The sequence below is a fragment of the Sarcophilus harrisii genome, chromosome 1, assembly GCF_902635505.1.
Source record: "Sarcophilus harrisii chromosome 1, mSarHar1.11, whole genome shotgun sequence".
NCBI lineage: Eukaryota > Metazoa > Chordata > Mammalia > Dasyuromorphia > Dasyuridae > Sarcophilus > Sarcophilus harrisii.
In genome coordinates, this window is record NC_045426.1 from 494,897,739 (window position 1) to 495,041,917 (window position 144,179).

General features: G+C 34.0%; 1 protein-coding gene across 3 annotated transcripts; it reads right to left on the reverse strand.

The window, feature by feature from the left end:
• Positions 1-1,153: 1,153 nt before the first annotated feature.
• YES1 (YES proto-oncogene 1, Src family tyrosine kinase) lies at positions 1,154-80,735 on the reverse strand. Of its 3 annotated transcripts, none has more exons than XM_031946567.1 (12): positions 80,283-80,735; positions 37,557-37,829; positions 30,139-30,238; positions 28,812-28,910; positions 26,570-26,673; positions 26,324-26,473; positions 24,057-24,212; positions 22,514-22,693; positions 16,638-16,714; positions 14,228-14,381; positions 10,090-10,221; positions 1,154-3,805 (listed from the first exon to the last, which is right to left on the reverse strand). In XM_031946567.1, the coding sequence occupies exons 2-12, from the start codon at positions 37,819-37,821 to the stop codon at positions 3,597-3,599; spliced, it is 1,626 nt and encodes a 541-aa protein (XP_031802427.1). In that variant the 5' UTR covers positions 37,822-37,829; positions 80,283-80,735; the 3' UTR covers positions 1,154-3,596. The 3 variants fall into 3 exon arrangements, with proteins under 3 accessions (XP_031802427.1, XP_031802426.1, XP_031802428.1); XM_031946566.1 differs by lacking the exon at positions 80,283-80,735 and adding an exon at positions 79,558-79,847; XM_031946568.1 differs by lacking the exon at positions 80,283-80,735 and adding an exon at positions 50,266-50,890.
• Positions 80,736-144,179: the final 63,444 nt, after the last annotated feature.

Consider the following 144,179-nt stretch of genomic DNA (forward strand, 5'->3'; position numbering starts at 1 on the left):
CCCCTATCCCCTCCCCTAGATGGCAGGTAGTCCACTACATGTTAAATATGTTAAAATATATATTAAATCCAATGTATATTTATATAGTTATCTTGCTGCACAAGAAAAATGGGATCTAGAAAGAAAAAAAAATCTGAGAAGGAAAGCAAAAATGGAAGCAAACAATAACAAAAAGAGTGAAAATGCTATGTTGTGGTCCACAGTCAATTCCCATAGTCCTTTCTCTGGGTGTAGATGGCACTCTTCATGAACATGAACTTCATGAACCGAACAATTGGAATTGGTTTGAATCATCTCATTGTTGAAGAGAGCCACATCCATCAGAATTGATCAAGTCATTATATTTTTAAAGATACTTTTGTCAACATTGAAAGACTTCATCACTCTGCTAATGCAGCATCTAATTATGACTTGAAAGGACCGATGATGAAACATGCCTGTTGGCAAAAAGGTAACAAACTATAGCTATAGAGTGAAACACATATGGCCAATGAGCTGACTTCGTTTTCTTAATTTTACTTATTTGTTTTAAATAGAAATTCTAATGGAGCAGGGGGGAAGATAGTCATTAGAAAAAAGAAAAATGTATTGATATTTTTTAAAAACCCTTAAATTATTCCACAGAAAAATGGCTTTATATGTACAACAATATAATAGCATCTCTATATAAATTTAAAAGATAGTAAATGATTGTAATTTGTCACCTGAAACATCATTAAAATAACTTCATCTAATTTTCATCATTTCTATTATTTAAGCATACACACACACACACACACACACACACAGCCAAATAAGTATTAATGTATTTTACTTTTAGAATATACTATTTAATTCCTCACAGGCAGAGTAGTTACTGTATAAAAATGTTTTATTTTTCTCACTTTGTCCTACACACACACACACACACACACACACACACGCAGGAATATCTGTGGAGGAATAATTATGAAAAATTAACTATGTGACTAGACTATCTGAAAGAGAAATACCAAGTTTTAAAGTTATGATTAAGTCAGGCAATAACTAACAAGTTTTTCAGTTCCAAGTAATGCAAAAGGTTTTAAATAAAATAAATTAAAAATGCCTTTTATTTTTAAAAACTTTTATACTCATGGAATTTTTATTAGAAAAAGAACTTGAACAGCAACAGTTGCATTCAAGGAGAACTTTTATTTTCAAGTGTATCCACAAAAACAAGTCAATATTACAATATTTTATAAAAATATTAAGTTTCAGGCTACCATTATTCAGTTTTAAAAAGTGTTTGTGCTAGAAGCTTTTTTTTTTTTCTGTCAACTTTCATTTTTGGTTAGGGTAAATTCCACATTAAGATTTTCAAGATGAAAAGTTGTTGGAAAAAAAATCTTTAATGTATAAAGTTGATTTTCTCAAGTTTAAAAATACATAACCATTTAAAATGAATACATATTAAGTTAGTGTTTAATTTCTGTACTATACAAATGTTATTACAAGGAACTGTTCCATTCAGTTAAAACCTAATGAATACCAGCCTCATTTTCTGGCTTTTCTTTTTCTTTAACAACATTAGTACATAAACATATAATTGTGTTACCCTTTTTAAATGCTTAGAAAAATTACAATTTCATAGTTTACATAAAGCCCTTTAAAAATCTGATATCACAGGTTTATATAGAAGATAAGGGAAAATATGATGGCACTATTCTTAGAAAGATTCATTTGGTAGAGGGATTCAATACTAAGTAGGTAATGTAAACATGAAAAATCATAATTTTTAGTACCAGAATTCTACTGCCCATTTGTATTAAGACTTTTTTAATCATTTAAAAAAATTGCAATTCTAGCCAATACCATAGCAAAAATTAAAATGTTAATGATTTATTCAGGTAACAAAATTATAAACTTCATTCCCAAATTGTAGAGACATGATGTTATTTATTGCTTAATACAAGGTATGACTGCAAAGAAATTTTTTTTTAATATAACATAAATGAGGTCCTTCAAAGATATTTCCTTTGAAAATTACATTTATTACAAGGGGAACTTCTTTTGTGGAACTACCTTCAAAGCTAGCCTGTAAGTCACACAAGAAAACTAGTTTCATTTACTTAACAGTTAAATCTCTCTTTTAAACCTTAGTAACCCTTAAGAGTTGTCATCCAACTTGATCATCTACCATATACACCATACCTAATTCTGAACTTTGAGCTATTTCCAAAAAGAAAATTCATCTAACAAATGACTAAGAACTGTCATCATTGGGAACATTCAAAAGAAAAGATGTTTTGAAGGCAATTCCAAACCAAAGGGTTCCAAAAATGTTTTGGATAATAATAGCATTGTTGTAATAAAGGGTATACATAACTTTTCATGTTAACTACTTTGAAGGGGACCACACAAAGTTGAGATTTGTATTTTAAAAAATAAAGCCATAGAGCCTCATTCTCTTAGTCATATTACCTATCTCTGAAAACACAGAAAAGTTACAATGTGGGATGTTTTGAATGCCAGAAAAGCCATATTGTCACTATTATTAAGCCAACATTAAACTCTGTCCCTCTACCTATAATTTTTTCAAATTTTCTTTTCCCATTTTTCCTCTTAAATACATCTTCCTGTCAAACGTTATATTCAAGAAAAGCAAAAGTGCAATCATTCAAATCCCTGAACTAGTGACATTTTACATTTGTGGCACCCATCACCATGAGTACGTAGTTATACCTCACAGTACCAAATTCATTTTTTAAAAAATGCACTGTCTAAAGATTGGCCTTTATTTTCTTTCTTCTTACCAACTAAAGATTAATAACTCTCCCCTCAGATTGTAGGGTATGGTTTCAAGTCACAAATTGTCAACTTTTATTATCATAAACCTTATAAAATATTAGCATATTTCCTAGATACCTCATTATTCTAATTTGAGCTAATCAAAACATAATTAAAAAGAAAAATCTCTCATGCTATTTTCCAGTTACATTAAAATAAAGTATTAACAGTGCATTATGCTTTCCAATTCCATTGACTGATATTTAACATTTAATCAAGTTATATACTATTTAATTTTTCTTCTTTTCAAAATAAAAATTAAATCAATGTTTTGAGTTTATCAAAAATGATAAATTTTCTTAAAATTGTGAATGGATAAAATTTTACAGAACTGGAATGGAAGTGTTTGGTCCCATACCAAAAAGTTCCTTGGTTTAAAAATTATATTGTAGTGTCATTTTACATTAGTGTTTATCTTCCAGGTTTACACATAATTGCTAAACAGTTTTCTCCTAAGGTTGAAATTTTTGAGTTTGAGGGAAATAAAGGAAAGGATTTACAAATAGTAGCCTTGTTGCTATTATCATGCCAACACTCATAATGTCATTAGTATCTTAATTAAACTTCCTTTGGACCCTGAAATAAATTGGAAAATTGCATCATTGGTTCTTTAGAGTTTAACACTTAAAAAGTGGTTTTGTGCAACCATATCTGGAATTCCAGTTTGCCATGAAAAGCATGCAGAGTGGAGAAGATCTTCTTCTTTAGATTCCTTTATATAAGTGAGGAACTCTACACAAGTTCTTTACATTTTGGCAAATTTGTGCATATAAGTATAGGCTTGTGACTTATAAATTGTCACCTGGCTGGTATTGTGGTTCTGTAGCAGTAAAGTAGTCTTCTAAGAAGGACTGAATATATTCAAATGTTGGTCTTTCATCAGGGTCCTTCTTCCAACAAAGGTTCATCAGCTCGTGGAGAGATTCTGGACAGCCTTGAGGACAAGGCATTCTATATCCCCGTTCTACCTGTTCCAGTACTTCACGATTTACCATCCCTGGTACAAAAATATTTAAAGCAGCAAATAGTAGGATTAGGTTTGGGGGACGGGGTAGAGTGTGTAGTCAAATAGTCTGGGGCAAAGACTAAGTTTAAAAATCTAACAAAAGTGAAACGGGAAATTTAACATCTTTTAAATAAGAATACTTCAATGTATCAAAATGTACCAAATATACCAAAATGACACATTTTATTTTTTTAATACTACTAAAACTTACCAGGAATTTAATATAAGCAATTTCAAAGATCTGAGGCTATAAGTATCAATTTAGTTTATTTTTTTGAGGATATTAATATCCTCAGTTAAGTTATAAATCTAACACTTACTGGTAAGTAAGTGTTGAAACTTGAAACAGAGTAGTAGAGACAGTGTGGTGTAACAAGCAGAGCATTAGGACAGAAATCATAAATCATTTCTGGTTCTGCCATTTCTGAACTTTGTGATTTTAGAGAAGTTAATTGAGCTCAGATTTTATTTCCTTATCAGCAACATGATTTAAAAAAAAAAAGTTTGTCTACTTCATAGGTGATTATCATGAAGATGAAAAGAAAGAGTAATATATATGAAAATAATTTGAAACTATCATTGATATCTAAAATGTTGCTTATTAATAAGAAAATAAATATAATAAATCATTTTATGAAGAGCCTGATTATTGTTCTGAGAAAAAACATCTAATATCTTAAGGATCCTATGACTTCTTGACATAATCACGATGTAATTACAAGTGATAGTAATTCTAGGATCCTACTAGGGGCACCTAGGTGGCACAATTTATACATTGCAGGGCCCAGAATTAGGAACTCTTCTTTGTGGGATCAAATCCAGCCTCAGACACTTACTAGCTGTGTAACCTCATACAAGTCACTTTACCCTGTTTACCCCAATTTTCTCATATGTAAATGAGCTAGAGAAGAATGGCCAAGCACTCTAGTACCTTTGCTGAGAAAAACCAAATGGAGTCACAGAGTCAGACACAACTGAAATGACTTGTAAATAAACATGAAAATTACATATACTTAATGAAACTCTGCAGTATCTCTTAATAAATAGGTTTAAAAAATGATTATTAATATCCTAATTTTTGTGCCAATTTAAATTTAAAGCATCACATTGAATTGGAGCAGGTGTGATGTTGCTAATTTTTTTTAGAAAGAATCTTAAAGGTTCATACAGGGGAACTTTACAAAGTTTCTTCAGGTAGTATCTTGGATTTGAGGCTACATTTTTCTTTTTATTTTTTTCTTCCCTATTTATACTATTATTTCTTTTTAAAATTGGGCTAATTAACTTTTTTTCTCCCCTCATATGGTTTCATTTATGATTTCAAAGCCTGGACCAGGCTTTGACAAAACCTATAAAAATTCAAATGAAGTGATCTGATCAAACCTTAAGTCCAAATCACTACAAACTCTCACTGCTAAGCCAACAATAGGTCCCAGCCCTAACCTCTCACTTGGCCATTGTCTGGGTTTTGATGTCTCAAGAGTACGTGTAAACAGCAATTGTTTGGGTTCTGGTCAGAAACACAAGGTTTTCCTCCGAGTTGGATTTGGTTTTATCTTTTGAGTAGACAAACGAGGCTGTCTTTCGCTTCAATGTTTTACCCAGACTTAATGACGTTCTTACTAATAAAGCAATCTTTTCATTTTCATGATAATCATCCTGTGAAGCAGATAGAATGTTTGAGGTAGTTTTTTCTTAATCATTTTGCTGATGAGGAAATCTGCTGAATTTAATTGATTTATCCAAATCTTTTGATTTCTGTCCTAATGCTTCTTTTTATTTATTATACCACACCGTGTCTATTTCACTATTTAAAGTTTGAAGTATTAATAAGTGTTAGGATAGGTGTTGCCTCAGACAAACAGACCTGGGAAAGACCTTAGCTTAAAAAGGTCTCCCCTTGCATCTGGGGTCATCACCAGTTTGTCCTGACCTATATCATCTTGCCATTGGACTCAGATGACCCTGAAGGCAAAGAGCTAGACTGATGATTTTGCACAGCTCTGCTCACTTAAATCTAATTCCCTTACAAGTCAAGACTCACCTTCCTGATATCACTAGGCCTCTTCCAGAATGAATACTAAACAACAAACAATTCTATCAATGAGCTATTTGCAAAACTTTTAGCCTAGCAAATGACAGATGCTTAATAAATGCTTGTTTTTTTCTTTCCTTCCCCCTCAGAGATCTTCTAATCCTTCCTCCAACAGAAGTATGAAACTTAGTCATATTCATCTTTCAAGTGAAATGCTAATCTATGATAGGAAAATCATTATCCTTCCAAGGCAGTTATTTTCAATCACAATTGTTTAAAAAATTCCAAGGGCCATGAGTTTGATTAAAGTTGGTTTGTCTCATTAACTCTGATTTTCACTATAAATGCCTTTGTTTACAAAGGATGCTTATCATCACTACCAGAAAACAAATGTATATTGAAGTACTTTAGGAAATATTTATTACAGGGATATAAATAGAGATTATGGCTCTTTTCTATGTCTTAGTATAGAGTTTCATGAGTCATCACTAGATAATGAACCTTTTATTAGTGACATAAACTCTAAACTTAGGTGGGCTAATCCTTAGACAAAAGAATAAGTCATCTTGCCTACATATTTTGGTTTGGTAGGGATCTTCTAGAATTTGTATATCTCTCACTGGTAACTGCCATCTTCTTTTTGTTTAGTTGTTTCAGCCACATCTGATCCATCCTGTCTTCATTTAGTTTTCTTAACAAAGATACTAGAGTGTTTTGCCACTTCCTTCTCCAACTCATTTTATAGACAAGGAAAATAAGGTTTAAAAGTCAGGTGACTTGCCCAGGGTCATACATACAGCTAGTAAGTTTCAGAGGCCAGATTTGATCTCAGGAAGATGAGTTTTCTCGATTCCAGGTCCAGCTCCCTATTCACTATACCACTTATTTTTACTGGCACAAACTAAGAATTTAGGATTAGCTTTATGCCATGACAAAGCACCAGAGTAGGATTTTAGTAGAAATAATATAGCCTAAATAAAATTGTTTAAAATGATCAAATATTTATGTATTGGTCAACCTGCCATCTGGGGGAGGGGGTAAGGGGAAGGAAGGGAAAAATTAGAACAAAAGGTTTTGCAACTGTCAATGCTAAAAAATTACCCATGCATATATCTTGTAAATATAAAGCTATAATAATAAAAATAAAATAAAAAAATAAAAATAAAAATGATCAAATGTTTAGTGTTTTAAACATTAAAATAAAAGTGTTACTTTTCCATTTAAAAAATAAATTTTAAATTAACCTTTTCTTTTAGTTAACAAGCATTTATTTATTCTCCTGCCCACCTCTTCCAGTAAAAAAGAAAACCTCTATAGCAAATATCAATAATTAAGCAAAACAAATTTCTGTTACATCATATCCAGAATTGAATGTTTCATTCTATATATTGAGTCCATCACCTCTTTTAAAAAAAGATTATCACTTCTTCCCATTTCTCTTAAGTCATTTTTCAAGCTCCTATTTGACAGAAAATAACTGTCTCCAAAAAGCATAATTATTTAATTAAAAAAAAAAAAAACATAAATAAGACTGGCTGCACTGGGGACAAAGAATACCTTTTCAGGGCGTGTCTAAGCAAAGATAGGATAAACAATTTTGTGGAATGCTATATGCCTTATTGACTTCAAAGTAAGATCCCATTATCCTCTTTTTCTGAGTAGAAATTAATGTTCTTTCTTTTTGTTATAAAGAAAGTTATATGATAAGATATCTGTACTTAAACCCCATAGTAAAATTTAAAAATGCTTTAATAAGTTTTTGCAATCTTTACCTATTTGTATTATCTAAAATCATGATTTACTGTAAATACTAGGTTCAAACTATTGGTGAAGTGGTGAACAGATTCAACCACTCTATAAAGCAATTTGGAAATATGTCTAAAGGGCATAAAAAACTATGTATACCCATTAGATCTGTATGCTAAAAGAGACAAAACTAAAAGGAAAAGGATCTATATGTACAAAAAAAATTTACAGCAGTACTTTTTTTGGGGGTAAAGAATTGGAAATTTAAGGAATGCCCATCAAATGTGGAATGGATGAATGAACTGTGGTATGTGATTGTGATAGAATACTATTGTGATATAAGAAATGATGAGCAGGCTGCTCTTGGAAAAATCTGGAACAATTCCATAAGCTGATGTAAAATGAAATGTGCTGTCTACAAAATAACAGCAATATTGTAAAAACATCAACTGTGAATGACATAATTACTCTCAGCAATACAATGACAACTCAGAAATTCTATACTATCTATACCCAAATTCTGATGTTATCTAAATACAGACTGAAGCAGACTTTAAAAATTTTCTTTATTTTTCTTAAGGGTTGGGTTTTTTTTTTTTTTTGGGGGGGGGTTGTAGAAACGGCAACTGTGGGGGGGGAGGTATCTAATGTTTTCTTTCTTTTTTTTCCCCCACAATATGATAATGGAAATATTTTGCATGACTATACATGTATAACATATCAAATTTAAAGTAGGGAGGGGAAAGAATCTGGAGCTCAAATCAATGTTAAAAACTGTTTTTAGGGGCAATTAAGTGGCACAGTGGATAGAGCACCAGCCCTGAAGCCAGGAGGACTTGAGTTCAAATCTGATCTCAGACATTTAACACTTCTTTACTAGCTGTGTGACCCTCGGCAAGTCACTTAATCCCAATTGCCTCAGCAAAACAAACAAAAAACCCCAAAAAACTTTTTACATATAATTGAGGGGAAAATAAAATGTTAAATTAAAAAATATATACAGAAGGAATTCAAGGGATGTTCAGAGAGACAATGATAGCCTTCAAACTAACATGTTGAATTTATAATTTTTTTAAAAAGCAAACTATATATATAGCTAGATAATTTATAGTTTTATATATGACCCTCTATTTTTATGCTTTTTCATAGAAATATACATATTAATTGGTGTTTACAAAATTGAGAATAACAAAAAAATAAAAATTCTTTTACAAAGGTACTAGGGTTCAATAGGCCTATGAACCCTGACTTTAAAATATTTTTATGGGTATTAAAAGTAAATGGCTCTACTTTACATATTTAAAGGACTTCTAGGATGTTAAACCTCAAAGAAAAAATATTTCAAGTTTTGCTATTAAAAATAATTTATTATAGTGTAAGTCCTTGAAAACTGGTAACCCATGAAACAGGCATGTATAGTAACTAGCAACTACATTATCTGACTTGGAGCAAATGTCCAAATGTTTAACCATATTATTCATTATACAGTTTGTGTGTGTATGTGTGTGACTGTTGAAGGTTTTTAACAGGATACTTCAAAGATCTATGATTTTGCTGGTGTTGGAATTACTTCTACATAAAGTTATCTCATCCCTTTAAAAATTGGTAGATAACTTTTAAGAGCTGTTGTAGTTAAAATCTGCCATTCTGATCAACAGATCCAGATTCAAATAAAACTGATTCTGTTGCAGTGCAATTGAACCTGCAAAAGTCTATCTTTGAGAAACTAGATCATATGAGGCTGTGTTTTGAAAAATAACAAATGTTATGTGAAATCTTGGCAAAATTTTATAGTGTTTTTCATTTCGTGGAAGTATCTGGTAGAGTAGTGAATAGATAAATTTTATATAAATCCAATGATAGAGTGTTGAGACTAGAGTCACATAGTTGGTGATTTATAAAACTATAAAGGTTTATGTATGCATGCTTATGCTTTTCTTCCTTTTTTTTTCCCCTTTCCCTTTCATCTTGCTAGATGAAGCATAGAAGGTATACCAGTTTAGAAACTTATCTATAAAACATGTAAAATTAAATAAAGGCAATTTGGGGTTGGGAGGCATAACTGGGGTGATGAATCACAAGTTCTGATGTTGTGTTTGACTAGTGCTGTGAAGGGAACCAATATGTGAAGTTAATATAAATGAAAAAGGGCCTGCATTCCAGATACAGAAGACAGTATGATCAAAGGTGAAAAAATGTTCTGTGTGAATAATAAGGAGGTCAAGTTTGACTGGATCATAGGGTATGTGAAGGAGAGTAATGTATAAGAATGAAAAGGTAGGTTAAGGCCAGATTTTAAAGGGTCTTAACTGTCAAACAGAGGACTTAAAGACTGATTAATCTCATCTAATGTTTTGTTTAGTCCTAGGATTTCACTGATGTGGGGAAATTCCATAAAGGGATACAGCATATAATAAAAATATAATACCTAAATTTAATATACACACAGCAATAATAATTGATGAAACAACCAAGACTTTAAAACCATGCTTACCTGGATATGGCACTCTACCCTTTGTAACAAGCTCTGTCTGCAGAATTCCAAATGACCAAACATCAGATTTAATTGTAAAACGGCCATATAATGCAGCCTCAGGAGCTGTCCACTTGATTGGAAATTTGGCACCTAAAATGAATGATATATTACTTAAAATCAATAAATGTTTTAAAAAATAAATTTGTATAAAAAGTAGAAATTAATTCAACAAATATTAACTACCGTTATATGTAATACAATGTGTTATATGCTCAAAAGGATACAATGACAAAATCTTTGCCCTAGATTATAATCTAGCCTGAGAAATAAGAAATGCACACAAATAACTCATACAAAGTAACATGATCAAACCCACAAGGATGCTTGCTATATAAATGCTTCAATAATTTTTTCTTTTCAATAGTATTTTTTTTCTGAATACATGTAAAAGATCCATGTAAATAAATACATGTAAAGATTTTTGTAAGTTTTTTTGTTCCAAATTTTTCTCTCTCCTTCCCTCAACTCCCCACTCCCCAAGACAGCAAGCAATCTAATATAGATTAAGTATGTGCAATTCTTTTAAACATATTTTCATATTTGTCTTGTTGTGCAAGAAAAATCAGACCAAAAGGGGAAAAAAAAATAAGAAAGAAAAGCAAAAAACCAAAGGAAGGTTGAGTAGGCAAATAAAGTGGTTAATTCCATAAATAAAAGAGATTGGAAGGGTCAAAATTTGTTTTGGGAAATATAAGTGGTGCTGATGCACAAGGTATACTGATAGGATTGGGGAAAGATGAAGCCTAGAAAAATTGTTTGGGACCATGTGGAACGGCCCCACATGCCACACTAAAGAATACATAAAAGAATAATAGCCATAAGAAACTTACATTCTAATGAGGAAGATAAAATATGCAAGGAAGCTGAAAAGAAAGGGAAAGAAGGGAATAATGGAGAAATACAGAGAGACTGACTAGTTGTGTGCTGTATAAAGAAACTTCTAGAAAGCAATTTGGAACTAAGCCCAGAAGATTATCACATGTACAAATGACCACCCCAGCAATACCACCTTTCAGGTTATACACCAGACACCAGAGGTAATGGACTTAATCAACAAAAAATATAATTTTCTTTGTTGTGACAATATAGCTAAATAAATTTGGTATATGAATAAAACATAAAAATACTGAAATGTAAGAAATTATGATTGGGAAATTTTCAGAGAAACTTGGAAACTTGTATAAATAGGAAGAATAATTAGATAACAATGTAAAGAAAAAAAATTTTAAAACATAATCAGCATCATCAAGATGAAATATGCTACCTATCTCCTGACAAGAGGTAATAGATAAGAGAAGCAGATTGAGGCACACATATTTTATGAAATACATGTATACAGAAAGACATGGTCATTGCAGGAACTGTTTTCTTTGACTAAGCATATTTGTTACAAGGATTTTGTTTTTCTTTCTTTTTCAAAGGGAGATAAAATAGGCTTCTGTCAATTTTTAAAAAATGGAATCAAACGAAAAACATCAAAAAAAATTCTGAAGGACACCTCTAATAACTAACACTGGGCACTGCACATGCTAACAATAATAATTCAAACATTTACATAAAGTTTTAAGGACTAAAAAGCACTTAACATGTCTTGTTTCATTTGATGTTCCTACGCCTTCGAGATAAGTATTTATCATCATCCCCATTTTAAATGGGGTGGGGATAAATAAGGAAATAGAGGCTAAGATTTATGCAGGATCACACATCAGTGACAGAAGCAAGATTCAAACTAGGGTCTACTACTTGATCCATTACACAACTTCCTCTAAGAAATATTACGTTATTAAAACAATATGGTAAAAATTAAAAATCCTATTCTATCCTATCTTCTCTAACAGACTGCTCCCTCTATTATGTTCTATCCTCAAAAAGCTTTGTCTGGCTTCTGAAGTCATTATTCAAACAAAACTGTTCTCTCCAAAGTTACTAATGACTTATTAATTATCACATCTAATGATCTTTTCCTACCTCTCTGAAGCCTCTAATACTCCTAATTTCTTTTCTTGTCCTTGATATTCTCTTTTCATTAGGTTTCTCTTAAGTTTTCCTCCTCACAATACCAATCCCTTCTTCTCAGTCTCCTGTGCTGGACTTCATCCAGGCGACATATACCAATAATGGGTATTCTACAGGGTTCTTCTCTCTTGTCTCTTCTTTTATGACAGGTGTCAGCAAACTATATAAATTGAGAGCCAAATCTGGTCAGATCTGGCTGGCAAGCTAATAATTAATTCTGCATTGAATTAAGTACAATAAAATCTTGTTCAAAAGTATAAAAAAAACACTCTGAGCTCTTTGAAGTTTAAAAAACAGTTGGGCCAATGGTCCTCAGGCTATAATCTGCCTGTCATTACTCCATATTATTTCATTTTGTGATCTCATCAGGTCAGATGTATTTAATTTATTGTCTAATTTATGATCTCCAGATTTCCACCTCCAACTGTCTTTTAGATATTTTCCTTCCAAACCCTCTCCTTTTCTGAACTTCCCTAATATTGTTAAAGATTCTACCACTCTCCTAGCTACCCAGGCTTAAAATACAGTGTCAATCTTGACCCTTCACTTTCTCTCTCTCCCTCCCCTATCTAATATCAATGTTCCTTGATTTTATCTCCATAACATCTCTCACACATGACCCTAACTCTCTTGACACTGCCATCATTAGGACACAAGCTTTTATCATTTCATGCCTAGGCTATTGCAATAGTCTGAAGTTGGTCTGCCTGCCATGTCTCCCCAATCCAGTCCATCTTTCACTCAGATGCTAGTTATGTACTTCTCCTAAATAACAAATCTGATCAATATCACACACACACACACACACACACACTCTCAAGCAAATTAGTCAAAAATGGATGTTACAAAATTAGAAACATCAATCACTGAACTAAAGAAGAGATTTATAGGATGATATTCCCACCTTCATACCTTTGTAGAGATGTTTGTTGTGACTTCTGAAATTTACAAATTTTATTGATTTTTTTTCCTTGTCTTTCAAATTTTCATTTTTTAAAATATGGAGTTGTTTCCCACTAAGGGATATTAAAAAATATTGGTGATGTTAAAAAAAAAAAAAAAAGACAAGGAAATATATATATATATGTTTCTGAAGAAAGAAGAGGAGGAGGAGGAGAAAAATAACATTGCAAGGTTGCAAAGAACATGGTTCCAAAAAGAGATATGAAAAGGGAACCTTGCATATATATTTCTATGTTTTGGGGATGTTCTGATTAGTTTGGGTTACTTTTTTTCTCTTTAAAAAAATTCTTTATACTTTCTGGAAGAGGAAGGAGGAGAAATTTAAGTAATGTAGAAACAAACAAAAAAAATCTAAAACTTTATTTAAATAAAAGTAATTCTTGCTTTACATTTATGTACATATTTGTGTTTTAATGGTAGCCATCTCTAAGCTGGGGGGAAGAGAAAAGGGGAAAAAGTTATATGATAAATTTATTATATATTGAAAAATAAAAGCAAGTTGTACATAATAGATTTGCAGTTTTATGTACAATCCTCTTTTTTTCTATTCTGCTTTATTATGCAAATGCTTGTTTTAATAAGTTCAGAAAAAAAGTAATTCTTTGTCATAAAAGATGGTCCTTTGGGAGATGGGCAAAAAATAAAAATATTTTTATTGATTTTTTTAATGTTATGTAAATATTTACATAACATTAAAAAATCAAAAATATTTTTAAAAAGAAAGCTCATTGCTGACTTTAGAGTTAACTGTCTCATGGAAATGTATTTGCTATGCAAAGCACTTCTACTTACTTGTATTTCTTTTGAATATTCAAAACAAATTCATTCTAAAATAATGTAAATATTACTAAATATTAGTTTTACCTTGAGGCAGCTAGATGACTCAGTGAATGAGTGCTGGGCCGGGAGACAGAAAAACCTGAGTTCAAATGTGGCCTCAGACACTTACTTAATTGTGTGAACTTGGGCAAATCACTTAATCCCATTTGTCTCAGTTTCCTCCTCTGTAAAATGAGGAAATGCAGGAAATGGCAAACTATTCCACTACCTTTGTCAAGAAAACTACATATGGGGTCACAAAGGGTCTGATATGACCAAATAACAGAAATAGTTTTACCTTGCCTTGCAGTGTATTCATTGTCTTCAATTAGCCTTGCTAATCCAAAATCTGCTATTTTACAAACAAGATTATCTCCCACAAGGATGTTAGCTGCTCGAAGATCTCGATGGATATAGTTCATTCTTTCAATATATGCCATACCATCAGCAATCTTGAGAAGAAACCAAAATAGTAACAATTTAGAGACAAGTTAGATGACTTTCAAAATGTATTTCTAACAAACAATGAGAGAAATGTCAATTTAATGATAACAAAATTGGGTTAAAATTGGGATTTTTAGAAATGGGCTAGATCTGGCACAGTGAGTTTTTGCTCACCTTTCAACTTATATTCATAAGGACACAGATTCTGATACTAGCATTTAGAGTAGTCATTTGACTATACCAGCATTAATCCAGGGAAAGAATGGATGATACAAATTTGAAAGAAGAAGGGTAAGGATACCCATCAGTACATTCCAGGTCAAGAACCTGTAAGTAAACTAGTATATCTAGTTATTTATACATTCACAAGCACAGCCAATGAAGATAAACTATTACTACCACTATGAATTCATAGAAAGGGGATACCAAGCACATGCTCTAATGTGCCCTGGGAATATGTATATGAAAAATTGGTTCATACATCTTCCAACTATTAAGGATTACAAGAGTATTGGAATGTCTCCAGAATTCCTACAGGCATGGCTATTATGTCAGTAACCTAACACACCCAGCAATGAATATCAAATTCCTTGAATTATAATACTATAGTTAAGATACCTAATGAGGGATATAGAGCTCAAACAATTTTTGCCCATATAAATTAAAAAATCAGAAACATCCTTAAGTGCATATTAGCTATATTATTCATTTTAACTTAAAAATTATTACTATTGTTTTCTACAATAAAGCCTTCTAAACAGAAAGTCATTTTTGTTGAGGAAAAAGGTAAATGAAAATACATGCTAAACTACAAAATAATTCTCTATAATAAAGTTCTGCTCTGTTGCATCATTATGAAATGACTGTTTATAGATTGTTGAAGGATTTGTCAACAGAATGCAAGCTTTAACAGGGTCTTTACTTTACCAAGTTGGAAAAATTTTGAATAAAGATCTAATAAAATACTGTCTATCTATTATTCAAAGACAAGCCTGGATAAGTTTAGAAGGGTTCAATACTAATTTGATCACAGGGTGATTTTGGCTACAAGAATTCTCACTCAGGAACCACCTCAGTCTATTTTTGTATCCCTAGAGCCCACCACAGTGCTTAGTATATATAGCTTTTGTTTAATAACCGCTTTCTAATTGATTAAATAGAAAAATTCTTACATGTAAAGGGAAAGGCCACATTGACAAAAATCACAGATAAGTGAAGTATCTAAGATGCTACAAATTAGGTTTGTCATATGGCATTATAGTTTGAAAATGCTTTGGAAGCAGTAAAGGAGAACTAAGTTCTAAGTGAAATTTCCTTTTACATGCATAATCTCATCTGAACTTCACAGAAACCCTCAATAGCAGGCACTATCATCTCCATTCTAAATAAGAATCCCAGAATCAAAGAGATTAAGTTTATAAAGTTATTAAATTGCAAAACTTTGCCTTGAACTCAAATCTTCCAACTTCAAAACTAATGTTCATTTCCATTATACTACACTGTCATCTTTAATGACCCATTAAATTACTATTTTACACTGTTACTACAGAGTCAAATGTCTAAATAATTTATATATTGTCTATGATAAATAAGGCAATTATTGATTTCTTACTTTTTATAATTTATCTGATGAAATTAGATTTCAAAATAGGAAAATTTAATGTCCATGGATTCCATAAATAAGCAAAGTATGTATATATATATATGACTACCAAAAGGTAAATAAATTCAATATGAAGATGTAATGAATCTGATCAACTACAATATTAGGACCACATTACCAAAGCAGGGCATGTCTTTATTTTCTTTTAATAATCTGGTAATGAATTTTATAAATGTTTGCTATTTAGGTGTTTGTTAGGAAGTTATATTTCTTGTATCGAAACAAAATGTATAAAAAAACTTAAGAATTTTTCTTTACAGGTACAGCGGTGCCCTAAATATAGTTCTAAAACTTTCCTTGTTATTTAGTTTAGTTTAATTTTTAAGTAGACAGTGATGTAGTGTAAAGCACAAATGACTAGGAAAGAGAACATTTGGGATTCCTAGTTCCAGTTCTGACACTAGTCAGCTATAAGACTCCAGATAAATCACTTAACTTCTCTAGGCTTTAGTTTTCTCTCTATAAGGCAAAGGAGAGTTGGATTAGGTGATATCTAGGATCTACTTGGCTCAATTCTATGATTAGTCCTCCTCTACACTATATTTTCTTAACTTTCAGGTATCTTTTCAAGTCATTTATAGATATATACATAAAGAAGTACCTGTGCAGCCATATCAACCAGTTGTGGCAGCTTCAAATACTTTCCATCTCCTTCTTTAAGGAAATCTAATAAGCTTCCTATAACAGAAAAATTTTATAAAAGAAAAGCAAAACAAAAAGAATAAATTACAAAACAAGTAACATTTTTGAGCTTTAACATTCTACTTCTTTATACCATTTTAGTCTCAAAAAAATTTTTTTTGGGAGTAGGGAGGTTGCAGGGCCATTATCTTAATATGTTTCCAAGAAGGTTCCTGAAACCTTCAAGATAAATAGGGTTATCTTTCTCTACTTTCTTCCCTAGTTACCTCCATCTTGTCCCAGTTCCCAATTCTCTACCCCTACTTCCAATCCCTAAAGTAAAGAAGTTGGAAGAAAGAAGAACAACAAATATCACTTAGCAGACTTCCATTCAAAGACAGTGTTTCCCAGCATTCTTGTAGTAATAAACTAGTTATTACATTATTCCACCCAAACGCCTTCTAAAAGTTCTGATACTTTTAAAAACATTTAAAAAAGTAATTTTATTGATATATTTTATTTTTATATCATCTTCATTTCCCAATAAACATTTCCCACACTTAAAGAATGCTTTATAACAACCAAAGTAAAGACATTTAGCAAAACTAACCTATCAACTGGGTCTGAGTATATGAAACATTCCACACTTCTGCAAAGGAGGAAAGGTCTTGGTATTTATTAAAATTAAAATGAATCAAAATTTACTTTGGACAGTCCTATGACAGTCCTTGAGATAACTAGAAACATCTAAGGGCAGAACTATAACCAGGAATTTTGACACTAGAACAAGAAACAGGAAAAACATCTTTGGTTAAGATTAAGAAAAACAGAAATTACAGGACAGAAAGAAAAGGAATGGAAAAAGAACAAGTTCAGGGATCATAGAAGCACTTTATTTGGTAGTTTCCAATTCAATTCAATATATATAACAAGGGTTTATTAAGTTACTTGTAAGGCATGGCAACTCCAAAAGACAAAATGAAAAATAATCCCTGATCTCAAGGAAGCATATTTGGGAGGCATATAACATGTAAACAGTTAAGTAGTCATGATCATGTGAAGAAGGAAAGAACTCTAACAATTCAAGAGATCAGGGAAGGCTGGGAAATTTAAGTTTAGAGTTATACATTTTATAAATCCATATGGCTACATCATAGAAGGGGGCAAGCAATAAAAGGCATGCAGCATCCTAGGAAAAAGGGGAAGGGTTTAGGATAAGATTGTCCAACTGAAATAAGGATGTCTCAGAGAAATTTATTCATGCCTGGGAGATAATATCTCATTTCTTCAAAGACATCTATAGGGACTCAAAAAAAGAGCAGTCGGTGACTTTCATATTTCAATCAATCAATCAATATTTATTAAGCATCTACTTAGTACCTTGCACTGTATTAACTGGGAATACAAAAAGAGGCAAAAGACAATCCTTGCCCTCAAAGAATTCACAACTTAATAGAGGAGACAAAAATATATATACAGAATAAGTAGGAAATGATAGAGAGAAGACACAGATTCCTTTATATATATATATTTTTTTAGCACACAACTGGTTCGATGGGAGTCAAATGGAAAGAATAAATATTTATAGAGCATCTACTATGTGCCAGGCACTGTCCTAAGCATTTTAATAAATAAAATAATACCTAATTTGACCTTTACAACAATCCTGCACATTAGGTCCTGTTTGTTAGGCCTCTTCACAGCTGAAAAAACTAAGGCAAACAGGTTAAAAAACTTGCCCAGGGCCACATAGTTAGTAGGCGTCTCAGATAAAATTTGAACCCTTAAGTCTTTAACTCTACACCCTGTACTTGCTGCCTTATAGGTCCTTTCTTATTTCTAATAGAGGATACACCTTTGCTCACTGAGCAAGGTTACACTTAGCATATAGAATATAAAGCGGTAAAATAAATGAGAAAGCATATAAAATAGTTTTTAGGTTTCTTTTTCTGCCACAGAAAGATGAGGTTTGACTCAGAATCTGGAATATGCTACTTCTTTGAAAGCTAAGGACACCCAGAAAGAACACGTAGAGGGAAGATGGCCCATGACATAGGACTGAGAACATAAGGAATCAGAGACAGCATACAAAGAGGCAACAAAAGAGCACTAGTGATAAGTAGTCAGGTGGTAAATCAGGAGAAAACAGTATCTCAAAAGCTTAGAATAGCAGGTTCTACTTTCTAATCTAGCAATTGCCCTAGAACTTGGTATATTATAGATAGTTTATCCCTTCCACATTGCAGGGATTAAGGGCACAGTGTCCCTTTGATCTGAAAAACTGAAGTAAAATATTTTGGCTCTCTCTTTGTACCAGAGAAGCTATCTGAATTTTTCTTTTTCTTTTATGAGGTTTTTATAGTACCTTATTGTAAAATTTAGGTTATATATTTTAATCTCTGTGTTGTCTGTGGCTTTTGAAAATCCTCCCCTCCCCGCCTCCATTCCATTTAATTTTTGATTCTAGCCTGACCATGATAGGGAAAATTGCAATGTGGAAGGAACAAAATTAAATTCTTTTTGAATTAAACTAAATTTAGAAAATATCTACAAATGGATAATTAACAGTATCAAAAAATAAGGTAATCTAGAAAGATGACAACTGAAAATGCTATCAAATTTTGCACTGCTGGCTTTAACAGTACTTAGTTATTCTCAACGGCTTAACTACATTCTAAAGGAACCTATTCAGGAGATGAGCAGTTAGGTGACCCAGTGGATACAGCACCGGATTTGAACCTTACTGACTAGGCATCAGGAAAGACTCCTCTCTTTTTGAGTTCAAATCTGGCCCTATACATTAACTCTGTTATCCTGGTAGAGTCACTTAACTCCATTTGCCTCAGGTTCTTCATCTTTTAAGTGAGTTGGAAAAGGACATGGCAAATCACCCCAGTATCTTTGCCAAGAAAACCTTAAATGGGATCACAAAGTTGGCTAAGACTGAAAACACCTAAACATTCATGAGCATCAAAACTTCTCCCTGAAATATTGGGGTAATGATTAGACAAATAAGGAAAAATAATCTGACTAAATTTGGTTAATAGAAATATCTCTAGAGTTAATATTTGACCATGTAGAAAGAATAATACTAAGAGAGGATAATTAGAAAGAATGAATGATTTTTAGGAAAGATGTGTGGGCATTTAAAGGGAATGCACTTTTATTTGATACAGCAAAACATTAACTGAACTTTCACCTGAATTCTCTAACTATGTTTTCTCTATTATCTGGAATCAAAATTAAGGTTACTGGGATAATATTTACTGAATTCTAACTCTAGGATATCTCTGTCACCTTCAATGACCTTTCTGAAATCATTTACAACCCCATATTACTTCTTTCTGTTCCTTAGGGTATAGTTCAAGTTGGATGACAAACTCATCACCGGCAGCTAAGTGCTTTCCTCCTCTCTTGGGTCTGCTTATATTGGTATCTGGGTAGCTCAATGGATAGAGTGCTGGGTCCTGGGCTAGGAAGACTGGGATTCAAGATATCCCAAAGCTATGGAACCCTGACTTTGTCACCTAATTTCTTTCCACTTCAGTTTCCTCATCTATAAAATGGGAAGTAATGATAGCACCACTTACTGCCCCCACTAGATAAATAGCCAAAATATAAGATGATCAGGCAGTTTTATGAAAAAGAAATCCAATCTATCAACAAGCATATGAAGAGATAATCTAGATCACTAATAAAATGCAAAAAAAAAAAAACCCTGCAAACTGAAACAATCTTTGAAGTTTTCTCTCATACTTATTATAAAACTGGAAAAAAAAAAAAGACAAAAGAAGAAAACATTTGTAGGGACTAGCAATTCTGGAAAGAAATTTGCAACTATGCCCAGAAAGTTATAAAACTGTATATATTCTTTCATCCAATATATTCCTATTAGGCCTATATCCCAAAGAAATCAAAGAAAGAGGATAAGGATCGATAATATGCAAAAATATTTATAGATGTTCTTTTTGTTGCAACATACCTCTTATTCTGTTGGCAAAGTGCTTTTCCTAAAGCCTAAGTCCAGTCCTCTTACTCTAACAAATAAACTCCAATAACTCTCTATTGCCTCCAAGATCAAATACAAAATGCTCTCCTTGGCACTCCAAGTCCTTTACATTCTAGCTCCTATACTTCCCCGATTCCCCTTCTAGTGTTTTATCTTCTATCTAACCCTCACTCTTAGATTCACTGATACACTGCCCTCCTGACTCATCTATGAACAAGATACTCCATCTCTCAACTCCAGACATTTTCTCTGGATGTCCCCCATGCCTTAGAATGCTTTTCCTCTTCAATTCTAACTACTCAATGATTTTACTTTTAAGTGCCAATTAAAATCCCACCTCCTAAATGAAGCCTTAACCAACATCTCTTAATTCCAGTGCCTTCCCTCAATTATTTATCCTGGATCTGGTTTGTTTGTTATCTCAACCAATAGACTGAGAGCTCTTTTAAAGACAGGGGCTTTCCTTTGCCTCTTATCCCCAGAGCATAGCACAGTATCTTGTCATACAGTAGGTTCTTAACAAATATTTGATTGGTTGATTCATAGTACTCAGACAGTGAAAACCAAGGAGGGGAGACCCTCCTATAAAGAAATTATAGTAAATGAACACAACAGAATAATATGGCACTATGAGAAATGAAGAACTTGGTAATTTTGAAGGAAATTGGAAAAAACACTATCAACTAATGCAGAGTAAAGTGAGAATTACCAGGAAAACAATTTATTAAATAATAAAAATATTACAGCAAAATAGAATTTTGAGAAGCAATGCAACAATAAAAACACAAGTCCAAAAGAATGAAGAAACATGCCACATACCTGACAAAAGAAGTGATGAATTTAAAATGCAAAAATTGCACATGTCTGAATTATATATTTTTTATTTTAATTTGTATAGGGGTGAGGGGGAGAAAGAGGAGCAGGTAGTGGATGGGCAGATTCATTTAAAAAATACTTATTTGAAAAATAAAAACAAACAACTTAAAAAACCACCATCAACTAAACCAGCTTCTTTTTCTCAGTTTTTGTTGATGCATTCCCACTTCTATCTTTACTCCCTCTTCCTCTCCTCTAAAAACCTTAATCTGGACATCTAATTCACAGAAATCTAGGGCATTCTAAAATGAATTCCTCAGGGATTAATGAAGATGTTCTGGGAAGAATAAGAGAGAAAGAAGGTAGTAACCCTAGGAATTTACTCAACTTTCTTCAATAACTATGTTCTTTTTATTGAAGACTTTTCTCCAGATTTATGTTATGTGGTTCGAATTAGATATGGGTAGGAGGAAGTATTGAATATGATAGTGAAATGGGGTTCCAATTGTCATGTGGATGAGGTAGTTATTTGTATTTTGAGATATCTGCAAGTATTTAAATCAAGGACCATCCATATATTTTACCAAAGTTCTTTCCCTGGTTTGTTTGAGATCCAATTTGATTTGCTTTAGGCTCTAAAGACAAGAGCTTTTTTCCCTTGATGCTTTAGTTTTTCATTCTTATAGCATCGTTATTCTAATTATCTTTCTTTTTATCATATTTTTCTAATCATTCCATTTCTATAGTTATATATACCCCTTCACCTTTTCAGTCTGTTTTCCCATTCGAAACTTTTACTTTTCTTCCAAACTTTTCCAAATGACTGGTAAAAATCTCTTTCCCATTAGAAAAACCACCAAATTTCATATGCCTATATAAAAAAAAAATCTGCTTTGTTGAAAACATTTTTTTAGAGACATTAACAGGATAAAAATTTTACATATATAAATAACATGATCTCAAAATAGTCTTTTAAAAACTTTTTGAATGTCATAAAAATACCTTCATTTCTATTCATCATGGATACATACCTTTTGACATAAATTCAGTAACAATATAAATTGGCTCCTCAGAAACAACAGCATATAGGGGAACAAGTTTATCATGTCTTAGTTTCTTCATGATCTGAGCTTCCTGAAGAAAAGCTTCTGGCATCATTGTACCAGGCTTCAGTGTTTTGATTGCTACTTTTGTGGTTCCATTCCACGTTCCTAAGGAAACAATAACTTCTGTTATTTTCTCTAGTAGTTTAATGGTGAAAACAGTAGCAAAAGTCAAATTGAGTAGCAGATAAAACAAGTAACTGCTACAAATTTTATATGACATGAGTCTTATTGAGATATTTAGAAGAAAAAAAGGTAAGTATGGGGATATTACTAATTACATAAAAGAGCAATTATCACATAACAGACTGATTATCCTAACTTACAAGGCTGCTGAAATGAAAAAAAAAAAAAAATGCCCTTAAACGATATTATTAAAAATAGTACTCCTTCACTTAAATACTGCCCCAATGCCTCATCTTGGATGTTCTGAGAAAGACCTTGAGTTCTTAAAGATCATGATAGCAGAGCACAAACTCTACCAAGCTAGAAAAGGCTCAAGAACAATCCCACTAAAGGATGCTTGGTATCTGAGGACACTAAGTCCTCAAAAAATTTATCATTTAGTTGGCTTTCATATAATAAATCTTGGTTACAGGAATGTTTAATGAACATCTACTAAGTTACAGAGGAATGGTAATCTGTGTCAGTGGAAGAGATACAGTGACAAAATTATAGCTCCCCAACAAACTTGATTCATTTCAAGTAATAGCTGTATTCTTTACAGGACTCTGAACTTGAAAATGCTGATTCTATGTTGCAATACATTCCTACACCATCAATGTTAGTCTTATTTTCTTCATTAGACAACATTTCATATAGGCAGCCGTTGAAACAGTGGATAAGTAGAGGGCCTAGACTCAGGAAGACCTGAGTTCAAATACAGTTTCAGATACTTGCTAGCTTTGTGACCCTGGGCACATCACTTAACCATCGCTTATCTCATTTCCTCATCTGTAAAAGGAATAACAGCACCTACCTGCCTACTTCTTGCTGAAGGTCAAATGAGACAATTACCATAAAGCACAGTGCCTAGTATGTGTTAAGTGCTATACAAATGTTAGCTATTGTTATCAGCTATAACTAGCTAGAGAATTTTATACCTTTCTCTCTCTCCTTATGTGCTGAGAGAAAATTCTCCTCCTGATGTAAGCAGTGCTAACATTCGCTAAAGTTCTTAATTTAGATGTGCCAAATTGCTACAAATCAGTATTTTTAGTTCACTTATTATTTTGCTATACTATATGCTATATACTGCTAATACATTAGCCAGCAGGGTCAGTTTTCAATATTAACATTCTAATTATCTTTCAATTATAACATTTTAATTCATATCTAAATATTCCAAATAAAATAATACAATTGGGTGGTTTACTATTTAGTGGCAATAGATTCCATTTGGAAGAATTGCCCTCACCAAGGAAATCACAGGTTTGGAGCAAAAAAATTTTAAAAAGTCATTGCTTCTTACCCATCCACACTTCACCAAAACATCCTTGGCCCAATTTAACTTCTAGACGTAAAGATTCTCGAGGAATTTCCCAAGCATCTTTTGCCAAACCTTGTGTTTGAGGTTTCACAGTTGGACACACACTTGTTAACTTATGGCATAAGCCATCAGCATGTTCTGAAGAATTAAATATAAGTTCATTTGAAATTTCATTACTTAGGAAATTTGAGCTTTTACTACTGTAAAATCTACTGATGAATATTCTTATCAGATGAGGTAATATTTGTAAATCCAATGAATATAGAGTTTAGAACATAGTAATCATGAAAAAAAAAGCTTATTTCCTCTTTTAATAAAAATTTTAAATGACAAACTTTCATATAAACATATAAGCAATACAATATTAATCTTACTCAGAAACATCTATATAAAAATATGGGTCAAATAATTAACAAGTATTTATTAAGTGCATGCATAAACTGTGCTAGGCATTGAGCATGTTAGTGAAAAGAATGAAACAGTATCTACTCAGTCTATATTCTAATGAGTGAAACAACTACATAAGAAAACATAAACAACATAATATAAAGTGAATAAAAATAAATCCATAAAAGTACTTAAATAACTAAGAGGAAACAAAGGAACTAGCAGTTGAAGAAATTAGGAAAGATTTCACTCATATAATGCTTGAGCTATATCTTAAGAGAAGAAAGAAAGAGAATCTATGAGGTTGAAAGTTAAAAGAGGTAGTATATTCCCAACATGGGAGATAACCAGTAGTAATTACACCCAGACTTAGTTATGTATAAGAAACAGAAAGATGCTCAATGTGGCTGATCTCAAAGTGTAGGAGATGAATAGAGAAATCTAATAAGGCTCAAAAAGGGCTGGGGTCAGATTATGCAGCTTTCAAAAGCTAAACAGAGCAGTTTATATTTCTTAGTCTTTTTTTTGTGTAATGGATACCTTTGGCAAATCTAGTGAAGCCAATAGATCACTTCTCAGAATGTTTTTAAATGCATAAAGTACATAAGATTACAAAGTTAAATTACACTGAATATAGTTGGTATAAAAAATATACAGTTAGCAAAGTATTGAAAAAAAAAAATCCAACAAAATTTGGGTTAAGAACCCTATCCTAGAGGTAAAACAAAGTAGCTTAAGTTGAATAAGGAGAGTCACATGGTCAGATCTGTGCTGAAGCGCATGTGTTTATATGAAGAGGAGTTAGATGCAAGAGATGGAGAGAGGAGTCTATCTGTATCTGTAGCCAAGATTAAACATTTGGAAGAGTGGAAGGATACTGACATCTTCAACAGAAATTGCTAAATTTATAAGAGTGAATGCTTTAGAGGAAAAGATGACTTCACTGTTAGACATATTAGTGTCAGATATACATCTGGAATTCATTTGTAGAGACATGATAAACTAGGAGCTGATGAGGTCATCATGAGAGTAAAAGTCCTAGGTTAGAATTTTAGGGAATATCTACAGTTAAAAGGTATGATGTAAATGATGAGGTAGCAAAGGAAAATGAGAAGAAAGTGCCAGACAAGTAAGGAAGTGATTCAGCAGAGAGTCGTGAGAAGAGAACATATGTAAAAGAACATAGCACAAATACTGTCAAATGCAGCAGAAAAAGACTGAAAAAACCCCCATTAAACTTGGCAATATGAAGACATTGTTAGTAATTGTGAAGAAAACATTTAATTGCATGATACTACAGGAAGTGAGACTGTAAAGAGAGAAGAAATGAGTAATAAAATAGGAAGCAAACCCCCAAATAGGCAACTTTTTCAAGAACATTGGCTGAGAAATGGAAGAGACCTAAATGGTGAGAGGATGGTAGGACTGATTGAAGATTTTTTGAGAATGGAGAAGATTCGGGCTTGTTTAAAGACAGTAAGAAAGGAACCATTTGATTAGGAGAAGCTGAAAATCTGAAAAGGGTGTGACTGAATATACAATCTGTTGGAATAGACCCAAAAGATTAAGTGTCAAGGAGAAGGGTTAGATCTTCTTTTTTGCAGACATCAGAAAAAAGGGGGAGAAAATGGGAGAATTATGAAATAAAGAGAATGGTAGTTAAAGAGCAAATAGCCTTAGTTTTTTCAGTGAAAAGGGAGGGTGAGTGAGGAAAAAATTTATAATAGCTTCTGTGGAGAACAAAGTTGGGACTAATAAAAGGACCATCTTCCTTCAGTGAGGGTGCAGTTGAAGAAGCATATTGAAGGTACATTACTAATCTTATATTTTAAAATTTAAAGTTAGTTTAAGTATTCACCTACCTGTGTAGTGTTTGACTAATTTCTGCAAAGTATCAAATGGTGCTCTGGTTGTGATATAGTATCCACCATTGTCAAGTTTCCTAATTTTGTAGTGTTTCACATTGTCACCCCTTATCTCATCCCAATCACGAATAGAAAGGGAAAAAGCACCTAAAAAAATGAATCCTTTTATTGTATCTTTCTTAAAATGCCATTATATAAAACACTATTTTAACTATTGAAATGTCAATTTAGTGAGGACCATACCTTTGGTGGTTTCACTTTCTCTTACTAAAAAGATACCTCGCTGGTTCCCAGGATTTAAAAGTAGTCTCTCAGCATCTTTTCTGCCCATTTTGCCAAAATACCATCTGAGGAAAAAATGATGTGTTAGAATATAAAGATAGAGCCAAAGATAGGAAAATTACAACAAAACAACAGAGGAAAAAAAAAATCAATTTTGGATAGATACCACTTTATTTTTAAGCCACATTAAGTGGCTTAAGTCATTAAGTATCTGGTTTGAAAAAAGGAATTTCAGGTGGCTGAAAATATAAGAAAAGCTAAACAGTTAAATACAGAAGTTATTTTAAATATTTTTCATGTTAATTTTTGGCATAGGTGAAAATACTTAAAAATTATCTTAAATACTTTTTGTGACCCCATTTGAGATTTTCCTGGCAAAGTTATTGGGAGTGATTTACCATTTCCTTCTCTAGTTCATTTGACAGATGAAGAAACTGAGGTAAACAGGGTTCAATGACTCACTCAGGATCACACAGCTATTAAGTAACTGTAGTCAAATTTGAATTCAGGTCTTCCTGCCTTCAAACCTGGTATTCTATACACACTGCTTCACCTAGCTTCCATTGACTCTACAGATAGTGGTATTCATTTATGCTGAAGGGTGATTAGCAAGGTGTGCTGCAAATTCTATGGAACTTACACCCCCAAAATACATGTAAAACTCTGACTCTCTCATGGCAATGCTGTAATTCATCACAGCAAAAAATACCGTATCATGAAGAAAAGAAAACTTTTGAGACCAATGTCATACAAAAATCTTTAACCAAATAGTAAGTATTATATAAGCAGAAATTAAAATTATAAAAACATCCATAGTATACTAGTGAACAGTAATGGCAGAGAATGAATAACTTTGGAGTCGTCTGTGTTAACAGCAACACCAAATAAGAACAGTGAAAATGTGGCAGGAGATATTACAATGGCATCAATAGCCGTAGCATCCATACTATATCATGGATATGTATCTAATTATCTAATGCAATCAGAATCACTAATATTATATCTAAATTATTGATAATTTTTTATTAGGAAGGATCTTGATTACTAAGATTTTATTCCAACCTACTTCTAGACGTACACATTAATGCAATAAATTAATGACAACTATATTATGTAAATAGAAAAATTATATATAAAGTAATTTACTCCTGTAAATTTTCCTAAGAGTAAACTGATCATTTCTGACAAATATAAATAGCCAAATTTGTCACCCTTTCTGTACAAGGAAGAAATATAAAACTAAAGTAATTTTTGTTCTTTATTTGAAACACAGAATATTATATAATGGCTAAAATGAAAAGCATGTCTAACAGTACAAATATAGTTGAAATTTATACCCCATTTCAAAGTTTACAAAGAATTTTACATGCTTGATCTCATTTGCTTTTTACAACAACTCTATGTGGCAAGTATTTTGTATATTACTATTAGTCCCATTTTATAAATGAGTAAACTCAGGTTCAGGGAAATTATATAACTGGCCTATATTCTCATAGCTAGTAACACAGGAGCAGCATCACAATCTAACACTGTATCCACTGCATTGTAATTTATAAATGTGCGTGTGTATACATGAAAAAATGTGTACACACATGTGCATAATGGATATGTTTGTATGTATATATGTGTATAGTTATTTAATTATTTAAGAAAATCAGAACTTTAAGAACTATTATAAATAATGTAGAACTGGAAAGGATCTTTGAATGCATACAATGCAATCCTTATTGCACACAGAAAAAAAAAAAGAGATTTAGAGAAATTAAATGGTTTGTTGAAATTTCTTTTCTATTATTTTACAAGAAAGAAATCACAAGACATGCAGTTTATGTGATAAGCTCAGTTTAAGTTAATCTTGCCATTAATTACCTGGGATAGAATGTAAACTTTTAAATATGACTAAAACTTCAGAACATAAAAATGGCTCCTAAATGTAGGGGAGAGGGATGTGCTACTATTGGATTGTCAAAGGATCCCTGATTTTTTGTATCTTTTAAAATAAATTTTCCCTGAATATCATTTTTTATGATCGTACTCTAAGTGTTTATCACTGAATTATTGAGTTTCATATAACATCTTGTATTAATAGGATACATTAGCAGTATTAATATTGGCATAAAATTTTGTGGTCATTACATCATTGTAGAATGCATGTTGAAACACATTTGAAAAGGTATAAATAAAACATGAGATTGTGTCTTACTCTTCTGCCTGAATGGAGTCGGCAGGAGCTACATAATTGCTAGGGATATATCCAGTCTTTCCTGTAGCTATGGATCTTGCTTCCCACCAGTCTCCTTCCCTGTAACAAACACAACAGCAATTATTACAAGGTAGATATGTTAATAACCAAGTATAACACATGCAATGTTATTTTCCATTTCAAGTTGTAGGAAGAGATATATTTCAATTTTTGCTGTTCTATTAATCTGATTAGTATTCATACTTAGCTATACTAAAATAACTTACACAAATCAAAGGAATTCAGACATAGAAGGAATCTTTATATTCTAGTAATATTATTATTATAAACTAGCAATATTATTTTTTATTTCAGTTGTGGTGTAATAAAATAATCAAGGTTCAGATCAGGAGCCAGCTTCTCTGATTTCCTCAGTTGTTATTATTTATTATCTTGTATTTTTTTTCCTTCTTTGCATATTCTCTTTCCTTAAAAAGAATATAAACTTCACCAAGTCAAGAAATTACTTATTAATTTGACAGCTACTATGATGTCCTAAAGAGTTGGTTAATAAAGGCTGAATGAACTGATTTGACCTCTAAAAAGGAATCCTAAAAACTGTTTTTACATGTAACTGGAAAAACTAAAACATTTTTCTTAAAAGATATAAAACTTCTCAATAAAAAAAATAATGAAGGCAATTAATACATCCTTTCCTGAAATTGTATTTGGGTTGTTATGCTTGAATCATGTTTATGAATTACAGCATTCACTATGAAAAACTTTCATAACTTAAAAAAAAAAAGTCAAGTTTAACTGAAACTGAAAAGAAGAGGGAACAAGTAAGGAAAACTTCCCTTTCCTCAGGAAAACCATTTAGAAAGAAAATTAAACTTTCTTAAATAAGTATTTTTAAATATATTTCAAATGTATATTATGGATTAATGCTAAGAGAAAAGGAATTGAGGAATGAGAGGGTGAAAGAAAAAAATAACAAGCCATGTCTAAAATTTACATGATGAATTTTATTTAAAGTAAAACAAAGAAATACAAATCATACAGAAGTTTGACTAGAGGTTATCAGTGTAAAGTACTAGGTTGATTGGAGACATGACTTGTTCGCATCAAACCCCATAGTGTCCTGGAGCTACAGCTATAATTATAATATTATTAGCCATATTACTTCTGAAATTATCATCTTATTAACTAATATTAAAGGCTTTATACTATTACTTTATCCTTAAATATTTTGATTTATTATAGGTCTCTTACCACTATTAGTACAACTAATACTGATTATCACAAGCTGACTTTATAGTAGTTCCCAATGAAATATTATAACACTCACGTATTGTTAATTATTTGAAATCTTTCACCCTTCTTAAAAGAAAGATCTTCTGTAGTTCTAGCTTCGTAATCATATAAGGCCACAAATATAGTAACACCACCTAAAAGAGAAAAAAATGATACATAGGCAAACTGTATAGGACAGCAGAAGACTCTCATCAAAAAAAAAGTTCAAAGTTTGATTCTTGCCCCAATCTAATTTTTTGAAAATGAGATTCTAGGTTTATTTTGGGTTGATTAAGAGCAAGCAAGCAAACAAACAAACAAAAACATTTGAGTATGGCAAAAAACATCTTTACAGGCTTGCCTTCATAAGTGTTTACCAGAAGTATTTTAACATCATTCAAAATTCTCTGAGACAGTTTTGTTCAATGACTATTTCATAGTCAATATTAAATGGACAAAACCAGGTAAATGTTCTTATAGCTTGAAGAATCCTTAGAACAATGTCTAGCTCAATCTCCTCATTTTATAAATGAGGGAACTAAGACCAACAGAAGTTAAATGTAATATAGATAGATCCATGTTTTTCATCTAACTCAATTTTTACTTTAAACAGAACCAAAGTGAACCTCATGTCCTATAATAGTGTAAATAGACAAAACCAGGTAAATGTTCTTATAGCTTGAAGAATCCTTAGAACAATGTCTAGCTCAATCTCCTCATTTTATAAATGAGGGAACTAAGACCAACAGAAGTTAAATGTAATATAGATAGATCCATGTTTTTCATCTAACTCAATTTTTACTTTAAACAGAACCAAAGTGAACCTCATGTCCTATAATAGTGTAAATAGAAAAGGGATTCTCTATATAAATTCTGAAGTTTTCTATATGTTTGTTAAGTTAAATAAATTTAATTTAATTTAATTTATTAAAACGCTAGTGCTTCTTTCTGGTAGGGATATATTTCATTCTTTGTATTTCTATTCCCAGTATTTAGCTTATCACACCATCCATTCCAGTGAGATTGATGGCCCACAAATAGAAAACATTCTATTTTCTACTCCTGAAAATGATTCCCCATCCCCCCAGTCTGAAAAGTATTCCTTCCCCAACTTCCCATCTTGGAATCTTTGGCTTCTTCAGGATATAGCTCAAATCTCCTTCCCAGCAGAAGTCAGAATCAGGGCAGATTGATCTTAAGTTAAGGGATAACTGAGATCAAATCCAGCTTCATATTTATTAGATATATGGAGCTATCTTAAACTCTCAGCCCAATGTAAAATGAGGCAGTTTTTAATCAATGGTCTCTGAGGCCCCTTCCAGCTCTCAATCTATGATCCTATGGATTTCCTGAAACCATTATTTGTTAACGCTCAAAATTAGTTTGTATTAATTGTATATATTTAAAATTTTTACTTAATCACATACCTAAGTGTATTAAGAGTAGGGAATGTTTTGTTTTTGTTTCAAGCATCTAGTACAGTACCTAGCAAAGAGCAAATTCTCAAGAAATGCTTGCTGAAGTCTACTATTAAACTAAGAGCTTAAACATACTGTCCAGATTATAAATTGCAGTTCCATTAGTATGTATATTTTAGACCTATGGATTCAGAATTGAATTGGAGGAAGAGCATAGCCTAAGATGGTTGTGGGAAACTATATAATACTTTCAATAATCCCAGACTGTTCCCATTAAAAAAATATCAATATTCTCCTATTGATGCTATATAGATGCCTACCACTGTAAATACCATGATTTCCAAAAGAATAAAAATTGCAGGGAACTCAAAGGGCAATGGAGAGATGCATAATGAGGGTAAATAATTGATCTTCAGTATATTATTAAGTGGTGACTAAGAATTGACTACATATAAAAGATATTATCCAGGAAATGGATGGTTACAAAAGGATGTGGAGTAGTCATATAAAGGGGTGGAGGGAGAAAGGAAGGCCCAGGAGAAAAGCTGCAAAGTCTGAGTGCTGCAATAATACCCAAGACCTACATAACTTCCAGTATTTTGGGGAGATCTTAATAGAACAAGGATCAATCTCACCACGATAAGGATGTTGAGGGTTGCAGTTTGCACAAGGGCAGAGAGTACTCGCAATGATTGATCAGAGATTCAACAAAGCTAAGGTTATAGGGGGAACAAAAAGGGTATTCTGTGAAACTATAGGAATTAAATCCTATGAAACCAGAAAATCAAATTAAAAACTGATAGAGGTCACTAGTCAATACACAATTTCAACCTTGAGAAGAGGGCAAGTTTTCCTCCAAATACTATGGACATGAAAACCCAATCAGGAACTTTATTTACTAATGATGCCTTATCTTCCTATTTTTGTAACTTATCTTTTTATTTTTATAAATTCCACAGCTTGATGTTTTCGTACCAAGAATCCTTATTTTAGCAACACATGTAAGAAATTAATAAGATTATTTAAGACATACCATTTACCTATGAGAAGATATAATATGCTTAAAAATAAAATGAATACATTTTAATATGCAAGTTAACAATTTAAGATTATAAAATAAAATGTCATTTTAGGATTCTGTTTTTAAAAATTAACTATCACAAATGAATTAACAAAACATTAACACAACAGAGTAATAGAATATATTTATACAAGAGATAAACTACTTCTATGTCAAAACATTAACCGAAGACAGGAATTCTAAAACTTTCAGACAAAGCTACCTAAATAAGATGATCTCCCAAGCTCTCATGTACCTAATTCTAGCAAAAACCTGAAGTCTGAACATTTCTTGAATGATCAAGAAATCCAATGAGAAACTACTGAAATATTTAAGCATAAGAATCCAGGAAAACCTAGAAAGGCAAATTTAATTGAGCAATTGGAAGGGGCTAAAAGATAACATTATATAATAGAGGGAGAAGAAACATGTATCCTTTCAGAATTTTAATGTCTTCAAAGGGAGTGAAAAAAATTAACTTTTTCAAAAAAAAAAAACCAAAAAAAAAAAAAAAAAACCACGAGGATAGGAGGGATGACGACATACAAGACTGGCTCTATTCAAATCTGTTTTGTTATTTGAAGAAGGCAAAGAAAATGAAGCATATATAGTAGTACAGAAAATATAAAGGAGGTAGAGCCTATTTTTTCCTAACAAGTACATGATGAAAAGAATATATAATCATGAAGAAAAAGGGAGGGAATGAAATCAATTACTCTTATTTGAAATGACAAAGGAGGGTTGAACACACACACACACACACACAGAGTACAGAAATGTAGAAATACATCAGACTCTACATGGGGAAAAAAAAAGGGAAATGGAAGAGAGAGTGATTAAAAGGAAAGATAATACTGTACATAGAAGTTACCAGCAAAACAAAGCTTCTGATTACAAAGAGGGGATTAAAAAAACAAAAAAAGGCAAAGATATAGAGACAGAAAAGAGCAATTAGAATCTAAGAAGTTATCCACAAACTGTGGGAATGGTTGAACAACACAACACAAGTCAATTTCACAGAATCCAAGGGACTATGACCTGATGCAAAATGAAGTGAGTAAAACCAAGAAAATAATTTATACAAAGACAACACATTGTAAAGAAAAACAAACTCTGAAAAACTTAAGAATTCTAATTAACTGAATGATCAACCATGTCTATAGAGAGAACTTACGGCAAAAGCAAGTTTTATCTACCTTTTGTCCCAGAGAGGATGAATTCTAGGTGTAGGAAAAAAAAAAAACATTTATTTTTGGGCATGGCTTCCATATGAGATTTTTCTTGAATATGCTTATTTTTTCCCCCTTTCTTTCTTTTGGCTTTTAATTGGGAAGTGCAATTGGAAAGTATAATCAGCAATAGTGACACCAAATCAATGAAACATTTTTTAATACACAGAAAAGGAGGAAGTTCACAAGGAAGCACAGAAAAGGCTAAAGTTTTGAAAGTAACCTGCAGAATTTTTAATACACTTTTTTTTAAAGGCAAGGAAACTTTGGTATTATGCCCAAAAGGGTATAAAAACCATGCATACCCTTTTGATCCAGCAATAATACTACTAGGTCTGCATTCCAAAGAGATTAAAAAAAAAAAAAAAAAGAAAAAGGTCTATATTTTAAAAAATATTTATAGCAGCTCTTTTCTGATAGCAAAGAACTAGAAATTAAGGGGATGCCTATCAATTGGGGAATAGCTTTACAAGTTGTGGTATATGATTGTGAAAGAAAATTATTATGCTATAAGAAATGACAAGTAGGATGATTTTGGAAATACATGAAATGATGCAAAGTAAAATTAACTAGGAGAACATTGTATACAGTAACAGGCAATTGTGACTTAGTTATTATTAGCAATACAATAACCCAAGGCAATTATGATGGAATTATGATGAAAAATGCTAGCTATCCCCAGAGAAAGAACCGATGCAGAAGTTAGAATGCAGATCAAAATTTTCTTTATTGTTTTTGGGATTTTTTTTTTTGTTGTTTTTGCTTTCACTTGTCTAATGTGAAAATTTTACAGGAATAAATATGCACAACCTATATAAAACTGTTTGCTTTTTCAATGAAAGGGGAGGGATGGGAGGGAGAATTTAGAACTCATTTTTTTTAATGCTAAAAATTGTTTTTACATGTAATTGGAGAATAAAAGACTTTTTTTTTTTAAGCCAAGGAAAATGAAACAGGGATACAATATTTCACACAGAACCCTTTTTTGTTTTTTGCTAAATATTATGGAAAATTTCTATTTTGAGCGTTTTAAGTAGAAAATTAAACTTTTTTAAAATCTGAAATTTTCAATCTATCAGATATTAATTATTATTTTACTATCCTTTAATGAGCATGCTAATAGTTTAATTAGTTTGCTGGTATTCTACTGTGTATTTTTAAAATATAAAAAGCAATGGTTGTAACATATAAGAAAGAATAACTATCAGTTTATAAAAATACTATAAAATATAAAAACAAGATTTTAGAAGCAGAATGAGTTTCCAGAACACTCTTGTTTTTCTCTTCCTATTTGGTTCCTGCTCCCTGTTCCTAAAACAAAATTGTGCAAAGTTGAGATAGGAAAATAAATACCCACCAATACATTTATCTTTCAATGTAACAGAATTGTATATTCCACTTAAAGTGAATTTTCCAGACAGCTAAGATTTACTATGTTTAAATGCAAAACATTTTTCTAATTATTTTGGATGGAGATCTTTCTAAAACCTATTACACATTTCCTACATCACCTTTAACACAAAGCACACAAAAGTTAAGCTATTGTATGATTCTGCACCACCATTACTGGCTCTCATTATTCCACTGTTATAAAACATAACATAAGCATATACCACTCTGGACATATAACAACTAAGTGACCCTGACTAATTTCTTGCCTTATTTGCCTTAGTTTCTGTAAAATGAACTGAAGAAGACAATGGCAAATCACTCTAGTATCTTTGCCAAGAAAATCTCAAAAAGGAATAATTAAGAGTTGTATACAACTGAAATGATTCAACAACCAGTGATTTTTTAAAAAGCTTTTAAGACTCTTCCCTCACATTTTCAGTTACAAGTTTTTAATACTGCCAATTTAATATTAGTTCTGGAGATAGTCATCCCCTCCAAACGAACATATTCTGGCCACTTCTAATTTGTTTTTTTTTTTAATGTGCTGTGGACTGCAGAATCTAATAATCAATCTTGTTAGAATTGTGTCTACAAGAAAGGACAACATGCTCTAAAGGTAGATGGGGTAGTGAGGAGTTCTCCTTTGACTGGTGACATAGATCAGGTAGGCAAGGATAGGTTGTGATCTACATCATCTTACTGATGTTATCATTCATTCATTTGACTTTTAAAAGTGAATTTTGCTTCCAAATTATTAAATCATACTTCAGAAACCTGGAATTTATGGGTAATTTGTCATTAAGAAAAACTCTGACACCATTTAACTTTAGAAGGAAGGATTTTCTAGGCAATGGGAATAGGGCTGTATTATAGGATAAAGAATGGCAGATTCAAGTTCTAGTTTAAAATCACTTCTTAGGCATATGAGAACTTAGATATTAATCTCTTCTGGCCCTATTTTCTTCATACATAAATTGGGAATGAAAGAATCATTTGGTTTACCTACCTTATAGGCGGTTGTGAAGAAACTGCTATTAAATTTTAAAATGCTACATGAGGATATATTATCATTCATTCCATCTCCAATTGATTTAAAAACATGTATTTTATATGAAAATGTTACATATTAATCATTAATAAATAACTCCATATTATGTCATTTTATTAATTAATTCCTTAAGACAAAGTCAATGTGATTTCCAATTGAAAACATTTTATTAATAATTTGGGGTACTATGTGTTTAGGCATTCTTATAATTTATGATATTAAATATTCTATAATAAATATAACTTGAAAGCAATATGTATTTTTCCATTAATTATAATGTATGCTTTTATTAGTCATGTGACCTGTAGTATAAAATGACGTGGCAAGTTTTTTAAACAGTTCATCTTTCAAGGATCTACAATTTTATTGGTATGAGGACTCTCTCTCCAAATACAGATTGTGAACCCTTTTCCATTTTAATTTTTTAAATTGTTTTTGAAAGTTGTTATGGGTGAGAATTGTATTATTGAATGGCCAACCTCTGAACTCAACTACATTTAGTTTTATAATACTACAAAAAAATTTCTCTATTTAAATGGGCAAACTGAAAATCAAATGATGAGACTTGAAATAAGGAAAACCATGTTTGGCTCTAGCCCAAAAGATTCTCAGCCTATTAGATTGTCATTGTCTTTATTTTTCTGTGAGTATGGCATGATCAGAGCCAAATTTTATTATAAAACAATTGTTGTGTCCTGCTTTCTAGAGCCCCCAAGTTGGGGTGACAAAATGTACTGTGCTTTCTAGAGCCCCCATACCAGGGGGAAAAACATACTTCTCTTAGTGGAAGATTGATGAGGACAGACTCCTGAGGATGGTGAAAATATGGAGTCTGTTTATTCCAAATTCTCTCACCCTTATATACCCTCATACTCTTATATAACCAAAGCAACACTGTGCATGTATGTGCTAAGTATATACTGTACAGATGTGACCACATAAACAACTTGCTATTGTATGTAGATTGCACCTGGTATCACTCTCCTTCAATCACAACACTGTTGTCAAAGCCCCGTGACATCTCAGGAAGGCCGAGAGCCCCTTAATGATCAAATGTATCTGGCACATCAAATTAGGCAAACATTTACTATGACAATTCAGGGCTATATCACTCATATAATGCTATAAAATAGATTTTATTTAGTAGAGTTAATACAAAGCACCAATCTGATACACACACACACACACACACACACACACACATATGTACACATATTAAAACTGACAAATCTCTACAAATGTAGAAATAAATGAGAATATAGTGCTACTATTTCTTAAAAGACAGGGTCAAAACTGTGAAAAATGAAGAGTTCACTTAAAACTTACCTGTTAAACCAGCAGAATGTGAAGTTGGCATAGATGTAAAGGCAGAAGTAGCACCTCCAAAAGGAGTCATCCCTGTTGAACCTCCAAATGGTGTCATGGAATGACTGGTAAAATTAACAGTTGATCCCTTTACTGAAGATGACTGGCACACTGGGGTAAGTTCTGATCCAAAATGACTGACATTTATACTAATAGGCTCTGGATTGCTTTCAGTTCCATATTTCATAGTTGGACCTTTGTTTTCCTTACTTTTAATGCACCCCATTGTTGATTCTACAAAGACAAAGAAAAAACAAAATAGTAACTATATATATATATATATATATATATATATATATATATCAACTTGATTTTGAGATGCCGTAAAGATTGTTATGTACGAAACAGCAATATACATCAGAAAGGATACTGGCTTTGGAGTCAGGACACTTATTAGCTGTATACAGACTTTGGGCAAATCATTTTACTAGTGTGACCTCAGTTTCCTCATTTATAATACAAGAAGAATACTAGTATGTACTTTACATGATTATTATGAAGATCAAATGAGAATGAATATAATTCTCTCTGTAAACCTTAAAATGCTAAAAGAAAGTTATGATCACTCCAAAAATTATTTAATATATAATTCCACTTCAATGAATAAACTGAAGCTAAAAAATAATAATAATTAAATTTCCAAGATAAACAGATCTAGGGTTTATTTTTTTTAAAATCAGGGATATACTAGAACCTTTCCCAATAAAAAATGAGAATTAACCAAGAACATTCACTCTCCCCAATATTATTTGACATAGTTCAAGAAATGCTAGCAAACCATAGTAAAAGAGAGAGAGAGAGAGAGAGAGAAAGAAATTAAAGGCATAAAGAGAGGTCAAGAGAGATTACTAATATAATGGTACACTTAGAAAATCCTAGAGAATCAGCAAAGATACAGAGACAATAAAGAGATTCTACAAACTTATGGACAATGAAATAAATTCTCAAAAATCAACAGCACTTCCATATAATCACTAAAAAAACTCAACAAGCAAAAATAAAAAAATTCCATTCCAAATAACCACAAAATATATAAAATATCTGGAGATACCAAAGCACAAAAAATTCTTGCATACATCGAATTACAAATTTTTCCTTAAAGAAATAAAGTTTAAATAGCTGAAAGAATTCATTGCTCATGGCTAGGCAATGCAGGTATATTAAAAATTACAACACTGTCAAAGTTAATTTATACTTTAATATGCCAATCAAATTACCAAGAAGATATATAACAATAAAAGTCTTCTAGAAAAAAAAAAAAGATCTGAAACAGTGACATTAAATTCAAATAGAAATAAATTGTCTACAGCAGCATCTTGACTTAGAAAATCACATTATCTAAACTGTATTTTATTTTTAATTTAATTTCTTAAAATATTTCCCAATCACATTATCATGTCTGTTGACACTCCATAGTATTAAGAGAAATGGTGATGAAGCTGGGGGGGGGGGGGGGGGGGGGGGGGCGGGGGGGGCGGGAGGGGGGGGGGGAAGGAAGGAGGGGAAAAAGTATTTCTAGACCTCAAACTTTATTATAAGCAGTAATAATCAAAACCATCTGGTATTGGCAAAAAATACAACAGAACTCAATAACCCAGTATCTGATAAAATGGAAATAAATTGGGAGTAAGAAGTGGGACTCTATTCAGATGGGAAAAAATTGAAAAGCAGTCTGGAAGAAATTAGGCTTAGACCAAAACCTTAACACTATATTCTACAATACACCTTAAATATATGAAAAAAAGATATTATCAATCAATAAGCACTGCTATGTATGAGGCATTGTGCCAAGTGCTAGAAATACCAAAAAGGTAGTAAGGACCAAAAAGGTAGTAAGGGGGGTAAAGACAGTCCTTACCTTCAAGGAGTTTACAAGATGACAAAGCAGAAATAATTAATAGAGGAAAGAAAGCACTACAATTAAGGAGGGCTAAGGGAGGTTTCGGGAAAAAGATGGGATTTTAGTAGAGACTTAAAAGTAGTCAGGGAGATCAGTAGGCAAGCATATTCGGTCTCCCCTAGACAGCTCAGCTAGGGAGCACAGCAGATAAACTCTGGAATCTGGAGTGAGTAAGACCCGAGTTACAATCCAGTCTCAGATACTATATGGCAAGTCACTTAAATGTTGTTTGTCTCAGCTTCTTCACTTTTAAAAAGGAGATAACAACATCTATCTATCTCACAGGTTTGGTGTAAGATATTATATGTGAAGTGCTATAGCACACTATGTGGGATGTGGTAGATGCTATGAAAATATTTATTCCTTTACCTTAACTAAACTAAACTTAACTAAAATAATACAATTTTCAGAGCTAATATTTAGATTTTGGTTTTAACACAAAATATGAATGTTAATTTAGAAATATATTAGAAACAGTTATTCCATTCTAAACAAAGGAAAAGGAACTTAAGAAATTAAAAATAAAAAATAAAAATCATTATGTCAACTTTATACAACTTCTCAGAACTTTTATAGTAAAGAAGCACTTTTATATTAAAAAAAAAAAAAAAAGCCCTTTTACCGAGTGGACAAGCATAAGATATTATCAGTGGATCAGCTAATAAAAGAGAATTTTTGACATTACTTTTGCTGCCACTACAGAAAAAAATTTTCAGTAACAGTGATTTAATTCTTTTACACTAACACAAATACTTCCTTTTCTTAAAGGAACTGAATAAAATCATGGACAAGTGTTTATCAAGCATTTACAAGTGATAAGAAATTATATTCCAACTCACAAAAAACAATTGACTTGAGAAAGTTAAGTCCTGATCTGATGAATAAAGCTTAATATCTCACATGATCATAAAAATATTATTTGACATTAGATTACTCCAGGTGTTACTACATGATCATTACTCTATTGTGAGCAGAAAATACTTTTGTCTATTAGAGAAATGAAGGATTAGATGTTTTTTTTAGCCCAAAGAAAATGGGAGTAGAAATTTTGATCTCAGAAAAACAAGAAGAGTTGAAAGACAAGAATATGATGTATATTAAACTAAAAGTACCATAATTAAATATCAGCATTATATATAGATATATGCACCAAATTGCTTACCAACTAAGTGCTTAAAGGAAAGAAATTAAATAAATTAAAGGAAAATCTAGACTACAATCATACAGTATGTCTCCCTCAGACTTAGACAAAAGAAAAAAAAATAGTAAATTAAGAAAATGGAAAAAAAATTAGAAATGAGAAGCCTGTAAAAACTTCTGAATAGCAATCTTGAAAAGCATAACACCTATTTTGGGGGGAAATTACATGGCACATACACAAAAGCTAGGGCAAAAGAACTTCTAAATAAATATACAAAAGCAGAAGAGAATAACTTTTTTTTCCCCCAGACTATAATCCAATAAAAATATAAACATATAAGAGCTTCCAACAAAATAAAGTCAGATTAGAATAGTACATAAAGAGGCCCACCTCAAAGTCGGGTGGATTTGGGTTAAATTTTGCTTCACACATATTGACTTTGTTTCCCTAGGGATACATCATGTAACCTTTCAGTGACAATAAAAACGAAGAACTAAAACTTAACTGGAAATTAAATAATGACCTACTAAAAAATGAAGTTTCAAAGAACCATAAAAACAACAAAAAACTATGTCAAAAATTAAAATAAGACACACACACTAAAATGTATGGTTGCAACTATACAGCAATCCTTTTTTAACGATTTTTTTTATTGTAATTTTAAATTTCTTCCCATCTCACTTCACATAGCAAGGTTACCACTTGACATATAGAAAAAAAATTTTCATACTGTGTACTTCTTTTTATCAATTTTCTCTGGAGGTGGGTGTCATCTTCCTCCACAGTTCCTTTGCAATTGATTTATTTATGATACTTAGAATAACTTGGTTGTTCCCAGCTGTTCTTTGAACTATATTGATGTTACTGTATATTATGTTCTCTTGGTTTTGCTCATTTTGCTCTTCATTGTTTCATGCCAGTCTTTCCATGTTTTTCTGAAATCAACCAGCTCTTTAAAAACACACACACACAATAGTATTCCATCACAATAACACACCACATTTGTTTAGCCATTCTCCAATTGATGGGCATTTCTATATATTCAATCTGATTCAGGTTGAACTTATAGAAAAGTATGTGAATGCTTTAATATTAGCCAAACTAATTTTTGCTTCATTTAAATTGTTGTCAGCAATGGCCATGAAATTTATCATTCAAACAGAACAAAACACTTGATTCTTCTATCTTTAAAAGTTAAAAGACATCAAGTCAATTTATGGGGTTTTTTTGGACCATGCATAAATACTTTAATCTTCACTTATTAGAACTATATTGCAGGCTCCATTTATCTGTGAAAGCATGAAATTTACTATTTTTACTATGACAAATCATTTAAATTTTAGTAAATTTTGTAGATTACACAGGGATTAAATCTTGGTCAAAATAGCATTAAGCTTTAATCAATTCTACTCTTCCCTTCCTTCCTGCCTTGTTTTTTGGCTTCTTATCAGATCTATTGTTATCAAGTATCTACCTATGTACATAGCTGAAAGAAAAGGGGAAAAAAAAGGGAAGGCCATAAAGGGAAAATTTATCATGTCAGTTAACTAGCCAAAATTCATTTCCCCTGATTAACTCACAAAGGACAAAGGACCTACCAGTGTTTGGTTACAGAAAATCAAATACTAAAAAACTAAATGTGCTTTTCTTTTTCATTCCCTGGAGACGTCATGAGAGAGGAAAGAATATGGAAAGGAGAAACAAAAACACTTAAAGGTTTCTTGAGAGATGAGAGAGAGATAAAAAGTAAAATTAGGCAGCGGTATCTTGTATATATAGTGAGCTCCTCATACTTTGTTAAGTTACTATATCCAGTAGCTATGAATATCTGTTCATTAAGGTGCTGTTCATTAACAGGTAACATAATACATCTGAAATATTTTGCAAACCACAAACATAGATTCATGAAAATTTAACTTAAAGTTAATCGTGACAGATCCATACTGCACTATTTAAGGAAAGTAGAGTCTCTTCAAGCTGAAAAATAGTATAATTCAGAATATATCCATTCTCTTTTTCCTCATTGTTTTACCGTTGTGTACCTGGCAATCTCCTCCATTCTCAAGATTTCCAACTTACTCATCTAGGAATATTATTCCTAAATCTGTATGATTTCTTATTTTCTGTTAATGACACCACTATTCTCCCAATCACCTAGATTAGAAACTTTTAAGTTGTCTCTGACTTCTTCCTTGTATCATTTTCTAAAGTCCAATCTTAGGAGCTATTGATTCTACCTTTGCAATTTCTCCATCTAGCCCTTTCTCAACCATTCAAAAACCTTTTTATGAAGTATTTGCTTTATGTACTATGCTAAGGCAAAAACAGTCCCAGTTCTCATTACTATTCATTGCTCTTCTAATACTACTTATTAACATTTATATAAAATTTTAACAATTGCAAAGTATTGTACATATCTAATTTGGTCCTCACAACAACCCTTAGATATTATCCCCATTTTGCACACAAAGAAATTGAATAAAAGAAGTGAATCGATTTGCATAGGGTCACAAAACTAGGAAAGATCTGAGACAGAATATGAACCCAGGACTTCCAGAAGCCAAGTCCAGGACTTCATTTGTGACAAGTAAATGAACACATATGATACAAAATAGAAGAAACCTCTATAGGGGACTGGAAAGAGTCTTATATAAAATGACTTTTGAGCTAAATCTGAAGATAAAGGAGATTCTAAAAGGCAAAGGAGAGAAAAGGGAACATTCCAGGCACTGAAGATAACCAGTGGGAAGGTACAATGACAGGATGAGTGTTCTGTACGAGGAACAATAAGGGGGACAAGTATGGTTACACTGTAAAATGGGGGTTATGAAAAAAACTTAAATGTTGAATGAGACCATAAAATCATATCATTGATCTAGAAGGCAACAGACACTCAGGAATTTATGAATCGAGGGTAATATGGGTAGACCTTCAATTTAGGAAAACAACTCTGGGAATCATGTAGAAAATAAAATGGAGTCTGGAGTGATTTAAAGAAGGATGTCCAATTTGAAAGCAAGAACAATAATTCAGGTGTGAGGAGAAGAAGGCCTGAACCAATGTAGCAATCATATGAGTGGAGGAAGACATATAAAAGATGTTAAGTAGAAATAATAAGACTTAAATAGATTAGATATAAGTCAACTGGAAAGGAACATTTAAGAAAAACACTGAAAGATAACACTAGCTTGAATAAGCTTTTCTGTGCTATTTGAGAATATAATCATCATCTATAATACTGCAAATTGCAATCTATATACAGAAAAATATTAGAACAAAACTCATTCATAATTTGGGGATTGCCTGTTCAATGTTAGAATTTAAAGAAAACATGTCTTAAATTGAACTGTCAAGAAAACTTCCTGAAGAAACCAAAAGGAAGCAATATCGTATGACAAACACTTAACTACAAGCTAAAATGAGGGGGGGGAAGGAAGAGAACATAAATAGTGAAAGCAAGTTATACAACTAGAATATTCTATGTAATCTCAAAAATTTTGAAACAATAATTTCTACCTTAGATTTAAAAAGTTAAAGCTGCTACTGGGTCTTAAAAAAAGAGAGAAAGCTTATAAAAGAAACCACTTAGAAATTCACCTTGAAAGTATTTATAAATAGGTTATTCTTACTGAGAAGTTTTCATTATTCATATTTTGGAACAAAAATCAATGAACATGGGTATTTCCACAGAAAAATCACAGAAAAAAGACTGAATAAGGAACCCCATATTTCTATTATGTACAGCTTGCATTTCTTTTCAAAATTATATGATAAATTCCATGTGTTACTTTCAAAGAGGTTTTATTTATTGATGTCTGGTTAACCTCCTATTCTAATTATATATATGTAATATATATACATATATATATTTTTAACTGCTACAATGATATTTCCTTTTATTGCATCACTATGGTCATTACTATTTCTTTCTTTCCCAAATCCTCAGTTAAAAATAAACAAAAACTTTGAAAAAACATAGTCGAACAAAAAATAAAAAACCCCCACCCACACTGGTCATGTGAGAAAACATCACATCTAACTTTGTACTGAGTTTTCCACATTTTGTCAGACAATAAGTAGGATTCTTCATCAATTCTCCTGAGTCATCATGATTGGTCACTGCATAGATCAACTGTCAAGTCTTTCAAACTTACTTTTCCTTATAATGTTTTAGTTATTGTATAAATTGTTCTCCCGGTTCTGTTCACTTCAGCTAATGTAAGTCTTCCTATTCTTTGAAGCAAACTCTTTCTTGGCAAAGGGTTATTCAAGCATATATAGTCTCTTAAATCACTAAGGAATATTTGAAAAAAGAATGACCAGCCACATAGTGTGTTTAGGGTCTATGAGATTTTCCATGACTCTTACATATTAAAAAAAAAGACCCTGAACTGGGTTTGTAACAAGATCTTTATTAACAGCCACAAAATGTTTCATGTTTGGGGGTATTTTTTTTTTACATCTAGTAGTTGGCATATAGTACACTTAAAAATGTTGTTGACAATATAAATTTTTTTCATTTCCAGCACATACCAACTATTGATATTGTAATCTCAGTTGGGATTTTCTTGGCAAATTATTGGAGTGATTTGCTATTTCCTTTTCTAGCTCATTTTACAGTTGAGGAAATTGAAAGAAACAGGATTAAGTGACTTGTCCAGGGTCACACTCTTAATATGTGTGTCCAAAGACCAGATCTGAACTCAGGAAGATGAGTCTTCTTGACTCTAGGCCTGGCATTCCCTCTACGATGACCCAATTGTCCCAATTTATTCTCTACTCCATCTTCTGTATTGTTCCTTCGGTCACTATAATTTTGACTCTTCAGAGATTGTGGTGTTCCAAGAATAAATAATATAGCACCATTGCTAGAATGTTTATAAAAAGATGACATTTTGTTTCAGGGAGAAGCTTGAGATGGTTGAAAGTGTTCTACTTCTCAGTTTGGAATCCAAGCTCTATAATTACTTATAGAGGCTTCTCAAGATATGAAATGATAGACCAATTTTAAAAGCTGCCCATCAAATTGCATTTTTTTCCAGTGTGGATCATTATTTCAGAATCTTTTAAAAGGATCACTGAACTCACTCACTGCAGAGGCTCTGTAAGGAAATCAGCGGGAGCATTTGGAAGGCTTCATGATATAGAGAAAATTCAATCTCTCAGAACTTTTGATGGATAGTCTTTTTAACAGTGGCAAACACCTAGGTCCCATATTTGATACTGATAAAACTTCAATGCAAATACCACCCAGAATATGAAATTGATTTACTCCCAATGCAGTGTAGTTATGGCATTCAAATATAAAATTATTGAAACTCTCAGATCCTACTGGAAATTCTTTGTTTAAAATATGACAGTGGTTAATTCCTAGAAAGTGTATTTCTTGGTTTTTAAAACCATATGGAAGTCCAGATGGTATCAATTTATAAAATATAGTAATTAGTATGGTTGAAAAGTCTGTTAGCCACCTACAAATAAATTAAGCTGCATTCTAAATGCTAGGGGGAATTCACTATTAAAAGAAAATAGGCAGTCAAATTTTTTAAAAATAGAAAATTATCATGTAGCATGATATTCATCCTATGATTTATGTTTGTTAAAAACAAATGTAGATTTTGTACAACAGTATTTAATATATGGCACACCTGGAGATGTACAGAATAAATACATATGGAAAAAAGTTTGGTGGGAAAAGAAATTCTGAAAAGTGAAGCCATTTCTTCATGATGAACACCAAGTGGATAAATTCCATCCAAGTTACCTGCTAATTTTTGTCAAAAGGGAAAAAAGTCTTGATAAGGCATACTTGTTTGAATCCTTAACTATGTCCGAGTTATTTGCTTATATCGACTGGCCTCATAATCATTTTCCCAGCTAGGAGAATGACATGGTGCTATAAAAAGGAGAAGAAAATACTGTAACTGAGGCAAGGAGATAAAGATTCCACTTAAGAAATACAGATCTGCAATTGCAGCTAACCCAGAAAAAAAAAAAAAAAAAAAAAGCTTGACACAAAAAGTTAACCTTAAAGAATTGATAAAACGGGAAACTCAAAATTATTTGTCTCTAAAGAAAAAGATGTCCCTTTGTCCTCTTTCCCAAAATTAAGCTCTCTAATTGTAGTTTTAATCATGCACCTAGCCTGAGCAATCTTGGTTTCTACAATTATCCCTTCTTTCTCTAGGTATTTCTAGTTTTTCCTTCACTACTAGATTTGGATTCTCCTACAGTAAAAACAACAAAGCCTTTACCCTGACCTTGTTTCTCCTGGTTATGATTCAATGACTCCTCCATATGGCTGTTAAATTGCTTGAATGAGTCCTTTCCCTTTCACTTCTACTTCAATCCCTTTCATTCTTTTAAATCAGTCTGGCTTTTTTTCACACGATTTTTCTAGGGTCACTAATGACTTTCTTCTTGACAAATCCAAAAAGACTTTTTTTTGTTTGTTGTTAAAACTCTTTCCTTAGGTTCCATGAACCGTAATATACACGTATACATTATACACTTAGTTCCCTATGTATTATGCCCTTTCCCCATCTCTATACTTAAGAGTTTTCTTTCTCTCACATGATTCTAGTCAATACTTTATGCTCACTACTCTAGAATCTATATCTTATAACTTTGGAGCTTATAAGCTCCAAAAATTTTTACTTGGAAAATCTATTATTTCAAATTCAATAAGCCTACATCTTCAAACATCTAATCATATCTCTGAATTATAGGCTCCTTTCCCAATTTCATTTTTATTTTTAATTTACAATTATAGACTAACAGCATTAGACATGAACAAAAAGTTTGCAATCACTAATGTTAAGTAAATTAATTTCTACATGTGAAATTTACCCATACAATGTCAGTCATTTTAAGTCCCCATTACCTTTTTTGCTTGTCTATTCCCATTCACTTAGCATTTTATACCGTCAGTGTCTGTTCTTCTGGTTTTTCTTCCTCTCTACCCCCACACCCCCACCTCCATTTTTATTTTAAAAAATTTATATATATATACATATACATATATCAACCATTTTCTTTTTTTTATTTATTTTTTTTATTTAATAGCCTTTTATTTACAGGTTATATGTATGGGTAACTTTACAGCATTAATAATTGCCAAACCTCTTGTTCCAATTTTTCACCTCTTACCCCCCCACTCCCTCCCCCAGATCGCAGGATGACCAGTAGATGTTAAACATATTAAAATATAAATTAGATACACAATAAGTATACATGACCAAACCATTATTTTGCTGTACAAAAAGAATCAGACTCTGAAATATTGTACAACTAGCTTGTGAAGGAAATCAAAAATGCAGGTGGGCATAAATATAGGGATTGGGAATTCAATGTAATGGTTTTTAGTCATCACCCAGAGTTCTTTCTCTGGGCGTAGCTGGTTCAGTTCATTACTGCTCCATTGGAAATGATGTGGTTGATCTCATTGCTGAGGATGGCCAGGTCCATCAGAACTGGTCATCATATAGTATTGTAAAACAACCATTTTCAAAGTAACCCAGAATAAGAGCCTTGAAATCACCTTTTGTCTCTTCATGGATGGGTAACAGAACACCCAGCAGTTGCAGATCTTTCTTATTGCTTTGACTATTTAATGTGTTCCCTTTCACAATCAAACTAGAAAAGTTATTCACTCTCCTCTTTGCCCTCATTTCCCCTTTTCTTATTCACTTCTCAACCCCTTGAAATTTGATTTTGGATACTGTTCAACTGAAATCCTCTCCCCAAAGTTACCAATAATCTTTTGATCATCAAAAATCATTTTCTCAGTTCTCATCATTCTAGAGAACTCCTTGCAATATGACACTTCTGATCTTCCTCCCTTCCTGCATACTCTTTACCCTAAGACCCTTAGGCTCTGTGCTCTCCCTATTATTTTCTCTTGGTGACCTCATCAAGTCTCAAGTATTCAATTATTATCACTTTTCACTTGACTCCTAGATTTATATATCCAGCTCAAGTCTTTCCTGAGTTCCAGTCCCATTGATCTCCAACTGTCTAGTCGTCATTTCAAAGTGATTATCTCTTTAAAATATCTCAAACTCAGCATGGCCAAAACAAACGCACCCTCACAAATTCATCTTTCCCCCAAATTTCTCTTTTTGTCACGACCACTGGCTTTCTAGGCAACTTAGCTTGCAATATTAAACTAATTCTCAACTATTCACTTTCCCTTGCTTCATAAATTTAACCAGTTGACAAGTCCTATTGATTTTCCTTCTACAACGTTTCTCCCATCTAAATTCCTCTTCATTCATGCTTTTCAGAGGCACTATTTTAAGTTTCCTAATTGGTTTTCCAACCTCAAGATTCTCTTTCCTTCTCCAGTCTACCATCTATAAAGTTATAAAAGCTAGATTTTCCTAAAGCACAGGTCTTACTACACTACTGCCCTGATCAAGAAAATCTTGTAATTCCTGATTACTTCTACAATTACAGATTCCTCTGTAGCATTTAAAATCCTCACAACCTTGCCTGCAACTCCCCCCTACACACAACACACACACACCCTTCCTCCCCCCTGCAAATACACATTATTTGCTTTAACAAATTCTGCAATTCAAAATGACTTTTTTTTTTTTTTTTTTGCTATTTCTCACACATATTCCTTTTCCCGTCTTCATTCTCTTACACAGGTGGTCCACCATGCTTCAGTCTCTTTTCATTTCAACCTTTTAGAATCACAGTTTTTCAAAAACTCAACTTCTACAAAAGAGCATTCCTTATCTTCCAAGCACTCCCCCAAAACTATTTTAGTCAAGGGTGTGCAGATTACCTGAACAAGGAATATTTTTGATATGATTTCATTACTTAGCTGATAGAAATATTTCATTGTTCTAAATTCTTTGCAATCTGGCTTCCAACCTTATTGTTTTCAACTGAAACTACTCCCTCCAAATTTACCAATTGTCTTACCTACCAAACTAATGAGGCTTTTCTCAGTTCTCAAACTTTTTGGTCTTTCTGCTTTTTCTGACCACCTATTCCTTTGTAGATTTTCATGACTCTGTTCTCTTTTGCTACCTGTCTGATTTCTCTTTTCTTTGCTTCCTCTGAGTTCTCCTTTCAGTCATGTTCTAGTGACTCTTCTTTTTTCTATGATCTCAGTGGATTCATTGGTCTATGCAAAAGATTCGCAAATCTATTTATCTTGACCTAATCTCTCAAAAGTGACCTTCACTCGAACTGTAACTGACAATTAGATATCTTAAAAAATGTCCAGTAAAGCCATCTTAAATTAAACATGTACAAAATTGAACTCATCAAATTTCTCCTGAAAATCTCATTTCCTAATTTCCCTATAACTCTTGAGGTTACCCCCATTCCCAAGTCACCTAGACTTGCAACTTAGGTATAAGCCTCAACTTCGCACTCTTAGTTCCTATACCCAATCAGTTGCTATAGTATGCTGATTTTACCTCCATAAACTTTTCTTCAATATGCAGCCTTCTATCCTCTAATATTGTAACCACCCTGGTACAAGACCTCATCACCATGCTTGGACTATTGATATACTATTAAATAAATGAATCAATTTAGGTAGTATTAAGAGACAAAGAGACAAAGACAGACAGAGAAAATGAATGAGAATATGTAAACAGGTAGCTCACCACTTAACTGCAACCAATTCACATTCACCCAAGATAACCCCTCAATCTCCTTTCCTTCCTTACTGGCGGCACAAAAGAACACTGTTGACCACTTAACCACATCTTGATATTTTTTCCTTTTTATCTTTCAGACACTCCAGAGAGCACTCTTCTGATTCTTTTCCTATCAAACAATCCACACGGTCTCTCACTGATTCCCACCATCATCTTAATTTGTAAAATATGTGTGTCTCTGAATAATCTGTCCTAAGTAGACTTCTCTGCAATTTCTCCACTAACAATCTTATCTGTAACCCAAGTCTTCAATGATTCAAATTGACTCACAAATTTCTACATTCAGCTGTAATTCCTTCCCCAAATTTTGTCCCATGTTTCCAACTACCTTACTTGCTGAAACAACACCTGGATGTGCTACCAATAACTGAAAATCAACAAGTTCAGGATGAACCTGAACTCAATCTTTTCCCCTAAAATTTGCTGATCTTGATTTCTCAGTTTCTATTGATAACATTATTTTTCTACATCTATTCTCGCTAAATTTGTTGATTCTACTTCAATAGTACTTTAAAAAATATTTTCTCTGTCCCATTTCTCAAGTTTGCAGTTCCCCAGGCCTTAGAATTGAGGTTTGCTCTCACTAACCAGCAGAAAACAGATGCTTCCTTAAAAGGACAGAAAATAAAGGGTATTATAAAGAATGGCAGCAATCATTCAACAAGTATTTATTTAGGTACTTTCTAATTACTACGTACTCTGCTGAGTAGTAAGAATGAAATAACTTCTAATCAAAATAAGTTTAAAATTTATAAGAGGGGGAAAAAAAAACCAAGTACATGAGAATATGTGCAGTATAAAGTTGAGTTTACTAAGTCAAGGCAAGTGAAGTCAACAGAATTTACTAAAAGAGTATTGGTTATGGAGATATATAGGTAAAATGATGGTACATATACAACCTATATCAGATTAATTGCTGTCTTGGAGAGGAGGGAAGAAAAAAGTTTGGAACTCAAAATCTTACAAAAATGAATGTTGAAAACTACCTTTATGTGTAATTGGAAAAATAAAATACAATTGAGAAAAAAATAAGACTATTGGCATTCTAGGTACTGTGAAAAGGTACAAACAAAAGCAAATAACAACCTCTACTCTTAAGGACAGCTTAATAGGGGAGATGAAATGCAAAAACTTAAGTAGATATAGAAAATGAATGAGAATATATAAACAGGTAGCTCCCCACTTAACTGAATCCAATTCATATTCACCCACAATCACCCCTCATCTACTTTCTCTTTTTAATCTATCAAGCTATATAAAGGTTAAATCAGATACTATTTTAGAAGGAACACCTGCATTTGGGAGAATTAGAGATTACAAGACTCTTGCAAGAAGTGGGATTTTAACCGAGATTTAAGTCAGGAGGCAAACAAGAGGAAGGAAGAGTTCCAAGGTATCCCAGGTGTTCACGGGAACATCAGTAAATATGCTCAGGAGGTAAAGTATCATGTGCAAGAAACAGCAAGATGGTTGATGTAACTGGATCAGAGCATGTGAAGGTATAAGGAGAAGCAAAAGTATAAGGCCACCGGAGGAGGGGTGAGGGCAATTTATGGCAGAAGGCAAGATAAAAGAATGTTACAACAAAAAAGAAGATATTGCTATATTTGGGAAGATCAATTTGACAGCTGGGTGGAGGATTGGACTGGAGTAGGGAGAAACTTGAGACAAATAGACAATCTGTAGACTACTGCAATAACTCAAGTATGAAATAACGAGTACCTGCACCAGGATATTTGCAATTCCAAGAAGAGAGAAAGGGGCATATATAAGAGACATTAAAAACCTCAGATTATGGCAACAGACTGGCTATGGAGAATGAGACTTAAGGAGTGAATAATGACAACTAAATTGTGAGCCTGAGTTTGGGGAAGATAATGGTGCCCGTGGCATTACCAGAGCAATTAGGAAAAAAGGGAGAATTTCAGAGAAAAGATACAGAGGTCTGTTTTCGGCATGCTGAGTTTAAGATGTTCTTTAGGACATTCAATTAGAGATGTCTAATAAGCACCTGGAGATTTGTCAGGAAAAAAGCTGGATTGGAATAAGTTGGAATCTGAGAATTATCTCCATAGAGTTGAAGATTGAAATCTTAGGAGTTGATAAGAACATTAAGCAAAAAGTGGGGAAAGAGGGAGTCCAGGATAGTCTTGAAGGACACTCATGGTTAGCAAGAACAATCTGGATGATGACTCAGTAAAGGGGATTCAAGAGTAGTCTGCCACTATACAAGAGGAAAACCAGGACAAAGTGTCATAAAAACTTGGGGGTAAAAGAGTATACAAAAGAGAAAGGAATGACGAGTTAAAGCTGCAAGAGCAATTGAAATGGAATCATTAGAGTATGTAATTAAAAATCTTCAGTACCTTTGGAGACAGCATATTCAGTTGAATGATGAGATTAAAAGCCAGACTGAAAGAGAGCTAAGAAAAGAGGAGAAGTAGATGACCTTTTCAAGTTTAGTTTCAGAAGTGAGGAGAGAGAGAGGATGACAACTACCAGGGATGGAACCAGGTGGGAGTGTTTTTGATAATGGGGGAAACATTGGGCACATTTGTAAGCAACAAGGACCAGAGTAGACAAGAAGAAATAAAGATTAGTGAGGAGAAAATCTGCAGGAAAAAAGAGGGGACGGAATGAACTTACATATGCAAGGACAAGAAGGGCTACCAAGGAAGATTCTTAGCCGAGTAGGTGAGGTTACAGGGGGTAATAGGAGATTTGAGCAGGGATGAAAAGGTCTGGAAAAATCACTTGGTGAAAAGAACAATGAAATCCATTAGAATGGCATAAAATGATCTCCTTCCCAAAAAGAGGGCCCTATTAAATTATGTAACAACTTTGTAATGGTCAGCACAATTTGGTGATTTTTCTCAATCCATCACACTAGAAGAGAATTAGGACAGTGGATAATGAATAATCCAAGGGTAGGTCTAGGGAGGATAGGATTGGCAGTAAAATAAGGTGACATAGAACTAGACAGAAGAGGACAGTAGTTTACCAAGAGTTAAAATGGGGAAAGGAAGAAAATGCAGTCATTACAGGGATGTTAGCTTGGGAAAGAATTAAGGAGTAGAGGAACTGGAAGTCACGGTAAGGACAAAGCTGAGGTTAAAGATTGCAAGGGAAAGGAAAGGGTTGCATGACCAGATCATGATCACATAAAGAAAATCCAGAGATCAGGTACTGAGAAGTGGGACACTTATGGATGACGACAAGATAAAGGGCATAACTATCTCTGTGTGCAGCTAAAGTGGAATGGAGGAATAAATAGAAGAGAAAAGACTTAAAATTGAGGAAGTGTTTGAGAGAGTAACTATATATATATATATATATATATATATATATATATGTTCAAGTCCCCTAGTAGAGAAGCTGAAATTAATTAGGGCAGGAGTTAGACTGTGAGTTAAGCACAAGGAAAAAAGAGAAAAAAGGGAAGTTATATGCTAACTTGAATAGATTTGCAGTTTAAATCTTTGATGAAGTATGTATCATGTCACTCAGTGACTGAGGATATTCATCTCTAAATAGAATCAAAAAGAGAAATGATTATTTTTTTTTGTATTAATACCTAATTATTTAATTTTATGCTTCCTCATTAACCAGTAGGCAATCTTGAGCAAATACTTAGCCAGGATAAGACAGTATCAAATCAGAATCAAAGACAGTAAAAGAAATTCTAAGTTTAGGCAAATGGGTGGATTGTAATTCACAGTGTTTACTCTGGGAAAACATGGATTATCCCTTTTGTCAGACTAGTGATATGGAGAATGATTAAGTCTCTTAGACCAAGACTTGAGTGATCCTAATCACATCTCAGACCTTGATTAGAATAAAGCCCACATAATATTCATTTTCTCATTATTTGTTAACCAGAGTCAATTATCAAAAATAAAAGTTTTGAGTGGGTTTTAATGAGAGATAGTTGGCATTTGAGAATGCAAATGACTTCATTTTCTTTACATGTTTAAAAAAATTTTTTTGTTATACATGTGCATTCATTTTTTACATATTTCCATATGAATCATTTTTATAGAGAAAAATCAGAACAAAACAGAAAAAAAACCAAAAAAACTAGAAAAAAAAATCAATGACTTTTTTTTTTATTAACAAACATTATGAATAAAATGACTACCCAGAAACTTTGTCCTGAACTTTTTAAATGTCATAGAACTGTTTCAAATCTGTAAAGAATACTAGCCATTCCCCAACTGATAAATGATCAAAGAATATGAACAGGCAGTTTTCCGATGAAGAAATCAAAACTGAAAAAAATTCTCTAAGTTATTATTGACTAGAGAAATACAAATAAAAAAGAAATTTGAAATACCATTTACACCTATCAGAAAGCTAAAATGATTGGAAGGTAACAAGAAATGTTGGAGAGGATATACAAAAACTGGAACACTAATTCACTGTTAGTGAACTGATCCATCCATTTTGGAGAGCAATCTGGAATTATGTCCAAAGAGTTTTAAACTGTCTCTACCCTTTAAACTAGAAATACCACTACTAGGTTTTTCCCCCAAGATGATTAAGAAAAAAGGAAAAGAGCCTGTATGTTCAAAAATACTTATAGCAGCTCTTTGTGGTGATAGAACTGGAAATTGTGGGAATAAACTGGGGAATGGCTCAATAAGTTGTGATACATGATTATGATGGAATACTACAATATTATTATGATAAGCTCAATGATCTTAAAAAAAAAATGAACAGACCCACATGAAATAATGAATAAAATGAGCAGAGCCGAGAAAATGTATATGGTAAGAGCAATATTTTATACCATACACACACACACTCCCCTAATGGTAACCATCTTTAGGGAGACAGAAGAGAGAAAAAAGGAAAAAAAGAGAAAAAAGGGACGTTATATGCTAACTTGAATAGATTTGAAGTTTCATGTGCAATCACCTTTTTTTTTTTATTCTAGTATGTTATGGAAAAGTTTATTTCTTAAGTTTAGAACAGATAAAATTTTAAAAATATTATTAAGTATCTACTATGTACAAGGCATTATGCTAAGCACTGGAAATACAAATGTCCTTAAGGAGCTTATGGTGTAATAGGGATGATAAGCAAATGAATATGTATAAATAAGCAAGCTATATACAGGTTAATACTAAAATTAAGGTAGGTTGGGAAAGGCTTTCTGTAGATGAGATTTTTAGATGGGATTTAAAGAAAGCCATGAAGGAACAGTTAGATGGCACAGTGGATAGAGCACTGGAACAGAAGTCAGGAGGACCTGAGTTCAAATTTGACATCAGACACTTAACACTTACTTGCTGTGTGACCTTGGGTAGGTCACTTAAACCCAACTGCCTCAGCAAAATGAAATTATGAGGCAGGGATAAGAGAGAGACAACATTCTTGGCATGGGGGACAGCCATAGAAAAAGTACAGAGCTAAAAGATGGAGTGTCTTATTTGTGGAATAAACAGGTGAGTCACTGCAAGAAGGGAAGACTAGGTTATGAAGAACTCTGAATGTCAAAAACAATTACCCATCTTTGTATTGATTTTGAAAGATATGGGAAATCACAGGAGTTCAGAGTGGGAGGCTGACATGGCTGGACCTTCGTTTTAGGGAAACTTTGGTAACTGAATGTAGGATGAATTGGAATAGGGAGAGACTTAAAACAGGTCGACCCACCAGAAGGCTGTTGCAATAGTACAGAAGGAGCCTGTACCAGGGTGGTTTGCGGTGTCAGAAGAGAGAAGGGAATACAGGAGTGAAATGTTATAAAGATTAAATCAAGAGACCTTGGTAGCAGATTGAATGGGAGAGGGGAGGAGCAACAGGGAGTGAGAGAATGAGAAGTTGAAGTTGATACCTAAATTCAGACTTGAGGAACTAAGGATGATGTTGCACCCTTCCCTACACAGGAAGGAAGGAGAGGGGGAGATTTTAGTTCAGTTTTGTAAATAATGAGTTTAACATGTCTACTGAACATCCAGTTAGGGAAGTCTGAAAGGCACTTAGAAATGTGAGACTAGAGATCAGCAGAAAGAAGTTAAGGTGGAATGTTGGATTTGAGAATCATTAGCATAAAGATGTAATTAAATCCATGGAAACTGATAAGATTACCAATTAATACCTTATATGGAATTAAGTTCATAGAGGCATTCTCCAGTTTCTTGAAGGCAGTGATTTTTGTTTTTGAACCTAGCACCTACAATAGTGCCATTATTATATAGGAACTGACTAATAATCGCTGAATTATACTAAATTGACAAGTATATAGTTGGACCCATATATTCTTTTTCCTCAAAACTCTGAAGGCATTTTAAATTCATATGCATACTGCTATATGATGTTGTGTTTGTAGTCTAGTAAAGTGGCTATTTTTCAGATAAACTTTTTATAGATTTTATTTCTATATTATTTTGTATTGTTGCAAGTGAAATTCAATAAAAAAGTAAGCTTGGGCTCATTTTCTCTGACCAATATATTTTTTTAAAAACAGGAATGCTACTTGCCAACAGAATGGATCAATGGCTGTCTCAGTTTAGCCAAAAATCCTGAAGCAGAGATTCAGTTCCTCTTTATAAGATTTGAATAAATATGATCAGAGAAATGCAAATTAAGACAACTCTGAGATACCACTATATTCCTCTCAGATTGGCTAAGATGACAGGAAAAGATAAAAAGGGAATGTTGGAGAGGATGTGGGGAAACTGGGACACTGATGCATTGTTGGTGGAGTCTCCATTATGGAGAGCAATTTGGAACCATACTCAAAAAGTTGTCAAACTGTGCATATCCTTTGATCCAGCAGTGTTACTACTGGGCTTATATCCCAAAGAGATATTAAAGAAGGGAAAGGGACCCATATGTGCAAAAATGTTTGTGGCAGCCCTCTTTGTAGTGGCTAGAAACTGGAAATTGAATGGATGCCCATCAATTGGAGAATGGCTAAGTAAATTGTGGTATATGAATGTTATGGAATATTATTGTTCTGTAAGAAATGACCAGCAGGATGAATACAGAGAGGCCTGGAAAGACTTACATGAACTGATGGTAAGTGAAATGAGCAGAACCAGGAAATCATTATACACTTCAACAACAATACTATATGAGGATCAATTCTGATGGACGTGGTCCTCTTCAACAACGAGAATCCAAATCAGTTCCAATTAATCATTAATGAACAGAACCAGCTATACCCAGTGAAAGAACACTGGGAAATAAATGAGTGTGGACCACAACATAGCATTTATATTCTGTTACTGTTTTCTTGCAATTTTGCTTTTCCCTCTCAGGTCATTTTTTAAATCCAAATTTTCTTGTGTAGCAAGACAACTTTGCTACACATCTGTTACTAAGAATTCATATAATCTGCTAAAATTCATATAATCCTTGTAAGAATCTTGAGTTTTTGTTTTAGATTATTTTTTATGAAGGATGGCATTCCAATGCCATGTATATATATTTACATGTATATATACAAATATATATACATGTATTGTATTTAACATGTATGGGACTACCCAATATCTAGGGGAGGGGGTGAAGGGAAAGAGGGGAAAAGCTGGAACAGAAGTTTCTGCAAGGGTCAATGTTGAAAAATTACCTATGCATGTGTTTTGTCAATTAAAAAAAAGAAAAAAATTTGAATAAATAATGAAACACTGTAGGTAAGGAAATAATACAACTGGTTAAAGAACTGGTGACATTATGGAGTTAAAGACGTGGGGTGAGACAAGGGGAACAAACAAAATGATAGGTTAGAAGTTGGAAATGAGGGACTAGCAACAAACACTTTCTGTGACTAAGAAAAGTTCACTTTTTGAGTCCACTTGGAAGGTTAGAGATAGTGGGCTAGATTTCTTTGGATGGCAAATCAGACAACCTTGAAGGACTGTTTGATGTAAAGACCAGATTCCCTGGTGTCCAACTGCATTCCCCAAAGATAGCAAAGTTCCTTGAAGCAAGAATAGAAAAGTTATTAGAAGAACTGAGTTTCTAAAATGAACTTTACAGGTGAGCTGAATTTCTCAATTGAGTTGCAAGACAAAGAACCACAACTTAAGCAGTTACTGGACAAAATCCACTGACTGTAGATAGGATCAGTAAAAGATTATAGAGAGTCAATTTAACCTTATCTTGATTCCTCCCCACATTCTTTCCTCTCATATCTTCCAGAAAGCCATCCCTCATAAAAAAGAATCTAAAACAAAAACTCAAGATTCTTCCAAGGATTATATGAATTCTTAGTAGATTCAACAATATAATGGAGAAACATGAATTGTTCATGGGTATATATAATTGAGATATATATATATATATATATTTTTTTTTTATTATGTTGGCTTGACATATATATATATATATATATATATATATATATATATATATATATATAAAATGTCATAATTACCTGAATTGATTCACTTACTTAGTAATGTAGCAATCAAATTCCCTAAAGAATTACAGACTTAGAAAAAGTACTAATAAAATCTATATAGAATAAGTAAAAGTTAAGAATCTCAAGAGTAATAATGGAAGAAAAGTATAAAGGAAGGTGATTTGAACAATAAGTACCAGATCTCAAACAGAATAGTATTCCCCAAAATGACTTGTATTGGTCCAAAGAAGGGGGAAAATAGGTCAGTGGAACAAATCAGGTGCACAATACAAACAGTGATAAAGTGTTTCATAAAGCTATAGACTCTAGAATTGCTGGGAAAACTGAATAAACAGCAGTCTGGCAGAAATTAGCCAATAGTTTTCTAAAGGCTGTATGATGAACAGATAAGTTTCTGGTTTTGTTTATAGAGTTCAAAAAATATATTTTATATAGCAAATTTTCCCCTCTTCTTAACTTTCCTGTTATTGACAGGTCACCCAGTATCAAAACATTATCATCTTAAACTACTCTCTCACACTTTCATATCTGATCTGTTGCGGGGATCTGTCATTTACATTCTTAAAATTTCTCATATATGCCCTCTCTTTGGACACTGTAACTACCACGATGCAAGCATCTACATACACAGTAAGTGGCAGAATCCAAACTCTAATTGAGGTCTTTTGATTTCAAGATCAGTGTTTTATCCATCATACTACAATTAAGTTTTCTTTTCTTAATAAGCTGAAGCACCTTAAGGATAATCTTATTTTCATCCCTACTCCCATTTTCAAAAGGAAAAAACAAAGAAAATAAATTGTACTAAAAAAAATGAATATTTTAAACAAAATTTTTCTAGCTCTAGTCACATCCAATACAATTGCATAGATGGGTGATAATATAAAAGAAGGTATATAGTTCAACTTTTTTTTCTCTTCAAAGAAGAAAAGTCTAGAAAAATGCTAATTGCATGGTAGAAAGGGGGGGAAGTAAACAATGTTTCTTTAGTAATGTGTAAAAGAACTTAACATTTTTAATTAAAAAAACACAACTTATAAAGCTTCTTCTAAGCTCTTCTAAGCTCATTAAGAAATAAAATCTTTTAACTTTTTGCAGAAAAAATTACATTTATCAATACTTATTCTATGTGTTAACCATAGTTAACCTTGCTCCACTTGCTATATTTTCCAATACTTTTTATAACGACGTATATGATTAGACTAAAGTTGCACTTAATTTGATAAATATTGCACATGTTTAATAATAACTTGTACATGACACTTAAGTCTTTTTTTTTGCAATTGTAATTTTAAAATAACTTCATTTTGGAGACATAAAACTTTTAAAGATGCCATCATTATATAATGGTTTTTATATTCTAGATTTTTTGTAATTATCAATTAAGTTTATTTCAAAATTGGCAAATATTTTCTTTAAGAAATAAGAATTTTAGCTTTCTTTGGAAAAGCTTCTTAATAGCTATACTTTTTATAACTGTAGCTAAGTAGTTCACTAAAGAAAGGGTTGATAATTGATTCTTCCATCTTATTTATTTTCATGTCCACATGAAATTATTTGCAAATGAAAACAATTTTCACTAAAAATGAAGCTAAAGAATATATCATTCATTATTATGTTATTTTGAATATATTAGTTCCTCCTTGAGACACAGAATTTTGACTGTTTATCCTTCACTTCTAGAAAACATGAACTTATTTTTTTATGTATCCTTTGATATTAATAAGATGGCAACAAAATAAATTGGTTCTCTTTAAAACTATCTAAAATAATAACAAACGAACTGAAAAAATTACAATCAGACACAATCAACATTCTTCCCCCTTTTAAAGCTAAAATGTTTGAGGCAGCTAAGTGGCCCAATGGACAGAGCACCAGACTTGCAGTCAGAAAGATCTGAGTTCAAAGCCTCAGATACTTGTGACTGGGGCAAGTCACTTATCCCCAACTGCCTCAGAACAAAAAATATCAAAATATCAAAAAAATAAAAATACAGCTAAAATGTTTAAATGTATTTTTTTTCAAACAAACTGATCTATTGTCAGAATTTTAATGTAGTTTGCTTTCTGTAATTATTTATCTTGGGAATTGAATGAATAAGTCAAAAAATATTTTAAAAGCATTTACTACTGCCAAATACTGCTAAGTACTTGAAGACATAAAAGAGAAAAAACAAGATACTCTCCTGCTTACAAGAAGCTCACAGTCCAATTGGGGATAATAACAAAGAAAACAAAGTTCAGCTTCAAGATAAATGGAAAGACCCAGAATCCTAAAGAATATAGAAATGAGGTGACCATGTCTTGAGATGGGAGTGTTCCTTGTTCCAGGAACAGCAAGGTAGCCAATGTTACTGAAATGAAGGGAGGAATAAGGACAGGTAGGGTAAGAAAGGTTTTGAATGCCAAAAGATTTTATATTTTATCCTGAAAAGTAACAGGGAGTCAAAGAAGTGGATTGAATAGGGCAAGAGGATACGTTCAGTCTTGTGCTTTAGGAAGTTCAATTTGAAAGCTGAGTTGAAGATGGGCTAGAGCAGGGAGAGAAATGGTAGGGAGCTCAACCAGTAGGCTATATATATAAAATAAAAAAATATATAAATTATTATAATTTATTATAATAGTGTCTCAGACAAAATAATTTATTACTAAACATTCGGCATTCTAACCACAATTACAGTAACATTCTGGATCCCATGCAGATACTTCAACTATCAAATGAGGCAATATCAGTAAAGATTGAGTATCTGTAACAGAAAAGGCACCACATAAATAATATTTCCTTCCTTCCTTTTAGTGAAGAGAGGAGTGGGGAGAGAGAGACAGAGAGACAGAGAGAGAGAGAGAGAGAGAGAGAAGGGAGAATTGAAGAAAAGGGAAAGGGAGTAAAAAAGAAAGGAAAGAAAAGGAGAGAAAGGGGAAGATTACAACAAGCAATCAAAGATCTGCCACTGAACCAGGCAGGCTGGAAAATTGTGTGCATAGTTGTCCTTCAAAATCTCTGTAAAAAGAAAGCTAAAGTCTTAGACATAAGATCAATGAACTCAGTAATAGCTTTATGCTGTTGGCAAAATATAAAGAAAGAAAGAAAAGTCTATGACATACAAATCCAAACATAAATTGATGGCAACAAAATGATTGAGTGAAAAAAACCATTGCATTGGAGTCTGAATCAACTTGAAAACCTAACTGCTACCTTACCTGTATAACACTGGGCAATATGCTTCACCTCACTGAGCCTCAACCTCATTTCTCAAAACAAGGGGCTTAAATTAGCTGGATCTCTTCAGTTCCTTCCAACTCTAAATCTAGAATCACCATTTGAATCAATAATTTAAATTAACAAACAACTATTAAATGTCTACTGCCAGAAAAGCTCTCTATGTTAAGAATAGTAGCTAAACAAAAGTAAATCAGAAAAGTTGCCTGGTTCTGAAAGTTTATAATTTGTAGAAATTACTTATTTCCCCCAGAGAACACAATTAAAACCCTACTTTGAATTCATCCTAAAGAAAGTACACACTAAAATATCTTCCAATGAAACTACACTATTGATTCCCTAAACTCAAAATTTTATCTCCTCTTATGGTGAATTCCTTAGGTGTGGAATGTAATCCTTCCTCAAATGGACCTATCAAATACATTTACTTAGTATAAATTCAGTTTAAATTTCATCTCTTCCATGAAGTATTCCCAGCTGTCAACTAACTTCTCATATTACAGCTCAGATTATACTTATCAGTAGACATGCTCTATGTGTCACCCCACCCATGAAATGTAAGCTCCCTAAGGACAAGTATTCTCTGTGTGTGTATCTATAAATAATCTATACAAAGCACTCCACTTGTCATAGAGTAACTGTTAACAAATGTTTCTTATAATTTCCTTTAGATAGGGAGAATTTGAATTCTAGCTAGCTTTACTTTCCATTTGAAGCTCTGGTTGGTTTCAGCTTCACTAATAAAATGCCTCTGTGAGGGGATCCTAGCTAGTGTCCCTGAATCCCCGGCAGCCCCCCTAGCTTTCCTTTGTGTGTTGATCTTCTCCAGTAAGTTCCTAAAAGGCAGAAATTGTCTTTTTTTTTTTTTTTTTTTTTTTTTTTGGTATTACTAGGGCTTGGTACAGTATCTTACACACAGTAAAATGGTTTAAAAGTATTTATTGAGGGAGAGGATTTTAGGAAGATGTGGAACAGGTCAGTAAATTTTAAGCTTTCCAGATTTCCCCCACAAATAAAACAAATTTGTGCCTCAGGGCAAACATAAGACTGGTGAAAAATCAATTAGGCTTGGGGCAAAACAGGTCTGGTACAACCCAAAAAAGAGCCAAAGATCCTAGGCCCGAGATACTGTAAAGTGCAAAAACCTCCAGGCTAGCTCCATAGAAACACCAAGTGGGGAGTCCTGGAGCTGGCTGGGTTTGAGGGGAACCTCACCAAGAACCAGAGACTTTCATTTTCTGCACAGTATATGAAGTGAGCTTTCTGAGTCTGGGAAGACTGAGTGAACCTCAAATGATCAGTAAGACTGTGCTGGCAAAGACAGCCCTGGTCAGGAAGTACCAGCACATTGGAGTGAATGCAGAGATAGTGAGGCAGGGATGCTCTTGGTTGTGGGAAACTCTTGGTTTCGAGTTTCAGGTTAGAGTGAAGAGCTAAAGCTAGAGGCACCATTCCTCCCTCCCTCCCCCCCATTCGAAACTTATTGAGGGAAAAAGAATTCCACCCAAGGAGTAATGTTAAATGGCTCCTTAGAGAGAATTTATAGAAGAACTCAAAAAAAATTTTTTTTAAACCAAGTAAGAGACATTGAGGAAAATCTAAAACTAAAACTAAAAACCATACAAGAAAAACAAGATGTTGAAAAAAATTAACCAACTAGAAAAGGAGATACAGAATCTTACAGACAAAAATAAACTCTCTGAAAATTAGAATCGGAAAAGGGGAAGCCAGTGAAGCTGTAAAAGGCCAAGAAATAATAAAACAGAATATAAAGAATGAAAATAGAACAGAATGTGAAACATCTTTATTTTTTATCTTAAGTGACTTGCCCAGGGTCATATAGCTAGGAATGTTTAATGAGGTTGCATTTGAACTGGGATCCACCATTGTGCCATCTAACTGGCCTATGTGGAACATCTAAGAAAAACAACAGATCTGGAGAGACAATATAAGAATAATTGGACTACTTGAAAGAACCTTACATAATAATGCAAGAAATAATCCAAGAAAAATGTCCTGGATTGATAGAACACATATGTGAAGAAAGTAGAAAACAAACAAACACATCAAAGGGATCCTTTGTGGAAAACACATAGGAATATTATTTACAAACTTCAAAACCCCTAGATCAAAGAGAAAAATTTGCAAGAAACAAGAAAAAAAATTCAAATATACTGGATGGAGCTACAATTAGAATTGTACAGGACTTATCACAGCAGCCATAATAAAAAAACCACAGAAGCTAGAATCATATATACTGTCAATCAAAAGAACTAGGTCCCCAGACAAAAATATCATGTCTAGCAAAATTATCTATAATACTGAACTAAAAGGAAAAAAAAGGACATTCAATGAACTTGCATAATTTTAGAACTTTCAATAAAACCTAAATTCAATAGAAAATTTAATATTCAAGAGCCAATATCAAAGATCATTTTCAAAGAATTTAACATGTTATTTTAAATTGTGTATATGTTTCTTACATGGCAATGTATACTATAGGCTTAAAATTGACATCAACAATTGGGTAATCAATAAAAAGATTGGGGCAGAATAAGATAAAAATAATAATGTTATACAAATAATATGCAGAGGAAAAATAGACACAGGCATTAGAGGAAAGAGGAGGGCCCAAAGTTCTGAAAACTTACTCATATCAGGAATGAGTTAATAGGCAACACTACATATATATCACCAAGGGTATAGTACCCTCCAAAATCTATTAAGAAATAAGGGAGCAGGAGGGAGCTAGGTGACGCAGAGGATAGAGTACCACCCCTTAAGTCGGGAGGACCTGAGTTCAATTCTGATCTCAGCTTTAACACTTCCTAGTTATGTGACCCTGGGCAAGTCACTTAACCCCAAACGCCTCAGCAAAAATAATAATAATAATAATAATAATAAAGAAACAAATGAACAAAAGAAAAGAAATAAGAAAGGAGGAGTAGATGGAAGGGGAAGATGGCAGAGGGATCCATGGTGGGAGGAAGTTAAGGACTATCAAGCAAGTTAAGGAGCAGAATTAAAGCAAAGAGTTAGCAAGAATAGGAAAGATGTGTGTATATGTTATCTATTTATGTATACATAAATATATCCTTACTTAACTACAGCCTGCTTGGGGGAAAGTAGGGGGAGGAGGAGGATAAAGGGAAAAAAAGAAGTAAAAAAAAAAATGCATAGCAGACAACATAAGAACAACCTATAGGAAGTAAAGAAAAGATGGAGACTCATGAAAATAATTTCTTCTGATATTATATATCCTTTCTTGAACCAGTAATTTCTTGTTATATATTTTGAATCCTCCCTAATGAGCTGCTGGGCACATGACAATGTTCTCTTTTGTTTTGCTTTCCTTTTTTTTTTTTTAATTTTTTTTTCAGTAAAATATAAAATTTTAAAGTGTTTATTGAATTGAATTGTTTATTGAATTACTTAAACTTCCTAACTATCCAGCACATACCTAAAATATGTTGTGCATAGGAGGTACCTAGAAGAATTCAAGAAATTCTTGAATTATTCAAACTTCACTTAATAAGCAAATTAAAATACTTCACCCATGGACATGATAAAAATAATGAAAATAGTGATGTCAAAATTCAAATAGAAACCAGGCCACTAAATAGTACATAAGGATCCCTATAGGCTGAATATTGACTTAGAAAATCACATATTAACATTGTTTCCCAGTACTTTTACTTGTAAAATATTTCCCAATTATAATCTGATTCATGCCCCAGAATGTTGCAGATTATGTTTGATAACAATGTTTCAAACAGTTAAAGCTTACAAAGTACTTAAGTCAAAAGTCAATAATAATTTAAGAAAGAAGCCAGGCATAAAATTTAAGCACTGGAGATAAAAAAGACAAAAGTACTGGCCCTCAAGTAGTTTACCTTCTAATGAAAAACAACATGTAAACTATGTAGATGTGAATTATGTAAGAATAAATAAAAGACAACCGAAAAGGGAAGGTATTAATAGCTTGAGGGAACAAGGAAATATGGGAACAAAGACTGCCTAACCTTGCCTTTCCTCATTCCAGCCCTGCTCTCTCTCCCCCATCTTCAGTTGGGATCTCAGTAAAGTCTTGAAGGAAGCTTGGGTGACTAAGAGAAGAATGTTTTATCCCAAAGAAATCATAAAAAAGGGAAAAAGACCCACATGTGCAAAAAATGTTTGTGGTAACCCTTTTTATAGTGGCAAGAAACTGGAAATTTGAGAGAGTGCCCACCAGTTGGGGAATGATTGAATAAGCTATTATATGAATGTTATGGAATATTATTGTTCTATAAGAAACAATCAGCAGTTTGATTTTACAGAAGCCTGAGGAGACTTACATGAACTGATGCTAAATGAAGTGAGTAGAACCAAGAGATCATTGTACATGGCAGCAGCAAGATTATAAGAAGATGAATTCTGATGGATGTGGCTCTTTTCAACAATGAGATGATTCAGTGATCAGTTCCAATTATCTTGTTAAGAGGAGAGCCATCTGTACCCAGAGAGAGGATTGTGGGAACTGAGTGTGAATCATAACATAATATTTTGTTTTCTTTCTAATTTTTTTTTTTTTTTTTTGCTTTTTGATCTGATATTTCTTGTGCAGCACAATAATTGTGGAAATATATATTGAAGAATTGTACATGTTTATCATATACTGAATTACTTGCCATCTAGGGGACAGGGTTGGGAGAAGGAAGGGAAAAAATTTGGAACACATGATTTTACAAGGGTGAATGTTGAAAATTATCCATGCATGTTTTGAAAATAAAAAGCTTAAATAAATAAATAAAAGAATAAGGACATTATATCCAAAGTACTTTGCTTAAAAATGTTGAACATCTTATCTGGAAAATTCAATTTCTGTAAATTCATGTAAAAATTCTGACATTTGTCAGGAAACATTTGTCATTCAATAAATATTTACCAAGCAGGAGATGTTGAAGATAGCCTGTTCTCAAGGAGCTTACAGCTGAGACAACATGCAAACAACTCTACACAGACAAAACATATATAAGATAACTGGAGATAATCAATAGAAGGAAGGAACTAGAATTAAAGAGGATTGAGAAAGGCTTCTAGAAAAGTGTGAATTTTGGCCCTTGAAGAAAGCTATGAGGTAAAGAAGAACAACATGGAAGCATGGAGGACAACCAATGAAAATGCTCAGTCAGAAAATGACAAGAATACTTTGTGTGGTGAACAGCAAGGAAGCCAGTGTCACTAGATGACAAAGTAATAAGCAGGAGGAACTAAGGTGTAAGAAAACTGGAAAAGTTGCAAAGATTCAGGTTGAAGTTCTCTAAGAATTCACTCTACTAGCTGAGTGAAATGAGCAGGACCAGGAGATCATTATATACTTCAACAACAATACTAGATGATGACCAGTTCTGATGGATCAGGCCATCCTCAGCAACGAGATCAACCAAATCATTTCTAATGGAGCAGTAATGAACTGAACTAGCTATACCCAGAAAAAGAACTCTGGGAGATGACTAAAAACCATTACATTGAATTCCCAATCCCTATATTTATGCACACCTGCATTTTTGATTTCCTTCACAAGCTAATTGTACAATAATTCAGAGTCTGATTCTTTTTGTACAGCAAAATAATGTTTTGGTCATGTATACTTATTATGTATCTAAGTTATATTTTAATATATTTAACATCTACTGGTCATCCTGCCATTTAGGGGAGGGGGTGGGGGGGGTAAGAGGTGAAAAATTGGAACAAGAAGTTTGGCAATTGTTAATGCTGTAAAGTTACCCATGTATATATCCTGTAAATAAAAGGCTATTAAAAAAAAAAAAAAAAAAAAAAAGAATCCACTCTACTTTATTTTTATGTTTTATAGGACTTTATTAATTTTATAAAAGATGCTATCTATAATAGACATTGAATATTCTACATATAATTAAAAGACCCAAGGTATATTGAGCAAAATTTTTTGAATGTCCAGAGAAAGAAAAACATAAAGGTCAAGAGTCTTGAATTCATGATGTGAAGATTGATTGGAAGAACAAAGGATAGTAATAAGATTAGAAGATTCAGGCAAAACATGCTATCTATCTTGGAGGATTTGAAGGGCTGTCAGCAGAGAAGAAGGATCAGACCCCAAAGGGTAGAACAAACAGCAATGAGAGAGAGTTGGAAAGAATTAAATTTAGGCTTTATGGTTAAAAAAAAAAATTCCTAATTAGACCTGTCAAAAATGGAATGGAATATCTAAGGAGGTAATGAGTTTCCCCTTCTTCCTGGAGACCTTCAAGAAATGTAGGAATGATCACTTGTCAAGCATGACACAGTGGAGATTTCTTTCTTGTAAGAGATAAACTAGAATGCCTTGAGGATCCCTTCCAACTCTCAGATTCTACAACTGGTCACTTTGTTTTATACTCTATAGTCCTGCTCTGATGATGCCTCCTCATAGCTTAGTATGAAGGTGGCCTGAGTTCACAAAGACTATGTCAATGAAACATGCTTTGATACTACTGAAAATGGTTTCAAATACAAGCCTGACAATGGAGTATGTGGTGTCTATTATAAAAGTGCCAGCCTAGCCAAGTTTTAAGAAACTTAAAAGAGTCAAAAGGCTAGTTATCAGATGTCATTTTTGAAGTCTACAAAAACTTATAAAACTATCTAAGGCTTAGGAAAGTCACGATCTGCATTAGTAGTGAGAGTAGCCAACACAAAATCAAAGATCTTTTGAAATATTAAATAGGTATCTGGCTCTAGCATCTCATTTCTTATTTTATTGCCTGTCAAGTTGTAATCATGAAGTTTGACTGCTTCTTCTGGGCATTTGTCCAAGCACCTATGGGTACTATAGGATACACAGATTCTTATACTCTCTACAACTTCTATAGCACCTACCATAATACTAGGTACATAGCAAGCAGGAAAAAAATATTCACGATTCCATGCCCAGTTCCAATTTCTGATCCTAAGAGACAAGCTCTCTCAGAAAAATATCTTTTGAGTCTAATGGATATTATACACATTTTTTCCACCATGATTTTCCTAAAACGAAGTAAATGAAGTTCTTCTAATATCTGTGGGCAATTCTTATGTAAAAGGATTTTAGAACATCTTAATAGCATTTGGAAATGCATATTAATTTGGCAGTATTTCTAAATATTTAGGTCCTATGCTCCGCCCCCACCAAAATAATCTGCAGAGTAGAAATGCTTCCATATACTAAAGCTGATTTCTCATTTTGCTGAGGGAGAAAAAAGGAAATAGCTTTAATGTTTATAGAAACATATACAGATTTTATAATAATCCCTCAGAATTGAATATAAACAAATTTATTCATTTTTCCAAACTTTTGAAAAATTTTTTTATCTCTTTTTTATTCTTACTTTCCATCGTACTTCCTTTCAGAGAGCCATTTCTTATTTAATATTTTTTTTAAAAAGGAGGTAAAAATTCAGCATAGCAAAACTACTTATCAAAAACAAACAAAAAAATCCTGACTAAAATATATATTGTATTTTATGCCCATCATTCTGTTTCTTTTCAAAGAAATGGATTAAGTACTTCCTCAAATCTCTTGTGACCAAACTTTGTAATTATAAATTCAAAGCATCATTTTGTGCTTTTCATTTGCATTTTTGGAGTCATTATGTATATAGTTTAACAGCATTTACTTCAAATAGTGTTTGTATAAATTCTCATGTTTCTCTATATTCATCATAATTCATCATTTTCTTACAGCATTGTATTCCAAATTATATTCACGAATCACAATTTGTTTAGCAATTCCATAACCGATGTGCATCTGAATTTGTTTCTAGTCTTGCTAGTACAAAATGTTTTGGTATATGAGAATAAAGTGCATAAAATATTTTGTTCTTACAATATATTCATGGTAATGTGTGGTGTTCTTCTTTTCTAAAATAAGATTGTTCTCTCTGGGAGCAGGTTTCTCGAGGAGGTTCTAGAGGCAGCCTTAATTTTGGTTCCATGTAATAATCACCTCAAATGCAGCCAGGAGTTAAAATTCAATTTTTTATTGTCTCTTCCAAAATAGAGCTGTAGTTGCTAGTCTTTTGCCTCTGCCAGCTTCTGCTTCTAGCTCAACTCCGACTCTTGATTCCTCAATCCCCTCAACTGACTGACTTCTGGCTTTCAATCTCTTCAACTGAATCTTCATTGACTTGTAGCTCTCAATACCTCCAACTGACCCTCATTGAGACTGAGAGCTTCTTATATATGATCTCTTAAAGGTGTGAGCCCAAAGGTTGACTCCTCCTCTGAGAGAGTGAGATTGTGGGAGGTGTAAACTTGGATATCTCCCGACTTGTGAACCAACATGTGTGAGCCAATGTGTGAACTCTCCAAGGTGTAAACACAAACATTGTTTCTATCAATTCCATTGAGTTAACGCCTAGTTTCAAGTTCTGGCTCATAACCAGTAATGGAATTTCTTTGCCTAATTATAAACTCTTTCTAGAAAAGCTGAAACTGATTCACAGCTCCACCAAAAATTAAGTTACCTTTCCATTATACCATATAAACTATTAACTCACCAAAACATTTATTTAATCTACAGAATTTAGTCTAGCTCCCATAAAACTTAAGATCAGCCTAAAAAAGTTCAGTGTCAAGTTTCTGGATCCAAGTTCTTAATTATAATTCTGACTCATTTGAAAACTAATTTTCAGATCTGATAGGACCATGCATATTTTCTGGCTAATTTAGACAGAATCTGAAATTTCTAAAGATCTTCCCTAACCACGCATTAGTGTGATTCAGGAAAAAAATATGACAGAAAACTATCGAATTTCAAAGATGGAAGGAACCTGTGAATGAATATTTTACAAAGTGAGGCCAGCTGGAGTCACAAAGCTGAGTCCAAGTCTCACCTCTATTTACATCAATATTGCCTCTTTCTGTTTTTAAATATTTCTACTTATGACAGATGATCATGAAGGGAAAAAATATTAAAATTTGGATTTCTCTTCAAAAATACTATGTCCTTATTTAACATGTATAGGACTGGCTTGCCATTTGGGAGAGGGTGAAGAGAGGGAGGGGAAAAGTCGGAACAGAAGTGAGTTCAAGGGATAATGTTGTAAAAAATTACCCAGGCATGGGTTCTGTCAAAAAGTTATAATAAAAAAAAAATACTATGTCTTTTCTGAGAAAGTCAGAAATCAATAAAGTTCCTATAGGACATTTATAAGAATCTATTTTCATAGTAAAGCATCCTTACCCAATAAAAATTACTGATGCTTATGATGAAAGTAATACCAGGTTTTTTGTTTTTTTCCCTAAAAACTGGTCTCCATAGTACAGCTTTAAAAACATTAGACATTTAAAACAAATTATTTTGTATATTAGTAGAAAATGCATCTTATGAGGTTTCTGTCAACAATCCATTCTCCCAGTACTTTGTTTTGACCTACTCCATTCAACTCCCCTTTAATCTTCCCACCAGACAGATCCTGTGAATAATTACATGCTGCTTCAACAAGAAAATCAGAAAAACTTTCTTCTTCCATCTTAAAAACATTTCTTTTCATAAAATATATAGGTTTTTATTATTATTAATGTACTGGCAAACTTTTATATTATCAAATAAAATTTATATTCCAATGCTTTTTGCTTTTTACCAGGACAAAAAAGACTAAGGGGAGAGAAGGAACAAAAGGAGTCCTGAGTAAAGATTCCGTTCACTTGAACCACACTGATTTTTAAGGTTAGATTTCCACATACCAATAAAATGGTTCCTAGATTCACAACTCCCCCAAGTCTCAAAATGTTTTGCCAACTCATTCTATACAAACCTAGACAATATTTTAGATCTACATATTTTATAAAAACATGTCTACCTTAAAATTTAAATATTATGCTTATTCTAAAAAGTCATATCATAAAAGACATACATAAAACATGCCTATGATGATGTCAATGTACCACACACCAACAAGTATGACATTATCATCTGTTCCCTTTCTTCCTTTTGGGTCTAACAGAATCAATATCACTCCCCTCTCAACACTACTTGCTCTAGCTTCAAGCTTAAGTGGTCACTGTCTCTGGATAGATTTAACCAAAAGAGTTGTGGTATGTATGTATAGAAAATCACAGTAGGAAAAAGTTTTACTAAGAAAAATAAGTTGAACTGATAATTAAGTTGACTTAGTACATTCACACACTGAGGATGCTACACTTAAAATATTAATAGCAGTATCATTTTAGAAGTATCAGTTTTCCAATGGCAGAGTCTGGAGTTGGTCAAATAGTATCATTCCATAAGGAAATGATGATCATTTCCTCTAATCCCAGTTTTAACTGTAGAGTATTTATTAAGCACTTAAAAGACAGAATTTAGAATGAATATTTTCAGTGCCTAGCAAGAATGCAAAAACTCCAAAATTATTGTTCTAAAGAAGCTTACATTCTACTAGCTGATAATTATTTTTACTACATATTGGTATACAAGTTTTTCTCTTCTAACAATATGTAAAATTTAACAAATGAGTGTGTGAGAGTAAAGAGAAGGGAAAGGCTATGATCAGAGTTTGAACATTTGGATACAGGAGAGCTGGAATTTCTATCAGGATGGGCAATGGAACTATCTCTTGGAGAATTCCAATTTTTGGATGAAGTTGGGAAAAATTATCTGACTACTAGAATTCTGATCTCTGAACTTTGTGGAGTCCACATAGCAAAGCAACACCGCTCTCTAAAGTTACCAGACTCCAAATTTATTCAAATATTACAATAAAAAAATTTACAAGCACGCACCTGATACATATTCATTTATTTATAAATATATATATATGTATACATTACTATACAATCAATTGGACTGTTACTAACAATTATATATCAATATCATGAAACTTACACAAAGAAAACTAACAAAGAATGGACTAAAAGTAAAATAGCATTTTAAAACATTTTTTTTAACAGTAGGGCAAATGTTTGTCTTATTTTGTTGATATATTCCAATAGGCAAATATATTTTAGTGAAAGCAATTATGATTAAATATTTGATTTTTTTAAATCTTGGTTTATGATACAGAATTCAAAAGTCTGATTAAGTTCAGTTTGTTTCATACTTGTTTTTAATTCTTGTCAGTTTATAAAATGTGTTGAGTCAATTCTGTAGGATTATCAAAAAGTTTCAAAAAATACTTAATCAGCATTTATAGTTCCAAATTTAAGAATGCCAATCTTATCCATCAATCCTGCAAAGGTTTGTTTCAATTTGGCCTGTGTATTGTTACAGTTCTTGAAATCAATCAGTTGTAGTATTTGCACTATAAGTGGAAGATGTATATATTTTTAGCAAAGGAGTTCAAAAGCCACTTAAACTGTTCACCTAGAAGATTTTCATATAGATTAGAAAGTTCTTTTTACATTAAAAAAAAAGTGTACAGATTTTTTTGGGGGGGAGGGGAAGAAGAACCTATGACTTCTACTTGGGAGCTTCTATATAAGGAACTTGCTCTACCAATGCACCTAAATTAAGAACTTGCTCTACCAATGCAGAAAGTATCCTTCTTTCTAATTTATAGTCTTAGAGAAATGATTAAAGCACTGAGAGGCTGGTTAAAGGACTGGTTTAGGGTCACACAGCCAGTCTATGTTAGATATGGAACCTGGAATTAAAATACCTTCCTAAGTCATTGGCCAATTCAAGAGAAGAGATATGACTTTTTATTGGTAACATGAAAAATTTAGTTTTTAAATATTTTAAACTTTTTTGGCTGCTTTCTTGCCAGATTTTTTTTTAACCTCATAATTAGAATTATCCTTAATCCACAGCTTCTTTGAAGTTATCTTTTTAGGCCATGTATGCATTTTTTCAGCATTAATAATGTTAAAACTAAAGAACATAACCCACAAATTTCCTTAACTAGGCACGTGCAAATTGCAATACTTTAAAGTGCTCAAAGAGATTGAAAAGGAGGAATGTCGATCTGTATATTAAAAATAAGCAAATAGATATTCTAATATTTTTCTGTACTCTAATAACACTGCACTCCGCACAGTCTTCAAGAAGACCTACATCAAACCTGGCCTCAAGACACTTAATCCCAATTGCCTCGCCAAACAAAACAAAACACCAAAAAGACCCTCACTAACAAGAAGGAAACCTAAAAACTAGTCATTTCAGTAAGAAGGGAGTGTGTTCCCAAGAATGGGAGATGGAAAATAAAGAAATTATAATCTAACTTGAAGCATGCATCTTAACCAGAAAGGAATAAGGGTGTTTGAGTAGGGTGTGAGGGGAAGAGGAGAAAAAGAGTATTAGGAATGATCCATGAGTCATTTTACTCCTAGGCCTCAACATTCAATTTACTTGTGCCTCACATGCATCCTACAGGCATCTATCTTACCCTGTAATCCAAAAGTTTAATTATTTTTCTAAATAATTGATAAGGGAAATGCTAATTAAAAATGACCTTGAAGTCCTATAGCTTTTTAGGCAAAAATAACAAAAGAAAAGGGCAATAGCTCCAAGTCTAATGGAAGGACACAGTGGAAAGAGAAATACACTGATGATGGAACTACTGAATTCCAATCATTCTGGAAAGTAATTTGGTAACTAATCCAAAAAAGTAACTTTAGTTGTGACTAATCCTTGACCCAAGGATACCATTATAAGGTATATATCTCAAAAAGTCAAAACCAGAGGGGTTTTTTTTGGAAAACAGAAGTCCATAAGCACAAAAATACTTTTGCAAGCAGCAACATCTTTTATTATTAGTGCCCATCAAGTGGGAAATGGAAGAAGAAATTAAGGTAAATGAATGTAATCGAATATTGTTTTATTTTTTTAAAAAATGGATTCAGAGAAACATTCGAAGACTTGTATGCAAAGGGAAGTGAACAGAACAAGGAGATCCATTCATACCATTACTACAAATTTAATGTTACTTCTTAACAAGTTTGGTTTTCATATACAATCTTATTTTTTATTCTTTGTATACTGAAATGTTCTTGTTTGTTAGATTCATTATAAAAAAAAAATCTAAAAAATAAATTTGATATCCTAAAGCAGCAGCACTGACTTTGTAACTAAAATTTTCTGGCATACAAAAATTAAAACAATACTAGCTCCAACACTAGTTATTTCCTTTTCCCTTCTGCTTCTTTTAAAGCTTCTCTTGTTAACAAACTCTTCCTCTGAGCTATATCAGAAGGTAGATAATGTCACAGTCACCCAGCAGCTGCAGCTGAACCAAAGACCTCCAATCCTAGAGCAGCTGACAGGGAAAAGGGGGCAAATAATACTTCAAATTTGATACACACTGCAAAAATGACACAAACAAATTAACTGAAAGTCAAAGATTAAAAAAACAAAAAAAACAAACAAAAAAAAAAACCTTCCAAAGAAGAAAAGAAATAGGGAAGGGATGAAGCACAGGATCATTTGATCATTTGCCTCAGCCCTTCAAATTCAGGTGGATCTAGGAGGGACAAGGCAAATGGCACTTAGGGCAAAGGAATTTTACAACTCAACCACAATTTATTTATGAGGCTATTTATAAATTCTGCTAAGCCAAATTTCAAATCTACATAAATGAAGGATAATTATAATGCTAAAGACCAACATTTATTAAACATTCCAAAGAAAATGGTGGTGTGCACTATACAAATGAAATAAAATATACATGGTCTCTCCATGCTAAGAAGGATAAAATACATTACATACGAGGGGAGTATATATACAAAACAAATTAATTTGGTTATTTTAAAGATTTGAATTATGTCCAAATTATGAATAGATTGAATTTTTCAAGTATGAATTGATGTGAAATCAATGAAGTAATATAAATTTAGTTAAGAGTATTAGATTTACAATTCCAATTGTTCAATAATGAAGAGAACCAGCTACACCCAGAAAAAGTGCTGGGAAATGAGTGTGGATCACAACATAGCATCTCCAGTCCTCCTGTTATTGTTTGCTTGCATTTTTGTTTTCCTTTTCCGGTTATTTTTACCTTCTTTCTAAATCCGATTTTTCTTGTACAGCAAGATAACTGTATAAATATGTATACATATATTGCATTTAACATATACTTTACTATATTTAACATGTATTGGTCTACCTGATATCTAGGGGAGGGGGTGGAGGGAAGGAGGGGAAAAGTTGGAACAGAAGGTTTTGCCAAGGTCAATGCTGAAAAAATTACCCATGCATATATGTCTTGTAAATAAAAAGATATAATAATAATAAAAAAAAAGAGTACTAGATTTAGTAAACCATCTATTTACATTTTCTATTATAAGAAGTTATTAAATAAGTCCCAAACAGCAACCTTGTTCACATGAAATGATTTCGATTTCATTTGGAAGATGAGAATTTGACAACCATACCACCCATACATATTCCCATTCTTTTATGCTGAGAATTACGTATGTCACATATTTATAAGGAAAATTTGATAATTTCCTAGAAGCAACTTATGTATCAATAGTCAAATGCAATTTCTCTCAAATTTTCTGGAGTTGCCCCATTCTACAGTTGTTTGCTTTTGTGACATAACCCAGGGTTTTAAAAATTAGTGTAAGACCTATGTTAATATATACACAAACATTTAAAATTAGGACTAAAGAAAAACAGATAATGGTTATGCTTGTTTTTTGAAAAGCAAAAAAAGCTGTTAAAAGAGAAAAATGGAAAAAAGAAAATCCCTTAACTCCAATAGTATAAACGTCAAGAAAACTTTAATTTAAAAAATGACAGTATTCTGTGAAAATGAAAGTTTAATTAGAAACTATAGTTAAGATATTTTTCATTCAACAAATACTGATTAAGTACTTCTTATGTATATGATATTGTTATGGCTACAATGAAGAGATACAAAAATAAGACAATAAAACACCATCTTTGTTCTCAAAAACATGTTGTAGAGGCATATATATATTTATTTATAGAAAATTAAACATACAAGTAACTTGAACAGTATTAGGTACATAAGACAAAATTTTGAGAACTTGCCTTTATTTCATGACCTTTTAAAAGAGCACTAGATTTGGAATCAGAGGATCCTAAGATTAATCTTGACTCCTCCCCCTTATTAAAAGAATTTGACTTTGGTACAGTTTTCTTCTCTGTACAATGGGATGGTGTAAAGGTTGAATTAGATGCTCTGAACAGCTTAAAATCTATAAGGAAGAATTTAATTTTTTTCAGCTTTATCAGTTTATTTTTTTCTCTTTTCAACTATTTCATAACTTTTAGTTATTGTTGTTGAGTTTTTTTCTTTTAAATAACTATCAATGAACTGAATAGCTGTAGAAAAGGGTTAAGTAAGTGATCATAGCTAATTCCAGCAGCTCAAAAATGAATTACAGGATCTTAGAATTGAAAAAGACCTCCTTATTTCTGTCAAGAAAACACCTGTGTTAATTAATCTGGTTCATGTCCTTGGAGTATCCTTGAAAGAATTCCATTTTAAAGAAAACTACTAGATTTCAAAGCTTTCCAATTTTAATTGCATATTTCACATGTGTGTGGATACAAAAATATGCATAGATGATCCTTCTATTGCATAGATATCAACTAACTTTTCCCCTCACCACTAGGAGTACCAACATGTGTACAAATCACTGAAACAGATGTCAGTATGAGTTCTAAACTAACTTTTTTTTATCATGCAATAAATCATATATATTAATGAAATACTATTGTTTAAAATTACTCATACTTTGAAAGACTAATCAAAATTTTCCTCCCAAAGGTGAGGTATTAATGTTTCAGTTAAAACATACTAGTTTTAGATTATTCCAGCATAAATCCTTTCAATATTACAGATATGAAGGAGACTTGATCGCATTACAGTGTTCATTCTGCTAGATAACTAATAAACTCCTTTCAATCTTACACTAGTATATATTTCAGCCATAAGACAAATTCCACCTATCCCAAAAAGAGACGCCAAAGCTGTAATTTCACTTCAGGAATTGTCTACTTTTGAGCAGAAAGGAGTCAATTTGTGGTTTATGAAGTCAGCAGAAACACTGTGCAAAATAAAAGCTGTGTTATAATATCATGGCAATTGTGGCCAAAGATCTACTTTTGTTATAGGTCCAACTTCTCTTTTTCCCTGGGGGAAAAGTGGGGGAAAATTTCACAGGTATAGAATCAATCCAAAGAAAACCTTTTTCCAGGTTGTTGATTGGTTTAAGAAATTTCCTTTTCCAATGGTCAAAAACAAAAATGCAGTAAACTTCAAAAACATTTCTTTTTCTTGAATCTTTTAACATGACAGGTGTCTGAACTTTCTTTACCAATCTGGCTTATAAATAAGAGAATCTTAGTACAGGAATATTATAGATGATCTAGGTAACATTCCAAATGCTTAAGAAACCAGACTAAAATACTTATCACTACTGTTCTACTTCAGTAAATATCCAGAGAGATGCATCAATGTAATGTATTTCAATGCCGACAAAAATATCAGCTCTCATAATACCTATCATTACTATATAACATTTATAAGTGTCTAGGACTATATATACATTCCATGAACATTAAACCGGGCTGTGCATAAGGGGAGAGAGAAACCCGTTCCAGTCCTCAAGAATGCCACCTAAACCGTGGCATTCAGCCAAAATAATGCATAAAGCAGAAGGGCTTGGAATTACATTTACGGTTAGAAACCTACCCTCTCAGATCCTGAGTTCATTAATTCAAAAATAGTGTTCAAATGGGGTTTTATTTTTTGCATTAATTATTCATAAATGATCATTCAACCAAGAACCAAGCTGCGCTATATTCCGATCCCTATACAACCAAAGCGATTAGAACCTAAAAGGGCCAAAACTTTAAAAAGAGAATGGGGGGAGAGGGGGAAGCACACAATCTCCGAATATCATCTTAAAACATCACCCGCCCCCACTCCCATAAAGCACGCCCTGGATACAATGAACGAAAAGAAAACAAAACATGCGAAGTTTTCAACTCCCCCTGGGAAATGAAAATGTAACTGCGAACAGTAAGGGAAAACTGGTTCCTGAATGACAACCCCCCAGCCCAAAACAAAGGAAAACTTTTGCACGCTGCGGTTTTCAATCAACCCCAGTAAAGGGAGAGGCTCGCCCCAAGCCCGGCGCAGTTGTCACTAAGCATCAGCCAACAGACAGGTCCCCGATCGCGGGAGTCAGGCAGGAGCGCCGCTTCCCCCGCTGGCCGGACCTCGGTGGGAAGGGGCGCCGCGTAAATGCCCTCCCCTCCCAGCAAGGTTGGCAGCGCCGGGCACCAGGAGGACTAAAGGGCTACATCGCTCCGAGGGTACTAACAGCCAAAGACCAGGCTCTCAGCCCCAACCTGGCGGGCGCCGAGGAGGGAGGGGGACCCGGTCTACCTGGAAGGAAGCGAGACACACCCGCTGGGGGAGGGGAGAGCGGCGGGGGAGCGGCCAGAGCGCGGAGCGGCCCCTCCCCCCCAGCCCAGACCCGGGAAGGGGTACTCCCGGGAGAGATAAGTTTCTCCCCAACTTCCCGACGCGAAGCCCGAAGCGAGGAGGGGGGCGCTTCCAGGGAGAGGGGGGAGGAGGCGGCCTCCGAGAGCTGCTGGGGCCTAGCGCTCTCAGGGCTCGGGCGACTTCTTTCCTGGGGAGCGCAGCGAGGAGGGGTGAGGCGGGGGGGTGGGGGGGACTGCCGGGTCTTACCTGCTTTCGGCCCGCTCACATGAGTGTCGGTTGAGGTGGGAGCAGCTTCGGTTGGAAGGTGGAGGGGAGGGAAAACGGAGGTAGGCGAGAGCCGCGGGATCCGGGCGGCCAGCGGGACCTCCCTCTCCCTCCGCCGCCCTCACCGCCTCCTCCACCTCCGTGAGCGCCTGTCGACGGCAGCAGCCACCAGCCCTAGACTCCTTACTTCTCGGAGGAGGGAATTCCCGGGCTCCCCCCACCCCTGGCACTCACTCTCCACCTCTTCTCTCCTCCCCTCTCGTTCGGCTCCGCCTCTCTTACTCTCCTCCCGCCCCTCCTCCTCCTCCTCCTCCTCCTCGGCCGTTGCGGCTACCTGCGCGGGCGAGGGAGGGAGGGAGTCAGTCCCGAGGACACCGGAACTCGCACCTCCCCACCCTGCTCTCGTATCCCCCACCTTCCGGCCCCCAGCGGCGGCGCGGGGACACCCCCCCCCCCACTAGAGCCCTCTCAGCGGCTGGGGTCACGCGCCTCTCTCTTCCCTCCCCAGGGGTAGGGGCCGTTGGGCAGCCCCACCCTGCAATCCCCTAGGCTGGCCTCGGCCCAAACCGTGTCACACATCCCGATCAAACATGGCGGCGGGGGCCGGGGCGGATTCCCGGGGGGATGAATAGAGAGCCCAGGCAAAGGAGGCGCTTCTCCGGCTCCCCCTTTCCCCGCCCCCCACTAGTGCACCCATAGAGACGGACCGAGCCACTCAAGCAGCCGCGAGGAAATTAAGGAGGCGACCGGATTAGCCCCTCCCTCGCCCTCGTAGGGCGACTTCGTGGTTCGGGGCCGGAGCTCTGCGTCGCGGCGGGGTGGGTGGAGGGAGTTTGTTTATGGAAGTCAGTGCATCCAGAACATCCTGCGCTTCAGCCCAAAGCTTTTCCATCCTTTGTCCGCGAGACTAAAATTCTCAGCCCAGCCGGATGAGGCAGATGGGCGTTATCGTCGGCGTGCTCGGCCTGCGTTTCCCCAGAGCCCGTCCGCCCTCCCGCAGCGCGCGAATGAGTCCGGAGAGAACGCCTCTCGCACCCCCAGCACGGGCCCGCCCGGCCTTTCCCGGGGTCTCGCGCTCGCGCGAGGCTCCCTCCGTGGCGTGGCCGCGTGCCGCCTGCCCGGGAACTTCTAATTCTCCTCAGGCGCTCCCGGAAAGTGCGGGCTCCGGGAGATGTCCCGAGACACCTCAAGGTCGTCCAAGGTTATAGGACAGGGCGCAGGGCTTTCCGCCAGAAGGGGCCTGGGCGGAGATCTAGCCCCATCAGGGGTCGAAGAGTGCAGGGGCTTGAGCCCCATTCTCCCTTTACTTCCCTGGCTCCTTATTGCTTTCGCAGTCCGGAGAAATCGGCTACGAATTAGGAGTTAGAGGAACTGAGCTCGACCATCTGTGTGCCCTTGGTCAAGTCACTGAAACTCCCTCCGTTTCCTCCCTGTTGCAGGAGGGAGATAGAATCCGTGGAACTCAGAAACGGAAACTCGGAGTGTGTGTTGTGAGCTTGTTTTTAAAACTTTTCATTATCATTGCTTTCCTTTGTAGTCCGTGTCTTTTATACATCTGAAAATATTCTGAGAAAGGATTCATAGGCTTCTCCAGACTGTCAAAGCGGTCCGTGACACACAAAAAAAGCTTACAAACACATGCTGGGTGTCTTCCAGCTCCGACCTTCTATGAATATTGTGTCTTGTTCTGGTGAAATTATTCCGGTCTTGTCCGGCTCTCAGATTGACTTCCTCTTTGTACTTCCTCTTGGACAGAGTTATCAAGAATCATTCGGGATAGCTGGTTTCCTTTGTGTGTACTGGTGAAAAGTGAGGTTAAGAATGTTCGGTAACTTGACTAAATATCAGTTGTATTATTACTGTATTCTAGGAACTTTGACAGAAAGTTCAAAGATTGAAAAAGAAATCAGTTCAACTGATTTATAAAATGGAATAGTTGTTAGGCATACACAGAAAAGAAACAAAGACAGACAAGATTTCCCCCTCCAAAATGCTAAAAATAAAACACCCGAATTTTACATTTACGATTTAAAGGTTCTGCCCACCCCTTTTTCGATTTTATTTGTGTGATTTCTTGTTTTTAGCTTTTCTTTAAAAGACTGTATTTGGTCGAGTTGAATATTATTTATCTTAGAAGATAAATTCCAGGAGAGCAGTGGCTTTTTTTAACTTAAATTTCTAATGTGATGAGAGTAGAAAGTCCTGAGTAGAAAAGCATAATTTTATTTTTGTCCATGGGAATTTCTGTCCTTTCCATCTTCGGAAGGCTTAAAAATTATTCTTAAGCATAACAACTTAAAAATAATGACTTCCTGATTTAACAAGGTGTTGGAAAAATGGAGAGTTTCACCTTAGAGTTCATGATGAGAATTTCTGTCCTTTCCATCTTCGGAAGGCTTAAAAATTATTCTTAAGCATAACAACTTAAAAATAATGACTTCCTGATTTAACAAGGTGTTGGAAAATGGAGTTTCACCTTAGAGTTCCAAAAGAGTGGGAGATCTAAGTTTTTTGTCAATATTCTTTATTCGTGTCTCTTCCCCCTTCCTTTATCCCTTCACCTTGATTCCCATAATTCTCCCCTCCCTTTTGTCTTTCCATCACCCTATACAACAGTATCCTAACTCTAAGTAAAAAACAGATCAAATCCTACTACAACAAAAGTAATAAAATATAAATACATTTTTTTTCCCCAAGCCTCAACAAACAACACTTTTCTAAGTAGTCTAAGACTATTAAATTGCTGAGAAAATTATATCCCCCATTGATTGATACTCCTGGGCTAGGAGTTCCAGATACCTATGAAACTTAACTGGTTGAGACCCTCTCCCTATGCAATACAAAAGAATTCTAGTGTAACAATAACTTAGAAAATTTCTTTTGAGTTTGATATAACAGGCCTTGGCAGATCAGTTTACAAAGACTAAACAAAGAGATAGGTTCCCGTCTCTTTCCCTTTCACAGTAACCTTAAAATGATATACTTGTGCTTGTGTATATTCTAAACACTAGGGAATAAGAAAAATTTCATTTTAGTAAATGCAAAATATTTTAATTTATTTAAAAACTTCAACTTCTTGACTTCCTAAAAGTAAAAACATTTTGGAGTTAGCTAGACTAATAATTCTCTCTAGACTAATAATTCTTAGAAATTCACTAGACAACTTTTAACAAGAAGAGATTATATTAAAAATCATCATCATCATCATAATCACCAGCATTTATGCAGCACTTTTACTTTTGCAAAGTTATTTACAAATTATCTCATTCTTTGATCCTTGTAATAACCCTGTGGGATAAGAATTATTATGATTCCTATTTACAGATGAGAAAACTGAGGCAGACAGGTTAAGTGACTTGTCCAAGATTACCCAGCTGGTAAGTACCTGAGACTGGGATTTTATTTCAAGTTTTCCCCAACTCCAAAACTGACACTCTTAACCACTATGCCACCTAGCTGTAGTTGAAACTTTAACCCATGATAATAAAAACTTTTATTTACAGTTTACAAAATATTTTTTGATCTAGTATCCCATTTGAATCTCACAACAGCCGTTTGAAGGTAGCAAGATTTGTGATAGAACATCACATTTTACAGATGGGAAAGTTGGGGCCCACCAAAGTTAAGTAACTGGACTTATACAGCTAATAATAATAACTGTTTTGTATAATAATAATAATAATAATAACTGTCACAGAATCATAGATTTAGAAGCATGTATTTCCATATTCTCCTTTTTCAGATAAGGAAATTAAGACCTAGAGAAATTAAATGATAGGTTGGGGCATACATAGGTAACAAGTGGCAAAGGTGGCATGTAATCTCAGGTATTCTGACAACAATCCATGATTCTCCACAGGGCCAGGGTGCTCTAAAGTCATCAAAGTACAATGTGTATATTATTTCATTTGAGCCTCACAATACAACTGTGTGGTGACTATTATAGGCTGTAAAATCTTCATTTTATGGAAGAGGAAACTAAGAATCAGAGGTAACTTGCCCATGGTTACTCAGAATATAAACTAAAACTCCTGATACTCAGTCTAGTGCTCTTTCAAGGGTGTACAGATGATAATTTTGTTCAGTCATTTTTCAGTCATGTCCAGCTCTTTGTGAAGCCATTTGGGATTTTCTTTGCAAGGAAACTGGAGTGGATTGCCATTTTCTTCTTCGAGTCATTCTGCTGATGAGGAAACTGAGGCAAATGGGGTAGATTTGAGCTGGATGTTGATATCAGGAAGACCTGACTGACCATGGAAATCATTGTCAGTGCCCATGGCAACTCTCTAAACAGGTCCAATCTCCCCTCTTCTTTCCCCCAACTCTGCAACCACCCAAGAATATTTTGCTTGGAAGTGGAGTTACATTTCTGAAAGGTAATAGTTTGTCCAAAGAAAAGTCAGAGGGAAAAAAAATCCTAATGAAAGATAAGGGGGAAAAAATGCTCTACTAGTTGGTAACTTTTGGATTTCTCTTAAAACACTTAATTCATTTTAACAAATATTAAAATAGTACCATGAACAATGCCGATCAGTAATATAATTTAATCACCATTTTAGCCAGGTTTTAGTTTCTCTTTTTATGCTTTACTCAGCTCATTTATTACCCCTCCTTTACAATCAATGAATAATTAACCCTGAATCAGATTCTTGCAATATGAAACTAAAATATGAACACTGCCTCTGGCTTACAACCTATGTGACCTTGGATTTTCCACTTCCCTGAGTGGAGAATCTTCTCCACTTCCTTCAGTGGAAAATCTTTCTTCATGTGTAAATTAAGGAGGTTAGATTAGATGTGTTCTGAGGTCCCTTCCAACTTTAAGTCTAAGACTGAATGAAAACAAAACTCATCATAGCAAAATTATTTTAAATAATGGCCTTTTCATAAGGAAACAAAGCAAAATACAGAATCAGCAATTGAGTTGTAATGAAAAGAGCCATGGTTTTGGAGTTGTGATGAAATCCACCTATTATCTTATCTTCCTAGTATCCTGTTCCTACCTGTATGACTTTGGATACTTAACTTCTCAGTATCTACATGTGTAAAATGAAGAAGTTGGACTAAATGATGATCTCTAGGATCTCTTCAAACTCCAAATGCACAATTGTATGGTACAGACTCAAGTGCAAAATAATATAATTAGCATTTATATAGTGATTTGACATTTACAAAACATTTTGTAAATATTTTATCCTCACAACAACCCTAGGAAATAATTGCTTTTAATAACACCATTTTATAGGTGAGGAAACTGAGGCAGTCAGAGGTTAAGTCAGATTTGCTTAGGGTCACACAGTAATTGTCTGAGAAAGAATTTTTCACTTGGGTCTTCCCAAATTCAAATCCAGCAGAATATTTACTACCCTACCTAAGTCCAAAAAATTAGTTTATAGAAAGGAGAAATCAGGCATAATTGAAGTAGTAGAGAAAGCATCATGAAGAGAAAATATGAGCAAAGCTTGGAAAGACACAGGATTTAAAAAAGAAGATGAAAGTGGAGAGAGCATTACAGAAAAGTGAAAAGCAAAGCAAATGACAAAAGCATGAATTAAGCATGGCATATATAGAGACAAATTGCTGGACTGCAGTAGAAGAAGCATTTTAGAGAGCAGAAAAAAATAATTTTGACCAAGTAGAATAGAACCAGATTATGAAAGACCATAGAAGCTAATCAGAGAAATTTAGATGTCATTTTAGCCTCTTAAATAAGGGAAATGACCAGATGAAAACAATGTTTTAGGAAAATTTGCATGGTTTTAGGAAGATTTGCATGGTATTGTCATGCAAAAAGTATTGGAGATGGGAGAAGAGTCTAAGAATCTAAGCTAAAACTACAAAACTTGGTGTTTACCAAAGCCTATACAAATAGGATTAGGACTGGAATGGATGATAGAGACTCCAAATTATATTCAGTGAAAGAAAAAAGAGATAAGTAGTAGGGATCAAGGAAATGGGAGAATCAGTGTTTGTGTGTGTGTGTATGTGTGTGTGTTGTTATTGTTTAACTTGGGAGACTGACCACTGACATAAATAATAAAGTTAAGTAAATTATAATGGGTTCCATTTGGAATATTTTGAGGTGATTGTATGAAAATATAGAACAGGAAATACCATATTTTAAAATTATGTTATGTTATGTAAATGTACATAAAACTATAGTTGAAATAGAGCCATATGTTTTTTCCCTGAGGCAATTGGGGTGAAGCGACTTGTCCAGGGTCATACAGCTAAGACGTATTTATTAAGTGTCTAAAACCAGATTTGAACTAAGGTTCTCCTGATTTCAGGGCCAGCATTCTATCCACTGCACCATCTAGCTGCCTCAAATATGTATAGTTTTAAGAGTTATTTGTATAACCCAGAGAGAATACTGTGGGAACTGAGTGTGGATCAACACATAGCATTTTCATTCTTTTTGTTTTTGTTTGCTTACCTTTTATTTTCATTCTCTTTTTTTTCTTTTTAATTTGATTTTTCTTATGCAGCAAAATAATTCTATAAATATGTATGCATATATTGGATTTAACATATATTTTTACCATGTATAACATATATTGGATTACTTGCTATCTAGGTGAAGGAGTGGAGATAAGGAGGGGAAAATTGGAACACAAGGTTTTGAAAAGGTTAATGTTGAAAAATAATCCATGCATAATTTGAAATTTAAAAAGCTTTAATAAAAAAAGTTAAAATTAAAATGTCATTTGTATACACTTGATAATTGAAGCTATGAGTAAAGAATCTCTTGAAGTTTGGTATTTTTTAAATAAATAAATATATGACAACAAAAAAAGGAAAGAGATTCAGTAAAGGAAATAGAAGATCTATGAGTGAAGCAGAAGACCAGGTAAAGTACAAATTCAAAGAAGCAAAAGGAAAAGAAGATTTCAAGAGGGAATATTATTTAAAAGTAAATTTGGAGGAGAGGAGAAACCATGCATAAGGAAGTTTGTGGAAGGGAGCAATAAACTACTAAAAACTCCAGAAATCATACTTTTTTCACCAATTACTTAAAATTTTTAAATAGTATAAAAATTATCATAATTGTGGAATTTCTGTAAAACAACACAAAAATCTAATAGTTTTTTTTGCAGCTTATTTTACAAAACAATATTCATTAATGTTCATTTTAAATATTTAAATTATATAGAGTTGTGATATGTTAAAAGATAATTTAGTATATAAAATTAATATACTATTATTCTGTATTAAAACAAAATCATACTGTTCTAAGATTGAGGTGGAATGGAAGTCTGAGAAAGTAGAATAGAAATTCTATATATATTTAACTAATATATACAATCTAACTTGGTGAAGCAGTTTCATGAGTAGAATTTCAGGTCTAATCAATACAATTTTGCATTATCAAGTTACCAAGGAAACAAGCTTTTCTTAGTACAGAGTAAACAACCACCGTATTTTATTTTATTTTATTTTTTAATTTGAGGTGAAATGGAGGCATCTGGGTAGTTGTGTGGTGAGAACCCAGTATCTAGAGTCCAGGAGACCTGAGTTCAAATTCATCCTCCGACACTTTGTAGTGTCTGTAATGCGCGCTGCTGTGGAAGTCATTTTACCTCTGTTTGCCTTAATCCATTGGAGAAGGAAATATGGAATCACTCCAATATACGTGCCAAGAAAACCTCATGAACAGCATTGGCATGCTGTGATGTATGGGTTACAAAAGTTGGACACAGTTGAGTAACAACAATAAGAGCTCCTAAAGAAAGTAACAACTTGGCTATATTTCTTTAATAACTCTTTTCAATATAATAGATATCTTAGAGAATCTTCCAAGATTATAGACTCATAAATTTAGAACTCTAAGGTCCTTAGAGGCCATCCATTCCAAACTTTTTGTTTTATAGATGAAGAAATTGAGGTTCAGATAGATCCATGGTCTACCTGCCATGGTCAGATAGCCAAGTGTCAGAAGTGGCATTTGGAACTAGACCTTCCTGAGTCTACCTTAGATGTTCTGTTCAATATGCCAGGTTGATGATATGAACTTTATTCCAGTTTTTGAAGTCATTACTTAAGCAAGGGAGATTAAAAAACAGTAAAATTTTCAGTCATAATGTAATAGTTCACATGATGACATTCACAAATAACTAGGGTAGGAGCTTCATAATTTCTTCATAAGCTATTAGTATAATATATATAATATAAATATATAGTATAATAATAAATAATAAGCACAATCCTAATTAGCATAAGGAAAATATAAATTAAAACCACTCTGGGGTTAAATCTCTCCCATCAAAGTGGCAAAGATAACAAAAGAGGAAAATAACAATTGTTGAAGGATCTTTGGGAAGACAAGCCTAATAAAGCATTGTTGATGGGATTATGAAGTGTTCCAAAAATTCTGGAAATCATTTTGGAATTGCAAATCAATAGATTGTGCATACTTTGTGTGGAAGGAAGGAAGGAAGGAAGGAAGGAAGGAAGGAAGGAAGGAAGAAAGGAAGGAAGAAAAGAGCAGAGAGCAGAAAGAAATTTAGAAGGGGATTCAGAAAATCAGGGCAATATTGGAACTACCTATTAAATTTGATTTATATTGGGGAAAAAACCACTTGTACTTAATGGAGACTCATGTTTCACATAGTCCTCATTTTTTTTGATTCAATTGATTTTTATGAATGTTTGGCAAGTTTGTAATAATAAAAAGTAATTTTTAAAAATAGCATTTACATAAGCTTTGAAATTTACAAAGCACTGTACATATATCATTTGGTCCTCAAAAACAATCCTAGAAAATATATACCATTCCTATTCTTGTTCAATAGATTAAGAAACTGAGGCTGAGGTAGGAAACCAGTTTTCTTGAATTCAAATTCAGAACTCAATCCTGATGGCACTTAGATCAGATACTGTAGAGTACAAACTCATAGGTAATCCCCAAATACTGGTAAATCCAGATCCATTCTAACCTGCCTGCTATAAAGGCAACAGCTGAGGGGATGATTATGGTTTTAGCTAAATGCTCACCCTTAACTGTCTGTTTTTGCCTTTATTTTCTCAAGATGCCAAATCCAAGTATTGTTGATTCTAATAGTTTGAAGAATCTGGTTCCTGCTAATCTCTAAACTTTTGCTTTCCTCCCACCAAGCACCTTTATTGTGGAATCCTAAAGATATTTTCTGTAAATTTCACCGCTGGCAAATGCCTGAATATAATGTAAATTCTATATCTGCTTAAGAACTTTCATTTTTTTTTTTCTTTCTGGAAAGTTTTTACTTATCTATTTGTTGTTTTCAAGTAGCTGCCACACCTGCTTACAAGGGATAGGGTGTTAAATCTTTCACTTATTTGTTTACAATTTCAGCTAGAGAGGTGTTAATGGCTCTCTTAACCTCTCTTCCAGGAGTTTCTTTTGCTGTTTCAACTCCTGTGTGTCCATTTACAAAAAAAAGAAAGTGTCTATCATCCAATACAGTTTAACTTGATCTTTAACCCTCACAATTCCACAGTATAGCAGGCTCATTATGTTCCTGGTTGGTTGCAAAGAGTATGTTTAAAACAAAACAAAACAAACCAAGTTAACCAAACAAAAAACCAACAACACTACCAACTACTGTGCTATCTATACAATCAGAAAAACCTGGCTACTTAAGTAACTGCAGTGTACCTAAAAGTATCTCTAATAAAGTTCCTTGAAAAATTTTTCATTTAATTGCTTACTTTCACCTGTAAACTTGACTAGCAAGCTTTCAGTTCCCTCCAGTCATCTTAAAAGATCTATGAGTGTGTTGGACTTTCCAGAGCTGATTGATAGTTATATTTTTCTGTGGGAGCATTTACATCTCCGAAATAGGCAAAAGCCACAGATCAGGACCTGATTTTTTGTTTTGTTGATTGTTTATGGAGTTAAAAAAAAAAAGTAGTGGAGAACATTTTAATAGTGCAGATTAAATTTAAAAGTATGTGTTGCATATATTTCCCTTTTACCAGCCTGTTGTTAAATTTTTATCTGCACACCCTTGCTATAAACATAGATGAAATGAATGGGTGGTTGGATTTTTTGTTTCTTTTGTTTATTTATTGTTTGTATTTGGCGAACAGATCTTTGTAGTAGTAGTACTAGTCAGTAGCCAGTGTAGCAGCCATTTACAGATCAGATTGGAGTCTTTATCCTCCTTTTCTGAGTTAGATGAGTTTGCCCTTTCTTGTCAGTTTTGTGCTCTGTCCCTCCCTTCCTGAGTTCACCTTGATGGTGTCAGGCTTAGTTCAGATACTCAATTATCTAAAGTCTGCAAGTCAGAACCCACAAGCTCAAGTGGTACACACGTCTCATCCTCCTCAGTAGCAAGGATGATGGGCATACCTCACCTCACAGAGCCAGAATGGTTTATAAAACATCCAAAGACAGAATATTGGAGCCTAAAAAGATTAAATCATATGGTCAAGAGCCTAAAAATATTAAATCATATGGTCAATGAAGCTTCCCTAAATTTCCAAATGAATAAACATATACTTAGAGGGAAAGTAATCTGCCCAAGGTCTCTTAGCTAATTATAATCAAACCAGAACCAAACTGTCACTTTCTCTTACCAAGTTGCCTTCCTATTTGCCTCATAATACTGCAGGAGACAGACAGTTGTTGAAGCCACTCCTCTTTCCTCTGTCTCTTGTTTAAAGTCACCTTTGGGATCTATGCTATTGATTCTTTGGGCACCAAATTGTTTCTTCTTATCATGTGTACTGCATAAGCTATACAAATATAAAGAATACAGCCGAGGGGTAATAGGTCCATGGTATTAGCTTTCTCTACTTTCTGCTTCCTTTTAAAATTTAAAAAACTTCAAAAAGCATGATATTGAATTTTCCTTGATTTTAATATGTGACAGCTAAGAAAACCATTGTATATAGCTTTCATTACTCACATGTATCTCATAATTATGAGTCTTCATCATGTCTTTAGTCTTTATAAGAGCAACCTAACAACTCCTGCCTTTGGAAACATTTTCTCTTTTTGAATGGCTAGTTTATGTTACCATTATTATTTATGATAAATGTTGATTCCCTTTTCATAAAAAGTGAAGGATAGGTAATCATTTGTGCTATTGGAGGGTGATCCACACTAGTAAGATCATGTCTCCCCTGGTGTATTAAATAAAAATAAAAATTATTATCATCATTGATCACATCATCATTTATTGGTCTGAAATAAGGCACTGTATTTGAGACAACAATTTAAATATTCTTATTCCTGAAATCACTAGATAGCTAAACAATTCTTTATAATACCATGAGCAGATCAAATACCTTGCATTTATGTAGTCTTTCATGGAATATTAGATTGAAAATTAAGCAGCTTTGGGTTGCTAAATGATAACAAAGCTTTGGGAGAGTGGAGAAGGAGAAGAATGTATATAGGATATACTTTAAAGTTTAATCTGCATTATTAATATTTTCTTTATCGCTTTCTTAAGTCTAATCAGCAAAGTAATAAATCAAGCTCTGATTTATTGTACTTGCTAATTTCTGTGGCATAAATGTTCTCACTAACATGGTTAACAGGTTCAGAATAGCCTGTATGAACTGCATTCTCATGCTCACTCTCCTACTTTCTGAGAAAATCATTTATCATCTCTGTGCCTTAATTTCCTTATCTGTAAAATAAAGGAGTTAGATGTAATCAAAGCTTCTTAAACTGTGGGTCACAATCTCATATGGAACCACACAACTAAATGTGGGAGCTGCAAAATATCAAAATACCAATCAACTCTGAAAAAATGTTGAAGATGCTTTAGATCCTACAGTATCAAATATGCGGCCAAGATTTAGTTCTCTATGTAAAAAAAAATCACATCTATCTCATTAGTATGCAGATTTGTTTTCATCTTTACTAAATGGTAAAATTGTATGTATACCAAAGAATTGTTGTAAGATAAATTTCTTTATGTTTATTATCAATAAATGCTTGATTTATATACTTAATTTATATACCTATATACTTGGGGTCATATAAAAATCTCTTGGGTGAAAAAGTCATCATTAAATCTTTTAAATTGTCATCATAAAATAAACTTGCTATTCATTAAATAACCAAAAAGTACTTCATTATTCTTTTTGGAAGTTTTAATATCAAATATTGTGGAAATAGTACTTTGTTGTCATCAAATCAAATAGCATTCCTTATTTATCCTCTTTGCTGCTAAATATCTTCTAAGCCACTTAGCGGTCCCAGATTCCTAAGGTATAACAGGGGTTTAATCTTTATCAGTGAAGGAAAAAAACCATCCATAATGAGGAAAAATTAAGATTCTAAGAAATCCATGTTCTCAAAAGTCCTGATTTAACCTTATTTTTTTTTTTTTCAGAAAAACCCACCATCTTAGACCTTTTGCTACAAAGGTTATTATTGTTCATGATTGTATCATTTTCTGTTAAAAATCACTTACTAAATTTGGTAATATAATGCAAGTCATATTATTGCCCTCTGATCTTCATCTCTTTGTATTTAATCAATCTCCTTTGTGTATAAACTGTCAGTTGATTTTAACTAGAATAACCTTTGTTCCAAGGTCAGTAAATATTTTTGATAAATTCTTGATACTATGACTATAATCTGTGCTAAGAATTGTACTCTGACCATGTTGATATAATTAAAACACAGTGGGTCAGAAATTAAGTTTGTTATATTTGGAATTGTGTTAACTAGTAAATCATAGTTCAAATGATATTATGGTCACATGATTGTTAAAATAGGAAGGAAAAATGATATTTTTTTCCAGTCCCCATTTATAAATGTAGCTTATATTTCTTTCACTCCAGAATAGTTTAAACTGAGGAATAGCCTGTATAGGGAAATTTCATTAAAGTTTTATAAATATATAAAATGCTACACAATTCAAACTCTTCAGAACAGTTTCATATTCTTAAGAAAGGATGAAAAACATTCATAGAAAAAAGTGACATACTGCCTCCCACTTCTCCCCCCAAAAGAAAACACAATGGAGAAAAACACCTAGCTTATATTAAAGTAAACTCTCTGGAGTTTTCAGTTTCTCACATATATCCAGATTCCTATTTATATGCCCTTACATACATTATCTTTATACAAAAGAACTGAGATGCCTGAGCAATTGCCTCACACACAGCATAAATAATCATCTTACTAAATACAAAACAAACTAGATTAATTCAATGTTAAGGTTCACCTTTTAATCCTCAAAAGCCGGAGAGTTTATAGTTGAGCTTTCCATGGTAACCACAGTTTTTAAAAGGTTCATGATGACAAAACAAGAGCAGTATCATATACTATTTGGAAAAAAGAACAATTCTAAATTCAACAACCTCAAACTCAAAACAACAAAAACTCTATGACCCCTACAAAATGTATTTTTGAAATACATTAATATAGAGAAACAGGATTTGTTTTTCAATGCAAATGTAAAATAGATTCTCAATGTTCATTGATGCTTAGGAACAAGCAAGATACCAAACTTTTGGATTTCTCATTTTTTAAAGGAGAAGATGATTTCTAACTAATTAGATGTTGAATCTTACCAAATGTCCTATGAAAATGGATTTTTTTCTTTTTAACTTTTATGATAAAATTGTTCAAATAGTTTAAATAAACTAGATACTTTTCTAAAAACAATACATCACTGTTTTGTTATCTTTGGGATTTATGAACATTATTATTTGAATTTCATTCTAGAATAGGGATTCTTTTTTTTCCCCTAAGCATCTTAGAATTTATTTATTTAAATTTTTAATAGTTTTTTATTTACAAGTTATATGCACGGGTAATTTTGCAGCATTGACAACTGCCAAACCTTTTGTTCCAATTTTTCCTCTCCTTCCCCCCACCCCCTCCTCTAGATGGCAGGATGACCAATACATGTTGAATATATTAAAGTATAAATTAAATACAAAATAAGTATACATGCCCAAAACGTTATTTTGCTGTATAAAAAGAATTGGACTCTGATATATTGTACAATTAGCCTGTGAAGGAAATAAAAAATGCAGGCAGGCAAAAATATAGGGATTGGGAATTCAATGTAATGGTTCTTAGTCATCTCCCAGAGTTTTTTTGCTGGGCATAGCTGGTTCAGTTCATTACTGCTCCATTGGAATTGATTTGGTTCATCTCATTGTTGAAGAGGGTCACTTCCATCAGAATTGATCATCATATAGTATTGTTGTTGAAGTATATAATGATCTCCTGGTCCTGCTCATTTCACTCAGTATCAGTTCGTGTAAGTCTTTCTGAAATCATCCTGTTGGTCATTTCTTACCGAAAAATAATATTCCATAATATTCATATACCACAATTTATTCAGCCATTCTCCAACTGATGGACATCCACTCAGTTTCCAGTTTCTGGCTACCAGAGGGCTGTCTCAAACATTCTTGCACATATAGGTCCCTTTTCCTTCTTTAGTATCTCTTTGGGGTATAAGCCCAGTAGTAACACTGCTGGATCAAAGGGTATGCACAGTTTGACAACTTTTTGGGTATAGTTCCAAATTGCTCTCCAGAATGGCTGGATGTATTCTCAATTCCACCATTAATGGATTAGTGTCCCTGTTTTCCCACATCCCCTCCAACATTCCGCATTATCTTTCCCTGTCAATAGGGATTCTTAACCTGGAGTCCTTGGACCCCTTAAGTATAGATTTCAGGGAGCTTGTACACATGTTTTTTTGAAAAATATTTTGGAAACTATATTTCAATATAATTGTGTGTGGGTTTTTTTTTTTGTGATACGGTGTATTTTATTTTGTTCATTAAAAACATTATTCTGAGAAGGGTTCCATGGGTTTCACTAACTGTCAAAAGGCTCCATGATTAAAAGAAAGTTAAGGACCCTTGTTGAAACTGCATGATATGCCACCATTTCAGGTTTATTTGAGCAGCAAATCTTTTTTATATACCTAGAAAAGCTTTTGTCCTGGTTTATTGAATAAAGCAGTCAACCTTCATAGGTTCTATATTACCTGTCCAGGTTTTTTACACTTTGCTTCCCTTCCTACATTCTGTGGGCCAGCCTAACTGGTTTTCATGCTATTTTCCACACACAAACCTTAGATGACCTGTCTCCATATCTTTTGTAATCTACCCTCACATCTAAAATGTAATGTCTTTTCATCTTCAATTTCAACTCTGAGCATCTCTAGCCTCCTCCAAATCTTGTCTGTCTTGATCTCTTCACCTGCTAGTGCTTCTTTCCTTCCTACAGTTACTTTGTATATATTTTGTGTATTGTTACACAAACACACACACATAGTTGATAATTATACCTACCATCCCCACCCAGATACACACACACACACACACACACACACACACCTACCTCCCGAAATAATCCCCTCGAGGGCAGGGGGCATTTTACTTTTGTTTTTGTATTCCTATCACTCAGCAGAGAGCCTTGATTAATGGTTGGTTGAACAACCCTGCAAAAAATACATGACTCAGGCAGTATATATTCTATTTGATCTGTGCAGTCTCCTGTTATAATTTAGTTGATCCAAAAGGGAACTAACTAAAGAAAATGGAAGAAAATCAGGTGTGGATTTCTTTTTTAAAAGACATGGACTTAAAGATGTGGTTTATATTAATTGTATATTCAGCAGCCTAGCACAATGCCTTGCACATAATAAGTATTTTTTATTGATTGACTGTTAATATTAAGTTGCCTTTTTTTTTTAATTTAAGCATTGTTTGGACAGAGATTTTATTTGAAAACTTTGAAACTAAAAATACTTTGTACTTTGTTTACTGTCTCTACAATAGCTAATTTCTTTAAGTTACTCTAAAGACTAGTATTCTGTTAAATTTTACTGTACTTTCTTTGAAGTGATGTCAGTTAATGAGTTAAAAAATACTTATTAATACTTTACTGTGTGCCAAGTGCCATGTGCTATTCAGTTAAGGGACAAGACATTCCCTGAGTCTAGTTAGTTAAATTGCCTAGGTATTCATTTTCAATGTGAATTGCTCTAATTATGTACAACGAATGACTTGATTGGTCTAGGGACAAAAAGGAGAGCCCCAGGTTTAGTTTAAAGTTCTTCCAGATGGGAGGTTTATAAAATTATTAGTAAATAATTATATAACTCTGTAGCCCCCACTTTAGGGAGAGATTCCCTACAGATTGGACAGATCCTGGGTTGATTGCCTTATCATTAATCCCGTGTAAACTTTAATTATTTCAGGGAGTTAGAGGAAATAAATCTTTAAAAGTATCACTTTGTGCCAGGCTCTGTGCTAATCACTTTATATATATTATCTCATTTGATTCTCACAAACAGCCTTAAAAGTATGCTTATTAATTTGCTCTTTATGTTGCCAACATACAAAAACACAATATACAACTTTCATAGTCCATCACTTTTTTTTTTTTCTGTTAGGGAAAACAAAATCAGAATAAAAGAACAACGTAAAACATAGGACAAATCATAAATGGAACCCAGGTAAGCAGCCAGTCATGGAAATGGCAAGGCTGCAAAAAGAAAATTTTTTTCTAGAGTGTTTATGGCCAATGTCTTCCCTGGAAGCATTTGTGCTCCCTCACATCTGGACCACTCTTCAATGGCCTCTGTGTTCCTGCCAGGACTTCTCAGGAAGTCCTTCATCAGTCAGAGATCTAGACAGCCCACTGCCTTCTAGGATGCCCTGTGTTATTTTCAGATCCAGACCTTTGGTTGGACATTGAAGCAAGGTTTTGAATACTCTAATCACCTACATCACTCGATGGATTTCTCATCAGTCTCTATAATCTTCTTAATCTCATTGCTCAATAGTGAGCTCCACAGATAGCAAACTTGCTTTCATCTTAAAGTTTTTTCCTTTCTTATTCTTTCTGTCTTCTGATATCTGGTTTCTTCCTGATAACACAGCATACTTGGCCACATTTTATAGTACTAGTTGAACTTTTACTTGCAATCTCCTCACTCTCACTCACCACCACCATCATATCCAATCTGTGTCAAAATATGCCATTTTTACCTTTATATGATCTCTTGTATATATTCCTTTGCTCTTTTTATTCTTCTGCCATGCTGGTGCAGACCCTTAACACTTCAAACTTGGATTATTGCAATACTGTCCAGGTTGGTCTCCCTCTCTCAAATATCTTCCGCTCTGATCAAGTCCATCCTCCCTCCGGTTATGGTCTTTATATGCAGTAAAGTGAGACCTTTACTCAATAAACTATGAGAGTTCCTCTTCTGTCCCATTTTCATACCAGCTACCTTACCCTAGTAAGGATGACTGCCCTAAGGCCTGCTTGCTATTGGTGAATCTCTGTCTGGGATTGCCAAATTTTGAAAAGCCATAACCATTTTTGTTGTTTTCCTTTGTTCTCAGAGGACCAATGACATCATTAGGTGGTGTCTTAACTTGCTCATGGATTGTATTTAAGTGAGGCTGATGACTTTGCATGGCTCTGAATCACGTAAATCCAGAACCATGCAAAGTCATCAGCCTCACTGTCTCCTCCAGTCATCAGAGTCCAGAAGCAAGGCAAAATCAAGATAAGTTATATTGGACTAGTGCCACAGTTATGCTGCTTATTTCAGTTCTCACTCAGTTGCCACTGTGCCAAAAGTTAGAGCCTTGTCTCTGAGATTTCCTCCAATTTACCCTTTGTTCGAATCTACATAGTCTTTCCCCCATTAAATGTGAACTCTATGAAGGTAAAAGCTATTTTGCCTTTATTTCCCCAGTTCTTAGCATAGAGCCTGGCTTACAATAAGTGTTTAGTAAATGATTCTCTACTTGCTTTGACTTGGAAGCTAGCTTATCACCCAGCTAAGCTGTTATGTTAGCCCACTGTCTCAGGACACATACCACAAACCTGCAGGGACCCAATGTCTGTTCCTGTCTCTTGCTCTGTCCTTCTCCTCAATCTCTTTATATCTCTCTTACCAGTCCAATAAAAATATTTTCCTATGCCAACTTAACTCCATCTGGTTTATTCCAAATGTTGTGATGTTTCATGTCTTTCCAGACTAGGGAAAAACCTACTGAAACACTGCACTACAAAATCTAGGATCCTTAGTCCTTGGATGCCTCTTTCATCCTACAAAATAATCAGACCCATTCACAGCTGGGTCTATGCTTAAGTTTATTGCAATGTGATTTCAGGGTTGTCAAGAAAATCCTATTGACACCATAATATTGGATGTGTTGATGGAAAATATTAGAAAAGTAATAAATACTGATATGGTGGGAGAAATGATAGAAGGTAGTCCTTAACAGGGCTTTTCTCCCATTCTTCTGGGTCACAAATTATAAACAATACCCTCCTCTCCGCCACTACTATATTAGATTGCAAAGATCAGGTGAGGTTCAACTATTTCTTATGTAATCTGGGACGTAGCAAATAGCAAATAAATCCAATTTTCCAAGCTGAAAAGAAAGAAAAATAGAAGAATTTATGCAGGTTAGACTTTGCCAGAAGATACAGATAGTGAATGAACTATCTCCCTAAAAGTGAGAGAATTAAGAGTTCTAGTACTCATGGGAGGGAAAATTCTCTGCATTTTCTTGTAGGTTAAGCTGGGAATAAGATCATGATAGAAGTACCAGTTCCTCTACATGTTAGCTTCTTCATGGAATATTTTTTTCATTGAAGAGAATCAGGAGTCATTTACCTCCTCTCTCAAAACCATGAGCTAAAAAAAGTAAAATTTCTTCTCCAAATGCTAATAAATATTCTTTCAACATAGAGAAGGAATATCAAAGTAATTGATCTTTACCAATGAGATCTTATTTAAATACGCTTGAGTTTGGGCTAAATTTACAACAAAAAAAAAAAATGTAGGAATTCATGTGTTAGAGTGTCATTCACCCACCATTACCCTACTACTTATCATTTTGGTCAATTAAAGCTTATTTTAAGGCAGCATGGTACAGAAGTTAGAATTTGGAATGAAAGAACATCGGTTCAAGTATCAGCTCTTTTTTATCAGTATTGGTACCTTGGGCAAATTACTTTGTGTCTCTGAGCTTAACTGAAAAAGTAGGAAATTCTATATCTCTAAGTCTCTTTCAAGTCCTTATTCTGAGAGTTCAACCTTAGATGAGCCTAAATTTGGCTAAAGAATGCCTAACAATTTTCATTGAATTCTATTATTTTCCTAGATATCATAGAATTGTGAAAAGAAATTTTTAACATTTTTGTTCTTCCCAGGTTATTTATACCTTCTAAATCCAATTCTCCCTGAGCAACAAGAGAACTGTTCGGTTCTGCACACATATATTGTATCCAAGATCCACTGTAACCTATTTAACATGTATAGGACTGCTTGCCATCTGGGGGAGGGGGTGGAGGGAGGGAGGGGAAAAATCGGAACAGAAGTGAGTGCAAGGGATAATGTTGTAAAAAAATTACCCTGGCATGGGTTCTGTCAATAAAAAGTTATAAAAAAAAAAAAAAAAGAAAAGGAATTTTAAAATAGTGAACCTAGGATAATAAAAATAATAACAAAAGCCTTCCTTCTTTGTGTCTTTCCTTTTTCTTTCTGATATTAACTTTGCTCTATGTAATACAGATACATCTTGTATGTATGGCTTTAGTGTACTTACAGATAGAAAGGAGACCATCCCCTATAAGTTTGTCCAAGGGATAGCAGGTCTCAACATGCCCTAGCACCAACTCTAATTGGAAGAAAGCTGTTATAATAGGGAATGGGAGAGGTTGGCTGAATGTTTTGAGAGAGAGGGGAGACAAGGACATTCAAATGAAAGGAATGAAATAAATGAAGAAAGAAGAAAATGATAGCTATGATCTAGAAACCAGGCTTGAATAATAAAAGGAAAGTAGGCTTTGGAGTCATTTCACCTGGGTTCAAATTCCACTTCTGATCCTTATGACTTTTGTAATCTTGGACATGTCAGTTAAATTTCCTGGACCTCAGTTTTCAAAATGTGATTTATATTGGGAGATTAGATTATGTAACCTCTGAGATCCCTTCCAGGTTTATGTCTGTTATGTCTAGCATTTTGTGTGGACTGTGATGACAACAGTGAGAAGTAGCACTCTCAATATATGCCTCAAGTTTCTGAGATCATCTGGTTGCTGTTGTGCCAGGAAGCCAGGATACTTATGATGATATGGTTCATAGAAGCTAACATATCCCAGGCTTTCTAGGTTGATGTTGTGCTAAAGTGACTAAGCAGAGGTTGCTCTGGAGGCTTATTTTTAACACCCAATAGTCAGTGGCTTGTATGCAACTCCTGCAGTGTGCAGTGGGAGGAGGTAGTTTTGGGAAATGGGTAGTGAGTGTTTGCTGTTGATTGTAATTTTCTAGTTATTTACCTTGCCTTTTTATTTTAAGTAAATGTCTTTTTGTATTATTCTGAAATCATGTGGGTAACTCTGGCTACTCTACATTTAGAAAGAAAGGGGGTTTCAGAGCAGCTAAGGGGTGCAGTAGATAGAGCACCAGCCCTGAAGTCAGGAAAACCTGAATCTGGTCTCAGACACTTAACATTTCCTATTTGTGTGACTCTGGGTAAGTCACTTAACCCCAATTGTCTCAGCAAAAAGCAAAAAAAAAAAGGGGGGGGTTGTACACGAGTAATAGAATATAGATCCAAACAATGTCAGATTTCTAAGGGTGCTATAGATAAAATGAGTATATTGGTCACAATCATATGTTCCTAACTCCATTTTTTTAGACCAGCAAAACTGCAGCATTCATGCTATTCAGAACTGGAATTAAGAATGTGAAAGACTGAGCACACTTTGTGTATGTTCAATGGTATTACCAAATACTCTACTATTTCTAATGCCAGAAAATTCTGGTTTGATGGTATTCTGGCATTTTATTTTGAGATATGTCCAATAGCTAATATTTATATAGTACTTTAAAATTTGTTTTACATATTATTTCATTAAATCCTCACAACAACCCTATTGGAAATAGGTAAAAGCAGTAGTAATAATGATAATAATATTTGCTAACATTTATATAGTGCTAGTAACTGTGGTAAGAACTTTAAAATATTATCTCATTTGATCCTCACAAGAACTATTCTTTTTCTGATTTACAGATGAAGAAACTGATACAAATGGAAGTTAATTGGACTTGCCTAGTATCCCAAATCTATCTTAGGCCAGATTTGAATCAGTTCTTCCTAAATTCAGATCTATCCACTATGTCCTATCTTTTTACCTCATGGATGTGTTATATGAGAACTCAAAAGCCCAAACTTCAAGTACAAAGTAATAAAGGAAAATAAATTTATTGAGAATTCTCTTTGTTCTATGAAATGCCATCTATAAGGATGAAGTGTCGATTGAATCAATCATTCCACTTAAAGGGTTTTTTTTTTTTTTTTTAAATCATCTCTACAGATTCAGTCATCCCTCTTCCACTTAAAGGGCTCACCTGAATCAAGCAGGTGAGACTTCTTTTGAATTAATCAATGAAGGTCTTTGGCTAGGTGCAAGAAGTGCTTGTCGAACTTTGATGAAGTAAGATGATGTTGCAAATTAGTGCAATGCTTTGGTAATAGCTGAGGAGTCTAAGGTTCTTCTGTAAAATAAAAGGAAAATTTGGAAACTAGGTATTTCAGTTTGTAGAAACTTAAAGAAGAGAACAAACAATTCCCTCTGATTCTCTATGTACAGATAAGAGAACGTGCTGCAGAATTATTGTTTTTTGGGATGGGCTTGGAGCAGGGTGGGATGAGAGAATATTATGTACTCACCATTATTACTATAAAACCTTAGTAAAATATTCCAGTCTAAAAGTTAATTGAATCTGCTGACTAATTGTTAAAAACCGATAATCATCAAAGAGAAGTACATTGAGGAGGGCTTATGATCTATAACATTTAAAAGATATATCCTGACCTCTCAAGGTCCCTTAAAACCCAAATTAAGGAAGTAGCAATTTCTCCCTGCTCCCAAACTCCAATGCAAATCTGGTATTGAAATGATAGGTTGGAAGATTAATTCTAGACTATATGCTGTACACTTAGTTTAAATGAGATGATACATTTTTTCTAAACTATACTTTATGATATATTTTGTGTGTAAAGAACTTTAGAGTTAATTGGAATATCATGTTAATAGACCACAAGTCCGCTATTGAATTTATCACATCATCTTTATTAAAGAGAAAGTGCTTTATCATTTCTGTCTACTCAAATGTTATTTTCTTTCCTTGTTAGTACTAAATGTCTTTGAGTATCATATAATAAAAGTGGTAAACATCATTTTAAATATTCAGTCAACTACCAACTTAGCATTAATAATTGTTCACTACCACTATTTTGATAATTAAATCTGTTTTCTTACTGACGTGGGTACATCCTGCAATGATGGATCCTAATGCTTTCTAATACGGTGTGACTAGTCCCTGCTGCTGCTGAGAGTCTTCCACAGGTGATCCATTTAACATGAGAAGAGCCTTTTCTCATTTTTCTTAGTGTTAATATACTGAAGGAACACAGGGACATTAAACAACTTTTCTTTACTCTTCTTATGTGACTCCTCCACCTTCTTAAGTGTCATACATCTCTCTAGTAATATTTTTTCCTTCAAGTAATTCTTCCTTGGTTTTGTGTTGCAACCTAGTCATATTTACTTTGAGTTATCCTTAAGTTTAATGCTTCACAGATTGACATATCACATGACATAACCATAATGTACCATCAGAAGAATATTGATATTAAAATATGCCTTTTTTCCCCCAGAAAGAAATTTGGACACTTTCCCAAAGACAACTGATTCTCATCTTTCTGTCTCTTTCTCTGTCTCACTCTCTCATAATCCCCGCCCTTCTCCACACAAATGGGGCAACCCTTTAGGTTTATCTAAGGCACATTGTAATCCAGACAATAGGCATCTATAGAATCATATTTTAGAGTTGCAAAGAGCCCCTTGGGGCCATTTATTTTACTCCTCTCTTTTTGTAGATGAGGAAATTGAGGTTAAGTGACTTAATCAAATTCACACAGGTTATAGTTGAGGCAGGATATGACCTTAAATCCTTTGGCTAGTATCTTTGGTACTCCACTGTACCACCTCCTTGATTCACTTGATTTTTAACACGTGAGCAGTTAGGCCAAACAATTTAAATGGTTATGGATTGTATTTAGGAAGTTCTACAGAATTCCCATTTTTGATCCAGGAAGTACAAATGCCATTCACAAATAGGAGTATCTGGAAGACCTTGCCATCTGGCTTGGTCTTGGACTTTGTACTAAATTTCCACCATAATAGCAGTAAATATCTTAGGCAAACACACACCTTTCTGTTTCAAACTTTGCTTGATATATATAATTAAAGGGACATCAAAGTTGCCAGTTGTTACATCTTCAAGGGAATTTTACATAATTTTGACTTATTTAGGGGAGCTATCTCACTGGAAGAGAATCTTCAAGGGAGGGTTAGTGTACTGAATCAAATTTCTTTTTTTTAACAAACAAGCATAGTGGGATCTTATATTTTTCTGTCAACTGTGTGACTAGAAAGATGTAGTTTGTGACTGAATTTCTCTTTCCCAAACAAAAAAATCTGTGATTTTGTTATCTTGAAGAGGATTTCTTGTGTAAAAATTATTTCCACCAAGGCACATCAACTTGTCTATAATTTATAGGATAGGATACAGAAAGGACTTACAGAGGGTCTATCTTGTAATATATACTGGAAACCAAATTGAACCCAGGCCTTTCTAACTTAATTTACTAATTTAATTTATCTAATTTAATTTACTACGCTATCTTGATTTTCATGTTGTAGAATACTATTTGCAAAAACCTTCCAATTCTCTTTTCATATACTATCTGTATGGCATCCTGGTCATCTAAGAACATAAAAAAGCTAATCATGTGGAATCCGGATCCTTTAACCTGAGCAGATATGTCAAGATGACGTGAATCACCACACTTTGCCCTGATGACCAGATGCATTTTCATATGGCCAAAAAGGGGTGTAAACTAATATCAAAGCTGAGTGCTAATGTGGTAAGTGCTATTTATTGAATATCCTTTCTGTGTTTTCTAAGTAAACATCCTTTTGTTAATTATCAAGTGACCCTTGTGTTTCTCATTCCATTCCAACACCAAAAAGTCTTTCCTGATGTCTCCAAATTATTAGTGCTTTTTCTTTTCTATAATTATCTTATATTAATAAGCTATATACTTTTAGACATCAAAGAATAATAATAATTAAATTTTATATTTACAAGTCAATTTACAGTTTTTAGAACAATTTCTCATCTGACTTTCACAATAAAGCTATGAAGTATTATTACTCTCCTTAAAAACCAACAGACAACCAAACAGGCTAAAAAATTTGCCCAGATTGGACTATCTATAAAATATTATAGTCTAAATCACAAATTCAGTTCTGAATAGTACCTTTTTTTCACTGTTGCTATACAATGCTCTAAATCTATATCTAAGATTTATATATGTTGTATTTAAAATCATGTTCTTAGGTTTTCTTTGGCTAGCTCTCAATCAGCCAGTCAAAAGCATTTATTAAATACCTACTGAAGTGTGTCAAGTACTATGCTGTGTTGGGAATCCAAAAAAGGCACAAGTTACTTTCTGCTCTTAAGAAGTTTACAGTTTAATCCCTATTAAATTGCATGGGGCCAACATTCAAAAAATAAACTATATATATATATATATATATATGTATATATATATATATATATATACATACACATATACATATATATACACACATATAGTTTTCTTGGCAAAGACACTGAAGTGGTTTGCCATTTCCTTCTCCAGTTCATATTATAGATGAGGAAACAGAGGCAAATAGGATGAAGTGACTTGCTTAGGGTCACACAGCTAGTAAGTGTCTGAAGCCTAATTTGAACTTTGGTTTTCCTGATTACAGGCCAGGCACTCTATCCACCAAGCTGCAAAATAGGGAGCTAGGTGATTGATAGAGCACTAGGCTTGGAATCAGGAAGAGTCCTCTTTCTGAATTCAAGTCTGCCTTCAAACACTTAATAGCAATATAAAATGAGCTGGAGAAGGATATTGTAAATCACTCTAGTGTCCTTGCCAAGAACCCAAATGGGGTCATGAAGAGTCAGGCATGACTGGGTAGGACTTAGCAAGAATTCTAGGAGAAAATTATTAATTCTTATTCACATCTTACAGAGAAGAACACAGGCTTAGAGAAGGTACGGGAATGGATCTTAGTTATATAGCTAGAGGTATTTCCAATCCACAATAAGGTGATCTCCCCCCACATCCTTTTTTAAAGGTTTATCTTAGTGTCTGGCTTAATTTGTAAAAACAAACTTGTCTGTCTTTCCTGCGTTTTTCCAGTCTTTGTTTGTACCTGCTGGTATGGCAGAATTTCCTTTGCTTTACAATGCTAGCAATTTTCAGAGACAAGAAGTCTTATGAATCCCCACCCCACCCCCCAATTGCTTTTGAAAGTTTTAGTTTTGTTTAAAAGGAATGTGTTAGTTAATGTAAATAATAATAGTTTTGTGGCTTTTCTATTTATGTTAAAATAGATAGAAAATGGAAATTATTAGTTGTTTACAATCCACATAAGACTAAGTAGATGGAATTATAGTTATAATTGATCTAAAACAGTACCATCTTGAGATATTCTAGATAAAGTACTTTGTAAACCTTAAAGTGATTTATAAATGCCAGCTATTGTTATTATCATTCTAAGGTTATTTTGAGTTGTTTTCCATTTTCCTCTCTTTTTAAGGATTAATCTTGACTGTTTTCTTATTAATTGTTTTTCAGAACAAAACCATAACTCCTTGAAGAGAATAGCTGTTTTTTAAAATTATATTTGGATAATCAATACCTAGTTTAGTGCCTTATATACAGGAGGCCTTTAATAATGCTCATTTAATTTAATTTTATATAGCTTAAAAAAGTTGTTTAATGCATGCTCATTGAATGAACGAATGACTTAATAAACCAACAAGATTGATTTCAAAGAGAATGGAATCAGCTTGCTATACCAGAATAGGAAGACTCCCTAGTTAGAATTCAAGGGAAATAGATGCTGAATCAGTGGAAGCCCAAGACTTGTCAAATCTTGGTAGAACTCACTGAAGAGAATTAGGAAGCAAAAGAAAAATAATTTAACCTGGGGATGGTAGTGGTAGGGTCACCTTGCATTAACTATGGCAATCCCTAAAAATAAGGGGCAATTTTTATTATGAGACAGAAGATAGGGGAGGGGGGTGGGGAGGAGGATTGAATGGAATGATGTCATCAGCACAACAATAGAGGAAGATGGTTTTGGCACAGCTTTTTGAATAGTTTCTGAAGAAAAAAAAAATTAGAGAGAGGGGAAAAAGGAAATGGGAAAGGGAAGCCTGCTCAGGACTCAGCTTGACATTTTGAGTGGGTGGGGAGCTTCCTGTTATAGACTGATCCTTACAACATCTGGTCATCTTTTAGAATTTGAGATCTTAAAAGCCTCATCTTTCTCTGATGATCAGAATTTAGGATGTGAATCCTGAAGCTTTATGTTATTCCTGACAAATGAAAGTAAATGGTAGTAACAAACAGCATGTATATAGTCCCTACTATTGGCCAAGCACTGTACTAAGGGCTTTATAAATATTATCTCAACAACTTTGGGATGTAGATACTATTATTATCCTCATTTTATAGTTGAGGAAACTGAGGCAAGCAAACAGGGTAACTGATTTACCTATGATCATATAAATAGTCTTGAGACATGATTTGAACTCAGATCTTCCTGTGTCTAAACTCAGCACCATATCCACTATATCACTGAGTTGTTATAGTACTTAACTGTATTAAAATAGGAATATGGTAAGAAGAATCTTTGGTAATGCAAATATATGTATGTTTGTGCAACTTTATATATGTGTATATATATATATGGAATGAACATACGAGTATCTCCAGATTTATTATTTCATTGGTGAAGGAAACTCCTGGTTAGGCAAACTTCCTTTACAAATAAGCACTATTCTATAACTTATAGATTTAGAATTACCTATAAGACTTTAGAGATTAAATGACTAGCCTAGGGTCACATAGTCAGCATGTGTCAGAGGAAGGAGCTAATATATATAAAAGGGAGAATTAGTTAGGTTGCAAGGAAATGGATGCTAAATGATTGGAAGGCAGGGACATGGCAAATCTTGGTAGTTTTTGGTGAAAAGAAATGGATAATAAAAGAAAAACAAATGTTTGTATATGAAAGTAATCTTTAAGTATGTTTTTCATAATTTAGCCAACCTAGAGATCATCAGAGAAAGCTGAAGCTTTTAAGGTTTCATGTTCTAAAAGGTGACGAGAAGTTATATTTTTTTCCTCTTTCCCAGTGTCATCTATCTTTCTGGTCTCTCCTAAGCAATTTTCTTATGTGAACTTGCATTTTATGTATTTGTATATATGTATGTATATGTATACGTAGGTTGTATGTGTGTGTGTGTGTGTGTGTGTGTGTGTGTGTATATGTATGTATCACATACCCCACTAAATTGTAAAGGAGGCAGAGACTATTATTTTTCTTTTCTTCCTCTAATCTTTAACAAATGTTTGCTGAATTAGATTGAGCTGTAAGATACACTTAAAGGATCTATTTATGTATTGTGTGTCCCTCCCTCTACTGAACCCCTGACATCTCCCAATAAGAGACTGAGACTGGGAACCATGCCTTTCTTAATACTGGCATTTCTGTCAACCACCAGGATAGTGTTATGCATATTAATAGAAACTTTGATAAATATTTGTTGAAATGGTTAAGTTGAAAGCATCATTCTGGAAATGGAAAGAGTACTATATTTGGAAGCAGAGGAGCTAGATTCAAATCCAGTCTTATCAGTTACTACTTGTGAAGTCTTTGGCAAATCAGTTCTTTTTCCTGGCCCTCAACTTTCCACATCTGTAAAATGAGGGAATTAGACTAGATTGTTTTTTTTTCTCCTAATTCTAAATCTATGGTATCAATGAAAGAGGGAACTTCTTCCCTGAAAAAAAAAAAATGAAACAAAGCAAAACAAAACAAAACACAAAAAACCTTTATATTCAATCAGAGGAAGAAATGTCCATACTGACATTTTGTCAATACATTTAAAAATAAAAATCAATTCTTTTTAAGGCTACAATTTGTTTCTCTTTGCCTTTTTTTTTTTTTTTTATTTTTGGTGATGGTTTCATGGTCACAATACCTATTTAATTGATTTATACAATTCAGCTAAAATGAAAAATTTGTAAAACTCAATAATGCCCTCTAGTGTCTCTTAGTATTTAATGTCAAGATACTATATTATCAATAAAAAGTAATAATTCAAAATTTTGCTATATTGAAAACTGTAACACATAGCTCAGCAATAGTGATTTAAAAAAATTAACATTTTTGGAAAGTGACTATAAGAGAACATGACAAGGCATATCTCTGGGCCTTTGTCCAGGATGTTCCCTCATTCCTGGAAGATATTTCCTTCCTATCTAAAGGCTCATAGATTTAGAGTGGAGAGAGGGGTATAATCAGCTCCTCACTAGTTGAAGAGTCTGTTGTTAAACATTTACTAACGTGCCTGAACTGGAAGGAAATTTGGAGAACAACAACCTGACTCTTTTTCCAGATAAAGAAATTGAAGCCTAGAGATAAAGTGTCTTGTTCAAAGTTGATTAGGTCTTCAGTGGTAGAATCAGGATTTAAACTTAGATATTCTGATTAAAAAAATAAAAAACAAAAAACCCCCAAACAGGGTTCATTCCATTACATCCACTATTTCTTTTTTTAAATTTAATTTCTAATTTATAGAATAAAGAAAACATTTCTATAATATAATAAGATAATTGCACACGGAACTGCAAATTTAATGTACAACTTGTTATTCCTTTTACATATTTAATAAAGTTATCATGTAAATGTCCCCCTCTTCCCCGTGGCTGGCATGAGACACAAATAGGTATGCATATATGTATATGTGTATGTGTATGTGTGTATATATATATATAAATATATATATGTAAAGTCATTCTATACATACTTGTATTTATCAGTTATTTCTCTACATGTGGATATCATCTGCATATGTCCTTTGTATTTGGTACTTATCATAGTTATATATTTATTTTTCCTATATGTATTATATATATAATATAATAATTATTCTTATACACCTTCTAAAAACACTGCTTCATAGAATTTCTTAGCTTATTTCAAAGTCAAAAAAATTATGCCTTACCTGGTGTCCTTAATTGTTATTGCCTTCTTTCTCCTGAAATTACTTTGTATTTACCTACCAGAGTACATGTTACATTTCTTGTAGTATATAAAGTCTTTGATGGTAATTACTGTTTCTTATTTGTTTCTTTTGACCTATGATTTTATTGGTGAGGAATTCCCTGGAGAGGAAATCTATCTTCCAGTGCTTCTGTAACAGCTCTACAATTTGTAGTTTTAGTGTAAAATTGATTATTAATAGCTGAGCTTTAGTTAATCACTGAAACTAATGTCTATGGATCATATTTTAATTAAATAATGTAGGCCTTAATAATAAAATAAAAAATAAGAAACTAAGAACGTATGTACCCAGATATTAAGGCTGTAACTTGGTTCTGTCTCTTGAATGAGATAAGGAAAATGAGTGGTGGATGAGTCAATCTACTTTTGTTCAACAGGGAGTCTCTTTGATGCAACATAATATTTGTCATGGAATTTCCAAAGGATGTTTCTCAATTCTGTATTTTCCCTGCTTTATGAATTCTAGAGACCTTTCTTGCCACTCAGTGTTCTGTATAGCCATCCTTTGCTTTTCTTATTGATCAATCACAATCTTAGTTTAGTTAGAATCACAGGACCTTGTAAGTTGTGTCTTTGGTCACTGAAAGGCCATTGACCTATTATTGGCCACTGCTACCCTTGCTAATAAATAAATTACACTTGGATCTTTGTGCCTCATATTCTCCTCAATGCACATTCTTATCACGACATTAGAGAATTGCTTGGAGTTGTTACTGTTCAATTGTGTTCAACTCTCCATAACTCCATTTGGGGTTTTCTTGGCAAAGATACTAAAGTAATTTGTCATTTCCTTTTCCAGCTTATTTTACAGGTGAGGAAAATGAGGCAAACAGGGCTCAATGATTTGCCCAGGGTCACTCAGTAAGTATCTGAGGCCAGATTTGAACTTAGAAAGGGGACTCTTTCTCACTTTGGGCCCAGTGCTCTAGCTATTTTGTCACCTTGCTTGAAATTATTGAGATATTAAATGATTCATCCATTGATGCAGTCTGTCAATGTGTCAGAAGCTGAATGTAAAATCAGGCTTTCTTAATTATATCACCAGATTCTCAGAACATTAAATTGCTAATACTTAGCACAGACTTTTGAACTCAGTGGGAACTTAATAAATATTCCTTGCATTGCGATGTTGAAGATGCATTATATCTTTGCCTTTACCTGCCATTGACAATATTGCAAAGGATTTAATGTTTCAAGTAAAGAATAGATTAAATAATATCTACAATCTTTCCACCTTTAGAACTTTATGATTTCAAAAAGCATGCTTGAAAATAGTTGCCTTGCAAGTTTAAAACTACTTGGGAGCTCATGGCTTGCTATTTTGCAACAACAGTTTTTCATTTTCATCTTGAGTGGTTTTTTTGAGATGTAACATTCTATGATTCTGTGAATTTCTTTAAAGATCTATGATGATAGTAAATAATAAGAAAGACACAAGATACCATAGATATTTGTGTGCACACACACAAGACTTATTTATTTTCATGTCTTTCTTATTATGTAGTTATGATATTATATACACTGTCAATGTGTTTTGAAAGAAGCTCAAAGATAAAATGTTGCTTAAAAAGTTAGTTCACAACTCAAAATGTAAAGATAAAAAAAAATTGAGAATACAGCTCAATGACTAATTTTAGTTATAATTGTGATTTCAGAAAACCGATTATGGAACTAACCTTCCTGCATCTTTTGAGAGGTAATATACTAGAGGTGCAGAAAAAGATATGTATTGTCACACATGGTCAAAATGCTATATTGTTTTGCTTCATTATATTTATTGTTATATATATGTATGTTATAATATATATTATATATAATATTGTATATGTTATTATAGAAGAAGATTTTGTTGGAGGCTGAGAGATAATGCGTGTATGGGTAGTGTTGTTGCTCAGTAGTTTTAGATGTAGCTGACTTGTCATTATCCTATTTGGAGTTATCTTGGCAAAGATATTGGAGTAGTTAGCCATTTCTTTCTCCAGCTTATTTTATTGATGAGGAAATTTTATTGAAGAAGCAAACAGGGTGAAGTGATTTGCCCAGCGTCACAAAGCTAGTAAGAATCTGAGGCCATATTTGAACTGAAGATGAGTCTTCCTGACTCTAAGCCTGGCCCTCCATCTATTGTGCCATCTAGCTGCCCCAAGTGGGAAGTGACAGTTATAAAAAAAGAGAAAGAAAAGAAAAGAAAGAAAAAAATAGCAAAAACAAGAGGAAGTTTAGGAAACACAAACTGGATGATTTTGTTACTAACTTGTTCAATTTAATAAGCATTAAAAAAGCATTGTATATAAGAGAAGTTTGCAATTTCATGTAGGTTTTTGTTCTTGTGTGCTTGAATGTATTTGATGTTCATAGTAAATAAATCTTTTAAAAAAGTTATCTCATTGAAAGATACACAGGGAAATGTAACAATTTCTAGCCTATTTAGTTTTATTGTTAAGAAATTATATGTAGGGAGTCTGTTCCTCACATCCTCACATGAAACATGTAGGTAATGTCTGTGTGACTTAAAAGGAGGCAGAGTAGTCATCTCTAGCTTCTTTCCCCCCCAATCTTCTCCAAAGGAGGCTTTATTTCTTGCTAGGGGAAGCAGGAGACAGAAAGAGAGGCTGCTCTGCTCTCCTCAGGGAAAGGGGTTACTAGCCTAGAGTTATCTCTCTGTGTGTCCTTGAATATTGTTAGTCTAGGGGATGTAATTTTCAGTTTCAAGATAAATTTCTTATTGGTGTGCATTAATGGGAATGGAGGAAACATTTTTTTATTTTTTAATATTTTATATACATGGTTAGACTGTCCACCAAATACCAATTCCACAATGAACACATGTAACCAAGTAACATTTATCTAAGGTGACAGTAAAGCAGAAATCAAAGGAAATATACATAGGAGAATACAGAGTGAAAAAGTTCTCCTATTGGGATTAAGGTTACTCAACCTAAAAAGAATCGCAAATATCACAGATATCACCCAATGGGAAATTCTCTGAGATCTCTAGTGTAGCAAGTTGAGGATAAAGACATGATGATTGGTATCTCCCTCTCATAGTGGCTTCTTCTCAGAGTTTTACTTTTTCTTTAGCAACCTTAAGTTGGGGTTAACATCATTCATTTTTTTTCTTGAAGCTGGAATCTGGAAGCACCTGAAATAATTAGAACCTAAAGAGAAATAATGGCTGTCTCCTTTCTCTTACACTTTGCTATCTTAGCTCTGCCCTTTATGCAAAGGTAGGTCATTGATCTTCACCAGTGAAGAGTCCCATATCAAGGGGCTGTGGGTTAGGATTACACATAGAAAAACCAATGTCCTCCTTATTCACAAAGAAGAAAAGGGTAATCATCTTGTCTACGTTCATTCTAATGATGAAGCTTATTTATTGATTGATTTACTTCCAAGAGATCACCCTGAATTGTACAACAATCTTGGACTATCTAAATCTATGGTGTCTTTCACTCAATATGGCCATGAGAACGTTCTACTAAAAAACAAATCAAGCTGACCTTGGTCACGTTGAAAACATTTAAAATTGCTTTTTATTTTTCAGTCAAGTTAATGAAAGAGAGAAATAATGATTTGTACTCTCTGCATTTTCATTACAAATTTCAAAGAAAAATTACATTAAAATTATAGATTTGTGCTTTTCCTTAATCTATGAACTCATTATGTAGATACTCCTCTCATATGTACAATCATAATCCGTCCATATTTTCTCAACCTTTGGGATTCTTCTCTATATCTTTCCTTAATTTTCCATAGACAAAACACTCAATATGCTGATTTACTTCACCTGGATCTTTTAATATTCCATAAGGACTGGAGTAGCATTCAGACTATCTATTTGTCACTCTTACTATATATCTGGCTCACCTATTTTCTGATCATTATTTCTTAGATAATATCTCTTCTGCCTTGTATTAGGATCAGACAATATTTCTTACTAAATGTAATCACAGAGATTACTGCATCAAAGAATATTTTCATTATTAATGTCATGTGAAGTATAAAACAAGGAAATGTAAGTTTGTCAAAAGTTTATATCATACACATCCTTATTCTGTGAAGGATATAAAATTGAAGATGGGTTCTTAGATAGATGATATGGTCCTCCAAATGATCTTGTAAATGAGAGTCTCTGCTAATTGTACCAAATACTCCAAAAAACTATGGGGCTTCCTCATAAGATTTGTGAATACTCAAACACTTAAACACTTATACTTAATCTATAAAGAAAAACAAGTAGATGAAAATGCCTATTGTCCACACTATAGTGTGTTGTTGGTTGATCATTCCAGTGAACTATTACATTATTATATTGATCTAGGACAGGTGCTATAATTGGACAATGAGCTAGACTCAGAATTGTATAGGATAAAGAGATTAGACTAGAATTAATTGAACATTATTATTTTTTTAAATAACTTTTTATTGACAGAACCCATGCCAGGGTAATTTTTTACAACATTATCCCTTGCACTCACTTCTGTTTTGATTTTTCCCCTCCCTCTCTCCACCCCCTCCCCCAGATGGCAAGCAGTCCTATACATGTTAAATAGGTTACAGTAGATCTTAAATACAATATATATGTGTGCAGAACCGAACAGTTCTCTTGTTGCTCAGGGAGAATTGGATTTAGAAGGTATAAATAACCTGGGAAGAAGAACAAAAATGCAAGCAGTTTACATTCATTTCCTAGTGTTCTTTCTTTGGGTGTAGCTGCTTATGTCCATCCTTGATCAATTGAAACTGAGCTAGATCTTCTCTTTGTCGAAGGAATCCACTTCCATCAGAATACATCCTCATACAGTATCGTTGTTGAGGTATATAATGATCTCCTGGTTCTGCTCATTTCACTCAACATCAGTTCATGTGAGTCTCACCAATCCTCTCTGTATTCATCCTGCTGGTTGTTTCTTACAGAACAATAATATTCCATAACATTCATATACCACAATTTACTCAACCATTCTCCAATTGATGGGCATCTATTCATTTTCCAGTTTCTGTCCACTACAAACAGGACTGCTACAAACATTTTGGCACATACAGGTCCCTTTCCCTTCTTTAGTATCTCTTTGGGGTATAAGCCCAGTAGAAACACTGCTGGATCAAAGGGTATGCACAGTTTGATAACTTTTTGAACATAGTTCCAAATTGCTCTCCAGAATGGCTGGATGTTGAACATTATTTTTTAATAATCTCAACCTTATGTTGTTTAGTCATTTCAGTGAGGTTTGACTCTTTGTGACCCAATTTGGGGTTTTTCAAGAGGCAAAGATACTGGCATGGTTTGCCATTTCTTTTTCCAATCTTAAACTTATACCAGGTTCTCATTCCTGCAAGGCAATCTTTTTATACCTTCCTAATTAACTCCATATCCCACTCATCACAGAAGCTTTTCTAAAACTTTTCATCTCTTCCCAAATTCTCCATGTCTTCTCCTTTTTCCCACCATTGAAGTTGAGTGCCTTGCACTCAATTTTACTGAAAAAAAAATTGAGACCATTTACCAAGAGTTTCCTTTTTCTCCCTTTGTTCTCATTTCTTATTGTCTAGATGTTTTTTGCCACTATCTTTTTCTTCATCTTTCACCTTACTAAGGCAAACCTCTCTACATGTGCAAGTGATCTCACTCCATCCCTTCTTCAGCAGATTACCACCTTTGTCATCCTCATGCTTGCACTGTTTCTATAGTAAAATAACTCGATCTTGAAAGGAAAGAGAAAAAAAAATTTTATTAAGTTGAATAACTGGGTAAAATTGTAGGTATAGTCCTGTGAAAAAACAACTTTGTTTTCAGCTCCTGTGATCTCAGAGAGTCTTTAGGTTTACTTGGGCAATCCGCAGAAAAAAACCCAAGTGTGTCCACCATAATTGTTAGTTGCAAGAATGAACCTCCAAATTGAAAATAATTTTGAAATAAATTTAGTCATTTCGTAGAGTAGAGCTAGAAGAAATGTTCTTCTCTGTGCAGTTTACATTATATAGAGTTAAATACAGGCATAAGGACTTTTGCCTGATTGTTCTCATGATAAACAAAAGCTACATCCCTGTGTTTAAACATTCTCAGAGGTATACTCATCCACTCATCTAAATTCTCACAAAAAAGAAATAAAACTTGAAGGTAATTTCATTGAGGGCAGCAATTTTTATTTTTATTTTTTGCCTCTGTATTCCAGAGGTCCAACACAATTTCTTGTTTGATTTTGTTGAATTCAGTAGGTGATTTTCTTTACTAGTTTCCAAGGGTTACTTCTACAGAGCAATGCAAACTATTCTAGTGGTTGGCAGGAGACACCTTGTGGCAAAATGTAGTATTATAACCAGTTCTCTACTGAGGCCTTTGCAAGGAATGAGAAACTCTTTAAGGCTGTTTTGTAGATAATGATACTGAGCCTTTAGTCTTTAGACTTATCCAGTCTCACACAGTTAGTAAATATCAGAGCTCAGCTCTTCTGGTGGCTAGGCCAGTTCCAGAATCTTAGAATAGAAAGGTACCTCCATAGGCAACCTCTAGTTGCAACATGCTTTTGATAGTGAATTTCCTCTATCATAATTCTGACTAGTGATGATCCACAGTCTCTACTAGCTTGCTTACAGTTTACCTTTTCTTTACAGAAGCACTGACCTTGTAAATACTTCCCCACATGTTCTTGATAATGTCACCCCCATTTTGCTGGTTTCTCAGCATTCATTAAATGAGGTTTAATTTGTATTTATCACATAGAAGGGGAAATTAGTCACATCACAATGAATGACAAATCTCGAGTTTTACATTTTTTTCCTTTAGAAGATAGGATAATGACCATGAAGCCCCAGATGTAGAGTTTGCCAAGATACATGAACAAAAGCTGTTGGGAATGGCCTTGGATCACAGACAGAGATGCTGTCTAGAACAAAGAAAATATTGAAATAAATATAATAACAAAGAGCTTTGGACACCATATTTCTTGTGAATATGCATGTGAATCCTTAAACTCATGTGAAAAATAGCCCCACAGCTTCTTAAATCAACCTACTTGTAGATTCTTTGTGCAGCACAGATATTTGAATATTACTTTTCTTCCCATCATGTAAAATGCCTCAATTGTAGTACTTCTCTTAGATACACTGAAAATCAGACATTTCATTTATAGTGATGCCAGCATGAAGCAGCTATATTTCTCCCTTATGACTTTTGTGGGAACCCCTGAAGAATTAGTTGTTTCTTTCTCTAATGCTACAGGCTTAATCTTCCATTCCAGTGTGTTCCTCACAACAGTTAGCCATCAGTGATAACAGTTTCATCTAACCAATTAATATTGACTAACTTCTATAAAGAGACATTTATTTAAACAATATAGCAAGAACAAAAGTATAAACATCTCCCCCTAATATACTCTATCTTATACCACCACAATCTCAGGGGAGGGTGGGTCCAGACTCAAAATCAATCCCATCAATTTCTGCCCAAATCCAAAAATATCTGCTGAATGAGTTGTTTCAGTTATAGCTTGGATAGGTCCCTAAGGTTCTTCCCTGGGTCTCAGTCCTGAGCTGGCTGGAAGAAAGGAAAAAAAGGTATTTATTAAGTTCCCATTAACCCTGGGAGGTAGGTCCCCATTTTATAATTGAAGAAACTGAAGCAAACATATGTTAAGTGACTTTGGAAAAGTCACACAGTAAGTGTCTTAAGCAGGATTTGAACTCAGATTTGCCTGATTCTGGGCTAAGCACTCTTAAGACTTGAATCCTAAATGTCCTGGTAGTTTTCTCAATTGATTTTTTGAAGATTTTTTTTGAGAAATGTCTATATTTTCTTTCATCTGGAAACTGGAAAGAATAGACAGCTGGAAAGAATAGAGACAGAGACAGCAACAGTAGTATGTACTTTGGCTTTATTCCATCTCTGGATAAGAGAGAATCTTAAGCCCATACCTACTTGGAGGTCCTAAGTACCTCATCTTCCTTCTCCAATGCCAGTAAGTTTGGGAAGAGACCTTATCAAGGGATTGGTTCTGTCTAACTAGTATCTCTGAACATACCTCAGGTTTGTATATGCAGCCAATTACAGTCTGACTCCTAATAATGTGATTGGTCTAACAGAACCGGTTAGAGAATATGCTCCAAAGTCCATATTGGATTACATGAGTGAGGTAGTCTATGTATGCTCATAAGGATTGCTCTCATTGGCTAGTCTCCCATTACATTTTCTAGGGAGCCATTTTGTTGTTGTCATTGTATTGGGCAGACGAGTCAAATAACCTGACTTCCCATGTCCTAATATGCTTTAAATTGAATCATTTTTACTCCCTGGTATTATGGGATATGCCTTTTGCATAAGTAAAAAGGAATTGACTAAGGGTGATTCTGATCAACTTAATAAGTTCCCCAACATTTCTAGAGATTGGCACATGGTAAGTGCTTAATGAATGCTTATTGACTACCTGGAATTATGTTTAATGATATTATAGGATATGGCCCTCTGAAAGGCACCTCACATGTACACTTTCACCTTACTAACCAGATATAGAAAAATCTTTTAATAATTATCAATGATAGATTACCTCAGGGATGACTGATAAATGAGAAAACAAACACATTTAGCTGGAAAATTCTCTTTTAATGGGTGGCTTCATGGAGTAGCATTCAAAATGAATCTTAAAGGAAGAAAAGGATTTTGACAAGAGAGAAGAGAATGCATTCTATATATGGGAGCCATCATGCAGAAGTTCATCAAAGTGGGAACATAGTGAATTTGGAGAACAGATCAATGAAATTTGGCTGAAATATTTTGTGCCACAAAGAAAGGCATGAAATACAATTATAAAGATGAGTTGGAATGAGATTATGGAAGGTCCTTAAGAGCCAGGTTAAGCACTTTGTATTTTATTCCATAAGCCATAGAATCACTGAAAGTTTTGAAGAAGAGAGTGATATGATTAGATTTGTGCATGAGGAAGACTACTTTGGCTAATGTATAAAGGAAGAAGTAGGGAGGTGAAAGAATGGAGTCATAGAAATCAATGAATAGCTCAAGATAGTCTCTGTAAGAGATGGTGAGACTTATTTGGGATAGAGGCAGCATCAGTGGTGAAAAGGGGTCAGATATTGGCGATGTTTTGGAGGCAAAACTGATAAGACTTGGCAAATAATTGGATATTGGAATGACGGAGAAGAAAGAATTAAAAATGATTCCAGAGCTTAGGTGGCCAAATAAATGGTGACTCCATTAACAAAAATAGGTAAATTGGGAAGAGGAACATATTTAGAAGATAAGATGAAGTCAGTTTTGAATATACTGCATCTGCTAATAGGATATATAAGTGAGATTAGTAGGCAGTTAAAATCATGTGGCTGGAATTCTGGGGAGATGTTAAAACTATATATGTGTAGATTTGGGAATCATTTACATAGAAAGGATAATTGGAAATTATGGGTACAGATTAGATTATCAAGGAAGAATAGAAAGGAGAAGAAAGAAAAAGGATTTGGAGCAGAGTTTTGTGTGATACTCACACTTAGTACTTTGATGATTAAATAATGAAGATGACTAAGAGGCAAAGAACAATGACAGTGTCAAGAATGCTAAGGGAATAAAGGCAACAAAGTAGTCAATAGAGAGGTTTACTGCTTTCTTTCTTTTGCAAACCATTGGAGTTTAAGGGAGTATGTATTAGTTGGTGAATGGTTGAACAAATTATCATATATGAATGTGGTAAGATACTATTTTTCTCTAAGAGATGACAAAATGGATAGTTTCAGAGGAAGATTTATATGGGAAGACTTATATGAACTGATAGAAAACAAAGAGAGCAGAACCAGGAGAACAATTTATATAATAGCAACATCTTAAAGACAGAAAACTTTGAAAGACTTCAAAACGCTGATTCATGCAGTGACCAACCATGATTCTAAAGGATTGGAATGAAGCATGCCATTTACTTCCTGACAGGTAAAGGACTCAGGGTATATATATCACATATTTTTGGACATGGCTATTGTGGGAATTTGTTTTGCTTGACTATGCATATTTGTGATAAGACTTTTAATTACCCTCAAATTCAGGAATGAGAGGGAAAAATAATAAATTTTTGTTAATTTAAAAAGCAAAATTAAACTTAAAAAATTATTTCCTAACAACTAAAATTCAAAAATGGGATGGACTGCCTTGGGAGGATACAGGTTTCCTATAAGCAGTAGTCTTCAAGCAGCGGATGGATGACCTGCCAGAGATATTCCCTTTCTGTTTAGAGTTGATTTAGATGATTCCTGAGGCTCTTTCTAAGTTTGTTATTCACTGATTCTATGTAGCTAATTACAGGAGGACATATAGTTTAGGGGAAAGAGTACTGATCTTGTGGTCAGCAGTCCTGAGTTTTAGCTCTTTCACTAATAGTTGTGTGGATTTGGAAAAGTTATTTCACCTTTTTTAGGTTTCAGTTACCTTATTGATAAAATGAGAGATTTGGACTAGATGAACTATTTAAAGTCCATTTCTGTATTTTCTATCTTACAATTCCATGATATTATCTGGAATTTTCAGGTAATCTACTATTGTTCTGTTAGTATCATGCCCAGGAAGGTCTTGGAATCTAAAAGAACCCAGTTATGCTTCATGTGACCATCTAGGAGTCTTAATTTTAGGGATAGTAAGTAAGAGACCAATGAGAAATAGTATAATTCAGATCCATTATTGCTTTGTTCCTAGTTGCCCTCTCTCCATGGAACTCTTTTATTCTTCTGCCATCAATTTTTCTCCGGACAACAGGTAGATGAAGAGTGCCTGTGAAACCCAAAATAGAGATGTGATATGTCAAGGCCACTTTGGATGAGCTGTAACTAAACACACTAAATTACATGAGTTTCCCAGAGTCCATGGTGACCAAACTTATGGTTGAGCTGGCCACTGCTCAATCTCTTTCCCTGGATCTTCATTCAGATCATGCTGTCTAAATGAGTATCTACCAAATTTCTGTCCTGGTCCCTTCTTGTTTCTCTCTGTATATTCTCTGGCTTGTTGATTTCATGATTTTCCATGAATCAATTGTCATGTCTATGTTGATGATCTTCAAATCTCCTTAGCTAGCTCTAAATGGGTGACCATTTTATAGGGTAATGCTCAAAACCTGACTCTACTACTTATTACCTGTGAACAAATCATCTAATCTCTCTAACCCTTGTTTTCTCATTTGTAAAATGGGCATGGGGAAGAGTTGAAGTAGATCAGGGATTCTTAACCATTTAAAAAAAATGGCATGAATCCCTTTAACAGTCTGATGAAACCTATTTTCTTCTCTTTGTAAAAGCTAATCTGATCTTAGTAGTTAAATTAGATTGGAGTACATTTTGGAACATCTATACATTTGGAAGAATACCATCATTGGGAGACAGAGCCATTTGCAGAGATCTTAGATAACCCTAAATCTTCTTAAGGATATTAAGAGAAAATTCTGGGGGAGGGGGAGAGGTGAAATCTAATCTACTTGACCTTTGAGCAGTAGGGGCCAAGTAGTTGATTTTTCACTTATATATCAGGAAATAGAAGCCTTGAAAAAATGGAATACATTTCCCTTACATAGGTAGTAAGCAGCAGAGCCAAGGTTTAAATCCATGTCTACAGAATCCAAATTGAGTGTATTATATCATATTATTTCAATAGTAAAATGGAGTTATCATGTCATCAATCTGGTCTTGTCTTCAGTGAATCAGATCGTAACCTATCAGTCCATGCTTTTCTAATCCCTGTCTTCCTACCAGTTTTCCACTGGGGTCCACCCAATATGGTTTGGGCATTCCTCACTTTCTCCTTACATCCTGAGGATTCCAGTAAAATGGTTTGGCTATCCACTGGGCCATCTTTTATCACTCTTATCATATTTTATTTCTAGTCTACATTTTCTTAATGGAATCTTTTATTCCTTCTTCAGATTTCCTCATTGCTTATATATGTCAGTCTATTCATGGTGTATGTTCAAGGAAGAATATCAACTCTGATGTGAGGGCTTGCTGAGCATTTTTCAGGGTTGCTCATCCACCTTTAGTGTCCATTTGGCTTCCTGGTTCCAGGAAGCTATAGCATGCACAGTTGTCACACCTTAGTAAACCATTTCAACAGATGGGCTAAATCAGGTTGAGATTAATAGACATATCTGGATGAGGTAAGGGAATGTCAGTCCTAAGCATGTGAAGATTTCTCCCAGTGAATGAAATGAGTGGAATAACTTGTTCCAAGGCCATGAAGATATCTGAAGTAGGAATTATGGAACACTTAGAGCTTAATCAAACATCAAAGACACCAAGGCCATCCATTGCATTCTGGGTCATTGCCAGTCATCCTGACTTTTGTCTTGCCACTGAACTTTGAAGACTTTGGAAGAGATAGTGAGGCTGAAAACTTACTTAAATTCAATTCAGTCACAAGTCAAGATGTCATTCTATGATTCATTAGTCCTCTTAGGAAACAATTCTACTCATACCTACCAGGTATCTCTTCATTGCCCTCTTTCTATTATTTATTTTCAATTCTTCCATGTCTTGCTGCCATAGCAACACAGTAGAATGTGGGTATTAAAAAGATGGGTTTATAATGTCAATGTCAATTCAATAAACATTATTTTATTACCCATTACATGCTGCTTCTTCCTAATAATATGTATTTCTCTTGACAAAAGAAACTGTTTCATTATTTATTCCATATTCCCAGAACTTAGCATATGTTCTGGCACATGAAACTTAGTCCTTGAATGAATAAATAAATGAATAAATACTAATGTAAAGTATTATTCTAGGTTCTAAGGGAAGGGGAGGAAATAAGCATTTATTTAGAATCTACTATATATTAGGCATTGCACACTTTACAAGTATTATCTCATTCAATTTTCACAACAACCCTTCAATGTAGGTGCGGTTATTATCTCCACTTTACAGTTGAAGAAACTGAGAAAAATAGAGATTAAGTGATTTGCTTAGGGACATAAACTTCTAAATGTCCAGGGTCAGATTTGAACTCAAATCTGCCTTCAAAAATAAATATAGCTTCTGCCCTCAATAACTTGCATTTAAGTAGAGGGGAGAAAAAAAAATCATATATGCAGCTAACTTCATTATATATATACTTGTGCACATCTACAAAGTAATTTTTTTTTGGAGAGTGCTAAGATTTGAAAGATCATAGTAGAGGAATAGATTTTACTTTCATTAATATAAACATTTACCTATAAATATAACAAAAAAGAACAAAATGCTTGATGTTGAATGTAAAGGGCTGAAACTCTGAGTTGATGCACTGAGGTTGGACAATCGAGCACTTAAGGCTAACTACCAATTGAACAATACTCTATTAGCATATGCTTGGAAAATGGCCCTTCCCACTATTCTGTGCTGGTTCAATTTTTTGGTGTACATAGAGAATTGTGGGAAGGATTAGGGGGAGTTAGACAAGCCAGAGTCACTTTGGCCCTAGAGGAAGAGAAGGAAGGTTCTGTGTCCATCCTGTTCACTTATATCCCTAAAGATCAAGAATAAAGACCAAGGATTTTTGCTTATCCTGACTCCAGCTGATTCTAAGATATCCAGGATGGGAGAAAGGGATTACACAATCAATAAACCAGGAAGCAACCTGATGGGAGAAAAGGATTACAGTTGGGGAGAATAGAGTTGTATATAGCTGGGACTATTGAGATACCCCCTGGAGAGGTGAAATTTGTTCCTCTCCAGCCTATGGATCCCTTGCATCCAGGCACAGTAGGCTTGACCATTTCACCTCCTGAGAGCACTTACAAAACAGTGTCCATCCATACACTGATGTGGGAAACTGGGGAATGTGTAGATAATATCCCAGTCACTAATACAGGTAGACTATGTGTGACTTATCAATCAGGAGAAGTAGCAGCATCAGGTTTACTGATTCAGACTCCTAATAAGCAATCTGGTGATAGTTGCCCAGATTCTGACTCCAAGCAACAAAATCCAGGAATATACTGGACAGGAGCTGTGACAGCTGACTGACCTATGTTCACTATCTATATAAATGGCACACCATTAGAAAGATTGGTAGACACTAGTGCAAATCATACAGTCATTAGAGGTGCCAATTGGCCCAGTTACTGGCCAAAGTTTAAGGCAGATACCTATATATCTGGCGTAGGAGGATCAATAGCAGCTGAAGTTAGTGCTACTCCTTTGAGAAGATATTTGAAGGTGAAACAGGAGTTTTTAACTTCTTTTATAGTTGAAAAAATACCCATCAATCTGTGGTGAAGAGACATTTTACAATTAGGATTAAAAATGAGTACTTTGGTTTTTTAAGGCAGGGCTGCTGTTGAAGGCCTGCTGACACTTTCACCTGTTCCTATTCAATGGAAAACTGATACACCAGTGTGGATAGAACAGTGGCCCTTAGGTAGTGATAAAATTCAGACCTTATTGGATGTAGTACAGGAGCAACTTAACCAAGGACACTTACAACTTTCTCTAAGTCCTTGGAATTCCCCAGTATTTGTTGTAAGAAAGAAATCTGGAAAATGGAGGATGTTGACTTATTTAAGAAAGGTAAATGAACAGATGGAAACTATGGAAACTTTTCAGCCTGGACTTCCATCTCCTATTCAAGTGCCTAGAGAGTGGCCTCTTTGGGTTATAGACATTAAGGATTGTTTCTATTCTATCCCTCTAGATAAGGAGGATATGAAAAGATTTCTTTTTCAGTGCCCAGCATTAACTTAGCTGAGCCTTGTAAAAGATATGAATGGACAGTTTTGCCACAGGGAATGAAAAATAGCCCTACTATGTGTCAAATATATGTTGCTGCTTCTCTTATTCCAGTAAGAAAAGCATTTCCAAAAGTTATGTTATTACATTACATGGATGACATATTGGGATGTGCACCTGAGGAACAAATTATTAGAAGCATGTCTACAAAAGACCATAGAAACACTAAGGAACTACAAACTGCTCATAGATCCAGAAAAAATTAAAAGATATGCTCTTTTTCAATATTTAGGATATGAAGTATACCCTAAGGTGCTTACAGTACAAAAACTTTCCTTAAGATTAGAGAAGCTAAACATCTTAAATGACTTTCAGAAATTGATAGGAGATAGTCCAGTATTAAGCTTGACTACCTATCAATTGTAACCATTATATGACATTTTAAGGGAAGACAGTGCTTTAAACTCACCATGCCAGCTTACAAAAGAAGCTCAAGAGGCTTTGAGAAAAGTTGAACTGGCTTTATCCAATGTGGTTCTAAGAGTCACTCAAAAACTCTTGGAAATATCAATTTTTGCTACACAAGAGGCACCCAAAGCAGTCCTTCATCAAGGAGACAGTTTGATAGAGTGGGTGAACCTCCCAGCACAACCAGAACAAAACCTTACTCCTTACCCAGTCCTTGTGGCTAAAATTTTATCAAAGGCCATTAAGCAAGCAGTACAGTTATCTGGGATAAGACCTGACAAGATATATACCTTTTATACTAATGCACAAATTAATATATGCTGTGAAACCATTCCAGAGTGGCAAATTTTATTAGCCACGGCTCCAAATTTTACACATGGGTCTCCATTAAAGATAACCAGACTATTACATAATTGGCAATGGATTCTTGAAGAAAAGATTTCTAAAGTTCCTCTTAAAGTACCAACTATCTTTACAGATGCATCCAAACATAATATTTGCGTTGTATATTCTTGTGACTTAACTGTAAAGAGAGTGGTCAGAACTCATTTTCAGTCCACTCAGCAGAATGAATTTTATGCAATCATTCTAGCTCTTACTTATTATCCAGGAGATATAATATCTGAGTTGGCCTATTCAGTAGGTGTGGTACAAAGAATTGCCACAGCCCAAATAAAATTTGTAGCCTCTAATATATATCAGCTCATTAAGGAACTTCAAGAGCAAGTGAGAAAGCATCCAGGTTAAGATTTATACCTTGCATATCCACTCTCATAGTGGATTTTCAGGTCCTATTTTTGATGGTAATTCAAAGGCAGATAGCCTTCCGACTATGCTGGCCAATATTCATTTATTTCAAGAAGCCCAAGAATCTCATTTAAATATCATCAGGCTGCTTGAGCTTTACGTTTACAATTTAGAATAACAAGAGAGGAAGTTAGGAGCATAGTAAAAGCCTGTACAGCTAGCCTTCCTTTCCACACTCCTACACTGCCCTCAGCGAAGAACCCTCATGGTTTGAGACCCAATGAAATTTGGCAAATGGATGTGACCCATTATAAATTTTTTGGTTGTCTGTCTTTTATCTATGTTGTGGTAGACACCTTTTCGGGATTCACTTTTGCAATACCAGCAGCAAAAGAGACAGCCTGAGTAGTCACTGAATTCCTTATACAAGCATTTGCAATTATAAGTGTGCCACAAGCAATAAAAACAGATAATGAACCTACATATACTTCTAAACATTTTGTATACTTTGTGCACAGTGTCAGATTTTATACACCACTGGCATACCTTTTAATCCTCAAGGACAGGCAATCGTGGAGAGGAGAAACAGACATTAAGACACTCCTCCAAAAACAAAAGAAAGGGGGAAGCCCCAGGTAAGCCTAGAGAACTTCTAAATCTAGCTCTTTATACTATTAACTTCTTGATTTTTGACAAATATTCACTGGCTCCGGCAGACAGGTTTTATAACCTAGTATAAAGGCAATGTTCAGTGCAAGCAGCTCCACTATCTTTAGATAATTGCCAGGTAATGTGGAGAGACCCAAAAAGTGGTGAATGGAAGGGATCAGGTAGGCTAACTGCTTGGGGGAGAGGGTTTGCTTGTATCTCTACAGGTGGAGAAGGAATCAGATAGATGCCAACGAGCCATATTCACCTTGTCCATTGCAGAGAGACAGAGCAGACCCTTGAAATGAAGGAGAAGACCCAAGAAATATCGGGTGGTTTTATTGCTGATTGTGCTCACCATTGAAAGAGCGTGGCGGTTATGGCATTTGACTCATGGACATCGAAAATTGTTGGATTTCAAAACCCTCAGGAATCATTGGATTCTCTAAGACATGATAAGATTGTTGTAGGACTTGAAAACCCTCAGGAATCATTGGATTCTCTGAGACATAGGACTTGAAAACCCTCAGAAATCATTGGATTCTCTGAGAAATGATAAGATTGTTGTAGGACTTGATTCTCAGGAATCATTGGATTTTCTGAGAAATGATAAGACTGTTGAAAGACTTCAAAAACTTGTGGGGATCATTGGATTCCCTGACACATGAAGCAATGGACAATAGATTGGGTTTGGACTATCTCTTGGCTGCTAAAGAAGGCGTATGTTTGTTACACCATATTGAGCTTGCACTGGTTGTGGGGAGAGTCATCACTAATAGCCTGTGCATTATTGCTATGTGCTTGTGTAATACCTCTCATGCTGATGGGTTTGTGCATACCTGTTTCTAATAAGACCCTTCAACCCAGAAACTTGCTAGCAATCCCCACTTCCCTTTGGTGCTTTTCATTTCCCTTCTTGAGAAGTCAGGGAGGGCGTGATCACCTCCTTTTCAGTGTTTTCACCTCCTTTCCTGAGAAGTCAGGGATGGCATGACCACCTGTATTCCAAAACAAAAGAAAGCGGGAGATGTAAAGGGCTGAAACTCTGAGTTGACACACTAAGGTTAGACAATTGAGCACTTAAGGCTAATTACTGATTGGACAATACTCTATTAGCATATGCTTGGAAAATGGCCCTTCCCACTATTCTGTGCTGGTTCAATCTTTTGCTGTGTACAGAGAATTGTGGGAAGGATTAGGGGGTGGAGTAAGAAACGACAGGGTCACTTTGGTGGTAGATGAGGAGAAGGAAGGTCCTGCATCCATGTTCACCTCTACCCACTAAAGACCAAGAATAAAGACCAAGGGCTTTTGCTTATCCTGACTCCAACTGATTCTAAGGTATCTAGGGTGCTAACTCAGTTGTCACAGTTGAACTCTGTAGCAATAAGCAAACATTATGCAATATACCTTCAATAGACAAGTATTTACTGATATTTTACCATAGAAACAGATTGCTGAGAGATTCATTTATGAAAAGATCAAAACCAGTTTAAAAGATTTCAAGCCCAACAAATCAACTGCATGTAATGTAGATCTCATCCCATAGGAAATCTAAACTTTTCTAGCTAAAAGTCATTGTCCAGAGATATCCTGGGAGTTCAGGATAAATTACACAATTATCTTGAAGAAGAAGAAAAAAAGACCGTAACTATTATGATACCTTTGGGAGAAGGGACTTTTTTGCTGATTTTGAAAACTGTATTCATATACATTGGTTCTTAGTTTCTAGTATTTCAATGTCAAGCCATATAAAGCTGAATCTCTTTTTATCACTCTGTATTTTTATCTTTACGCAAATGCAACCAGAAACGACCAAGTCTTTTCAAAAGAGTGATGATAGATCCTCTCCCTCTCCTCTCCCTCCTCCCTTTCTTCTCTTTTCTCCTCCCCTCACTTCCTCTTTCTTCCCCTCTCTTTTCCTCTCCTCTCCTTTCCTTTTTTTTTCTTTCCCATAATAACAACCTGTTAACATTTCCTGATCTAGCTATGTAAATAGCTTTTTGATAGTCAACAACAATTAAATATACCACTTTAAAAAAAAGTATTTTGGTATATTGTTCATTTGATCCTAGCAGTTTAAACACATCAAGGGAATCTAGGGGCTCTCTTGCTATCTTCTCTTTTATATTGGGTATCAACTCACTATTAACCTTTTTGTTTTTTCACTGTCCTTTCCAGCAAAATGATAACTATGCTTGACAGAGAATACAAAACCAAAGTGAAAATTAGAAACTAACTCTGCCTTCTCTCTCTCTCATTTACTTAAGCAATGGTCCTATAGCTTCTTTTATAATTTTCTCTCCTTTTAGAATTAGTATATTTTTGTTATTCTTAGCTTTTCTCACCATTCTTAGTATTCTACTCCTGATTCTTCCGATTTTTTCTATTTTTCATCAGCATTCTCATCCTTGATATATTTCTCTCATTTTAGACTTTACTTTGATTGGTGTTTCTTCCTGGGACCACCATTTCATGAAGTACCCAAGCCATTCACACTCACTTCTTTTCCAGATCCACATCTAACATTCCAGGCTTTCCACCTCCTTGTCTGTAGTTTTGCTTCCCTTCACAATGTCTCCCCGACTTTTTGACACCTTTCCAGCTCTTTTTAATGTGTTGTCTTCCCTATTAAAATATAAATTTCTTAAGGGAGGGGAATCTTTTTTCCTCTTGTACTTGTAGTCCAATATTTAGCACAATGCACGGTCATTGTAAACACTTAACAAATTCTCTCTCTCTCTGTCTTTCTCTCTCTCTCTCTCTGTCTCTGTCTCTCTCTGTCTCTGTGTCTCTGTCTCTGTCTCTGTCTCTCTCACACACAGATACATTTTCTTTACATATCTTTTAAACTCATCAAATGGGGGAAAATGTAAAACTATAAATCTTAAAGTGCTACAGAAATGCTAGTTGCCATTGTTATTATGATAATGAGTTTTCTGTGCATGTATATAATTCTTCTGAGATAACTTTTACTTTTCATTGCAGTTGTTTCTCTTTATGCCTTCAGAATTTCATTCCTGAAAAGCTTTCTATCCCTCCTGTTTGTGATGCATATTTTGAGAGATCTAATTTCTGAGTAATTAATAATATTATAATGAGAGGAGGATTTATTATAATAAGAGGCTAGGGGACATGACTGATCAGTTTATCCTGGACAAAGAGACTTATCTATGTCCATATCACCCCAGTTCATGGCAATTTAGAGATAAAGGGGAAGCTGCTTCCACTCAGACCTTTCTTCCTAAAACATAATGGGCCAGAATTCATCTGGTCACCTGATCAGATCTAAACTTGGGTAAGTTGGCTAAGTCTCATCTAAAATGTTATCTCATTATCAACCCTATACTTCTAAAGCTGGCTGAATAACTTACAGGGGCCAGTTTCTGAATGAGAAAATAGAAAGGGGAAAAAAATCTTACCAATTCAATAATTGGTTATTAATATATGAGGGAAATTATAATTTCTCTCCTGTGTTGCCTTTCTCTGTAGAATTTTAGGATATGGGATTTTACTTTCCTTTTTTTCCAGAATCCTTTAGAATTTGATTTCTATAAATCTAATGTTTATCTCAGCTGTCATCTAACTTTTTTTTTTATCATAAATTATAAAATAAAGCAATCCTTTCTTCCCAAGTTTTCATATTTTCACTCCAGGAATTAGTTCTTCCTTGTTGGTAAGAATAAGATTCAGAATTTTGAATTCCTCTAATTTGTTCCTTTTTGTCCTCAAGAATAAAATTATCGTTAAGGGAAGTCAAGAAATTATTATATGGCTGATTTTGGCAGATAAGATGTTGATAAGTCGTGGATAATTACAATTTCTACTCTCTATGCTAGGTTTGTGATATATTTCTCACATTTTTTTTTTATCTGTTTCTGCTTTCTGAGGAGATGGTCTTTAGTAGACTCAAATGTCAATTTCTTTTCCATTTTTGTCTCTATTGATCATTACAAAAACACTTCCCCCTCCCCCACCCTCATTCCAGTTTCTGGATTTCCTTACAGAAGTATTTTTCTTAATATACAAAGAACTCTACGTCTCCCATTTCACGATTTACCAATCCTGTTCCTTTGAATGGAGAACATACTTCCACAGAAACATTTACAGGTATCATACCAACAGCTTTCAATGATATCTGTGAGATCAAATGTGCTTCTAGGTATTCATATCTCTAATTAATCTGTCTTATTATCCATACTTTGTTCATTTGTATATAGTTACTCAAAGCTTGTTCAGTATTAAATTGTCAACTTCTTTTTCTGATTTCTGGGCTTCTCTACTGTTATTCTTTTTTTACATTATTGTTATTTTTCATGGTAGCTAGTAATTATACATGGGCATTTTTCTTCTTCAGATTAAAACTCTTTTGATTAACTCTGTAAGAACCTAAGTGAGTATATTCTTATTAGCTCTTGTTATATATGCACTCTAATCTTTATTTAAAAAATTTCAATAGTATTTTATTTTTAATTACATGTAAAGATAGTTTTTTAACATTCATTTTTGTAAGATTTTGAGTTTCAGGTTTTTTTCTCCATCCTTTTCTTACCTCTCCCTTCTCCAAGACAGCAAGCTTTCTGATATAGGCTATGCATATACAATCATTTTAAACTTTTCTTCATTTTGTTCATGTTGTTGTATTTTTTAAAAAAATATTAGTCATGTTGTAAAATGAAAATAAAAAAAAGGGGGGGAGGGAACCATGAGAAAGAAAAAGCAAACCAACAAGGAAAAAAAGATAAAAATAGTATGCTTTGGTGTCTATTCATTCAGTCTCCATAGTTTTCTCTTTGGATGCAGATGCCATTTTCTATCCCAAGTCTATTGAAATTGTCTTGGATCAATGTATTGCTGAGAATAACTGTCTATCATAGGTGATCATCATATAATCTTGCTATTTACTGTGTACAATTTTTTCTTGTTCTGCTCACTTCACTCAGCCTTGGTTCATATAAGTCTTTCCAGGCTGAAATCAGCATACTCATCATTTCTTAAAGAACAATAATATTTCATTACATTCACATAATATAACTTGTTCAGTCATTTCCCAGTTGATGGACATCCTCTCAATTTCCAATTCCTTGATACCACAAAAAAAAAAAAAAAAAAAAAAAAAACTGTTACAAAATTTTTGCACTTGTGAGTTTTTTCACTTCTTTTATGATTTCTTTGAAATACAGTCCCAGTGGTGACACTCTTGTATCATAGGTAATGCTCAGTTTTATTGCCCTCTGATCATAGTTCCAAATTTAAGCACTCTAGTTTTGATCAGAAACCTGTCATACAGGGGTGTTCTGGAATCAACTTGAATCAGTTCAAGAGAGCTGACTGTAAAATTTTCAGTGTGAACATTTATACCTCAGAGCTTGATCAATTGTTTTGTTGATTATCTAGACTTAACAATGTTATTAAAGTACATCAAACTAAAAAGCAAAATATGCATTTTTTGGAGAGCTCTTTGTTAAACATTTGCTAACATAGTTCTTTCTGTGCTCATTCTTTTATTTTAAGACAAACAAATAAGAAATACAAATCCTGTTTTAACACATTATCCTCTTATCCATCTATTCACTCCCCAAATTTGCTTTTCTTCTTTCTTGCCTTTGGGGATAACAGTGATGAAAAACATATATTCTTCAAAAATCTTCAGTTTATCACCCAAGATTTAATTTTTAATAGTGGTTTATATATATATATTTTTCCTATATGAACCAGTGAAATGGGGAAAATCATTAGGTTTGGCAAATCTCTATGAGTTCTCTCTTGTGGCCTAAATATATTTTTTCACAAGATAGTATACTTCTCTGTTCTGTCAGATTGACGAATAGCTTCCTTAGTAACCTCTTAAGAGAGAGTCACCAACTACCACTGCTCAGTTCTTTTCTGTTTGATTCTTATTGGATACTTTATCACCAGACAGGCTCTGAGGATCCACACTATTCCTTGGAGGAGATCTCCACATTTTCTGAGAATATAGGTCAGACATTCAGCTATTGCAGTGAATTCCTGGAAGAACTCTTCTTACCTGGAAAGCACCTCTCACTTCCCTGGTTCATTGATAGCTATGTTCAACTTTATTTTCTTGTCTTTTTTTTTCTCCTTTTCTCCCTAATCTCCTTCCTCCTTTTCCATTTCATTTTCTTTGAAGCCACCTAAAATTCCCTTATCCAAATTCAATGTTTGGTCTTTTTTATAATTACACAACCCTTTAAATTTTTTTTACCTCAAATTAATTACATTGTAGAGTTCCTTTAAGAAACTTTGTAGACACTAAAGCATTTTCTAATGTGAAAATATATCATTATTCTTATTGTAATGTTGGAGAAATGGAGGCAAGATAGAGATTGGAGAGTTTTTAATATTTTTTTTTGAAAGGGAAAGATTTATTGGGACCAAATGGATCCATGGTTTGGTCCCAGGGCTGAATGAGACTATTGTCTCCAAGAATCCAGCAAACAATGTGAATTCTCTCTCTTTTTTTTTTTTTTTTTAATAAGTATACATGACCAAAACATTATTTTGCTGTACAAAAAGAATCAGACTCTGAATTATTGTACAATTAGCTTGTGAAGGAAATCAAAAATGCAGGTGTGCATAAATATAGGGATTGGGAATTCAATGTAATGGTTTTTAGTCATCTCCCAGAGTTCTTTTTCTGGGTATAGCTGGTTCAGTTCATTACTGCTCCATTAGAAATGATTTGGTTGATCTTGTTGCTGAGGATGGCCTGATCCATCAGAACTGGTCATCATCTAGTACAATGTGAATTCTCAATGACATATATATGCACGTGGCTGAGATACAGGGTAGACCAAGGCAGAGTCAGAGTGCTAAGAGCAGGAATAGGACTATGGATCCAGTTCTGACAGGGTACGGGGAGACATGGGGGATATCTGACAAATTGGGATTACAGAATGGGGAGAGGCACCCAACATTCTGATAAATTGGAATGGGGAGAGGCACCCAACCTTCTGATGATGTCTAAGATAGAAGGTCTTTCTCCTTATTTGGATCATTATGATTAGCAGGGAGAGGTGGAGTTGCAGCATTGAACAGAACAATTAGGAATTGAGGCAGAACAATTCAGGGAAACCAAGGAAGGACAATTTAAAGAAATTGAGTCAAGACAATAAATGAGAACTATGGCACAACATTATTATTCTGGAAACATTTTCTTTAACTCTTCAGCTTCATGACCATTTTAATCAGTCCAACGCTAGTAAGTTTTCCAAGAAAATAAATTTAAAAATAATTTTTAAGAAGACTGACATTGTAGATACCTAGAACTAGGTTCTTTTAAAAATCAGGTTGGGCTTGTTATACTCATAGGTATCAGATCAGGTCAAAAGAAAAGAAAAGAAATCAGACAATTGAAAAGAAAATGCATTCATATTTAAAGAACAGTAATAAATAGGCAGCCTCCCTATAAAATTCTATTCAGCAGTCTAACATCTTGTCAAGGTCTCCCAGCTTTATACATTTGTTTCAGAAAAGATTTCCCTAGCAACCAAGGTCATTGGTTGCATATAGATAAGAAGACCCTAGCTCATACTTCTAACATCTAAAGATTTAACTGGTTGACACTGAATTTTATTTTCCTTTCCAATTATGAAAAGCACACAAATAGCAAGGTTGTCAGTAAAACACTAAAGATAGTTGTCTAACATTTAAAGAAAAGGGGATACTTTAATTACCATGTGTATAGTTGCTTTCCTTGCTAACCATTTCCCCCTGATATGTCAAGAGAGTCCATTTTAACATTATGGCACAAAATAAAGAAGCAAAACTTTACCTTGAAGTCAAAAGCTGTGATTTCTTCTATCCCTGGGAATTCTCTGCCCAAACTTTTGTAGTCAAATCATATATTAAGTACCCTTAGTTTTATTACTGCTTATTATGTACCAGGCACTGTGCTAAGTAGTTGATATTTTTCATAAATGAGATCAGAGGAATTTTCATCTTTATCTCAGTTCTGGTTTTTTTTTTTTTTAATTCTAAAATGTTTGCTCTCCTTGTTCCTTCTAAAAAAAGAAGTTGCAGGCCCATTGTGGTTTGAAGCCATTACAATCTCTTTTTTATTTTTATATTTTGCTTGTATGATGTGTTTACTCCAGGGCAGGGAGGTGATATAGTGAATAGAACATTGGTCTTGGAGTCAGGAAGATTCATCTTCTTGAGTTCAAATCTATACTCAGACACTACTAATTATGTAACCCTGAGCAAGTCATTTAACCCTGTTTGCCTCAGTTACCTCATTTGTAAAATGACCTGGAGAAGGAAGTGGTAAACCATTTTAGTATCTTTGCCAAGAAAACGCCCAAAAAGATCATGAAAAATTAGACATGACTGAAATGATTCAACAACAATAATAATGTGTTTACTTCAGTCTTTCTCTGACTGAAAGCCTACTGAAGGTAGGAAACATTTCACCCCTTCTCTTCAGAGTTTCTCAGAGCTCTGAAGCTGATAAGATATTCTGGTCCCTGCCATTGACTCAAGTAATCCATTGTTTGTTTTCCCTAATTTTAGAAGTCCATTTAACCTCAACTGTCAGATTAGCTTTTATAGAACTATTGCTTCAACCTCAACTGTCAGATTAGCTTTTATAGAACTATTGCTTCAAAGGTACAGCAAGAACAAACATCTTAGTTTCTTTAGAGGGAAAGGGAAATAATATTCACAATTTAAGTCCCTATTTTACATCAATCCCACCACATTCCAAGTTCAAAACACCCCCATCTCTCCTGGTCTTGTTCTAAGACCCCAGTTTTTCTGGGTTTCTTTTCTGAACCTGCAAAATCTGGTCTTGAATTCTGTGTCCCAAAGTTCCCATAAATCAAGTTCTAAGGTTGAGACCTCCATTTTTTGTACCTAGAACTGAAGGGCAAACAAACAAAAAACAAAACCACAATTATGTTTTTCAATTCCACAGGACTTTAAGGAAGAAGAAGGTGGCTCTTCTCTGCATGATATCTATGAGGTACTTGCTATGAACAAACATATTCTTCATTCCTGGATGCTGTTGCAAAGAGTGAATGACTGATTCAGGCAAATGTGAAAAAGGTCTGCTTCCAGCCATATTGGTAAACCAAAGCAGATTGTTTATGCAGATTTTGGTCCTTCTGTCTCCCAGAAGCATGTCCCTGGTGTCTTCCATATAAGGACATCTTAAGTGATCTACTAATACACCAAATTACCCTATTACAACTGGCTAAATTCAGAGAGACAATGCAATACAGCAGACTTCAATTCAAATTTTACCTCTGGTATTTACTATGTGACTTTTGGGACCACTTCCCCATATGTAAAATTAGGGGGTTAGAAGAGATCTCTCTTAGCTCTAGATTCCAGTTAAATGCCAGGACCCAAAGGTGATAAAATGGAATTAGAACAAGTAGAATCATAGAATTTGGTAATTAGAAGGGACTTCTAAGGAGGGGAACATATCAGTTCTGGAAATACCACATTCCACTTTTGAATAGCTTTAATTGTTAAGTGTGTGGGACAGGTCAAGTGCAAGACCCCTTCCCAATGCAATTAACTAATCAGAGACATCATCAGGTACAAAGAGAAAACATTTATTTAGTCCCTGCAGGGAGAGGCCCAGACACATGTGGGAGCTATCCCGTGCTCCTGAACCTGACCAGCTTCAGGCTTGTCCAATGTTTAAAAGGCAAAGGACGGAGCCTTCTCATTGGATAGACTAACAGGATGTAATCATCATTGATCTCCTTGATCACTAATGCTGGCTGCCTCCCACAGGTCATGTCACTTCCTGCAACTTCCTGCATCTCAGGTTCAAAGTGTAATGCCGGAGAAACTGAGCAAGACAAAAATATGGAGAGATTTTCTGGGACCAAATGATCCATGTTTGGTCCCAGTCTCAAAGAATCCAGCCCTGAGTATTAGATGGCAAGATTTTTATAGGATAACAAGAAAAATGACATAATGGGGGAGGTACCTGGGTGGGGATAACCTAATGGAGGGAGGCACCTAGGATGACACAATGAAGGGAGGTACTGGAGAGGTTACTGATATTCTAATGATGTCTAAAATGGATAGACCTTTATCCTGCCAAACATTAAGAAGGAATGATTATAGCCTAAAGATATAAAACCTTTATCTCATCAAATATTTAAGAGGGAATGTTTTGGGGTTTTGGGGCAGAGCAACTGAGGCAGACCTTTATCTCATCAAACATTAAGAGGGAAAGGTTATAACCTGAGGCAGAGTAACTAAATAGGACAATTGGGAAACTGAGTCAGGACATCAAAAGGGAATTGTGGCACAACAAAAGTTCATTCCTCCAGAGAGCAAATGACACCCCCAAGGTCCCAGTTCTGGAAACAGGGATCATGTGACTCAATACTGAGAAATACTTCATCCAATGAATCCCATTCATTAGGAAGTAGTTATTATATTCTAATCTAAATTGCTTTCTTTGCAACTTCCATCCATTTTTATTGGTTCAGTCTCTTGGACAAAATCAAAGAAGTCTTTTTCTGCTTCCCCATGACAGACTTTCTTCAGGCTAAACATGTGATTGAAGACTTTTCACTATCCTATTTACTCTATGGAATCCTCCAATTTGTCAATATCTTTCTGAAACCATGATGACCAGATGAGGTCGAATTTGGGCAGAGTATAGTGCAACTATGATGTACCTAATTCTAGAACTATACCCATACTAATGCAGCCCAAGGATACATTAGCACTTTTGGCTGCCAGTGCACACTACTAACTTAATCTGATGTTGGGGTTCACTTAAATTCTCAGATCTCATCCAGAATAATTGCTATCTACTCTTGCTTTTCCTATCTTGTACTTGCAAAGCTGGTTTTTTGCATCCAGGTACAAGACTACATTTATTCCTGTTGAATTTTATCTTAACAGATTCAACTTAATGTTTTAGCCAGTCAAAATCTTTTTAATTCCTGATTATCACTGATTGTTCTTCCCAGCTTTATCTGAAAGTTTGATGAGAGCATTATTTTTGTCTTTATCTTAATCACTGATAAGAATGGCAAGTTTGGCAAAGGGCCAAGCAAAGTGAGATATCCTTTGAGAAGACCTCCTGCCTTATTGACAATGAACCATTAAAAATAACCCTTGAATCCAGCCATCCAACTAGTTCTGATTTTGTTTTCTTGTATTTGTTTAATTCACCTTATTATCTTTTCCACAAGAACAGTATGAAATCTTTTATCAAAAACTTTATCAACACCTGTGTAAACAGAATTCTTCTTATCTATTTCTTTAATAATCCTTTCAAAAAAGAAAAGGAGGTAGTTTGACATGACCTGTTCTTGATAAAGCCATGTTGATTCTTTTTAATTACTGCTTCTCTATTTAAATGCTTCTCAGTCATCTCTTTAACATGTTCTAAATTTTTCTCAGCAATAGAAGTCAAGTTTACTGCTCTGTAATAGCTTGCAGATTTTATCCTACTCCTTTCCCAAAACTGTAACTTTGCTCTCCTTAAGTCTTGTGTTACTTTTCTAGTTTTCCATGATTTTCCAGAAATTACTAAAAGTGCCTTGGCAATGATATATGCTAGTTTTTCAGAATTATCTGAGTCAAGGGATTTTAGTTTATCAAGGGTAGTTGGGTGCTCTCTTACATGCTTATTTATTTAGTTATCAACTTCCTGTTAGCCATTTATTCTGTCATTTCCAGTGTACAGGTCATTGAATAGTTCTACCTTTGTCTCTATTGTCAGAGATCAATGATTACTAGCCCTACTTTTTTTTCCCTAATAAATTCTGTTCTTGATTCTTAGTATTGTGTTTGTGTCTTATTTCCCATGTCTGCTAAGCTTTATTTCTACTTCTTAACTTGCCTTGCTATTACTTAACCTCCCCCCCATCCCTGGATGTCTCCCTTATCTTGAGGAGAGGGAGGGTGTTCTACCCTTTTCCTCCCACTTTATCCCATTCCCATTAATCTACAAAATCTTATCCCACTGTCATAAATCTACACTCTCTTCTATAGCCCACTTTGTCTTTTATCCTTTTCCCATTAATCTGCAGACCTTATCCCACTACCATAAATCTACACATCCTTCTTTACCACATCTTAATCTATTCCCTCCACCCTTCCTTATCATTTCTTTTTTGAAATCTAAGTTGGAGGGATGAGTTCCATGTGCAACCACATCAGTTTCTTCAGATAAATCTTGTTCTTTCTTCTCATTAAAATTGTTCGCCTTTGTGTCTTCAGAATTTTATTCTTGAATATCTCTCATTCCTTTTGAGGTACCTTATTTTGAAGCATTTTAGTTAATAGGATCCTACCTATTTTATTTCTGAATACTTTAAAATATGCAATTCCAAAATCTAAGATGTATGTCAGACTATCTCTAGACTTTTTCTACTTTTCTATCATAAACTCTAGGATGTATAGTCTCTTCTTTCCAAGTTTCTTGTCATTTCCACTTAAGAAATCAATTACTCTCAGTGAAAATTATATTCAGAATAGAATTACAGGAGAGAGAGAGAGAGAGAGTTTCACATAAACATAAACCCTATTCAGTTACTCTGCCTCAGGTCATAACCATTCCCTCTTAATGTTAGGATAAAGGTCTTATATCTTAGACCTTAGGCTATAATCATTCCCTCTTAATATCTGATGGGATAAAGGTCTTTATCCATTTTAGACATCATTAGAGTATCAAGAGCCTCTCCAGTACCTCCTATTACGTCATCCTAGGTGCCTCCCTCCATTATGTCATTCAAGATGCCTCCCCCATTAGGTCAGCCCCATCCAAGTACCTCTCCCATTATGTCCTTGTTCTTGTTACCCTAAAAAAAGAATCTTGTATCTGACATTCATTGCTGGATTCTTGGAGAGGACAGTCTCATTCAGGCCTGGGACCAAACCATGGATCCATTTGGTCCCAGTAAATCTCTCCCATTAAATAAATTATTAAATTATTCTCTAATCTCTATCCTGCCTTAGTTTCTCCAGCATTACAAGATATATTCATACAGGATCATAGTCCAGTCATGTATGCCTCTGTGATGTCTATGAAGTCAAATTTCCTTGTTTGAATTAGGATCTCTAGTTCCTCTTGTTTATTCCTTATATTTTGGGTATTTGTATAGAGATTTCCCAGCCCACAGATTTTTGCTACTGATTTCTTTCTTAGATTTTTTTTTTAATTACTAGATGTTTTAGCTGAATTTTTTTTCCTTGTTGATGTTTACAGTATCTAATTTTGGGGATATAGGTATTTTTTTCCTTCTTCAGTAGGATGAATTCCCCAATAAAGTGGAATTATTTACAGCATTTTTCCTTTAAGTTCTAAGAATAAGATATTACCAGCAGGTGGCTCTATCTGACAAATTTTTGAGGTTTAGGTCAAAAGCAAATCAGAAGTATTGGTCCTCTCCTGTATTCCCTACTGTTGGTATTTCAGCCACATAGATCTTGCTTTAATTGTAATTCCATAGCTTAGGAGTGAATGGTCCTAAGTCATATCTTTCATATATCAATTATTTAGCTGTTTATCAGAATCATAGGAGTCTCAGTAGTTCATAAAACTCAAGGGCAAGATGAAATCCTAACTATTTTAGATGGAGTCTCAGACCTCTGTTCTAGTTACTTCTGTGTGTTCTTAGCGACAAACTGGTTTCTTCTTCTGCATGCAATTAATTAGTAGACCTGATCACAGGGAATTTTTGGCAGTGCACAATTCTACTTGAAACAAAATCAGCAATTAGAAATAGCTTAAAGAAATAGAGAAATCATGTAAAAAATGTCCTTCAATTAAAAGCAGAGTTAAAGGGGAAAAGGAAAGTAAGCTTTCACTGTCTTTGCTGATCTGAATAAGTGACTTCTATTAGTAAATCCAGTCTATTTGAATCTCCAATACTCTTTTTTTTTTTTGGAGTGTAAAAAGATGAATTCTTGATGAGGGGAAAGTTCTGACTCTGCCAATACTTCCCAATTTTAAACAGCATTTCATTGCCTGCTTGCTCTTCTATGAGCTCAAAATGAAGTTTTTGAGCCAGTCCCTTCCACTGAACACCTTTCATTTGAAATTTTCTTCCACTCAGGAGGGACTCTTTGGATTATAGTTCCCAGAAGACCATTTAGTTGTTTTCTGGAGGTTTGCTTATAAAGAAAAGGTGAGAAACTATAAAAAGTCTAAACTTTAATGGGTTTGGGGGATGTTGCTTGGAGATTTCTTTTCCTTTCTCCTTATAATCTGTTATAAGGGGTAGGGATGTGGTACTGACTTATTTATTGAAATGTTAACAAAGTTTCTTTTTATTTCTTATTCTTATTATATGGCACAGTGAAAAGAGCTCTTCCTTTGCAATTAAATAATCTGGGTTCAAATGCAATTTCTGTCACTTATTATCTGTGTGATAGCAGACAATTCATTTAATATCTACAGGTTTCAGTTTTCTCATTTGTAAAATAAAGGGGTTGGGCTTGAAAAATTCTGAGGATCTTTTCAGCCCAAAATCTGTGACCCAATCAGTCTTCTTTGGATGACTTTGGTATTTCATAGTTGGGAAATGTTATGTATCTCTTGATCTTTTATTTTCTTGATAGGATAAGTACAAGTAGCTGGGTGGTAGGATCATTAAGAAGAAAGCTAAATAAATTTACCTAGAGGAGAGAGTGTTCTTGCTTTCATTATTACAGAAATAATGAAGTTATATTGGATGTGAAAGTTTTACAGATCTATCTTCTTTAATCTTTCTTATCCTTGGACTTACAGGTTTCTAAATTCAGAGAACAATATTCTGCACAGAGATAGAATATGCACGAAACTCTAGAAAGAATGAGAATACTTAGGGCTGCAAAGAATGAGAATCCCAAATAAATTTCCTTCCTGTTTTTTACCTGAGTATAGCTATCTTCACATTTTAAGTAATGAATCATCCTGAAGGTACAAATTTAATCTCCTGTATTTGGAATGCTCAGTTCTTCTCATTCCCAAATGTATCATATATAAGCACCCAAATAACTTTCATGATTCCTATTAATGGAAAAGTCACAGCTTTGAGAATAAGGATTTTTTTTTTTGGTAACAGGGGGATGCTGATGTTGAGTAGTATTCAGCATCCAGAAAGGCTAATTTCTGAAATTTTGGTGACTTTTATTCCAGTTTAAGAACTTTGTTGTTGTTGTTTTTAAACACATCTAATTTATCTTTTATGCCCTTGTAGTTGTCTCTCAAAGTTTTTATTTAGTTCCTAACAATATGACATATATGTTTTTGGATGGGGAAAAGGAAAAATTCAGATGAACAGATTTATTTATTTTTCTGGGTTAATAAGCATTGTTAATGAATCTGCATTTGGAACATAGCCAAAGGTGTATTTGTATTTCATAAATGGCATAGTTGGATCTTGGGATTTATACTGTTGTGCTTTTTAGTGTCCTGATTCAGTTTCCCCAATTGTCCTGACTAAGTTTCCCTAAATTGTTCTGCCTCAGTTCCTAATTGTAATGCTCAATCCTGCAACACCATCCCTCCCTCCTAATCATGACATCATCAGAATATTTGTAGGATAAAGATCTTAAATCTTAGGTGCCTCTCCCCATTCCGTAATCCCAATTTATCAGAATGTCCTGTGCTTCCCCCTACCCTGTCAGAACCAGATTGATAGTTCTGTTCCCGTTCTCAGAGCTCTGACTCTACCCTCTGTCCTTGTAGCTGAGCTATATATATATATATATATATATATATATATATATATATGTCATTGAGAACTCACATTAGTGCTGGATTCTTGGAGACTATAGTGTCATTCAGCCCTGGGACCAAACCATGGATCCATTTGGTCCCAGTAAATCTCTCCCTTTCAAATAAAATATTAAAAACTCTCTAATCTCTATCTTGCCTCAGTTTCTCTGGCATTATAATATTTGACACTTTGGATATTCTGTAAGTATTGAATCACCATCTACTCATCATACTTCTCTCTGGGGCTAATTTCCAAATTTGAATCCACAACATTAAAACAATAAAGTTTATAATAAGATAGTAATGGAAAGTATAAATCTCTGATCAGTGCATTTGACATCCTTTGGAGGATTTATGGAAATTGGTGACAAAAATATTACAGGATAAATAATAGAGATAATATGTAAGAGAAGGGAATCCACTTTGATGGAATTAGAAATTTTTCAGAATTTAATAGTAGAAGACATTTTACTGTTGTTTGGACTTTAATAGGGAGGCTCTCAGAGCATGAGTTGTCCCACTTAATAGCTACTTGCAAAATTGACTTGAGCTACACTATTCTATATAAACATCTTCAAGCTTAAACCCTTTGACAACCAAAGCCAAAGTAGTTATTCTTCTACTTGATTTGTTCCAATTTATACTAGAATACTAGAGTGATATTGTTATTTGTCCTTTATTTTTGAAGAGGACCATAACATTAGGAAGGTGATGCCATAACATGCAAGTGAATTGGATTTGAGTGAGGGAGGGCTGTGTAAAGTCACCTGCCTCTCTTTTCCCTCCAGAGCAATCTGGGTCTAGTAGCAACTGGAGATGGCGCTGGGTGAAAAGACATCCAAGTTTAACTGCATAGGTAATGGATACTGTCTAGACTCCATAAAGATGACAACAGTAACTTTTAGGAAAAAAATACAATTAGAAAAAAAAATACAAAAATATAAAAATACAAAGTTTATGTTACATATATATGTAACATAAACTTTGTATTTTTATTTAACTTTCACTTAAGTGTAATTTTGTGCTATATCACGCAAAACCTCTCATAGGAAAGTATCTGCAATTCTGTAGTTAGCTCATACTTGCTATTGCTATAAAACTCTTTTTTAAAATTTTTTTGCTATAAAACTTTTTGCTGCTACATTTTACACAAACAGTGGACAGCATTAACATTTCAAGGCTGAAAATTGTTATTTGTTGTTGTTTGGTCTTTTCAGTTATGTTTGACTCTTCACAACCTCATTTTGGGTCCTTCTTGGCAAAGATAGTGGAGTATTTTACTGGGTCCTTCTCCAGCCCATTTTGCAGATTATGAAATTGAGGAAAACATGGATCAGTGATTTGTCTATGCTTACACAGTTAATAAGTGTCCAGATTTGAACTCAGCAAAATAAGTCATTCTGGTTCTAAACCCAGTGCTCTATCCACTGCACCACTTAACTGTTCAAACCAAAAATATGATCATGGATCTAATGATCAACGAATAGCACATTTGTAACCCCTCCATGTTCTCCCCTGCGTCTTCCTTGTGATGGATGTCTCTTTCTAAAAAGTTTACTGGCTTATCCGGGAACCAAACTTGGCCATAAACAAGAGAGTTTAGCATCTTAGAATTTAATCTTATTTCGGTTGACTGAATGAAAAAAAATGTAGAATAAAAATCATTAGGTGGCAGTGTTGCACCACATTCACTGCAATGTACTCTTCAGCGCTTCAATTGTCTGGTTAGAAAAATGCTTCAGTGATAAACAAAGCAGGAAAGATTCTAGTCATTGATGTTTGCCTCCAAATGCAATATGGTTGAAATAAGCCTTTATTTTATTCTATAGTACATAAAACGTTTCATGGAAATTAGCATAATTGTCAGGACATTCAGGAAGTTGTAGAAATGTTAAGTATGTATAGATTTTCCCTTCCCACGGGTATTTTCTATTTATTAGATGAATACAGATTTTAACTATCTATATCTAAAGTATTCTGTATCATAAATGAGAGGAGATATTGGATAGAGAATCAGGAGGGATATTTTGGAGTCTACTTTGCTTTTTTTGTTCCTTATTTTCCTTATTTTTATTACATGTGGTTGAATTAGAAGGGGAGTTATAAGACCTTTTTTGTGTCATGGAACTCTCTGGTTAAACCTATAGTCCCTTTCTCAGAATAATATTTTTAAATGCTTACAATAGCATACATAGCATGTCAAAAGAAATACATACATAGTGTTTCAAAAGAAATCAATAATTTTGAAATCAAGTTATTACAACATCCAAATCCAATTTGATATTAAAATATAAAAATAAAAACTCAAGGACAACAGGTTAAGGACCTCTTGACTAGAAGATCTTTGGCTTTTACTATTTTGAAATTTTATGGTTCCAAGTTTGCAAATATGACACAGAGGGAGATCTTTTAAAATTCATGTTTAGATTTCATCTTTAAGTTTTATGGTTCTTGTACTATGTAAAATATAATTTATATCTAGAAGAAACAGAAATTAACTAGCATTATTTTACAGGCCCATGGGGGAGGGGAGGGAGTGACTCAAAGTCAAAACAGATAGCAGAATCAGGACTTCATGCTGTGATCCCATCCTGTGATTTCAAATCCAATGGGCTTGCCACCACCCCAGATACATAATAAAAGGGCTCATTTTTGGACATGATTGTTTTCTGCAGAGATTCCCAAAAGGATAAGAAGAAAGAAGAAAATTTTAATGAAAGGCCATGACAGAATGATATCTAAGCCAACATTATCCTAACGTTTTATTTCTGAAATAAATGTTCCTTTCCTCCCCTTCCATTCCTACTTCTGGCCTATCATTTGTTAAACTTAAATTTCAATAGTGATTATATAGATGAATATAAAATTTCAAATTTTTAGTTAATAAATAAATGACATTAAGTGGCCCATTCAAATGTGGAACCACCAGTTACAGCAAATGGTGAGGTTTTGAATGCTGTGGATAAGTTCACTTAACTTGGTAATATACTTTCCAGGGATGATCACATTGATAATGAGATTGACACACATTGCCAGAGCTAGCTCATTGTTTGGGAGGTTCCAAAGGAAAGCATGGGAGAGGAGAGGTATTAAATTGACTATCAAACTGAAGATTACAGAGCCATTGTGCTC

Bases quoted from the DNA above. Each gene is read 5' to 3' on its own strand.
- YES1 (XM_031946567.1), bottom strand. From the start codon at position 37,821: ATGGGGTGCATTAAAAGTAAGGAAAACAAAGGTCCAACTATGAAATAT. The intron at 26,674-28,811 runs GTAAGACACAAT...TTTTTTCCTCAG, and splicing joins GACTCCATTCAGGCAGAAGA to ATGGTATTTTGGCAAAATGG. The intron at 22,694-24,056 runs GTAAGAAGCAAT...TTGTTTCCTTAG, and splicing joins TTTTGGTGAAGTGTGGATGG to GAACGTGGAATGGAACCACA.